Raw genomic sequence first — 143,618 nt, forward strand, 5'->3', positions numbered from 1 at the left:
TCTGGCTCCGTACCTGATCATGACTTTTGTAGTATTCCAAAATACTTGATTTCTAACACGCCAAATGCACCAGCAATTAGCAATACAACCCAGCTTTAATTTGCCATTAAATCTCTCCCTGCCATCCACACTGTAAAATCTGCATGGGCATATATCAGGTATGGGGCTGCCACCAGAAATATAATATACCTAAACCTCAACGTGAAAGAGCATCCATTGTGGGAAGGACAGAATGAAAGCAGCGCCACAAAAAGTTTTAAATGTTTGGAGGAATTTTTAAATTCCATACATCTCGCCATACTGCATTAGAAGTCGAATGTTTTTACTGGACGAGAGACTAAAAATTATTTTTAGGGAAAATGACATTTTTTCCCCCTGAGTTATATACTTATAGCACTTTTTCCCCATTAATTATTTAAGTGGTTCTTTTCCCCCCTAAAATGTTAAATGGACATATTCACCCTTAAAATAAATATTTAAAATGAATATTTCATTTATTTTTCTTCTCCAACAAATTATTACTATAATTTGGTTCAAAACAAACAGATATTATAGCAACCAAATCAAAATATTCCAATTACAATTTAGAATCAAAATGCGATATTTAGAGTTTATTAAAATCACAAATCGAAATGGTCGGTTCATGTTCCGAACTGAAAAAATAAAATACATTTATTGTTGAATTTAGACTATTTTAAAATAAAAAATAAAATAAAATTTAAAATAAAGACGGTTCAAAATCACAAACCGGATCCGAAACCGCCGGTTCACGGTTCATGATCCAGTTTTTTTGGTTCATAAATTTAATAAATTGAAATCTAAATATTGGATTCTAGATCTGAATCATAACCGGAAACTTTTAATTCGATTGCTATAGTGTCCGGTTCAGTTCGAACCGAACCGTGGTCATTGCTACATATACACAATAATTTGTTGGAGAAGTAAAATAAATAAAATATTTACTTTAAGGGTAGAAATGTCAATTTAATATATCAGGTGGAAAAACCACCACTTTTAAAATAATTGAGGGGGCTAATATGCTTACATAAATAATTGAGGGAGAAAAAGTGCTATAAGTATATAACTTAGGGGGGAAAAGTGTCATTTTCTCTTATTTTTATTTATCAAAAGTTGTTACTTTATTATTATTATAATTATAATTAAGGATAAAATATCTGACACAAACATTCTGAAATAATTAATCTGCATTTATGATTTCTAATTAATTATCATAACATAATAATGATTGGTATTCATACAGATACGACAGAAGAGTGATCGATGATATTCGGAGACTCAAAAATCGAAATACAGACAGACTTGGTAATATTGCATTTATGGCGCATGACTGTCCACTGCTCTCCCTTGCATTTATATGCTAAAATAAATACTGTTGCTTTTGGCATACTATAAACCTAGGATAGGAGCCCGTTGAGTTACTTTTTTTTTTTTTTTTTTTTTTTTTTTTTTTTTTTTTAACGAGTTACCTAGCTACAATAGTCCAAATCTATAATTATAATTCAATTTTAATTTTTAATATTTTAGATCCCTCTTTATAAATTATTTTTTCAACTTTTCGTCATCTTCACTCTTCAAGTTTGATTTGTTTTTTTTCACAGCGCCATAATCACATATTCAACACTATGTTGAAGAGGAATGAAGAACCAAGCAACACAATCTAGTTGTGGTTAGCAATAACTCTGATTTCCCAGCAAGTATCAAACCTATCGTCCTCAATAGTCAAACTTATTCATTTTTTTTTTTTTGAAGATAGTCAAACTTATTCATAATTCAATTTAAAATTGTAATTTTCCTACATTTAGCATGGGATTTTATTAGGCCCCATCTTTTCTCAATTATTATTTTTGACTTTCCACCAGCTTCATTCTTCATGTATGATATGTTCTTCTTCATGGCATCATAATCACAAGTTCTGCATGCGTTGAAGATGAATGAATATCCAAAACAAACAATCTTGTGATTAACAAGGACTCTCATTTCTTATCAAGTACAGTGGCGGAGCCAGAAAATAATGTGAGTGGGGGCGTATTTAACTCCAGATCTCACTTCTAAGAAAAAATTGCATCTTTCACAGTTCTGTTTGAATTAATTTGAATACGATGAAATATAATAAAACTTGTTGACTACATTAAGGGGGGTGTATTCAATCATGACTTTCATAGAGTTTTAAAGACTTTTATGAACTTTAAAAGTTTGGAGGTATTCAATTCAAACTTTTAGAGAGTCTTTAAAAGTCAGGCGGTATTCAATCAAGATTTTTAAAGAGTCTTTAAAAGTCGTGTGGTATTCGATTAAGACTTTTAAAGAGTCTTTAAAAGTCATGTGGTATTCAAAAAGTTATGAACTTTTGTAGACTTTTTAATTTTAAGACTTTTGTAGACTTTTCCTTCTCAAATATAAATAATTGAAATCCGACCATCAACCCCAAGATTTCAAATTTTCTTTCTAACAACTTTGAATGTTTTCTCTCCCTATTTAAACTCTATTTTTTCTCCCTATTTAAACTCTATAAACCTATCTAAATTCAATCAAATTATTTTTTTCTTCATTATTCTATATTTTTCTCATACCTAAACTCTACCAATTTTTCTCTCTCATAAACTTTAGAATCTTCATCTAAAAATTCGAAATAATATTATTTTTACTTCATTATTGCTTGTTTATATTGGTTTTTATTTATATAATAAGAAGAATTTTATGATATATTATAAATGTTTTGTAAGAAAATTGTAAATGATAAGAATCAAAATCATTGAAAGTTTGTAATGATGTATTCAATTTAGAATTTCAATGACTTTTGTAGACTTTTTAAAATAAAAAGTTGATAAAAGTCTATGAATGTTTTTTATATAGACTTTTATAGAGTCTTATAAAGTTTTAAAAAGCTTTGAACGACTCTATGAAAGTCAATCAAAGTTTATTAAAATCTATCATTTTAAAAGTCTTTAAAACTCCACAAAAGTCATGATTGAATACACCCCCCTAAGTAAATGATTCAAAAAAAGTAGACTTAAAAAATATTTAATTTATTGAATGGTAAGGAGAGCTAAAATAAAGAAAAGAAGCTAAAATATACATGCAAAAAAAAAAAAATAGAATTAAAAAGAATACATTTAATTTATTGAAAAGTTAGAATAAAGATAAGAAGTAAAAGTCTAAAACATATAAAATTGCTATTAGTAGGTTTTGAACTTGAGACACTCCATATTATATTCAAGGTTCAATCCACTGATCTATTGAGCACTTTTGTAATTTATACATATACTTACATATTAGAACAAAGAGTTGAGGGGGGCAGTGGCCCCCACTACCCCCATTGTGGCTCCGCCACTGATCAAGTACCAAATCTATCGTCCTCAAGATCAAAACATATTAATGGGTTTTTTGTTTTTGTTTTGTTTTTTTAAACTTAAAATATGTCATCATATCCGCATCAAATCCGCCAAATATGCCATCAATGGATCAGATCGGATTGTATCCGTACCCCTAGCGGATGTGAGTGTGGATGAGATTTTTCAAATCTATATATCTTTAGCAGATTAGATGTGAATTTACTCCAAATCCGCTCCAATGTACTCTTCGCTCACCCCTAAATTTTACATTGTCCCTTCCCGGGGAAGTTTATTTTGACAATATCAATTTGGTTAGAAAAAGTAGGGAAATAAAATGTTCATTAAGAATCTCACTTAAAACTTGTTATTTTGTGATAAATTCGAACATTATTGGGAGTTTAGGTTTAGGTTAAACTCCTTTATATATAGAAGTATACAATTTAGTGTTGAGTTTTAGAAAACTTGAATAATAACAATAATAACAATAATAATAATAATAATAATAATAATAACAACAACAACATTATCATTGGACAAAATTATTTTTATGTTTTTTTTGGGCAAAATACAAAGTATGCATTTTGTAGAAAGATCATACAAATGTGGATAAATTATACCATGGACCAGTATTAATATTGCATTATGCATTTTGGTACAAAATAATATTTAGATTATGTGCGTGTAGTTAACATATTATATGTCTGCAGTTAACATATTATGTACCGGCCTATAATTAAATCGAAGGTACATAATATATATTAAATGAATGTACATAATAAATTAATTGTAATAAATATATAGTTTATTAATTAAATGTTGTTTTGAACTAAGCCCCACACAAGCACCTTGTACTCAGATTACATGTAGTGACCTCTCCTATATGGGAGATCATAAAATTGAGCCTCAGTAGAGACGTTGTTGACTCTTTGTACTTCATTAAGTTGAGAAAGTATGTCTAAATTGATACTACAATGTAATAGAGTAAGTAGCATTCAAAAAAAAAAAAAAAAAAAAGACCTCCACAATATAAAATGGCATTAGGCTATGATATAAACAACTGACAAATATGGTAACCTGCATTATATGCATGCACCTATATATGTGTACGGGAGGAAAATTGGTTACCAAAGTGATGAAAGTCTCGCTGCTACATTGTTGATTTGTTGTGCAGCAGCAGCACTGCACCATATCTTTGCAGTCTTGCAGTTGCAGCTGCACACCCTCCCAAGTCCCACCCCCCTCTCACCCACCCACCCAAGACCCTATAATGTAAGAATGATTAAGAAAGAGAGAATAATTAAATACTGTATGCACAATACGGGTGCTGCACTGCACACGCTCGTGTGGCCTTGGCTGTGCGCGCTTTTGTTCTGTTTTTATTTATTTTTCTTTCTTTTCTGACATTATATTTTCCATCGCAGGCCAAATCTTTTTCAATTATTTCTTTTCCACATCAACTATTAATTTTGCTTAGGAGATTTAATGTAAGAAATAACTCCACATTCTCTCCTAATGTGGATGCTCTAAGAGTGGTTTTTGGGATTCTTGTCCGTTGTGGTTTTTGGGATTCTTGTCAGCTTTTTTTTTTTTTCTTCCTAAACTTCACCCCTATAACCAACTGAGCTGGTTATACGGACCTCTTGTCAATTTTTTATATGTATATGGTAATATTTCATGGATTGAGTCTACAATATATGTATAAATAATGGACTAAAACTATCATTTTTCATGTATCAAGTTTAAATTGACTTTTAATTGGACTATAAATGGTTAATTGATTATAATGTTTATCAAATTTCATCATCGATTTTGAATTTAACCATAAATGGTCCACTGGTTATTGATTTTGTTTCAATTTTGGTCATTCCGTCAAATATCTATTTAGTAAAAATTAAATTTAAAGGTAATAATTTTAAAATTGACCTGTTGTTGGGATAGACAAATTGAGTTGATATAAACTTAATACATTTGGTTCATCATCAATGGGAATGTAAAAAACTAAAATTTTACATTAGTAACTTTAAATTTAATGTTTACTAAATTAATATTTAGGTGGGGGACCAAAATTGGAACAAAATCAATAATAAAATGACCATTTATGGTCAAATTGAAAGTTGATAATGAAAATTAATAAATATATCATTAGTTAGTGGACCATTTATGATATAATTGAAAGTCAGTGATAATAAAAAATGATAAATGTCAATAGTCAACGAACCATTTTGGAATTAAATCTTACTTTAGAACTATTAATTACAACTATATTACACCATTCTTTGTAAGGTAATTTTATAATTTTCACCATAATTGTTTACGATTGAATGATTCATTCATTAAACTAATGCTTCTTTAAATTTTCAACATTCTTATAAAATCTAAATTTGACATATTAAATTTAATACTCCAAATATATTATTCACTAATCAAATAAACTATTCTCTTTTGCTTATTTTCTTATAATTTGTAATTTTGTTTTGCTGTTAAATACTCCGTAGTACTTTTAAACTAAAATACTATGAAAAATTAAATTATAAATAAAGACAACTCTAGTTAAATTTGTCAGGTTTGAACTGGCCAACTATGATAAATAGCATTATTAAGTATTAATTTTCTCAATTTTTGAATATATAGATATATATTAACATTAAACTAAATATTACAAAAAATAAATAAATCAATTAGGGAACGTTTGGTTCAGGTTATATAAGATAACTAAGGTTATATTTGCTTGGTAATATAAGATTCTCTAATTTTTTAGGTAATCTCACATTACCTTGTCTTATTACTAATGTTGGACTTTGGACGTTTTAATCAATTTATCTTATTACCGTTGTCTTATTTACATATCTTAGTTTTAAACCAAACACAGTAATATGCAATCTAACATTTCTTAGGGGGCGTTTGGTTCAGGTCATCTTAGATTACCTAGGTAATCTGAGTCTGGTAATGTTATATTACCTTGTTTGGTTCAAGTTATAAGATTACCTGGTAATGTTATATTACCTGAAAGCTGATGTGGCGGTAATGTTTCAAGGTAATGTGATTACCCCCAATTTTTTAGGTAATCTTAGATTACCTTGAATTATTCCAACTTTGCCCTTGTTAACTAATCCTTATATAATAATAATAATAATAATAATAATAATAATAATAATAATAATAATAATGATGATGATGAAATTAATATATGTTTATATAATCAAATATATATGTGTATATTTATATATTTAGGGTCCGTTTGGAAACCAGGAAAATGACTTCTGGAAAATGTTTTCTGGAAAATGAGTCATTTTCCGGAAAACATTTTCCTTTCCGGTGTTTGGTTGCATTCTGGAAAACTGTTTTTGTGTGTTTGGTTCATTTTCTGGAAAATGAGTAGAATTGTATAATTAAACATTTTAATTATTTTATTTAGAATATTACAACATGTATAATAATATATAATAATATAATATAATATTAATTTTAAATATAATAAAAAATAGCTAAGTTTTTCAACAAAAAAAAAACTAATAATATATCAAAAATATTATGGTGGTGGTGGTGGTGTAGTGGTAGTGGTGTTATTCGTTATATAATAATAATAATAATAATAATAATAATAATAATAATAATAATAATAATAATAATAATAATAATAATAATAATAATTGGTGGTGGTATGACGGTGGCGGTGGTATGGTGGTGGTGGCGGTGGCGGTGGTATGGTCGTGGCGGCGACGACGATGGTTGCGGCGGCGGCGGTAGTGGTGTTGGTGTGATGGTGGTGGTAGTATGACGATGGTGTGGTGGTGGCGGCGACGGTGGTATGGTGGTTGCGGCGGCGGTGGTATGGTGGTAGTGGTGGCGGCGACGGTGGTTGCGGTGGTATGGTGGTGGTAGTGGTGGTGGTGGTTGCGGTGGTATGGTGGTGATGGCGGTGGTGGCGGCGGTGGTGTGGTGGTGGTGGCGGTGGTATGGTGGTGGTGGCGGTGGCGGCGGTGGTGTGGTGGTGGTGGCGGTGGTGGTGGTGGCGGCGGCGGTGGTATGACGGTAGTGGTGGCGGCGACGGTGGTTGCGGTGGTATGGTGGTGGTGGCGGCGGCGGTGGTATGACGGTAGTGGTGGCGGCGGCGATGGTTGCGGTGGTATGGTGGTGGTGGTGGCGGTGGTATGGTGGTGATGGCGGCGACGGTGGTTGCGGTGGTATGGTGGTAGTGGCGGCGACGGTGGTTGCGGTGGTATGGTGGTAGTGGTGGCGGCGGCGGCGAAGGTGGTGTGATGGTGGTGGTGTGGCAACGGTGGTATGGTGGTGGTGGTGGCGGTGGTATGGTGGTGATGGCGGCGATGGTGGTATGTTGGTAGTGGTGGTGGTGGTGGTATGATGTTGATGATGTTGGTGTAAAAGTTGGAAAATGACTTCCCCCAAAAAAAGGGGGAAGTCATTTTCCATAAAATTGCCTTCCTTTTCCATTGACTTCCACCCCATTTTCCTTTGACCAGTCATTTTCCAATGTAACCAAACACCAAAAACCCGGAAAATGACTTCCAGAAGTCATTTTCCGGGTTTCCAAACACACCCTTAATTTTTTTAATATTTAAGCATCGATATACATTCATACATATAAATAAATACACACATTATACATACATATATATATATATATATATATATATATATATATATATATTATTGAGGACATTATTGTAAATTGATCCATATAACCTAAAATATAACCTTGAACCAAACAAGGTAATATTATATTACACTATCCAAACCAAACACAAAAGGTAATCTTACATTCCCAACATCTCACATTACCTTCCTGGATGTAATCCTATTACCTAGGGTAATCCAAGATTCCGTGAACCAAACGCCCCCTTAGGGTAATTGAACATTTCGTGAATCAAACGCCCCTTAAATTGTATGTATCTTGAGTTAAATATCGTGAAGCGAGTAATTTGGAGGGAAATTGGAGAGTAAGATATGTCACGTGACATTAAAGTCCCCCAAGCCGGTACAGTGTATAGTTGCAGTAGCAAAACAACCCGCCAAGAACCCAGAATCCTGTTAGGACACTGATACGATATTAGGGAAGGTATGTAATAGCAGCCTGTATATAAATGGCATCTTAGGGTTTTCTCTCATCACACACTCTCTCACTCATTCATACACTATTCTTCACCGCTAGGTTCGTTTCCCTCTCTCCTCTTTAAGCATAGATTGTTTTTTTTTTTTTTTCCTTTTCATTTTTGGTGGTGTTTATGGATATTTGTGTATGTATATGTGTTTATGTATGAATGTATATATGATTTTTGTAAGTATTCTTCATCTGATCTCTTCTCTCATTGCTCTTCTGGTGTTTCTATGGTTTTTTATTTTGATTTTTTTTGTCACGTATGCATATATGTGTGTGTTTTGTGTCATGTATGTATGTATGTATATATGCGTGTGTGTCTATGTATGAATATATATGATTTTTGTAAGTATTCTTCATCTGATCTCTTCTCTCATTGCTCTTCTGGTGTTTCTATGGTTTTTTATTTCTATTTTTTATGTCACGTATGCATATATGTGTGTGTTTTATGTCATGTATGTATGTATATATGCGTGTGTCTATGTATGAATATATATGATTTTTGTAAGTATTCTTCATCTGATCTCTTCTCTCATTGTTCTTCTGGACCTCTGGTGTTTCTATGGTTTTTATTTTATTTTATTTTATTTTTATTTTATTTTATTTTTTTTAAAAAAAATTTGTTATGTCATGTAATGTGTGTGTTTTATGTAACGTATGTATATATATGTCTGTATGTATGCATAGATATGATTTTTGTGAGTATTCTTCATCTGATCTTCTCTTTTATTTCTCTTCTATGTTTCTATGGATTATCTTGGTTTTTTATATTGCGGATCATGTATGTATAATATGTGTGTGGGGCCGTAGGGGGATATACATATGTCAGATATGTATGCATATATAAGAATCTCATCTTTTATTCCTTTTTGGTGTTTTCAATATGGATGAAAGTGTACCTTTTTTTGTTGATGGTGATCTTTTTCCTTTGGGTAAACGATTTGAAATAGAGTTTGTTTGTTTGTTTTTTTTTTTTTTTTTTTTTTTTTTTTTTACAAATTTTCTCTGTCTTATGTTTGAAAATAACGCTTGGCTTGATAGTAATGATAGGGCAGTTTGGTGGGTTACACCAAAGGTTACTTTTTTTTAATTATTATTATTATTATTATTATTATTATTTTATGATAATACAGTTTATTATTGCTCAGTTTGGTTTTTGAACACTGCAGTTAGATCATTTTTTAATATTTATAAACATTTTAATAAAATTTATTTTTTAGTATCATATTTTTAATTGAGTGAATACATTTTCGTTGATGAATGCTATGATGCACATAAATATTAAACTTTGTAAAATTGTTAATTTTAAATTTTTTTAAAAAAATACATTTAAAAAAAATAATTATGTGCAGCTTTCACCTATTTCAAAATTTGACCTATATCCTCTGTTCTTTTTTGATTGATTTATACTTTTCCAATTCTTAAGTAAATTTTAATTTTTGCCCTTCTAGTATATTGCATGTCATTCTGTATTATACTGTCCTTCTAGTATATTACATTACCTGCTTCATGCATTTATGCATCTTTGTTTCATTTTACATCTAACTATCTTTTTTTTGAAAGCTACATCTAACTATCTAACTAAACTTCAATTCTCAAATTTGTTTTTGACCTGTTTTCTGTGTTGATTTGTTTTCCAGTGAGTTAAAAGTCTCAACTTTCCCTTTGTGTTGGTTATTTAGATATTCACTAGAAATGGAGCCTCCACTGCCTCTGCCTCCACCACCACCTCTACCACCAAATGTTACACCAAAAGTAGTTTCAATGGGTAAACGTGCTGTAATGGAGCGTCGTGGTTTTGGTACAAAGGGCCAGAAGATTCAGCTTCTCACGAATCACTTCAGGGTGAGCTTGGCAAACACTGATGGATGCTTCTTCCAGTACAGTGTAAGTTCCTTTTTCGCTTTCTCAGTTATCAGATATCAAGCATTTGTGAATCATCTTTCTAGTGCATTGCATTTGATTTGATAGGTCATATGGTTTCTGTGGTTCTCAGGTTTCCTTAATGTATGAAGATCGAAACCCTGCTGAAGCAAAGGGTGTTGGAAGGAGAATTATGGATCAAGTGTATGAAACTTATAGATCTGAGCTTGCAGGTAGGTATTTTGCCTATGATGGTGAGAAGACATTGTTCACACTTGGTGCATTACCAAGTAACACATTGGAGTTTACTGTTGTATTGGATGAGCTCACATCTAATAGGTATACAATGCTATATTGCCTTTGATATTCATGGAATAACGAGTTATTTGTCTGTTTTTTTTCTTACTTACCTAAACTAATAACTGTTGATAGAAACACTGGAGATGGAAGCCCAGACGGTAGCCCAGATAAGGGTGACAGGAAGAGATCAAAGAGGCAACCTAGGTCCAAGACATACTTAGTGGTTATAAGCTATGCAACAAAAATCCCAATGCAAGCCATTGCGGATGTGCTTCAAGGGAAGGAGTCTGAAAACTTCCAGGAGGCAGTGAGAGTGTTGGATGTTATACTTCGCCAGCATGCTTCTAAACAGTATGGATTTCGTCGTATACTGTTATTTGTTTTGGTCATTTAGATATGTGGGAACTGGAAACTGCATCAATTGGGGCTGAATTCTTTCATAATCACATGTCTCTGAATTCATCTTCATCAAACACCATTTGTGACCTGGAATAAAATCATTTGGATTGATCTTTTGCCTGTTTTTGTTCAATGAATTTAAGACATTGTCTGGATGTAGTTGTTTTGTTGCTAGCTTATTCACTGTCTATCATCTGCAGGGGCTGCCTTCTTGTTCGCCAATCTTTTTTCCACAATGAGCCAAAGAACTTCATTGACTTACGTGGTGGTGTTTTTGGATGTCGTGGCTTTCATTCAAGCTTTCGTGCTACTCAGGGAGGCCTGTCATTAAACATGGGTAACTCTCTTCGATCATTTAACATTTTTTTTTTTTTTTTGTTTTCCACCCTTTACAATAAGTCTTCTAAACTTACGAGTTCTTTACAGATGTTTCAACTACAATGATTGTGAGGCCTGGTCCAGTACTTGAATTCTTGGTTTTAAATCAAAATGTCAGAGATGCTCGTGAGATTGATTGGATAAGGGTAACTGATCTTTTATTGAGTATCTAACTTCGTATGATAAGAGCTATATGATATTGATGTTCTGTTTGGTTAAACAGGCTAAGAAGGTGCTCAAGGGTCTTAGAGTCGTAGTCAGTCCCAGTAATAGGGAAAATAAAATTACTGGCTTGAGTGATAGGCCTTGTGCAGAGCAAACGTATGCTACTCTTTAAAGTGGTTTTTATCTATTGCTTACACCAGATCATTAATATGTTTTCTGAAAAAAAATAAAAAATCTTCTCAGGTTTCTACTGAAGCAGAGGAATGGTAAGGATGAGAGCAGTGTTGAGATGACTGTTTATGATTATTTTGTCAATCACAGACATATTCCTTTGAAAAATTCTGGAAGTTTACCATGCATTAATATTGGGAAGCCCAAACGGCCGACATTCATTCCTGTAGAGGTACCTAATGTGTCATAAAGTTTTAGTTATCTGTATATAAAACTAAGTTCACTGAAGTCACTGATGACCATGTTGTATGGGCTGCCATTAAAGCTTTGCTCCCTGGTTTCTCTGCAAAGATACACCAAGTCACTGACCAATCTTCAGAGGGCTTCGCTTGTAGAACAATCTCGACAAAAGCCACCTGAGCGCATGAGAGTCTTGACTGATGTGAGATTTTGTTCTTAAATGAGCAACTGCTTAAATACTTTTATCACTGCCTAGTATATTGAATCACCACAATCTTGATCTTCTTCAGGCACTGAGCCGCAGTGCTTACAATACTGACCCTCTACTTAGATCTTCTGGAGTTGCCATCGGTGATCAATTCACTCGGGTAGAAGGCCGTGTTTTGCAAGCTCCAAAGGTAACCATTGTTATGAAGTTCTAGTTGCATGATATATGTGTATTCTTTGCCTCGAAAGGTAACTCTAAACCTTGTTTTTAAATAGAGCTAATTGAATCTATCTTGTGTTTCAGTTAACTGCAGGCAATGGGGAGGATTTTTTCCCGCGCAATGGAAAGTGGAATTTCAATCAAAAGGTAAAGAATCTTTCAATGCCTTTTTATTGCCAAGATATTTCAAGACTGGTCATCATTAACTCCTAATCATCTCCCAGAAATTGGCTGAACCTGTCAAAATTGAGAGATGGGCTGCTGTGAATTTTTCTGCTCGCTGTGATGTGAACAAACTCTGTAAAGATCTACACAACTGTGGAAAAATGAAAGGGATTGTGATCAATCAGCCTTTTGGTGTATTTGAGGAAAATCAACAATTTAGGCGTGCCCCTGCTCCAGTGAGAGTGGAGAAGATGATAGAGATGTTGAAATCAAAACTTCCCAGCCCCCCTCAGTTTCTTCTTTGTGTTCTACCTGAAAGAAAGAATTCTGATATTTATGGTACATATGTTTGTGCTTGACTGAATATTCTTTTCACTTTAGTACCTATGAAAGACTAATGAAATCTTCCCATGCTTGAAGGGCCATGGAAGAAAAGGAATCTTACTGAACTTGGAGTTATAACACAGTGCATTGCACCAACAAGAGTGAATGATCAGTATTTGACAAATGTGCTACTGAAAATCAATGCCAAGGTATTCCATCCATATAATTCAAAAGTGTGATGTAAAAAAAAAACAAGGAAAAGAAAAGAAATGATAACAATAACTTCATTACTCACAAATATTTCCCTGATTTATTGCAGCTTGGTGGTATGAATTCCTTGCTGGCGGTGGAGTATTCTCCATCGATTCCTCTGGTGTCTAAAGTTCCCACACTTATAATTGGGATGGATGTTTCCCATGGCTCACCTGGACGTGCAGATGTGCCCTCAATTGCTGCGGTATTATGATTTGTTGTAGTATTTCATCTTCTTTCAAAACTCTTCTCAAATTATCATTGACATGTTCTTGTTGAAACTACTTGTTGAAACCATTAGGTAGTGAGCTCCAGAGAATGGCCGCGTATCTCTCGTTACAGAGCTGTTGTCCGTACTCAGTCACCAAAAGTTGAGATGATTGATTCTCTTCATAAGAAAGTCTCAGATACTAAAGATGATGGCATTTTCAGGTCTGTGATCTGTTTGCTTAGCTGATGTCACTTTCTTTCTTTGGCTAAAATATTCTTCTCTATAATTTTTTTTCAGGGAGGCCTTGATTGACTTCTATTCCAGTTCCGGGCAGAGGAAACCTGAACAAATTATAATATTTAGGTATTATTATTTTCTACCATCATATGTTTGAGGATGTACTAATAAAAAAAATGTGAGGTCCTCTTTAAAAAAATTAAGGTCAAATAAAAAAAAAAATGATTTCTATAGTGTTTGCATATGTGAGCATAGTATTAACTTCATTCATTTTAATGTGTAGGGATGGGGTTAGTGAATCCCAGTTCAACCAAGTGTTGAATATTGAGTTGGAGCAGATCATTGAGGTTTGTCCTTATAACTTTGCTATAACATACATCACCTCTTGGTTCTTCTGGTCATCATTAAACATATGATGTTCTTTGTAGGCTTGTAAATTTCTTGATGAAAATTGGTCTCCTAAGTTCACGTTGATTGTTGCACAAAAGAATCACCACACTAAATTCTTCCAGAGCAATGCTCCCGAAAATGTTCCCCCAGGTTTGTAACTCGTCTCTCCATTGTTAGAATGCTAATATGTGTGCAAACGCGTTACATTGATACTGCATTTTCATATGCAGGGACTGTTATCGATAATGGAATCTGTCACCCCAAGAACAATGACTTCTATCTGTGTGCACATGCTGGGATGATTGTAAGTCCTCAGCTCCCATAGTTTATTGCGTTTTACAAGATTTAAGAGTTGTATAAAATGTTACATTACTGTAATAATTGTAATAAACAGGGAACAACACGACCCACACACTACCAAGTTTTGCACGATGAGGTCGGTTTTTCACCAGATGCACTGCAAGAACTTGTGCATTCCTTGTCTTACGTGTAAGTGAAACAGTTTGTTTCTATTAACTCCTTTGATTTTGAAACGATGTTTTTTTCCGCTCAGCTTTCTTGATTTATGACTTTGCAGGTATCAAAGGAGTACTTCAGCTATTTCTCTTGGTGAGATTTTCTGAATTCTGAACTTTAAAATGATGCTTATCTCCAATATATATATATCTGATATTTCTAAGGAAATCTCTATATCTGACACACTTTTGTTTAATCTGATCTGGTGTAATATGCAGTTGCTCCCATATGTTATGCCCACTTGGCTGCTGCTCAGGTTGGGCAGTTCATGAAGTTTGATGAGTTCTCAGACTCATCCTCTAGCCATGGAGGAGCCCCAGTCCCTGAATTGCCTGTCTTACATGACAGAGTTAAAAGCTCCATGTTCTTCTGCTGAAGAAGAATTGTTGGATTCCCACCATATCCTTACCATGGTTTCTACTTACTAGTTAGTACTTAATTTAGAGGACTTAAATGTTTATTTAGTATCTATAGTCCTGTGACTTGTTATTATGTGATGGCAATACAGTCTGCAACATGAAAATAGATATTAGAACTTCAGAAGCATAGTATCAATGGCTGTAATCTCTTTTTTGGGGACTTGCTTCCATATTAAGTGTCAACGTATTGTATCTGACTTTTGAGATACTTTTTTGACTTTGAATTAGACTACTTGGTCTTTATAGGGGTTGTAAACCCTTTGAGTTAGCATTTCTCACCTAAAACTGATTTCTTTTTTACGGGTGAGATTTGATTAAAATACTGAATGGAGATTATCTTGAATTATAATTATCTTCAACTTGTAGCTTTGGCTGTGTTCTAAAAGTATCTCTACATCAACCCTCATGCGCGATAGTTCAACCATTATGTGTGAACTTTAGTCTATGACTTCACGATATAATTTGTCAGTGATCCTGAATGTGAAACCAAATTTCATGTTTACTTGCCAAGGATGTCTATCATTTTCTATTGAATTAATATGGTTTAAAGATATTTTACTATGCAATAGTTTCTCTAGGTAGAGATAGTATTTATAAGAAAAAATGAATAAATTATTTCTAGGGACAATTATAGTTGTAATAAGTTTGGAATTTATAATTTATTGGTAGGTTGAATGTTTAGAATTTGTGATAAACTTGTATTTATCAAGTAAATACTTGGAAATGATTCACAGGACCTATCACCCATGTCAACGTTGGGTTGGTAGATTTTGGAGACTTCCAAAAATGTGTGTTTCTTTTTCTCCTTTGCTATCACTTGATGTAATTGATGAAACAAAAAGAAGAAAGAAATCACATGATTTGTTGAGCTACTGGACTCCCCCACAATGATTTTCTAGATATGTTGGATTAGAATTTAGCATAAGACTGCAATTTAAATTTATATGGTTTGTACAATTCTTTTAATAGAGAAAATGGTCAAATAAGTTCATAAATTTTACATAATGAAATAATTAGATCCTTGAAATTTTAATTTTCAAAAAAAAAAAAAAAGATCCTTGAAATTTTAAAGATTAAATTAAATACTCTAATTTATAAAAATCAGGCAAATAAGTTCTATAAATAACCAACAGGTTAAATATAAAACTATGATTTTGCTGTTAATTGTCGTATGCCATGTTGACCATCGTAAACTGCCACCGTCATTGCTTAGATTAAAACAACAAAAAAAAATCAACCAAAGTAACTACCGGTCATCTTCTATACGACTGCTTGAAGAAAAAGAAGGTGACCAACCAGGTCCCCTAAGTGGTAGCCTTCTTTTTCTTGAAATGGTCGTGGATAAGATGATCGACGAATGTTCGACAGTCGTCGGTTACCGATGTTAGTCCCTAGAACGTAATTGGTGTTGGTTGAAGTTAGAGCCGTCAAAATGAATTTTATCTGCTGGGTCGACCCGTCCTATACCGCCGTAGGTAAGGGACGGATTCTTCAAATTTTGATCCGCAAGGAGGCGGACTTTTTAGCCCGTCTTGCCTGGGTCACGGGTCCAGGCGGGGCGGGTCACAGGTTTAGCCCGCGACCTGCTAATACATATATATTTAGTATTTAATACATGTTATTTTGGTTTGTGTAATAGTGTTAGTGTGTTATAACTTATAGGATTATAGATTCATAGGAATACAATACTAGGTAGTGTTACTGTGTTAGTGTACTGTATGTTTGTACAATGATTCTTTTTTTTTTTTTTTAAATAACACAGTGAAAAATTGATTGGCGGGCTTTGGCATGGTGGGGCGGGCTGGCCGCATTCCAAGCCCGCTAAGATGTGGGCTTTTTAGCCCGTCCTGCTATGATGACGGGCTTTGGTGTTTTTTGGCCCGTCTCGCCCCGCGAGACCGTTTCGACGGCTCTAGTTGGAGTGTTGCAGGAACCCTAGTGACATGCTATTATAGGTGACTAATCGATTTTTAGGCTTCGATGCACTAAAACAACATGTTGAAGATCTTAATTACATATTTTAATATTTAGGGGTCTACTTGACCCTTTTTCCTTGTTAATAGAATATTTATAAATTATACGAAACATTAAGGAAAAATATAAGTGAGACAACGGGGTGACTTTTGGGCCTCACTCGGTGGTCGACTGACCTTCTCACCACTCAGTCAACTTGTCTTCTCACCACTCGGTGGTTGACTGACCTTCCTACCACTCGGTGATCGACTAGTCTTCCCACCTCGGTAGCCGAAATACATTCCCACCACTCAGTGGTCGATTGACCTTCCTACCACTCGGTGGTCGACTGGTCTTCCCACCACTCAGTGGTCGACTGACCTTCCCACTACTCAATAGTCGACTGGTCTTCCCACTACTCGGTGGTCGACTGACCTTCCCACTACTCGGTGGTCGACTGGTCTTCCCACCATTAAGTGGTCGACTGACATTCCCACGCGCTCATCAACCTCCACTATGGCAGGAGGAAGTTCGACCGGTTGAGTCCGTGAGACACTAATGACCGGCAGGCGTGTGCTCAAATGAACATCTTCTTCCTCTTGAGGATTTTCTAGATTATCATCCCTCTTTGGGAGCACCGACATGCTGGATGGTACGCGAGAGACAGGTCGACTAAGGGTTTCTCATAGATCCTGAATCGGCAGATCAGCTAAGGTATTTCGGTGCGTGGTTACCAAACTCTATGGTTTGAGAAACGAACGAAACCTTTTGTATCGATCTCAATAAACGGCGCCAATATTGATTTTATGATTTTTGGGCCACTAATGACTGACCAACACAATCATCCTTTATATAATAAAGCTATATGGTTTGGGAAATAATTAATGTTACAATTAATGCCACAACATCCTTTATTATAAAAATAAAAAAAAAAACACAACATTTAAAAAATAAAATAGCTATATATTATATAATCATATAAAAAATATACTTTTGAAAAATAAAATAGCTATATATTATATAATCATATAAAAAATGTATTCAATTAGAGTTTAAATTTACACATACAAAATTTGAAATTTGCTTTCCAAATGTAATAATCTTAGTTATTATTCGTATTGTGAAAATTATAATATAGATGAAATACAATTAAGAATAAATCAATGTAATTATGTAAATTCTCTCTATAAGTTTATTTGAATATGCACATAATTAGAGACTATATTAACCATACAAAATTATAATTATAATTATAATTATAATTATAATTTTAATTTTAATTTTGTATTCTATAAAAATAATAAATACTTGACCAATGGAAGCTCAAAAATATTATTATATTAAATAATTTAAAATATTTTAGTTTTTTTTTTATTTATATTTATAATAGCATAATATTTTTTCGTGCATCGCGCGGGTAAATTAATAATTAAAATAATGAGTATATGAGAAAAATATAAAAATAATATAGAGAATAATTATTTTGTATTATTACGAATTGCTTGTGAATAGTGAAGAATGAATAATGAATAATTTTAAATTTTGTGAGGTAACATTTTAGTATTCGAGAAAATTGCATGTGTTGATAGGTGATAGCCTTATCAATTACGGAGTATAATTTTTTTTTGGTTATCCTGTATTAAAATAAGGGAAAATGACACTTTTTCCCCCTGAGTTATATACTTATAGCACTTTTCCCCCCTCAATTATTCAAGTGGCTGTTTTTCCCCCTAAAATGTTATATGGACATATTTACCCTTAAAATAAATATTTTATTTATTTTTCTTCTCTAATAAATTATGACCATAATTTGGTTCAAACCAAATAAACACTATAGCAACCAAACTGAAATATTCCAATTACAATTTAGAATCGAAACTCGATATTTAGAGTTTATTAAAATCCCGGAACGGATGGTTCATGTTCTGAACTGAAAAAATAAAATACATTTATTGTTGAATTTAGACTATTTTTAAAATAAAAATAAAATTTTAAAATAAAAACGGTTCAAAATCGCGAATCGGGTCCGGAACCGCCGGTTCACGGTTCAGGATCCAATTTTTTTGATTCATAATTTTAATAAATTGAAATCCAAATATTGGGTTCTAGATCTGAATCATAACCGGAAAGTTTTAATTCGATTGCTATACTGTCCGATTCAGTTCGAACCGAATCGTGGTCATTCCTACATATACGCAATAATTTGTTGGAGAAGTAAAATAAATAAAATATTTATTTTAAGGGTATAAACGTCAATTTAATATATTAGGGGAAAAAACCACCACTTTTAGAATAATTGAAGGGGCTAATGTGCTTACTTAAATAATTGAGGGAGAAAAAGTGCTATAAGTATATAACTCAGGGGGAAAAAGTGTTATTTTCCCTTAAAATAACTTCAAAATGGAAGTAAAAACAACTCCAAAGGACCAAATCTCTCAAAAAATAAAAAAAAATAAAAAAATCAACTCCAAATCTGATCACCGGCACCAATCGATTTGAGTGGAAACTTTAATTCAAATCATCAAACCGCTATATCTATTCACAACTTTTATCCTTGTCGTTTCTTCACGATCTCACGCTCCTCCCCAATTCGATTTTGCCTTCTCCTTCTTCTTCTTGTCCTAGCTTAGGGTTTTTTTTTTTGATTTCTCAATAATTATTGCCAAGTAAATTTTAGGAATTTTTTCAAGAAAAAGTTTCTTTAGAAAGGATTTAATCAATGTCTGCTTCCACAGTGTCCATCACCGCCAATCCGTCCTCCGTCGCCACCCGCCGCCGAACCGCCGTCGAGAAAAGGCAGCCCGCCGCTTTGGACATTGCCGAATCCAACTTAGCGGCCGCGGCCGCTGCAGCCGCCGTCGCGTCTCCATCCACAGGCAACGATAAACACGCCGCAGGCGACGCTGCTATCAAAGATCTAAGTCAACATTCCATTAGAACGGAAACTAGAGATGCAATTCAAGCGGTCAGGAAGCCCTTGCCCAACTCAAACGGCGCCGCGCCTTCGTCTCGCCGTGCGGGGACCACGAAGAAATCTTCCAAGCCCGAGAAACCGCGCTGGCTCACGGTTGTTAGTATATTCACTAAGAATTTCTGTCTTTTGTTAATCATAGTAGGTTTAATTCAGATGGTTCGGAGAATTTTTTTCGATTCGGGAAGTCGAAATACCGACGGACTCACCGTGATCTCTGACGATTTCGAGGGCAAAGTTGCGGAACTGGAGAATTTTTTGAAGACAACTACTAAGATGATGCAACTCCAAGTAGATGTCATTGACAAAAAGATCCAGAGTCAAATTGAAACCGTGAGAGATGAATTTAGTGAGAAGCTTGAGAAAAAAGGTGCAGAATTGGATGCAAAATTTAAGGAATTGGATGGGAGGAGTGAGAATTTGAAGAAGTTGGTGACCGAAATGGAAACCAAGAATTGGGTGTCTAAAGAAGAGTTTGATAAATTTCTGAATGAGTTCAAGGAGAAGAAAGGTGTTGAGATCAGCGATGTGAGTTTGGATGAGGTAAGGGCTTATGCTAGGGATATAGTGGAGAGGGAGATTGAGAAACACGCCGCAGATGGGCTAGGGAGGGTGGACTTTGCATTGGCTTCTGGTGGGGCAATGGTGGTGAAACACTCAGAGCCCTTTGTTGCAAAGGGAGGGAGTAGCACTTGGATTTCTTTGACTAATCGGTATAGAGTTCATTCAGATGCCCTGAAGATGCTGACACCAAGTTTTGGAGAACCTGGGCAATGTTTTCCACTTAAAGGAAACAGTGGATTTGTCCAGATCAGGCTACGAACAGCCATTATTCCAGAGGCTGTGACACTGGAACATGTTGCTAAGGTGATTCCCTTTTCTATAATACCATAGTAATTTTTATAACAATATCCAATCATAATCTGCTTTACATAATAGCATCCTGCTGCTTTTTGTTATATGTTTCCTCATTGAGTTCTAGCTTCAATTGAACTTGATTACTTTGGGTCGTACTGTAATTCTGTTCTGAACTGGATGCCAGGTTGAATTCTTTTTGTGTAGTGAGTTATAGAGTATAGACACAACATTGGTTTCTCCTCGTCCCTATTTTACTTGGAAAGACTCTTACTTTTAATGGTTTCTTATAGAACAGTTTCAGTATCTTTGCATGGTCTGTTTCTTGTTATATCTAGGGATTGCATTATCATCACATGTTCTCATCTAAAATAGTTATAAGATGTTATCAATGATGTTTGCTATCTATAATATTCTTTATCTTTTAAAAAAGGAAAGAAATATTTTATTATGACAGTAAAATTGGTGTATGACTATCTTTAAAATGGCTATGACTGATTGGTGGTAAGTCATGATTGTGGTGTCTTGAGACATGATACCCTCTATGGTCATAAACTTTTACTAGCAATTAATAATGAAATTTGAAACAGCAAAATTGAGTTGTGACACCCTGTCATGACTTGGAAAAAGATTCTTGTATGCAGATTGCTGTGGAAATATACTTAAATAAATGCCTTAACATATATCAACTATTGATGGGTTTTTTGTCCCTTTGTTTCCTCTGTTCTGTTTAACTTTCCAAATCATTAACCGTCCCTCTTGTATTCCTAATTTGCTTGTGTTTGGAACTTTTCAGCCTCTTTTTTTATTTTTTTTCCCCTCTCCCTTGGCTATACAGAGTTTCTAGTTCTAAGATGTTAACTGCACTTGTTACTGCTTACTCTGTCTATATGTTTGCTTTCATTTTGTTTTATCTTTTCAAAGATTGAATGGAATCTAACTGCAATTTTTCCCTCTTTCTATTTTTTTTCTTTTGCTGATAACATAATTATGCATATTTTCCTTGACAAAGGGTAGTCAGGGACTGAAATTTCAATCTTATTCAAGTTACTTGGCTCATATTTAGTACTTGACAGAAGTTAGTTTTCGACCAGCTATATTTGCAAATTATTTTACACCCATTGATACGCATGATAAAAGGGATAAAAGAGTTTTCATGATTGTTGTTTTTAGTGAGCATATTGACAACCTTTGATTGTTCTTTTTAACGAGTATAATGGCAGTCTAATTAATTGGGGCAGGGTTAGTGGTTGTGCTTGTATTCTGGGGTGTATGGGGATTGGAAAATTACAATTTATCAAGGTTTTACTATTTTTGTAGCAGCTACCAACTTTCAAGTTTGATTGTTAGATTAATATACAGGTGAAAACTATTTTCCATTAAAGTTGGGTAGTTTTAAATTTAGTTTTCAGGGCATTGTGATGAATTTTGGTTACGATAGTAGTGGATTTGTGTTGCATGTTTGTATTTCCTATTAGGTTTTAGATAAAACATGTATATGATGCTCTTTGAAGATCTTGACTACTGATACTTCATTCTGTCATTTGTGTGTTTGGGTGTGGGGAACAGAGTGTTGCTTATGATAGGTCCAGTGCTCCCAAGGACTGCAGGGTCTCTGGATGGCTCCAACGGCAAGATATGGCCGATGCAGCAGTTGATGGTGAGAAGATGTTTCTTTTGACGGAATTTACATACGATCTTGAGAAGACCAGTGCTCAAACTTTCAACGTGCTGGAGTCTGCAGCCTCGAGTGTTGTCGACACAATCAGGTTAGATTTTGGATCTAATCACGGGAACCCTTTGCATACATGCATCTACAGATTGAGGGTACACGGAAGTGAACCCAACTCTGTGTCAATGATGCCAATGGAGTCATGACACTATCATTACTTGGTGGCTGTTGGCATCACTTTGTGCTTTGTCCTATTTATGTTTGTAACCTTCCTAGGTGTTCATTGCTAGTACTAGTAGATGTATCAACAAGTTCCCAATATTATCCTTCCCTATCGTCGTCTTTAGGGAGCATTGTTTTGTACTTAGTTGGAGGGTAGACATGTAAATGTGATTTTCGTTTCTCAGCTTGACATTATCTACTTAAGTTCGAGTTGAAGAACTCGTAGACTAGAAATTTGGTAGCAAGTCATGCTCTTGTAAAACTTGGAGTACCCTCGTAAACAATTACTCTTGCCTCGTTCCTTAGTTTGCCAGAAAATGGTTGTGTAAAATACTCTGTTAGCAAAATGATTGCAATATTCTCCTTAATCCTTATTTCTTCCCCCCTCCTTAAGTGTTGATTAGAATTTGAACAAAAATCAAAGGAGTTGTATTCATTAGAATTAGATTACATGTACATAAGACAGTTTGTCCCTTCTGGGGCTACAACAAGCCTTGAGAGAAAGGTATATTAGTATAGTTGAGCCAAGTATCCCCCATTGTAAAATTATACACAGTGAAATTCAGCGCTTGTGAAGCGTTCATCACACTATACCCAGGCCACTGAACTCTCATGCTAGTATTAGCCCCGCCGCCATAGTTCTCAAACTCCCCATAATAAACCGTATCCAATCCCCCCGTCGTCCCATCCCACTCCAACCACCCTGCAGGATCGATCAAATCTCCGATATAAGACTGCATAAAAACCGACCGAGAATACACCTTCCACGGCCGCCCCAGAAAATTGCTCGTCGAGTTCAGCTCCTCTGCGGCCTGGACGGTGCAGTTATGAATGGAAATCCCAGTGTTCTGGTTGGGATCGGTTCGCCCTTGGGCCGTGAAGACGTTCTTTTGGTTGGGTAGGGGTCTGCGAGCGTAGAGGTTGCAGTTCTGGAGAATGGCGGCGGCGTTGCCGAACACGAAGTCTACTGTGCCGTAGACGTCGCAGTCGCGGTAGAACTGGCGGAGGGAGTGGGTGTATAGCGTGTCCTGATAGCCTTCGAAGCTGCAGCGGTAGAAGGCCGAGAGATCGGCGTTGTTTCGAAGCGCCACCGCCTGGTGCTTTGCCGGACCCGCTGTGTTCCTAAACGTCACGTCTATGGCCAGGAACCGCTCCCCATGAACAGCTGCATTTATATATCAGAATTGACATAATAAAACCATCAAAGTCAATGACCTAAAAAAATCAGTATAGTGCGTGAAAGATAACCAAAAGTGGCAGATTTGTAGGTTGTCCAGCCATCGGCCACACTGCGGTTTCCGACGATGATAGTGCGGTTGATCCCGTCGCCGATGAGCATTATGTTCCTCTTGTGCTTCCCCACCACAACGTTCTCTTCATAGTACCCTTCCTTTGCGTATATCACAAAATAGCCGTCTTTGATCTTGGTTTTGTTGGGTGCATGTGCAATGGCCTCTCCGATTGAGGTGAAGTTAAACCCCAACTCTCCATCACGACTAACCCTCACCATCCCCCTCACCTTAACCCCCATGCCCAGCTCTTCAACCATTCTTCCTTCCCTTTCACTCGACTCTAACACCTGCTTTACAAAATGTTGTTCATTTCATTTACTTTTATACTTACTAAGTAAATAAATAATAGATGTGGTCGAGCAGCATAGTTGTGGATAACATAGGCTTACTTACTGAGAAAGTATGTTTGAACAGATACTACATTGTAATAGGAGTCGACAGTATTCCAAAAAATAAATAAATAACAAAGGACAAATATAACTACACAAGGCAAATCACCAAATAACAAGAATTATTTCTAGTCCATATTTAGCCATAATACTTTTTTATGGGGAATAAAAAATTCCAAACTTTATGCAAAAGGGTACAAAATCTTTGGTATTCTCCCCTTAATGTTAAGCTATATTATATTCCTTCCTGTACGTTTCTCTTTAGTGTCTCCATACTATCCTATCCGTTACAATATACTACGTAATTGTCTCCACACCGCAAGTCGGATATATATTAAAGTGTTTTTTTTTTTTTTAATACATTAAGTTTCTCAACTTAAGTCAAACTAATTCTAAGTTCTCTAAATCCTTGTTTGCTCAAGAGTGATAGAAGAGGTAAATTACAAGTAGTCCCATCAATCTCAAGTTTTTATCCCTTGTGTGTACCCTCTGCGCACAAGGGTATTCATAACCTATATTCGGTCAAGATCAGATCTCGCCATTACACTCAAATTATCAGTGGAGTTAAAATTTTGTATTAAGGAATTTCTCCCAAAAGACTGAATCCCCAATCTCATGGGCTCCCACATCCCGATCCGACAAAGCATTTGGAAGAGATATAAATCATAGTGATTTAATAACTCAACTGACAAGATCAAGTGCTGGTGCGCACAAAAAATTTGTCCACTTTAGACATAATTATCACACTGTCATTGTCCCTTAAGCCAGCTCCCGTGCCAGTCGGAGTAAACGGGTATTAATCGGGTGGACCGTTAAACGAAAAGAGAAGTGAGAGAACCCAAACAAAAAACTGAGGTTCAAAGTTGGTTGATTACAAAATTGTGATTTTTTAGGGATTAAAATACTTAAAGAGTATTTTCCAAAAAAAAAAAATACTTAATAGTATTATTTTAAATGTGCTAGCGTTGGGAGGGAAGCCGTAATTATATTATGCAAGGAAAAAAGAAATTAAAATATGATTGATGATGTTTACCTTGGTGGCCACAAAGCTTGGGTTTCGCGTCCAGTCAAACGCCTCCAACATACCTCGCGGCCGGTGGCCCATTTCGCCGGCGGCAACCTTCCGCCGCCGTCCCAGGGAGTGGCTAACCAGCCCGAGCGACACGCTGTACAGCTGCGACGCGTTACTGAGCGGCACATGCAATGCATCCACGATTTTACTGCCGGCGTCTGCGAGGCCGTCGTGGCACGTCTGCTGATTAGTCACCACCGCGCTCAGCAGCGCCTCCACCCTCCCAACCATCACATCCGTCGTCGAGCGGCGGTTGTCGGTGGCCCTCAGCTCCGCCGCCGCGAGCCGCAGGTAGTCGACGGTGAGTTCGGCGAGGTGGGCGCAGTCGTCGAGCGCGCTAACCTCTCTGGCGCTGACAAGCATTGGGTGACGACGGAGGAAGCGGGTGATGGTGGCGGATAATGTGGTGGCGTGGTTGATGCATTGGTTGACGGAGAACTCGCCGTAGGCGGCGGAATCCGGCAAGGAGCGGCGGAAAGAGGAGAGAATGGTGTGGCAGAGTTTGGGGTAAAGGGTGGATTTGCATGCAGTTGAGGGTGATGGGTCTGAGATTCCAGGCTGAGCTGTGGAGAAAATTAAGAGAAAAAGAAGAAGAAAGAGAAAGAAAGGTGTGGAGTTTTGCATTTTCTTTTTGTGATCTTTTGGGAGAAAGGGAGAGAGCGAGTTTGGTCTTTAATTTGGGTTTGGGGGATTTTATAGCAAAATCAAAATTAAAGGTGAGAATACAAAAGAGAAAGAGTATTATTGTTCCCAAAGTTAGGGAGAAATTATTGTTCCCAATTCTCCACCCTAAGGCCCTCTATGTTCTGCCTGGAGAAAGTATATGGAAAGATGTAAATCATGGTAACTCAACGGAACACAAATGTTAGACATTTGTTTACTGTGCACAAAGAGTCCTCCCACTTTAAGAGGTTACTCATACTGCTACTGATTTGATTTGATCTCAAGTCATTATTCTCAAATTTCATCAATATGACCAACTGAATTTGCTGTAAATATAAGGTCATTAATTAGGACATGGAGTGATTCACATGCATGTGCCATCCTTGTTCTAGGTATATTAGGAATATAATACTCTTTGGATGGGCATCTATGCATTCCAAGTTTCGTTTACCATTAGACTTATCAAGTCAACCTCTTTCATGCCCGTATGGGCAGCTCAACTAGTCATAAATGTAAAGTTTAAAAAGAATGACGAAGGATTGTGCGAAAAGTATGCTCTGGGGCGCTTAGGGATGAAGTTCAACCTTTTGACAGAAGTCAACCTCTTTAATTGGTTCAATTTCTCATATATAGCCGTAAAGTCTCTTAAGAATTTAAAGAATTGAAATAATAACCAAAAAGATTGGCTCTAGTCAAGGAGGTCGAGTCTTGCAATATGTGATTGAATAATAATATTATATATATATATATATATATATATATATATATATATATATAAACATAAATGTCACTTATTTAAAGAAAGCAATTGAAGATCGTTCGACAATCGTTGATTTTTTCCCTTCAAAGCATCACTGGAATCCTAATGACATGTTATCATCAATTTTTGGGCTTCAATATATTATCATCAGTTTTTGAGCTTTAATGTACTAAAATAACATGTTAATGTACTTAGTACAATCGTTATATCCTACACCACGGCGCACATAGCACTGTGCGCCGCGCGCCTCCCAAAACGACGTCGTTTTGGGGTCGTGTTGGGAGGCGCGGTAGGAAGTTGCTGAGATTATGTGTATTCGTTCACAACGTTATGTATATTCGTTCACAACGTTATATGTATTGGTTCATACAGTTATGTGTATTTTTTATACAATTATGTACATTGTTTTTATACAATTATGTACATCCGAATCAGAAAATTTGTGCGTATTATGTTAAGAGTTGATGTGTATTATGTTAAAAGTTTATGTTTATTATGTATTATGTTAGATTATGTGTATTATCTTTTAAAAAGAGTATGTATATTTTGTTATAACATTATGTGTATTCATGTATAACATTATGTGTATTCAAGTATAACATTATGTACATTCTTGAACAGCGGGTTTTTTTTTTTAAAGAAAAGCCTACTGCCATTCACTGGGGCGGAAAATTTCAAAAAAAAAAAATAATTAAAACGACGTCGTTTTGCATCTGGGCGCATAGTGCAATGTACGCCGTGGTGTAGGATATAAATTGCCGTACTTAGTATATACTGTACTTAATTGCAACTTTTAAAAGTTCAAACATCTAATTAATTTCTTATATAAAGTTCAGTACTATTTGACCCTTTTTTCCTTTAATAAAAAAATGATAAAGGTTAGTAGTGCCAGTTTTTTTTTTTTTTTTTTGTTTTTTTGTTTTTTTTTTTTGTGCCCCGTTCTTATAAATAAATGAGGTCATACTAAAAGTATAAGTACAATTTTTATAACCAATATTGTAAAATATATGATTTTTTTTTTTATATTTCAAATAAGTATGAACGGTGTAACACCATTAAAATCACAGTTCCTACTGTAAAATATATGGTTTTTATTTCAAATAAGTATGAAAGGTATAAATATTAGGCCCTTTAAAAATTAAGATCATGTGTTATTGCCTATCTTGCACGCCCCAAAATTTGTTCCGGTTAGATATATATATATATATATATATATATATATATATATATATATATATATATATATATATATATATATATATATATTAGGTTAAAGTAGGGAAAAACGATGTCAATAAAAAAAAACGTGTAAATGTAAGGATCGGAAATAATGCATTAATAAATCGTTAAAATACTATAATGTTTAATTAAAATAAGAAATAAAATGTCCAAAATATTCTTAAACTTGAATATTTTAATTGTCCACACATTTATTAGCACATTGTTTTTTTTTTTTTAAATACAAAGTAAAAAGAAATACATAAATTAGAAGAAAAAAACTAATTAAATATAGTGTTTCAACTTGAGAAATTAGGGAAAAAATCATAGAAAATTTGTAACTAACTAAAAGAAACAAGCAAATAACAATGTTATGCATCATTAGAGTCGTTGAATAAAAAAACATTTCTGCGAATAATTTTGTGTACAATAGAGTTTAGAAGAAGAAGAATAAAAAAAAAAAAAAGTATCAGCCTTGTTTGGTATAATAGTCACCCTATCAGTTAATTTTGACTTATTTGTCCACTATTAATTGTTTGACTTGGTTAAAAAGATTATGAATAAGGTTCAAATTGGCCACTGAACGTAACCTGAAAATGCAATTAGGCCACTGAATGAAAAAAAAGTGCAATTAGGCCACTGAACACTCCAAAAATGTGCAATTTCACCTGATAGAAGGTTACCTCAATTTTAGCAGGTTATCTGCTTACGTGGCAGCTGAGTTGGCATTTTTAATAAATTTTAAATCATTTTTAATAAATTTTAATAATAAATTTTTATTTAAAAAAATTTTTAAAAAAATAAAAACGACTTTATTTTATTTTTTATTTAATTTTTTTTTCAATTTTTTATAAAATTTATTATTAAAATTAATTATTAAAAATTATTTAAAAATTATTAAAAATGCCAACTCAGCTGCCACGTAAGCAGGTAACCTGCTAAAATTGATGGTAACCTGCTACCCGGTGAAATTGCATACGTTTGGAGAGTTCAGTGGCCTAATTGCACGTTTTTGAAGTGTTCAGTGGCCTAATTGCACTTTTTGTTCGTTCAGTGGCCTAATTGCATTTTCAGGTTACGTTCAGTGGCCAATTTGAACCTTATTCCAAAAGATGAATATAAGTATTTGGTTAATTAGCTTTTTGTAACTTAGCTTCAAAATGCTAAAATTTTAAAAAGTTACACAAATCATCTTTTTACTTAGCTTTTTGAAAAAAAAATAAATTATATCAAACAACTAATTTACCAAACATATTTCTATAATCAGCTAACAGCTCACAACTATCAGCTAACAGTCATTTACCAAACATGGCCAAAACAGGGCCATCACGTGAGCTGTAGGAAATAAACATAAGCTAGGAAGGTGAGAAAAGAGGGCATGTAAACCGTGTTCATGCCGTCATGAGAACAGATTTCGGGCTTCAACTAGGTTTTCACTACAAAATTTAGTCCGCAATTCAAACTAACTCAAAGTATAGGGGTTGAATAGTAATTAAATAGTGCATAACTTGTAACTTAATGCAATAATAATAAGAGATATAGGGGTTGAATAGCAAATAATATATAACATGTAACGTAATATAATGCGAGAATAATGGCAAAAAGAGTATTTTATTGTTCATACGTTATAAAGTTATGGAGAAATTTTCTATTGATAACAATAGATCGATACATGATACCCTAATTACTATAATTAAACTAGTGTGTTTGAAAAATAAAACTAAAATCTAGATTTATACAATAACATATATTGTTAAATGAACTTGAGGTGTAATTAAAATAATACTTCAGAATACTATAATTAAATTAGTGTGTTTGAAAAATAAAACAAAATAATAGAGTTCATGCAATAATGTATATTGTACATCAAATGAAATTATAATAGAATTAAAATTATACGTTGGTATTGCTATAATTAAACTAATGTGTGTAAAAAATAAAATTAAACAATATAATAATATTGTCAAATGAAACTGAAGTGCAATTAGAATGATACATACTTCATAGTTCACACTCTTACGTGAACCATGTTTCACAATAAAATTTGCCGATGAGTCCCCGATTAAAAAGTGCTAAGTACATGTAACATATCATGTTAGAAATATACAAAAATACCCGCACGGGCTTAGCTCAATGGTTTAGTGGACAATATTTGGGGTAAGAGACTAAGGTTCAAACCTCGGCAGCGGTGCACCGGCATTTGACCTTGCCTACTGACCAAACCCTAAACCCTATTCAGCCTTTGGGGTAAGAAATATACAAAAATGAGCGACCTCCAACCTTAGTTCTATTCCCAGATGATGTATGTGTAGGATTTGCTCTAATTAAGAGCAACCACAACAATAAAACTCAAATTGGCTTTTTTTTTTTTTTTTTTTTTTTTTTTGGGTTAGCTGGAAAGATAAATGAGAAAAAAATTTGCTAGAAAAAATATATATTGAGCATTGGTAACGGTTTTTTTTTTTTTTTTTTTTTTTTTTTTTTTTTTTTTTTTGTCTAGGTTAGCTGGAGAGAGAAATTAGAAAAAAATTGCTAGAAAAAAATATATTGAGCATTGGTGACGCGTGCAGCAGTCGCGTGCAAGACACGCGCTTGCTAAGTGCAATTTGTGGGTCAAAACGTAACTTACACCGACTCCTTTTTATCCTCTCAAAAACTATGTAGTCACACATGTATTATTAGTTTGAGTTGATTTTTTATTTTTTTTTATTGTTTTTCTCCCCCACATTATATGAATTGCCTCAAAAAAAGAAAAAAAATATTCTCGCCGATATATATGCTTTAAGGATGCATTTGCTATTTGAATGTATATTTTTCAATTTGAAAACAAAGAAAGTAAAAAAAGAAAAAAAGAAAAAAGAAAATGAAGAACTAAAAAAATGAATGCAAACGCAAAATAGCAAGGATAAATGAAATGGTGATCTCTGTAACTAAAACATTACAATAAGAGAAATAGACAAACTTAAATGGAAGGCTACGCCATTCAATTTGGTTTTGAATAAATCACAAAAGTGGCATGTTAGCCCATGAATTGCTTGGCGATTGGTAATCCTAGAATCCAACATGCATTGAGTTTGTCGCCCCTTAATTTTTATGCATGACATTTGAATCATGTGTTATATATATACCTCATCCCAAGTCCTTTATTATTTTGGTTATTTATTTGTATTGATTGCTATCTCCCTAGCTTATACCGACATCCCTATTCTTGTTTTGAGATACTTTTCAAGATTATGTCTAAACAACATCCTAATGAACGATAAAATAAACTTCTTTGTTTGATTTTCACCGAGATCATTATCTGTCTATCAAAATAGACCTTGGGTTTGAAGCACGTGACAACGCCGCCTAGATAACCCAGTGCATGTCTAATAAGTGCCATGATAAGAGGAAAATGCGACATGTATTGCGCAACATGGGATAAGGGCATCCCCATTAAAGAGATTTTACAAGTTTTTTGCAGGTGGGAGTGTATAGGTGGAGGAGAGAGCTGGAAGAGAGAGAAGAAATAGGGGTGTTGTAGGAAGACCTTGGTTTTTTCAGAAATTGTGAGTCCACCAGATTTCCTTGTTTCTCCGCCTGGCAGCTTGCAAGGTAAAAAGCGCCCAGTCGGGTGCGTTTAGAGTCCTTTTTATTATTATTTTTCTTTTTTGTTTTGCTGACATTTCAATTTTTGTTTGTTTATTTTTTTGTTTTGTTTTGTTTGATTTTTTTTTTTTTTTACCTCCTCCTCCATTTTCTCTTTCCTAATTAGACCTACAAAAACTCCTCAAAAATCTCACTATTAAGAGTGTCCTAATATTATAATGATGAGGAGTGAAGGTTGTACCTAATATATATATTCCATATAATGAGTAAAGGTGTAGGATTAGGATAGAAAAAAAAAATGTAACGTATGTATATATCTTTATTGGTGTATCATGATTAGCGGTAGGTTACAAATACATATATGGAATAGCGTGTGTGTAGTAATCTCTATCTCTATCTCTATCTCTATATATACTATATTAAAGTAAAATGAATAGAGAAACATTTTTTCGTCCAAAGTGTGAAAATATTTAGGGTGTGTTTGGTTGGAGGGTTTTGCCCATAGGAATGGGTATGAAAGTGATTGTTGTTGTTTGGTTGATAGGTTTTTAGAACACTACTATGGGTTTCAAATACCTCATCAATTGAAAAATCCATACCCAAATAAAATAACAGGGCGTTTGGTTGGAGGGATTTTAAATTCCCTTCCCACTTAATTCCCACCTAATTCCAAAGACCATTAAATTCCGTAGTTTGGTTGGAGGGAATTGGAATTCCATGGAATTGCAATTCCCCCATTTTCATGGAATTAAAATCCCATGTCCCCCCCCTGGTATTTTAATTCCTGGGAAAAAAAGATAGTGATGAGTCAAAATTACCTCTTCATTTTTTAACCTAAAATTAATGTCTAACAACAATAATGGACATTTTTGACTTTATACTACTTATTCCCTTTCAATTCCCATGTATACCAAACATTGGAAATGAAATTACCAGTAATTTTATTCCTGTCAACCAAACACTAGAATTTAAATTCCCACTTTATTTCCAATAATTCAACTCCCATGGAATTACAATTCCTTTCCCACATAATTCCCTCCCTCTAACCAAACGCCCTGTAAGGGTTTCATTCCCTTATTCATTCTCAAGCACTATTATTAGTAACCATTCCCATTCCACCCTACTACCAAACATGTTAAATACTTTCACCAAAACTCATTACCATTACCAAGTATTTGATACTCATTCCGATTCCGATTCCTATGTGCGAACCAAACACACCCTTATTGTATTCACATTACTTTATAAATTCATGTAATTTTAATTACAAATCAAATGAACATCAAGAAGCATGAATCAAGAAATGCGCAGTAGACATGAAGAAAAAGCTGCGGATAAAAATCATACATTGCTTCTGAACATGGGGCTTCGATTATTGGAGTTGTTCTTTCTTGGAAGCGGAGGTAACTGTTAGCCGTAGCTCATGAACGCGAAGAAGAAACAACTTACGTAAAAAGACTATTTTGCCTTCATGAATAAAATTTTTAAAAAGATTTAAGTTTTTTCGACCAATTTTCACCGGTGATTTGGCCGGAAGGACCAAATCTGCTAATTAAAAAAACATAGTTAAAGGACTAAATTGTTAGTTTTAAAAGTCATGGAGCGAAATTAACACGCTCCTTATAATCATAGGACCAAAAGTGTAATTTGCTCATTTGTTAAATTAATAATAGTCTGTGCATCGTACGAGACACTTACTAGTTTATATATATATATATATATATATATATATATATATATATATATATATATATATATATATATATATATATATATATATATATATATATAAAGAATAAGTGTCAAATAGGATATCGAACTATACACCAAAATGCAATTAGGTTATTGAACTCAAAAACATACAATTAAGTCCCTTAACTAATCAATTTCATGCAATCAGTTCAACCTATTACCTCCTACATAAGGGAGCAACTTAGTACCATTGGACCACAAGGTCCTTGGTACATCGACACCTTTTTATCCTCTCAAAAATTTTGCATTCACATGTATCATTAGTTTGAGTTGATTTTTTTTTTTATTTTCTATTGTTTTTCACCCCCACATTATATGGAAGTTAAAAAAAAAGAAAGAAATAAAAGAAAATGAAAGAACTAAAAATATGAAAGCAAATGCAAAATAGCATGGATAATGAAACGGTGATTTGCGCAACTAAAACATTACAACCAGAGAAATAGGCAAACTTTAATAGAAGGCTACGTCATTTAATTCGGTCTTGCATAAATCACAAAAATGGCATGTTAGCCCTTGAATTGGCGATTGATAATCTTAAAATCCAACATTTCCTTAATCTTTATGTATGGCATTTGAATCATGTGTTATATATCCTCATCCCAAGTCCTTTATTATTTTGAATATTTATTTGTGTTGATTGCTATCTCCTAGCTTCTACCGATATCCCTACTCTTGTTACTTTTTAGAATTATATCTAAACGACATTTCAATGAACATTAAAAATAGCTTCTTTGTTTAATTTTCACCTAGATTATTATTTGTCATATCAAAATAAACATTGGATTCGAAGTACGTGTCAGTGCCGCTTAAATAACCCAGTGCATGTCTAATACGTGCCATGATAAGAGGAAAACACGGCATGTGTTGTGCATGCCACGTGCCATGACAAGAGGAAAACGCGGCATATGTTGCGCAGACCGTCTATGTAAGCATTAAACTCACCTTCAAAGGGGGTCCTTTGTTGATTAGAGAAAAGATAATTTACCATGAGAGGAGAGTTATCTTGTAAGAGTTTGATAGCTTATTTTGCAACATCACTACCCAATTTTTATTTACAATTGTAAGCATGATACTTTTGTTGATACCCTGAAATTTAAAGATGAACACAAAAGCTTACTTAGTACCATTTCACGTAAGATGATCTCAACTTATAATTTGTCTTGTTTATAAATAGAGTAAATATTCAAAATGGTCCCTCGACTATAGCTAAATTCACAAATTGGTCATCGACTTTCAATTTCAACCAATTAAGTCATTAACTTTGTAATTTTAACACAATTTGGTCCTATGTCTATTTGACCGTTTGTTGACTGCGATTTTTGAGGATATATATGTAATTTCATGGTCTATCGTCGATTTTTTAAGGTTGCAGTTGCATTTCCAGATCGCACTATTACATTTGAATCCACTGCCGAAAGCAATCTACCAAATCCGGTCGCCTTTCTTCATCCTCCCTTTGGATTCAATGTAGTTGAGTTCGAACCAGAGTGAAGAAGACGACGTGTTTCCGAACCGGTGCAACGTCATCCTGGAGGCCTCCACATGCTCCGACGAGAGCTGAAGGTTCTTCTGGAGATCGTCGATCACGGTCAACAAACGGTCAAATATATGGAGGACCAAATCGTGTCAAAATTGCAAAGTTAAGGATTTAATTAGTTGAAATTGAAAGTCGAGGACCAATTTGTGAATTTAGCTATAGTCGAGGGACCATTTTGGATATTTACTCTTATAAATATAATGACATTTATTAATTTATTACTCAAAACACCATTTAAAAATTTAAAACTCACTTATTAAAAAAAAAGTATTATGACATAATCAATATATTAAATATATCCTTTTACATGTATATAAATATTTTTTAGGTATACCCAGAATATTTACCATCTAATATAGTGACTAATTCTTTTGCTTTTAAATTGTAAGTACTTCTTTTGTCCAATATTTTTTTTAATGGAAAATGATTTTTTTTTTTTTTTTGGGAGTATTGTTTTTCAAGATTTGTAATTGGGTGGGTTAAAGTGTTACGGCTAAAAATCTCAGGGGGGTCAAGCGAAATTCTCAACCTCTGATATCTACTGTTGAGATTCTGGGAACGCCTAAACGCAGAGGGTGAAAATCCCAAATCCCTCTACTCTACTCTGCTCCTGATTCTTGAAGCTTCAAACTTTAGCAAGCGGTGGCCTCGATAAGGTGAAATTCCAAAGCTCTCTAATTCAATTCATTTCGTTGCCACTTTGTTCTTCAAGATTTCGTTTTTTTTTTTTTTTTTTCACAGATCTTTAACTCCTAGTTGCTACGCTGATTTATTTTCTCGTTCTTTGTTTCCAAATCCATTAGTCCCAGTTGGTACTGTCGATTTACCTTCTTGCTGTATATCCCAGGAATTCTTGAGCTTTTTCGCGACTGACATTTGGGTAACATGGTAAGCTTTCATTCCGTTCTTGAATTAATAGAAAACAAAAAAAGAAGTGTGTACTGAAATTGTCTTGACTCTAGAATGTGGGCAGTGAATTTTTATTTTTATTTTTTAAATTTGTTTCTCAGATACCAGCGGATTGGTCGAATTTGCCTGTTGAACTTTTGGGGTTAATTGCGAGTAGGCTTCCTTTTGCTTTAGATTATGTGAGGTTTGGTATGGTATGTCGGTCATGGAGGAGGGTTGTGGTTGAAAATGGGTCTTCTCCACCCTCATTTCTTCCATGGCTAATGCTATCTCAGAAGATTAACTCAGATCTGCGTGGGGTGTGTTATCCATATAAAAATAGGGCCTTTTATCTTCACTTGCCAGAACTTAATAATAAGCGCTGCTGGGGATCTCCTTTTGGTTGGGTGGTCACTCTCGACTCTAATTTTCAATTGCGCTTACTGAATCCGTTATCGAGGGCACAACTGATGCTCCCACCCCTGCATAAATGCCCGAATTTGAAGAACATGGTTTGTAGTCCCAAGAGTTTTCGCAATCGTTTTGTGTACAAAGCAGCCTTGTCATCGAGCCCGTTGAGTTTGGATTTTGTAGTTCTAGCTATCTATTCCGACAATGAGAAGATGGCGATACTGAAGGCGGGTAGTCATACTTGGACTCCGTTGGAATGCTGCCCGGGTTACGTTGATGATGCGATTTGTTTTGACGGGATAGTGTATATTGTAAGCAGTTCGGGCGAGATTGTGATTTGTGATTGCCAAGGCAGCGTTTTGCAGAAAATAATTTTCACGCCATTGCAGGAAGAGGTCGTGGATCCCGAGTACATTGCTGCATATCTCGTTGAAATAGATGGGCAGATATACGTTCTTTGCAGACTCATGTTCGATACAAGAAACAACGATACTCCTTTCCATCCTTACCTGAGGACGAAGCGGTTTGATGTTTACAAGCTGGACCTGGGCAATGGGAAATGGTACGAAATACAATCGTTGGGCGATTGGTCAATCTTTATAGGCAACAACCACTCTTTCTCAATATGCACCAACGAATACCCGGAATGTGATAGTAATTGCATATACTTCACGGATGACTACTCGGGTGTGTCACACAACACCCCTACCAGCTATGATACGGGTGTTTATAATCTCGAGACTCGGAAGATACAATGGCTTGCTCAGGATGATATCTCGGTGTTTTCATTCTCTGTACCAGTATGGTTCAAACCAAGTTTATCCTAGTCTTCATTACCTAGCTCCTCTATCATGTAGACTGTATATTACTAGCCAAAAAGCTGGCCTTTACATGCATGATGACTCTGCTTAATCCTGGATTTGTTGCAACTTTCAAGCTGAACAATTTGTTAGTCTTTTTGTATTGATTTATAGGCATCCCAGTTCCAAAGGAGTTTCTGTGGCAAAAATGTGTGTTGATAATATTGTGCTGTATTTTGTGAAATTGTAAAACAGGAATGGTGGATAGTTAGGTACAAGGGATAGCAACAAGAAGATGTTTCCTATAAAAACCAGTCACATTTATGTATAGAAAACCTAACTCTTAATCTTAGCCAGAAGAATGGGAATGCAAACCTGATAGTTGAGTGAAAGAGATTCATTCACCCTTAAACGTCAAGGGTTTGATCCTTAGCCTTGGTATAGAGCAACTTTAAATAAGTGAGGGAATGAATCTGTCAGTCAATAGTCAATAGTTCTGGAACTTAGGTTTAGTCTGGTAATTAGGATTAGTCTAGCGGCATAAGTTAGAACTGGTGACTTAAGTTAGAATTAGTAGTTTTGAAACTTAGGAGAAACTGGTAGTTCTGGAAATTAGGATTAGTCTAGCGGCGTAAGTTAGAACTAGTAGTTCTTGAGTTTAAGATTAGTCCGGTGACTTAAGTTAAAACTAGTAGTTTTCAAATATAAGATTAGTCTGATGTGTGAGAAATTTAATGTATCAAACAAAAATTGTATACAGGGGAACCTTGCAAGCTTTTATAAAGGACACCTCTCCATTAATATAAATATCTTGAGAAGGAGTTGTAGTATATTGTTAGAATATTAAGGTCATTTCTTGATTACAACCTAGAGGTACAATGAAAGTTCCTGAAGGTCTAATTAACAAAAAGCCCGAGATCCAAAAAAGTCTTCAACTTGCACATTCAAACTAATTGTATTTTCAGGGGTGGGTTAAAGGTTAAGAAATTTTTATTATAACTTGGAGACCCAATAAAAGAATTCAAGAACAATTTAATTTCCTTCAAATAATGTGTAGAGGAGTCCAAGGAGGCCCAAACATATGATGACATGAAACTCAGCTCCATTTTGGCCAATTGTTATGCCGTGGAACCGTGCTATTTTCATAATTATAAAATTCTATGTTCATAATTTTTGAACATTATATTCACAATTATTGAATTCTATATTCACAATTATAAAACTCTATGCTCATAATTTTTGAACTCTATATTCATAATTTTTGAACTCTATATTCACAATTATGACAGTTTTAGAACCGTGTCCACAACATAATTTGCCCATTTTGCTAAATGTAACTAATCTTGTTAGAGCAATCACAATAGAGATTTTTGCTCAATTTTTGAGTCAGAAAAAAATTAGGAATTGATTTTTATACACCTTTATATTTTGAAGAGATGATTTCAAAATTGATTGAAAAATAATTGAATGTTTCTAAAAGGTCAAGATAGTTTTAAACGTAAGAGAGAATCATGATACTTAATTTGATATTTTTTTATTCCTATACTTTTTATTTGACTATACCTATTTGGCATTTTGGAACTATATATTGTATTAGTCTAAATTAGGAGTTAATTTTTGACACTACTTCTAGCCAATTTCAAGCCATTTATAGGTAGAGCTGTCAATGCGGGTTGGCGGGGCGGGACTCGCCAAAGCCCGTTTTTAATATGGGCCTAGGTAGGGGCAACATGCCCCATAGGCCCCTTAGGCCCGCGGGCCCCTGCCAAAGCCAGTCATTTTATTTTAAATATTTATTTACCATGTGTTCCTAAAGTCTAAACTCTAATGTGTCTATGTTAATGACTTAATTGTTATCTACTTAAAACACTTATCCATCACATATCTAATAAATTTAAAAACAACTACTCAAATATTGAAATATATTATAGGGACTAGGGAGTTACGCTTAGGGCTTTTAGAGTTTTAGACTTTTAGGGGCCGTTACTAAATGGAAATTTCTGGAAATTTTCGGAAACTGGAAAATAGAAAATAGAAAACATGTTTACTAATATAGTTTCCATTTTCAAAACTGAAAATAATTTCTGAAAATTTTTGGAAAACTGAAACACACTTAAAACTGTTTTCGAGGAAAACAGAATCATCTATCATCTATTTAGTTATATGTCACTATAACCACATTAGTATGATTACATTCACTATCATCTTATTTTACTAATTACTTATCACTATCTTCTATCTTTTCTACTTTACTTATTTAAACATAATTTATTTGCTTACACTTTAAAGTTAGACATTATTTACATTATCAAAATTAAGAATTAAATTCTATATAATGTTTTAGATTTTGATTGAACTCAACAGATTATTAGTTCGAATATTTTTAATTATGTTATATCATAATACAAGTTCGACTCAGATATCGGCTATTGAATCTCACATATATTAGAATTCAAATTAAAAGTTATATATTCATATACATGTCATTCAAATGAATATATCCAATTTTTTTTTTTTTAAATATTAGCTCAAAAAATATTAATATTATCTAAACTAAATTTTAAATGAAAACTGCAAAATTAGAAAACAGAAAACAATTTTCTGTTAGTAAACAAGTTTTCTAAACAGAAAACAGAGAATGAAAACTGAAAAATTAACAAACAGAAAACAGAGAACAGTTTTCTGTTAGTAAACGGTCTCTTAGTTTTTACTTTCTAGTTTCAGTTTTATTTTATATTTATATTTTTATTTTAGGAATTTAGCCATTTAGGATTAGGATTAGGATTTAGAACTTAAATAAATGAAAAGGCGGGCTAGCGGGCTAGCCCGTCAGTCCGCCCCGCCTAGCCAACGGGCTACAAAAAGGTGGGCAAAAAAGCCCATTTTTTATACGAATTTTTAAAACACGAGCCCGCTCCGCCTTTTTGGCAGGACGGGACGGAAAAGCCCGGCGGGCAAAGCCCGTTTTGATTGCTCTATTTATAGGTTATCTAGTTAAAGTCTCTCATTGTACTAGTTTTAGAGGTGAACGATTTAATTTAGTTTTTAAAATCTTCTATTCTCTCCTAACATGAGAGGAATTAGAGTTCTTGAGTGATTTAAGATCTTATTACACGTTTTTGGGTTAAATGTGAAATTTAGATTAGAGTTAATTATTGAAATAGTCCTCTGACTATAGTTAAATTACCAATTTAATCATTGACTATTTTTCTTAACCAATTAAGTCCCTCAACTTTAAAAATCTTAATTAATTTAGCTCTCCGTTTATTTTCAATAGACATCCGTTAACTCGGAACGAAATTGATAATTTTACTATAGTCAAGGACCATTTCGGTCATCACATGCGCTATTTTCTCCGAAAGTTAATTACTAAAATGGTCCATTTTTTTTTTACCAATTTGATCCTGAGTTAACTGATGTCTAACGACAAAATAAACAGAAGACCAAATTGATAATTTCGCTATAATTAATGGACCATTTTAGTAATTAACTCTTTAGATTATCTAAGTTAGTTAACATACAGAACATGCAGGGTTGTCAATTGGTTGGTTTGGTTATTCCTAAATTTGAGAGTTTAATTCTTATATTTGCGTGTTTTTATTGAGTACTGATCGAAAAGTTAACATACTAACTCAACCATGTTTTAACATAAATTTTTTAAAATAAAAATAAAAGTAATTTTTTTTTGGAGTGATTCTCCCATATGGGAGGTGGTGTTGGCTCCTCTTTGTGTTTCAACTGGTTGAGAAAGTACTACAATGTAATAGAGTCCGTAGTTTTCAAAAAATAATAATAAAATATCTAATCACAAAGCTAATTAAGTTGACTAAGTCATAATAATGATTTGTCTCTTCCTCTTCAGCTCCTTCCTAATACCAATTATTCTCTTGTTGTTATCTGCACATACACATACACATACACATACATTAATCAATCATCGGTATATGCTAAATAACATAGAATTAATTAATTAAACTAACAAAATTTTCTTAATTAGGCTGACGTAAATCCGTGTAAACCCACCTCATCCTACCCTTTTCAAACACCTAAAATATATTCCCTTCATTTTAAACTATATTTTGAACTAACAAATAAACCTGTCACCTTCTCCATTGTTGACCTTCAAAACAAAATTAAAAATAAAACCTTAGAAAATTAAAGCCCCAACAGAGAGAGAAAGAGAGAGGTTAGTTAGCTGAGCTCTCATGGGACATGAGACTAGAGCAACCTTGACGGAGGAGTACGAGGTGAAAGATGTCCTCGGCCGCGGCGGCTTCTCGGTGGTGCGGCGGGGAATCCGCAGGAGCGGCGGCGGCGGCGAGGGGGAGCAGGAGCAGGTGGCGATCAAGACTCTGCGGCGGTTCGGGCCGTGCAGGCCGGAGAGGAAGGTCTCGGGGGGCCTGCAGCAGGCGTCCAAACACGCCTTGGTATCGGAGTCGTTGCTGACGAACGAGCTGCTGGTGATGAGGAAGATCGTGGAGGACGTGTCGCCGCATCCCAACGTCATCCACTTGTACGACGTCTGCGAGGACGCCGCCGGCGTCCACCTCATACTCGAGCTCTGCTCCGGCGGGGAACTCTTCGATCGGATTGTGGCTCAGGAGAGGTATGTATGCTCGCACTATTTTTAAGTTAATAACTCTATAATTATAATTTGTACACGACATACAAGGGTACTTCACTCCCATAATATATTCTTGGAATAAGGGTCAAATAGGTTATTGAATTGCACCCAATAATGCAATTAGGCCACTGAATAAAAAAAACAACAATTAAGCCACTAAATTAAGCAATTTCATTCAATTATTCTAATTTACAGATTTTGTAGGTTACTAACAGGTCACCCAAACAATTTAAAATATTTTTTAAAAAATTATTATTATTATTATTTCTTGCAATAAAGAATCGAACCATATGGGTGACATTCCTAAGCTCTCCTAACATTAGTAAAATACTGGGGAGGCTCAGTTTGAAATAATAGAAAAAAATGTCAAGAAGTAACATTACAAACAATAGCAAACAAAACTGCAACACTTTTTCACATATGATGGATGACACAGGTAATAAACTTCATGCCAATAATTGAAGCAGCTGCCTCATCAGATCTACCATTTTTAAATTGTGCTTCCTTCGCGGCCATCTATGATGAGCTTTTTGCAATGTATTCTCACCAACCTTCTCCCTTTTTGACACTCCAAATTCATGGCACCAGAATAAGATCCACTGATCATCCTCTTCTTCATCGAACTCATCACCGTATCCTAACTCGGCATCGCCTCGATAACCTGGTTCACTTCGATAGCCCGATTCAAATTATTATTTAAAAATAATAAATTAAAATTAAAAAAAAAAAAACTCGTCTCTACCGGAGACGATTTCTTCGTTTCCGGCAATGGAGACAAAGAAAGTTTCTTCGTCTCCGCCCAGAGACGAAGAACCTTCTTCGTCTCCACGGTCGGAGACGAAGAAACTCTTCGTCTCCATGGCCGGAGACGAAGAAACTCTTTGTCTCCATGGCCAGAGAAACTCTTCGTCTCCATGGCCAGAGACGGAGAAACTCTTCGTCTCCATGGCCGGAGACGGAGAGTCTCTTCGTCTCCGGCCATGGGTTCTCTTCGTCTCCGGCCGGGGACGAAGAGTTTCTTCCGGCCATGGAGACGAAGAAACTTTCTTCGTCCATGGCCGGAGACAAGAAACTCGTCTCCGGCGGAGACGGTTAATGTTTTTTTTTATTTTATTTTATTTTATTTTATTTTATTTTAATTTTAATTTATTATTTTTAAATAATAATTTTTTAAAAAATATTTTAAATTGTTTGGGTGACCTGTTAGTAACCTACAAAATCTGTAAATTAGAATAATTGAATGAAATTGCTTAGTTTAGTGGCCTAATTGTTGTTTTTTTAGTTTGGTGGCCTAATTGCATTATTGTGTGCAGTTGGATGGCCTATTTGACCCTTATTCCTATATTCTTTTATCCAAGAAACTTGTGTAAGACACATTTTTTTCATACCACATCTGGTATTATTTATTATTGTGACTAATTTAGAACGGGTTTATGTCACGTTTGTAATGTTTGTTTTATATTCGAAAAAATCAGACTCAAAACTCTTTAATATGATGCACCTTTCAATCTAAGTAGCTAGGTGTAATATAATAACAATCCTTTTACTTTCACTCAGTGGTGCACCTTGCCTTCTTGAATGATCATACTCTTGGATGGTGAGGTTGTGTGTTGGTTTTGGGTGTGTGACATTGTCCATATTATCTCTCAAATGTGCTCAAAGAGTGTTTGACAAGTTTAACTCTTGAGATGTTTTTGGAAATTGTCTCTTTACATCGTGTGAGATTGTATGCATAGAGCCAAGTTAGATTTACATTCTTGTGTGCTTGAATGGATTTGACCTGATCATCTCTTGATTCTCTTGGACTTCGATATCTTGGAGTCTTCGAAGTGTGAGTGTGCATGAGTTATGTTTGAGAAAGATAATTTGGCAAGATCCGAAATTGCACAAATTTTTGGTGTGACATGGGACAAAATGTGAGATTTTCTTGTGTGAACTTATTTGATTCCCTACTCCCCAATGAAAAAGGTAAAAGGGGTTGAATGTGGAAAGACTTGTGGGAAAATCACTTGGTCAAATCAAGAAAGGCATGGGAGTTTTGAATGTAAAAGTCGTTTTCTTTAGGATAAAACTAGTTGGATGAACAGATGAAAGAATTTAGAAAAATGTAATATTAATTGATACATAATACCATAAAATATATGAAAAGGTATAACGAGGCAAGAGCGGCAAAGGTAGTTGGGCAGATAGCGAAAGGGCTAGAGGCTTTACACAACGCCAACATTATTCACAGGGATTTGAAGCCGGAGAACTGCTTGTTCTTGAGCAGTGATGAAAATTCTCCCTTGAAGATCATGGATTTCGGGCTCAGCTCCGTCGAGGATTTCACCGATCCCGTCGTCGGACTGTTCGGTTCCATTGATTACGTCTCGCCGGAGGCTCTTTCCCGGGACAAAATCACGCCCAAGATTGATATATGGTCACTCGGTGTTATCCTCTATATCATGCTTTCCGGGTATATATGCTTATATTATATCATTCTCAGCTCATTTTTATCATTATACTTATCTTCAAGTTAAAAATTAACATTTCAGATATCCGCCTTTCTTCTCCCATAATAATCGACAAAAGCAACAAATGATCACAAGTGTAAGTATTTCGATCAATTCCTTGTTCGTTCATTCAATTTAAGATATTCCTAGCTTTGTTATATAATTTGATGTGGTTAATTGCGCAGGGAGAATTCAGCTTTGATGAGAAAACCTGGAAAAACATTTCTTCCTCCGCGAAGCAGTTGATTTCCAGTCTTCTGTCTGTTAACCCTAACATGCGCCCAACTGCTCGCGAGGTGCGTGCTAGATTTGGAATCCATCCATGCCATTAATATAATGGAATTATATGGATCGGAGTATTGATTTCTGATTAGAATAAATTTTTAATTTGGTGAGGTGTGTAGATTGTTGAGCATCCATGGGTGACAGGGGCACTAGCGAAACAGGATGAGATGGACGCGGAGGTAGTGTCTCGGCTACAGAGCTTCAACGCGAGGCGGAAGTTTCGCGCGGCGGCGATGGCCAGCGTTCTCAGCAGCAGCTTCTCCTTGAGAACTAAGAAGCTCAAGAGTTTAGTTGGTTCCTACGACCTCAAGCCAGAAGAGCTCGAGAATCTCAGCCAGAATTTTAAGAAAATGTAAGTGGATCATTGTTCCTCCTTCAATTTCCCTGAATTAGGTCAAAAACGGTTGAGTTTAACGGCGGCGAAGTGCAGATGCATAAACGGAGAAAATGCATCGTTGTCGGAGTTCGAGGAGGTGCTCAAGGCTATGGAGATGTCGTCGCTGGTCCCTCTGGCTGCCAGGATATTCGATTTGTTCGACAATAATCGCGACGGCACCGTTGACATGAGAGAGATCATCGGAGGCTTCTCCAGCCTCAAATACTCACAGGGCGACGATGCTCTCCGCCTCTGTTTCCAGGTCTCTCTAATTACTTCCATCCTCGATCTTCAACTTTTGCTTAATTTTGTTTCCATTAATTCCCAAATTAAAATTGGTGCATTATTGATTTTGTCTGTAAGATGTATGATACTGATCGATCGGGATGCATTAGCAAGGAAGAAGTAGCATCCATGCTCAGAGTAAATTTCATTTTTATCAGCTTTTTCAGATTCAGGCAAACCCTAACATATTCTTATTAAGTTCCAAATCATACGTGCAGGCACTTCCCGACGATTGTCTTCCGGTGGACATCACGGAGCCGGGAAAACTGGACGAAATATTTGATCTAATGGATGCTAACAGCGACGGAAAAGTCACATTCGACGAATTTAAAGCTGCAATGCAGAGAGATAGCTCCCTCCAAGACGTAGTCCTCTCCTCCCTTCGCCCAAATTGATTCCCATTCAATACTTAGAAATTTGTGACGATATTCTTATTGTCACAAACTTGAGTTCTAATGCATGTGGAGTCATGAAGACATGAAACAACTTCTTTTACTGTTTGAAAATCGTTACATTGAAAACTTGAAAGTTATATATACTGAGCTACAGTTATAGACTTGAAATTCATTTTTTTAAAATAGTACTAATTATATACTATATATTCTACCTCACGTCTCTTAGCATTGCGCTATACCGTACCATTTGATGAATCCGCTATCTCTAGCTTTCCCTAGTTTACAAAAAAAGTGTTAACAATGAAGTCATGCAATGAAGCCGAGGAGCATCGGTTTGAAGTTACTGATTGATAAGTTATATATCCCGAGTTTGTGACATCACTTGCAGTCGGGTCGGAGTCTCGCGGTTCGGATCTTGGCCTACGGGTCGGGGTCAAAGGTGACGGGTCAAACCCGAGATGGGTCAAACCCGCCACCTTAGGTGTATTTAAGGGCCTAAAGCCCTTTGTGGCAGGGAGGCCATTTTGGCCATCTCTCGGCCCCCTCTCTCTATAGCCATTATCCTCATCCTTCTCTCTACATTTACATACAAGCACAACATTAATGAATGTACTAATAGAAGATGTATATATGTATATGAATGTATAATATATATATATATATATATATATATATATATATATATATATATATATGAATGTATAAACAAGAAAGAAGAACACCAGAAAGTAGGTCCAAAATCCTCCTTTCATTATTTTCTATGTAATCAGTGTTTGAATATATATATATATATATATATATATATATATATATATATATATAGTTCTTTTTGAATCATTGTAGTTATTTTTGTACACAATTCCGATTGTCATTTCCTTTAAATTTTCATTTTCACATGTAATTTTATATATTGCAGAACATATGTGAATTAATTTGAAAACACTTCCGATTGAAATGTGTGTTCTATAATTTTGTTTCAAATCTTTTTAATTATTCATCATGAGTACATTTGTTCTATCAAGCTCACCCTATCAAGAAACAAATCTATCAGAGCTCATCATATCAAGAAGCCTATTAAAGCAAATCTATCAGAGCTCATCCTATCAAGAAGCCTATCAGAGCTCAATACTCACCCTATCAAGAATAGATAAAAGGGGTGACAAAAAGCCACTTATCTTTCAATTCATACCTATAAGAAATTTTGAAAACATGGACTAATTGGGTGACAAAAGCATTCTGAAATCTCTCCAAAAAAGCCACAAGTGTGAATTAATTCTCTCCTAATCGCTTTGCAGATTCGAGGAGTGCTTTGCAGACTCGTGGACTCGAGGAGAGCTTTGCAGACACGTGGATAGGAGAGCTTTGCAGGACACGTGGATAGGAGAGCTTTGCAGACACGTGGATAATTCAATCAGTGTTTGAATAATCATATGTAAGTTGCAACTTAATATTTGTTTTTGCTCCAGAATGGGGTCTAGAAGGGAGAAGATACACTTGGAGGTTACCTGTTCGCGGTGCTACCACCCTATAAAGGCTACTTCTTTGGCCGATGTACATATTCAAATGGATAGGTGTAGGCGTTTGCATGCCAACCGCCCTGCTGCTGTGGCCAACCCCTGCTGATGTGGCCAACCCTTGATGAGGATGAGGTGGCTGAGATTATCAATGGCTTGTAAATCTCGATGGCTTGTAAATTGATTGGGCCCAAATAGACGGCCCAAAGCGGAATTTCATTTCATAATATATATAGTGGAAATTTTCGGTTTTAATTTTTTCGGATTGCGTGAAATTCATTTCTCCGGCTATTATCATTGGTAAATCTTTCTCTAATCGCAAGTATTACAGATTTGATTTCATTTCATTTTTCATCGGTAAATCGCAGGTATTATAGATTTGATTTGATTTCATTTTTCATCGGTAAATATTAGTTCTCTAATCGCAAGTATTACAGATTTGATTTCATTTCATTTTTTTTTGTTATTTTTCTTATTGGACTAATTGAATTGCGAACACCAAAAGGACTCAGCGTTGTGAGGTTTTCCAAAAAAGCAAGCCAAAGCCTGCACCAAACCATGCGCCAAAGCCTATCAGAGCTCAGTGTTTACCCTATCAAAAAATCTATTTGAGCTCGTTAGAAGCCTATCAGAGCTCATGCTCACCCAATCAAGAAGTCTATCAGAGCTCAATGCTCACCCTATCAAGAAACCTATCAGAGCTCAATGCTCACCCTATCTAGAAGCCTATCAGATTAGCCTCTGTTCAATGCTAACCCTATTAAGAAAGCTATCAGATTAGTCCTATGCTCAATGTCACCCTATCAAACTCAGTACTCACCCTATCAATAAGTCTATCAAAACTTAGTGTTAACTCTATGAAGAAGTGGAGCTATGACTTTATTATAATTTTTTAAAAACTCATGATTTTCCTTTTTCCCATTTTCATATATAAGAATCTTATTGTATCGTACTATTTACTTTTTTATTTTTTTAAAATTTATTATTAAATATGTTAGGTCGGTCACAGACCTTGACACCAACTTCAATCTCACGTCAAATGTTGTCATGTGATAATATAAGAATTTCACCTACCTTGTTTGATAAAATAGTTAGTCAGTCAATTAATTTTAGTTTGTTTGACTACTATTAGCTGTTTGACTTGGTTAAACAACTAATATGATTGTTTAATTAATTATTTTAAAAAAAAAAATTGTTCAAATCATTATTTCGATAAGCTTTTTGAGAAAGTCATTTTGTATGTAATCAGCTATAATCAAACGTTTAATTTACTAAACATCTTTCTATAATCAGAACAGAAGTATATAAGCCGACCCAAATAGATGACCCAAAGCGGAATTTCATTTCATAATATATATAGTGGAAATTTTCGGTTTTAATTTTTTTCGGATTGCGTGAAATTCATCTCTCCGGCGATTTTATCGGTAAATCTTTTTCTAATCGCAAGTATTACAGATTTGATTCATTTCATTTTTCATCGGTAAATCGCAAGTATTACAGATTTGATTTCATTTCATTTTTCATCGGTAAATATTAGTTCTCTAATCGCAAGTATTACAAATTTGATTTAATTTTATTTTTTTGTTATTTTTCTTATTGGACTGATTGAATTGCGAACACCAAAAGGGCTCAGCGTTGTGAGGTTTTCCAAAAAAAGCAAGGAGATTGATTTTTTGCATGAAAAAAAACATATACAACTCAGAAGGGGCGACCCGAATATTTGGACCGACTTGACGACGTGTCTAATTACGTTTCCGCGATAACCCCAAGTCCCTACTCCCTAATTCAGACTTCAGTCTTCAGAAATCAGAGAGACATAGAGCCGCGCCGTGACTTCGCCGAGTCGGACGGAACTCGGAAGACGCCACCGGACGGACGACGGACGACGCCACCGGCCCACCGTTCCTCGCCAGCCCGCCCAGCCGGCAGCCGCCTTCTCCGTGACCTCCGACAGTGCTGTTGTTATCTGACTCCGTGAGGACCGAGGACCGTGACCTCCGTGGCTCCTCCGACTGCTACCAGCGGCCAGCCGTCCAGCCTACCACAGTCCTGATCAAAACCGACAGTAGTACAGTCCATGTAATTTTTTTATTAATTAATATTTTATTTAATTGTTAATTGCTAATTAATATTCTTCAAGTTTTTATTAATAAGAACCATAGTTCACTAATTGTTATTCTTGAATCTTGATGTATGTTATTAACTTATTCTAATTGTTATTCTTGAATCTTGATGTATGTTATTAACTTTTTCAAATTGTTAGTCTTGAATCTTGATGTATGTTATTAACTTATTATTGTTGATGTGTTGTTAATAATAGATTAGTAGATTAGTGAGTATAATAACGTTTGTAATTAAAATGTGAATGTTTTGAAGCAAAATGACTGTTGGGAGCATTTAAGGAACTATCTTCATAGCACTCTTATTGACAGCTCTACATAGGGATGTGCAAACTTTGGATAATTTCGGTTAATCGTTTTCGAACTGAACTTTTTCGGTTCGGTTAATGGTTAAAAGAATTTTAAAATTTTGGTTAACGGTTAATTCGGTTCGAAAGATCGGTTAACCGAATTAATCGAACGGTTATCCGAATTAACCGAACGGTTAACCAAAGTTTTTAATATATATATAAATAATAATATAAATATAAATACTAATTTGAATTTATGGATGTTTGGAGTTTATAATTAATATTTTTGTATATTTTGTTATGAATTTATTATGATATGTATTTTATTTTAATTCAATTTATTATTTTAGGTGTTATTTTTAGAGTTTTAAAAATTTTAGTTTTAAAAAGTTCGGTTAATCGGTTAACCGACCGATTAACCGAAAAAAATTTCGATTCGGTGAATTCGGTAGAGCAAACTTCGGTTCGGTTAACGGCTAAAATAAAAAAAACTTCGGTTAGTTCGGTTCGGTTAAAACGGTTCGATTAACCAAACGGTTAACCGATTGAACCCCCCTAGCTCTACATCTAGATTCATGATTCTATCACTATATTTGAATTTAATTATAAAATATAATTTCATTTTTTGTCATAGACTTATAGATAACAGTCCTTTTTTTGTTCCAGAATTACGATTGACTGGATATGCAAGTGGTGCGGCCATGATATGATTGAAGATAGCTATGAGGTGGCGTTGATAAAGGAAGATTGGTGTAGGCGTATGGGTCGGGCGCCAACCCCGATCCTCAGCATCTTGAACGGGAGCGGCGTATTGATCGGGAGCAGCGTCTTGATCGGGAGTGGAGTCTTGCTCGGCGGCATCTTGATCGGTAGCGGTTTGCTGGGGCCAACCCCGGTCCTGCTGTGGCCAACCCCCCTTCATGAGGCTCTTTTGGTCCTTTGCTTTGAACTTGGTCTGTGCATATTCAATTGACACCTATTGACAAACTTGAGATTTGTAATAATTTATGATTATAGACTTTGAGGTAATGTTATGTTACAGATTGACTAATTTAGATTATAAAAAAAAATTTACATTATAATAAAATATTAGGCTAGGTGGGGCTAGGTGTATTCACCCTATCAAAAAACCTATATATTAGAGCTCGATAGAAGCCTATTAGAGCTCATGCTCACCCTATCAAAAAGTCTATCAGAGCTCATTGTTCACCAAATCAAAAAGCCTATCAGAGCTCAGTGCTCACACTATCTAGAAGCCTATCAGAGCTTAGTGCTCACCATATCAGAGCTGAGTGCTCACCGTATCAGAGCTTAGTGCTCACTGTATCAGAGCTTAGTGTTGTGAGATTTCAAAAAAAAAAGCTCATAGCCTACACCAAAGAATGCGCTAAAGTCTATCAGAGCTCAGTGTTCACCCTATAAAAAAAAACCTATATATTAAAGCTCGATAGAAGCCTATCAGAGCTCATGCTCACCCTATCAAGAAGTCAATCAGAGCTTATTGTTCACCCTATCAATAAGCCTATCAGATCTCAGTGCTCACCCTATCTAGCATCCTATCAGAGTTCAATAGAAGCCTATCAGAGCTTAGTGTTGTGAGGTTTTCAAAAAAAGCAAGCCAAAGCCTGCATCATAGCATGCGCCAAAGCCTATCAGAGCTTCGTATTCACCCTATCAAAACACCTATATATTAGAGCTCGATAGAAGGCTATCAGAGCTCGTGCTCACTCTATTAAGAAGTCTATCAGAGCTCATTGCTCACCTATCAAGAAGCCTATCAGAGCTCAGTGTTCACACTATCAAGAAGCCTATCAGAGCTTAGTGTTGTGAGTTTACCTGTCAGTGGTGCAAGCACCCTATAAATGCTGATTCTTTGGACGAGTTCCACATCCAACAAGATAGGTGTAGGCGTTTGCAAGGGATCCCTCGTCCTGCTATGGCCAACCCACCTGCTGCTGTGGCTAACACCCCTGCTGCTGTGGCCAACACCCCCTGCTGTGGCCTACACCCCCTTGCTGTGGCCAACCCCCTGCTGAGAAACTCACCAAGAAAGGATGCAGCGGATATTTTCAGAATTGGGATATTGAACGACTCGCTAAACACCAAATGACATATTTGCCCCTGCAATAAACTAAACCAAAATCATCCTCTAAACTTACTGCACAAGAACCTGCTGCAATTGTCCCGCGGATGCCAGTAGATGTTGCGCAGAGAAGGATTGACGCTACTGCACAGAGGAGACTTGACGCGATTGCACAGAGGAGACTTGATGCGATTGCACAGCTGAATTAGAGAAATTTCTGATTTGCCTTTGAAATCAAATATACAACAAGAACAATTTAATCTGATTAGTTTTTGCTCCAGAATGGGGCCCAGAAGGGAGATTGACATAAGGAGGTCCAGAGGGGATATGATTTGCTTAAGGGAGATTACATGTCAGTGGTGCAACCACCCTATAAATGCTTATTCTTTGGACGAGTTCCACATTCAACAAGATAGGTGTAGGCGTTTGCATGGGATCTCTCGTCTTGATATGGCTATCTATCGTCCTGCTGTGGCTAACCCTCCCTGCATGAGGCTCTTTTGGTCCTTTGCTTTTAACTTGGCGCCTATTGACAAACTTGGTCAACCCCCGTCTTGCTGTGGCCAACCCCGTACTACTGTGGCCAACCCCCGTCCTGCTGTGGCCAACCCCTGCATGAGGCTCTTTTGGTCCTTTGCTTTGAACTTGGTCTGTGCATATTCAATTGACGCCTATTGACAAATGAAAAAAATAATTAATTTTTTTTATTATTATAGATAATAATATTATAATAATATAGTAAAAATTAATTTACAAATTTTTTTTATAAGTTTTCATACATTGATAAAATCATAATTGAAATATTAAGTTTTGTTCTTAATAATCAAGAGAAGATTAATTAAACGAAAAGAAAAAAAAAAACTTAACTTAAAGTTTTTTTAAAAAAAAAAAAATGAAAGAAAATCAAATGATTTTCAAAGTTCCTGATTTATAATCATGGAATGCTATGTATTTATTATGGCTAATTATTTAACCAAAGTTTATGTTAATTTTATATTATATTTTAAATACATTTTTACATATTCGTAGTATATGTTTAACAATTATGTCAACTCTAATTAGGATGTGGTTCGAACCTAAGATCTTTCTTATAGAAATTAATGAGTAAGTTAAGAATAATGAATAGTTAATGGAATATTCCTTTAATAAATTTTATACTAACGGAATTTAAGGTTATTTAAGGGAAGAAAATAATATAATAATGGGTAAATAAGGAAAATCATTAAAAATACTAAAATCGAAATAATATGAACCTGTTACGTTTTGGCCTATCAACTCGTTGGTTCTTGTGTGATGATTGCACGGTAGTTTGTCCGGAGTTTCGTATATATATGCTTGTGTGTTTGTATACGTAAAGAGAGGAAAAAGGGATAGCAAAAAGAACACCAAAGTTTAGAGCATAACAACCATGTAGGTGCGTAGTCTTTCATTCACCTCATATACAACCTTTCAAGTACACAACACTAATACATGATTAAAGGCTAAGCTAGTGAAATGTCTAATAGTTTAATGGCCATAAATATAAATATTTACAACACTCCCCCTTGGCCATTAAATAAATTTGATAGTCAGGGATCTATTTTGTCCAAATTAAAAGATGATGACTAATTTTAGAAAATAATAATAATCGGAGGACCATTACTAAAATTAACTTTAACAAAAAAGAAGCATAAAGCCTTACAAATGCCTTAACCCCAAAAGTGACCTAAGGCTAGAAACAAAAGGGATCGTTATGCTGTGATGGTGCATACGGATGCAAAAACGACGTCGTTTTATTAAAAACGCGCATTCCACTTAAAAAAATTCAGTTTCGATTCCCCTCAAGTTGTTCATTCATTCTGTAATTTTAGTTTATAGATTCTGGAATTTTAGTTCATTGATTATGGATATTTAGACGTGAATCGAAACTGATTTTTTTTTCATTCATGCTGGATATTTAGTTCATTCATTATGGATTTTTAGTTCATTCATTCTGAAATTTTAGTTCATAGATTCTGGAATTTTTTTCATAGATTCTGAAATTTTAATTCATCGATTCTGGAATTTTAGTTCATTGATTCCGGATATATAGTTCAAATTATGCACAATATAATGTTATTGCTGAAAATCGAAACTAATTTTTTTTTTAAGTAAGACACACATTTTTAATAAAATGACGTCGTTTTTGCATCCGTATGCACCATGAATGGTGCATATGGATGCATAACATAATTTGCCTGTTTGTTCACAACAAATGATCTAGGCCCACTACTAGCCATAGGAGTCTTAGAAGCTGAGCCCAAATCTCTTTAGCAGCCAAGTCCACTTCCTTAGGTCCAACCCCGTTCCATTCTTTGACTAGTGCGAATAATAGTATTTGAAGTATAATTTGAGTTAGGCAAATTAATGAGTACTTATTATTCGAGATTAAATTTAGAATATTTAAACTTATATATACTCATTAAGAAAAATTTGACGTATAATTTGAGTTACGCAAATAAGTATACTTAATTTGAGTTACGACTCATCTCTCTGCTTAATAACTATTTAGGCAAATTTATCAAATAATAGTATTTGAATTGAAGTATAATTTCAGTTTCTAAATCCTAAACACAATAGTAGAGCAAATACAAATTTTGGTCCCACGAGTGTTAGTAAAATGACAGTTTTGGTCCACATGTTTAATTCCTACCAATTTTCATCCACGACTATTGTTTTAGTACCAATTTTCATCCACAACTATTGTTTTAGTGTCAAAATTCATCACGTCGGTCACCCCTTCGTTTAAGACATGCCGAAATATGAAATTATTAAGGGTAGTTTCGTGCTTTTCAAATTAGAATTCATATTTGAGCATGAATAAAGGGATTTAAGCCCTAAGATCTATCCCAATTCGCAATTTTCCTCCTCAAATTAATGTAGGATGAGGAGGAGAACTGCGAATTGAGATCAATCTTTGGGCTTAAATTCATTTATTTATGCTCAAATTGGAATATTAAGTTGAAAAGGACAAAAATGCCCTTAAAATTTTTAGATTTCGGAATGTTTTAAATAAATGGGTGACCGACGTGATGAATTTTGGTACTAAAATAATAGTCGTGGATTAAAATTGGTACAAAAACAATAGCCGTGGATGAAAATTGGTAGGAATTAAACATGTGGATTAAAACCGTCATTTTGCTAATACTCGTGGGACTAAAATTGGTATTTGCTCCATAAACTTTTAACATAATAAACATCAACTCTTAACATAATACACATAAATTTCTTGTTTCGGATGTACATAATTGTATTTAAAAAAATGTACATGATTGTATAAAAAATGTACATAATTGTATAAAAAAATACACATAATCACGTCAACTCCATACATAACTTACCAAAACGACGTCGTTTTGGGAGGCGCCGGGCGCACAGTGCTGTTCGCACCGTGGTGCAGGGTATAACGACCCCTAAGATTGGTCATATAAGCTCTGACCTCCTCCGAATCGCTTTCAAACACTGCCTTCTTGAACCCATTGATACTGCTAGCTGAACGCCTCTCAAAAGGGCCCATGCTTCTGCTTTTACAAGGGAACAGTTGCCTATGGGCAAATTATGCCCTGGACCCGTGTCCACAGTGAATTGTGGACACGGGCCCAAAACGACGTCGTTTTTCAAAAAAAAAAAACGCGTCATTTAGTTATAAAAAAAAATTTCGCGCGCGTTTTGCCGTTAACGGCGTTATTATTATTTTTTTGGATTATGAATGTACAGTTATGCCGATATGAATGTACAGTTATGCCGTTATGAATGTACAGTTATGCAATTATGAAATTATGAACACAGAGCTCTAACATTATGAACTTACAATTATGAACATATATAGTGATAAAATTATGACCATGGAGCTTTAAAATTGTGAATATAGAGCTTCAAAGATTATGAATGTACAGCTATGGAGTTATGAATCTACAGTTATGAGATTATGAATCTACAGTTATGGAATTATGAATGTACAGTTATTGATCGAATTATGAACAAAGAGCTCTAACATTATGAACTTACAATTATGAACATATAGTGATAAAATTATGAACATAGAGCTCTAAAATTGTGAACATAGAGCTTTGAAAATTATGAATGTACAATTATAGAGTTATGAATGTACATTTATGGAGTTATGAATGTACAGTTATGGAGTTATGAATGTATAGTTATAGAGTTATGAACGTACAGTTATGGAGTTATGACTGTACAGTTATTAATAATATAGTAATAAAATTATGAATATATACTCATATAACAAAGCGGTCTGAAATTAAAAAAAAAAAAGAAAAAAAAAAAAGAAAAAAAAAAAAAAAAAAGATAACAGTGCCTAACGGCACTGTTACCCGTGTCCAGCAAGCATGCTGGACACGGGTCCAACGCATAACGATTGTTGCCTATGCTGTACGTGAATCGCAACTTCCAGACTAAAGGGGAAATAGCTATTATTCCTTAGTTTTCAGGAATAGACTAATTTTTTTTATTTAATTACTACTTTATCTTTAATTAAATTTAAAATATACTACTTTACCCTTAATTAAACTTAAAATATGTTTAGATTACAACACTTTCAATCAATTGTACACATCTCTTTGGCATTTTTCTAAATTTATTTTTTATATATTGTTTCTATGGTGCATGTATATGATGTTTAATAAAATTCAAATTAATACTGAATATTCATAGTAAGTAATCCATGTTCTTAGGCAAATTAAATTAGCCGTGCATCAACAAATTTGTAGCAATGGGTTCACACAACATTATTTTCAAAGGATTATTGTACAGTAAATTAATCAACAATAAAAAATACTCATAAATTGTTAAATTGTGCAAGTCTTTACTTTTATGCAGCCATGACTTCTCCAAGAGGTTAGGTTAGGTTTCTCTCTCTCTCACACACACACACACACACACACACACACACACACACACACACACACACATATATATATATATATATATATATAAAGATCCAGCACAGCAACATATGGGCAATCGTTATATCCTACACCACGGCGCACATAGCACTGTGCGCCGCGCACCTCCCAAAACGACGTCGTTTTGGGGTAGTGTTGGGAGGCGCGGTAGGAAGTTGCTGAGATTATGTGTATTTGTTCACAACATTATGTGTATTTGTTCACAACGTTATGTGTATTGGTTCATACAGTTATGTGTATTTTTTATACAATTATGTACATTCTTTTTATACAATTATGTACATCCGAATAAGAAAATTTGTGTGTATTATGTTAAGAGTTGATGTGTATTATGTTAAAAGTTTATGTTTATTATGTATTATGTTAGATTATGTGTATTATCTTTTAAAAAGAGTATGTATATTTTGTTATATAATTATGTATATTCATGTATAACATTATGTGTATTCTAGTATAACATTATGTACATTCTTGAACAGCGGGTTTTTTTTAAAGAAAAAACTACTGCCATTCACTGGGGCAGGAAATTTCAAAAAAAAAAAAAAATTAAAACGACGTCGTTTTGCATCTGGGAGCATAGTGCAACGCGCGCCGTGGTGTAGGATATAAATTGCCACATATGGGCAATTGGGCCTATGCTCTTTCTAATTGTCTTATTGAGGGCTAAATTGGTCCAATTACTTTAAACCAAAAAGAATAATTGAATATATTACATAGGGAAAATGTACAAGTAGACTATTGAACTATTTGAGGATAGTAATTAAGCCACCGAACTTGAATAAACTCTAAATTGATCAATGAATTTGCAAAAAAAAAAAATACAATTAGCATTTTTAGTAAGTTATCAACAAATTTGTGATGATTAAGATAATAATACTAATAAACTAAAAAATAAAAAATCAACCTGACATCCTAATTATCACAAACTTGTTGATAATTTATAAAAAAAAAACACTAATTGCACTTTTTTTCAGGTTCATGATTTGTACTTTTTTTTTTTTTCCATAATCTGAGTTCTCGACTAAAATTTTTGTCGCCAATTCATCGAACAACAAGAAGTCAAATTCAATCATTCTACTCTAGCAAAAAAGGACCAACCGGGGTACGGTAAAATTTTAATTGATAATATGATATTTTTTTAATATTTATTCAAACAACATCAATAGGATTTTTATATCTACAATTCTAAATAACTTTTTTAACAACTATTATTTATATATAAGAATTATTTACAAAAATGTCCAAATTAAAATATTTCACAAACCTCAATTTTAATATGAACGACTCTGCTCTAACTATATTTGTTTATTCTTATAAATATAAAAATTTATATTTTATTTAAAATTAAATTGAATTTCTATATTATATCTTAAAATAGTAGGCTATTTTAGGACGAATGATATAGTTTTAAATTTTGTACTACTATCAATCAACAATAGTTTAATAAATAATTGTTAATTTTTTTTTTTAGAAATTTAAATTAATTAAAAACATAATTAAAGATTATTCGTGCTTTCCTGAAACAATTGAGATTAGAATATTACCAACAATCTCTTTAAATAGCCTTCAAGATGATTTATGGACTGAGAGCTATGGAGTTGGTTGGTGGTGATGATGCCAAAACCATGCTGCAGCCCGGTTTTCCCCTACCGCAATCGCACCCTTGGCTCTTTCTTTGTACATATCAACAAGAAGGTATACTATACAGTATCACACAACAATGCTATTACAAAATTGATTATTCTTTCATGTATAACAAGTATGAAAGGGCTGACACATGTAAGGATGGATGGATGGTGCTATATGATTGCGACAGTTTCGACGTCTTACTATACTTTTCAATGTCTATTCAAATAAAAGGGTGCAACTTCCAAACTTGAAATCAGACACATATTTCGCTTACCTTTCATCTAGTCCTCATGATCCTTCTTGTTATGTTATATTAACTAAAGATGACACCGACTATGATATGGTTATCAATTTTTGCAAGATCGGTGAAAAGGCATTTGTGACACAAAGAATTTGTAGAGATACTTTAATACAATCATTCACAAGTTTTGGTGGAAATTTGTATGGGTTGATGAAATATTCTACCACTTTAGTATGTGTTGAATTCAAGGGTCAAAGTGCACAATTTCAGAAAGTGATCAGTGGTAATTTATTTGGTGAGTCATCCTCAAGACCAAAATGGCGTGGTCTATTTACTAAAGGTTATATTACAGAAAGTTGTGGTGAAATATTATTAGTTATCAAAATTTACTTTGCAAAAAGGTATTGCCAGGTTGAAAATATACGAGTCTTTAGAGCAGATTTGTGCACAAGAAAATGGGTGGAGATGAAGACTATAGGAGAACGTACCATTTTCATAGGATATGTTGGAGGCATATTTTGCATTAATAACAATAATGCAAATGTGAGAAAAAACTGCATATACTTCATTGAAAAATATGATAGAAACATGTATATTTTTGATTTGGATGATAGGAGTGTTTCTATCAACCTTCCTTGCCCTAATGTTGGCAAGAAAAATATTATATCACGATGGATACTATGATTTTGTAAGTTATATTTTAATTCAAATATTAAATATTAAATAAAATTATATTTTCGATATATATTATTTGTGTTTAATTTTATGATGTTGAGGTAAAATATATATTAAGTTTTTTTTTTCTAGCTTCATTCACTCGTTTTATCATCAGATGTTCTCATCTAAAATAGTTATAAGATGTTATCAATGATGTTTGCTATCTATAATATTCTTTTATCTTGTAAAAAGAGGAAAGAAATGTATTATTATGACAGTAAAATTGGTGTATGACTATCTTTAAAATGGCTATGACTGATTGGGGGAAGTCATGATTGTAGTGTCTTGAGAGTTGAGACATGATACCCTCTCTGGTCATAAACTTTTACTAGCAATTAATAATGAAAGTTACATTGAAACATCAAAGTTGAGTTGTGAGAAAAAGCTTCTTAATTGTAAGCAGATTGCTATGGAAATACTTAAATAAATGCCTTCACATATATCAACTATGATTGGTTTTTTGTCCCTTTAATTTGTTTTCTCTGTTTTGTTTAACTTTCCAAATCATTAACCGTCCCTCTTGTATTTCTAATATGCTAGTGTTTGGAACTTTTCAGCCTCTTGTTTTTTTTTTTCCCTCTCCCTTGGCTATACAGAGTTTCTAGTTCTAAGATGTTAACTGCACTTGTTACTGCTTACTCTGTCTATATGTTTGCATCTTTTCAAAGATTGAACGGAATCTAACTGCAAAATTTTCCTCTTTCTATTTTTTTTTTCTTTTGTTGATAACATAATTATGCATATTTGAACTGTGGGATATGGCTAATTCAGAGATGATAGATAATTTGGTGTTTGAATTTAAAGGGCCCTTTTTGTGCCATAAAATCTCACCAAAACTGAAGGGACAAAGCGTCCTCAGAAAAATCAAAGATGTCCCTTCTGTGCTTCCACAATCATACAATGACTTGTATAGCACAAAGGGCCCATATATCTTTCTTGCACATGCTTCTGCCTTCCTTTATTTCCAGAATGAAATGAATATAAATAAAAATCACTTGTTTATGTATTTTAGTTCATTGTCAACCACAATCAATTCATCCCTAAGCTAACTTTAAGTCTCTAAAATACCGGCCTTAATCACTCTTTTTTCTCTTCACCATTAGGCATTTAAACTCAACCTTTAATTTTTGTAAATGGGAAAAAGGGTCACATTAGTTCTTAGTCCACTTCATACAAACCACAGAACATGCAACAGAAGTTAACAAGAGGATACTAAACCTTAATATATATCATGTCTTGGGTTACTAAGAATATTAAGCATTAGGTATTGTGGACAATGATGAACCATAAAAAAGTATTTCCATTTAACCCTTTATACAAACTATAAAGTATACAGCTTAGAAGTTACTGATGAGATCTCATTGAATAAAGCCAGGGATTCCTAAGATTGTTTTTTTTTTTTTTTTTGCAAAGGCTAAGATTGGTTATGTTCTTGTATATACCCTATTAGCTGTCTGATGTACTAAATATCATTTGCAGAGGACCCCCAATCTCATAAGTATTTTCATTGTTAATTAATGGATTTGTAATGAACATGACAAGAATTTTCATTGTAAGAGTTCTGTTGCAGTATAGTCACAAAGTCTAGCTCTAAAGCATATTGAGTCATGAAACAACTTCTTTTAGTGCCTCAACAATCATATTGAAGACTTGGAATCAACATGTACTAAGCTACATTTAGTTTGTTATCATTTACAAAAATAAAAAAATGCTGACAATCAAGTCAGAAAACAGCCAATTGCTGGTTCCTCCCTTCTTGATATAAAACTGAGGAGCAACGACTCGAAGTAACTGAAAGAAGCAAAGCATTCTGAAGCTCGTCTCTTGCACCGTGGGAGAGAAGAGATATGATGTACTCCAAGAAGATTGCATCGCACAGCAATGTAATAGGTCCATCACTTGGAAGCCCAAATTCTTCTTCAGACAATACTAATAGTTGCCTGATGATTTCGTTGTCGAGAAAAGCTAGGGGAACCACAAACCGCTTTTGGTCAGCTGTGTAGATAACGAAATGCCCCTTGCTAACCACAGACGATGTACTACAACTGTCTGTGCCCTCGTTTTGCTTTGGAAAGGAAATCCTCTTCCTCCTGATGGCAGCAAATGTCTGCCATTTCTTGGCCAACTTGATGAGCTTCCTGAGACTGATCATGACGCTTCTTTTAGAGAATGAGGTTTTGAAGAGAGAACTTAATATATTGGATGATTTTCTAAGGCTTGGTGATGAAAATGTATAAGGAAGAGATATATTTATATTGAGGAGCTGAGGCTGGATTGAGACTTTAAGTTTGCTCAAAATCAGATAAGGCACAACCATGTGCCACTGACTCATATGGGACCTTTATGTTGTGTACCAACAGATAGTTGTGATATATATTCGATGTATCAACTTAATTGGTTCTGAAATCATGGCTTCTGCAGAAGACACAATGAAAGGAAATGTGTCAAAACCAGCAAAGGAATTTATGAACATCTTACTGATATTTCTGGAGACTTGTCTGTGGTTTTGTGTGGATGTGCAAAAGCTGTCTAGTTATACAAACCACGGAACATGCAGCGACCTGTACGGGTTAACCAGAGGACGAGGGAATACGCAACTCGTATTAGCATTAGATATGGGAGGTTTGAATTGTGGATATGGCTAATTCTGCTGTTTGGGGAAGAACTTAATAAAGGGCCCTATTAGTGCCTTAAGAGCCTCATGTTATAGATCCATATAGCAGAATAGCCATCTATCTCACCACAGCACAAAGGGCCCATCTCACTTACTTCCACATGCTTCTGCTTTCCATTCTTACCAGATTGAAATGAATATAAATAAATCAATTCTTTATACATTTTAGTTCATCCCTATCTTTAAACTCTCTAAAATACCTTATTCGCTCTTTTCTCTCTTTCACATCTGCAAAGATAAACACCATGATAAGTTCCAAGAAGCTCATCAAGTTGGCTAAGAGATGGCAGAAATTTGTTGCCATTAGAAGGAAGAGGATTTCATTTCCTGGGAACAACAATGATGCAGAAAGTTGTAGTGCGTCATCTGCAATTAGCAAAGGTCACTTTGCAATCTACACAGCTGATCAAAAGCGGTTTGTTATTCCCCTTGTTTTTCTTGACAATGAAATCATCAGACAACTTCTACTGATATCTGAAGAAGAATTTGGTCTTCCAAGTGATGGTCCTATTACATTGCCATGTGACGCAGTCTTGATGGAGTACATTATTTCGCTTCTTAGCCAAGGTGTAGGCATAGAACTCCAAAATGCTTTGCTCACATCAGTTACTTCAAATCGGTGCTCCTCAACCTCAATGCATCAAGGGTGGAGAGATCAGCAATTTCTTGTCTTCTAACTTGGCTATCAAACTTTTTCTTTTCTTTGAAAAATCACTCAAACTTAGTTGTAAGTTAATTCATTTTGCAATGCAGAAGAGCATTATAGTGTAACTTTAGAAGATTAATTCATTATACAACTTTCAAAGTTTCAGTCATTTTTTTGATCCATTTCATACAAACAACAGAATATGCAGCAGATCCCATTAACTGTCTTGTATACTATTTACTGTATGGTCATCCTTATGCACTTTCCATCCATTCTTCGTGCAAAGAGGGCCATCATGGTCGGAAGAACTCCATGGATACAACGCCATATAAAATTTAGGACCTTAGGAGGAACCTTTAATTTAAATCCCACACTTTTCTCCAGTTAGGACAGACCGGCTCACCATCTTGCAGTGTATTCAAAACTCTGTATCCATGCTTCACTGAATAATGGGGATTTTGGTAACCTACTCAACATCTCGTGCTTCGAATAAACCAGTCAGAACAGATAAATCCCAGTCTTTCGTTTCTTGGTTGCAGTGTTTGTCACAAAATCCAGCTCTAATGCATTTTGAGTCATGAAGAAATGAAACAACCTCTTTTAGTTCCTTGAAAATCATCATATTCAAAACTTAAAATAATCTAAAAGCTCATAAATAAGCTCTGCAAAACAGAGCTCATATATGCTTTTCTTGTTTAATTACAGCTAATACATTTCCTTTTGGCTCTGTTTGCCAGAGCTTATCAAGACCAAATAAAAGAACTCAAGAAAAAAATTAATTTTCTTCAAATAATGTGTGAAGGGGCAAAATCTAAGTCCAAATGTTCACTATTTACATACTAAATATTCATAATTTACTTTTAAAAAATTCACAATTTGTATACTACGAACACATAATGTGAACATATATGCAACTGATTACCTTATTTTGTATTCACAAGTTCATCTTTTCAAATACTGCAATCACACAATATTAACATATTAGGATTTGATGACTCTGTATTGTATTCATAAATTACATGTATTTTGACTTAGAAACACAATTTATATTCTAGAATTTAAGTATGGGATGAATTGCTATTGTTTGATGATGAAAATTCATATGCAAGTGGTGTATATATTTATATGGAGGAGGTCCAAGACAGACTTTATGTACATAAAATCAGGGATAGGATTTGTTGTTGAAAAATCAGGGAAGGCATACCCATATGCTACTTAAGGAAATGGGACCTTTATGTTGTGTAACAACAGATATATAGTTGTGATATATATTCAATGTATCAACTTAATTGGTTCTGAAATCTTGACTTTGCAGAAGACATGATGAATAGCAATATGTCAACACTGGGAAACGATTTTGTGAACATCTTACTGATATTTCTGGAGACTTCTCTGTGGTTTGGTAGGTCATCAAAAGCTGTCCAGTTATACAAACCACAAAGGTGTAGCGACCCGTATGAGTTAACCAGAGGACTGAGGTCATATGAAACTTGTACTGGCATTAGATATGGGACCTTTGAATTTAAAGGGCCCTTTTTGTGCAATAAAATCTCACCAAAACTGAAGGGACTCCAAAGCCTCAGAATAAGACTCCTCAGAAAAATCAAAGATGTCCCTTCATGTTTTCAATTCGGATAGCACAATGGAAGAAACATATAATACTATTCCATATGATGGCTTAGAATTACTACAACATTTCAATTTAATGAATCAACTATCTCTAACTTTGTCATTTACAAATAAATAGTGGCATTGCAGTCATCAGCAAATTAGTAATGGCTGATTTCTCCATCCATGATGCAATGAAGCCGAGGAACATCGGTTTGAAGTTACTGATACAAGCAAAGCATTCTGGAGTTCTGTGCTTACACCTCTGCTAAGTAGTGAAATGATGTAATTCATGAACACTGCATCGCATGGTAAAGTAATAGGTCCATCACTTGGAAGCCCAAATTCTTCTTCTGACATTTCCAACATTTGTCTGATGATTTTGTTGTCAAGAAAAGATAGGGGAATAACAAACCGCTTTTGATCACCTGTGTAGATAACAAAATGACCTTTGGCAACTGCTGATGATGTACCACAACCATCCACTTCCTCGTTCTGTTCTGGAAATGAAATCCGTTTCCTTCTGATCGCCACAAATTTCTGCCATTTCTTGGCCATCTTGATGAGTTTCTTGGAACTGATCATAGTGATGGCTTTTGGGGATTGTGAGAAAAGAAAGTAAAACATTTTGTAGAGAGACCTTAGAGTATGGGATTAATTGCTAGAGTGGGATGATTAAAATTCATTTGCAAGTGATATATATAATGAGGAGGCCAGAATATATAATGAGGAAGCCAAAAATGTGGTGGATAGAATTTCTTGTTGAAAATCAGGAAAGAGTACTTAAGGAAATGGGACCTTTATGTTGTGTACCAACAGATAGTTGTGATATATATTCAATGTATCAACTTAATTGGTTCTGAAATCAAGGCTTCTGCAGAAGACACAATGAAAAGAAATGTTTCAAAACATGTAAAGAAATTTGTGAACATCTTACTGATATTTTTGAAAACTTGTCTGTGGTTTTGTGTGGATGTGCAAAAGCTGTCTAGTTATACAAACCACGGAACATGCAGCGACCTGTACGGGTTAACCAGAGGACGAGGGAATACGCAACTTGTACTAGCATTAGATATGGGAGGTTTGAATTGTGGATATGGCTAATTCTGCTGTTAGCAGCAAGAATTTAAAGGGCCCTATTAGTGCCTTAAGAGCCTCAGAAAATTATAAGATGTCCCTTCATGTTGTAAATCCAGATAGCACAATGGAAGAATCATATTGTCCTTTGTAAGCTTCCACAACCATACAATGACTTGTGTTGCCCAAATAGCCATCTATCTCACCACAACACAAAGGGCCCATATCACGTATTGCACATGCTAATGCTTTCCTTTATTTCCAGAATGAAATGTATAAATAATTCAATTCTTTATGCATTTTAGTTCATCATCAACCAATACCACTTCATCCCTATCTTTAAACTCTCTACAATACCTTATTCACTCTTTTCTCTCTTTCACATCTGCAAAGATAAACACCATGATAAGTTCCAAGAAGCTTATCAAGTTGGCTAAGAGATGGCAGAAATTTGTTGCCATTAGAAGGAAGAGGATTTCGTTTCCTGGGAACAACAATGATGCAGAAAGTTGTTGTGCATCATCTGCGATTAGCAAAGGTCACTTTGTAATCTACACAGCTGATGAAAAGCGGTTTGTTGTTCCCCTTGTTTTTCTTGACAATGAAATCATCAGACAACTTCTAGTGATGTCTGAAGAAGAATTTGGTCTTCCAAGTGATGGTCCTATTACATTGCCATGTGATGCAGTCTTCATGGAGTACATTATTTTGCTTCTTAGCCAAGGTGTAGGCATACAACTCCAGAATGCTTTGCTCACATCAGTTACTTCAAATCGGTGCTCCTTGACCTCAATGCATCAAGGATGGAGAGATCAGCAATTTCTCGTCTGCTGACATGGCTGTCAAACTTTTTTGTTTTATTTTTTTGGGAAAATTACTCAAACTTAGTTGTAAATTAATTCATTTTTGCAATGCAGAAGAGCATTATAGTGTAACTTTAGAAGATTAATTCATTATACAACTTTCAAAGTTCCAGTCATTTTGTTTTTCATCCAGTTTATACAAACAACAGAATATGCAGCAGACAGCAAGTTTACAAGAGGATTATTATAACTTATTACCTTCTCTTTGGGCTGTTAAAATTATTAGGCATTAGGTGTTATGGACAATCATGAATAATACAATTTTATTAGGTATACTGCATAAAAGTTACTGAGATTCCTAAACTTATTACCATTTTTTCATTAGCTGTCTTATGTACTATATGCATTATTATGAACTTAATGAATTCATGAAAAACAGGACAAGAACTCTAACTGAAAGAGTTTGGTTGCAGTATTTGTCTCAAAGTCCAGCTCTAATGCATTTTGAGTCATGATGAAATGAAGCTACCTCTTTTAGTTCCTTGAAAATCATCATATTCAAAACTGAAAGGTAGATGTACAAAGCTACATTTAGTTTGTTATCATTTACACACACAAAAAAAAATAAAAATGTTGACTATCATGTCAGAAAACAGCCAATTGTTGGTTCCTCCATTCTTGATATAAAACTGAGGAGCAACGACTCGAAGCAACTGAAAGGAGCAAAGCATTTTGAAGCTCATCTCTTGCACCACGGGAGAGTAGTGATATGATGTACTCCAAGAAGATTGCATCGCACGGCAGTGTAATAGGTCCATCACTTGGAAGCCCGAATTCTTCTTCAGACATCACTAATAGTTGCCTTATGATTTCGTTGTCAAGAAAAGCTAGGGGAACTACAAACCGCTTTTGGTCAGCTGTGTAGATAACAAAATGCCCTTTGCAACCCACAAACAATGTACTACAACCGTCTGTGCCCTCATTTTGCTTTGGAAAGGAAATCCTCTTCCTCTGATGATAGCAAATTTCTGCCATTTCTTGGCCAACTTGATGAGCTTCCTGGGATTGATCATGGTGCTTCTTTTAGAGATTGAGATTTTGAAGAGAGAACTTATTAATGTATTGGATGATTTTCTAATGCTTGGTGATGAAAATGCAATGTATAAGGAAGATATATATTTATATCGAGGAGCTGAGGCTGGACAGAGACTTTAAGTTGCAGATTCAATTATTGTTGAAAATCAGGTTTGGCATAGCCATGTGCCACTTACTCATCATATGGGACCTTTGTGAAGGGAACTGTTTTTGAATTCTACCTATAAATCTATGTGATATTTCAAGAGACTTGTCTGTGGTTTGACAGACTGAAAACACAAAAGCTATGGCTATTAGGTATTTAGACTTCACATTTATATGAGAATATCTGTGAGGAGGCCAGAAATGTGGTTTGGTGTGGATGTCCACTTGTACAAACCACAGAACATGTAGCGACCTGTATGGGTCAACCAGAGGACGGGGGAATACGCAACTCATATTAGCATTAGCTATGGGAGGTTTGAATTGTGGATATGGCTAATTCTGCTGTTTGGAGGAAGAACTTAAAGGGCCCTATTAGTGCCTTTAAAGCCTCAGAAGAATATAAGATGTCCCTTCATGTTGTAAATCCAGATAGCACAATGACTTGTGGTGCACAAATAGCCATCTATCTCACCACAACACAAAGGCCCCATATCACTTATTGCACATGCTTCTGCTTTCCTTTATTTCCAGAATGAAATGAATATAAATAAATCAATTCTTTATGCATTTTAGTTCATCATCAACCACTAGCAATTCATCCCTATCTTTAAACTCTCTAGAATACCTTATTCACTCTTTTTCTCTCTTTCACATCTGCAAAGATAAACACCATGATAAGTTCCAAGAAGCTTATCAAGTTGGCTAAGAGATGGCAGAAATTTGTTGCCATTAGAAGGAAGAGGATTTCATTTCCCGGGCACAACAATGATGCAGAAAGTTGTAGTGCATCATCTGCAATTAGCAAAGGTCACTTTGCAATCTACACAGCTGATGAAAAGCGGTTTGTTGTTCCCCTTGTTTTTCTTGACAATGAAATCATCAGACAACTTCTAGTGATGTCTGAAGAAGAATTTGGTCTTCCAAGTGATGGTCCTATTACATTGCCATGTGATGCAGTCTTCATGGAGTACATTATTTCGCTTCTTAGCCATGGTGTGGGCAAAGAACTCCAGACTGCTTTGCTTGCTTCAGTTACTTCAAATCGGTGCTCCTCAACCTCAATGCATCAATGGTGGAGAGATCAGCAATTTCTTGTTTGCTAACATGGCTGTCAAACTTTTTTTTTCTTTGAAAAATGACTCAAAACTTAGTTGTAAGTTAATTCATTAATGCAGAAGAGCATTATAGTGTAACTTTAGATGATTAATTCATTGTAGAACTGTTCTGAATTTTACTTATAAATCTGTGAATAAGTGATATTTGAAGGGACTTGTCTGTGGTTTGCCAGACTGAAAACACATAATATATGGGTATTAAGCATTTAGACTTCAAATTTGTGTAAATTTCCTCTATGGGAATATCTGTGGCTCTAAGGATTTTAAATAACAAAGTCTAATAAAAATCTCACACAAACTATGAGAATCCAAATTGACCATTGCCCAGCAGAGTATATATATATGATCATGGTTGACTACCCAACTGACTCTAAATAAAACCATTTTTTTTTTTTTAATTTCTTCTTAGATATAACCTCAATTTATTTGCCATCTAGCATATTACTACAACTTAGATCAAAAGTCCATCATTCCATTGTTGATCGGTAATCATCACCTGTTGCATCATCCCTCCATAGATATGTAAGATTTTATTTAGAGTTATATAGTTGCAAGCCTGAAGAATTATATATATATATATATATATATATATATATATATATATATATATATATATATAGTTTGCCATTAATAATAGCAAATTATATCGTGCACTGCGGTGCATAATCGATTATGCACTGCGCATCAAAACAACATCGTTTTGTTTAATGAAAAGAAATGACATCAATAATAATAATAATAATAATAATAATAATAATAATAATAATAATAATAAGCAAAGCCACTTAATAATAATAATCATATGAAGCAAAGCGAAGCAAACACATGTATTTGGCAAGTAAAGCAAGGATAAATTTGTCCATTCATAATCTTCTTTTCTTTCCATCCGGCATGCAATAGAAATTCCTAGGGGGAGAGGTGGTAATTAGAATTCCATGAAATGAGAGAATTGGAATTTCGTGAATTAAATTGTAATTCTCTCCAAACAAACAAAAGAATTTTAGAAGCTAAGGAGTTAGGTAGAAACGAAATCATTCGAAATTCCCAGGTACCAAAATACCTGTTACGATTTAATAATCTAAAATGATCATAGGTTTGTAAACACGGAAGTGAAAATTCAATCACCCTAATCTACCTATAATCATATCTTAGTGACCGAACTTTTAAATCTCTATTCACAAAATATATGTCATCTCCTACATGTAGGTTAAAATTTTAAGGACCCACTTAAAATTGAACCTAAACGAGGTGGCCCTACACATACTTATTAGTTATTAAAAAAAATAAAAATAAAAATAAAACTAATAGAGTACTAGTACAAAATCTAAAAAAACAATATTCCTCTAATTCTCTCACTCTATAACGTAACCATAGCCAACGTTAAGTTCTTCGCTGCTAATGTCTGGTTGTCTTTACAAATTACAATGCATCTTTTGTTGTGACAACCATCATCAGATCAGCTTCATTATATTCTACAACTTTCACCTAGTCCCACGTCAAAGCATCATGGGTTGCCCAACCTTTGTCACAAGCATGGTTGCAGTAGGCGTTAGGCGCTAGTCGGGCGTTCGGGCAGCGCCTAGCACCTAGGCAGGCACCAAAAAAACAGTAGCAGACTTGCAGTTTGACAATTTTAATGAGACTGTTTTCAACATTCAATCAAATAACACATCCAAATAAATGAAATAATGATAATTCATAAGTTATGACATTAAAACAATAAAACAATATTGAAAATTAAAAATACTCAAATATGAAATACTCAAATACTTCAATCATCCAAAGATTCAAAGTATCAAACTAGTCTACGAGTATGTATATATATATATATATATATATATATATATATATATATATATATATATAAGAAAAAAAAATTAGCAAGGTCGAGCTTATCGGGTTAACTCGACCGAAATGGACAAGTTAACTCGGCTAAGTTAGACGCTAGGCGGCCAAGTCGACCGAGTTAGGCGCTAGGCGGGCGCCTAGCTAGGGGGGAAATTGACACGGTCTAGGGGCACCTAGCGCCTAGACCGATTTTTGCAACCGTGGTCACAAGTCACAATCTAAAGCAAAGTCCTAAAATTAAAGCTAGCTCTTTAATCTATTGATCCAGGCTAGTATTTTTATTTTATTTTTACAAATTTTCTCATTTAATTTTACTCTTGTATTTTCAGTGGGTTGGTAGGGTGCAGCGGGGTGGAGTGGTTTGAGATTCCATGGCCCACAAAGATGGTTGGTTTTAGAAATCTGTGGGCTAGCCGTTTCACCCGGTTGATAGTATTACTTATGTTACTAAAGTTCAAATTAAATCAAAAGTACGACCATCACACTATTTGCATATTGTCAATTGCCTGTCGTCTCATTCCTCCATCGTCATTTAGGATTTAAATTAAAAGGATCATACATTTGTGAGATTCGGTATAACTAAGTTCTAAATCTTCATCATCAAGCTATATATCCCGTAGTCTCCTGTACTACAATAACTCATATCAAAAGTTCACCATACCATTGCGTCAATCACTAGTCACACCTTATTTCTCTATCACCGTTCAAGATTTAAATTAAAACAATCATAAATTGAGCCTACATAAAGTAAAATATCCACCTCCCCCTATATATAATCTCCGTCCTTAGCTTGAAACATAACTTCTAAATCTCCAACTTCGATTTATCCGACATAACTACTTCTAAATCTCCAACTTCGATTTATCTGTCATCTCCTAGATCAAACGACTACTAATCATTCATCGCATTTTTCTCCCTAACTAAGGTATCTTACTTTTTGTAAGAATTTAATAAATTATGATTTTAGATTTATGGTTCATCTCATTTTTTTAAATTATTATTTTGTGCTATTTGTTTATGATTCAACTAGAATTTTCAAGTTGCGACTTTATTTGCTTTTATGCTGGGTGTACCTTTCATTCATTTTGGTTCATTATATTAATTTTTTTTACTGTAATTTCCATTTTTAAATTATTAATTTTTTATATGGACTCGCAAATTAGAAATGTGATCTTCATGACTTCATGGATGAACTTTAAAAAAAAAAAAAAAAAACAAAGAATGCATAAAGATGAATTTTTAACCTTTTGAAAAAGATTCCATGTCGTTGATTCATTATATTCCCAAAAAGTACCTTCAGTTCTTACTTTAGTTGTTGTCAGCAAATGCTTTTTAACTGATTTTGTCTTTTCTTGCTTCAATTCTAAGAACTTTGTTTTCACCATGGCAACTTTAACTGGCATTAATGGTTTTCCAAATAGGCCAGGGTAGAATGATGTATGTGGTCAAATATATATAGTGGCCGATAGGGAGGAAAGTTAAACCAAGAATTTTCTTTCCTCCTCATGAATCAAATCACTGGTCACCGATGATTCTATTTTATCGTCAGGTCAATCTCTGTTCAGGTATTATCATTTACTTATGAATGAGTATTTATAAATAAAAAAAAAAAATCATTCAATTGATCAAAAAAAAAAAAGAAAGAGACACTTTTTTATTTGAAAAAATTGGGGAGGTGTGATCCAGGTCAGTTTAACGCCTGCCTTTCTTGGCGATTAAACGCCATCTTCACTTTATCCATTTCTAAATGCTCAATCACCCTCAAAGGAAAATCCATAAACTCAATCCAATTATATTTTCTCCATAAACTCAATCCAATCACATTTTCTTCTCGGCACCATATAAACTCCCTGAGGACGTGGGTGATCTTCGCCTCTCAGTCCCTAAAAATCCACTTTTTACCCTAGCTCGATCACTATCTCCTGGCACAGGCCAATTGGTTCCGGGCCGATAGTAATCCAATCAAGAACACTGTAATCCAAATCTTTTTCTCACCCGTATTTCATGCCCATTTAACTAAAAAGAAATTAGGTTCAAACATATTATACTTTTTTAGAAATTTCCGCAACTCAATTTCAATCATTAATGAGTGAATCATCCAAGATTTGACCTTTTTCAACTATATCAAACTTTTGTTTTCCTTTAACGCCCTTCTCATTCCTTACATATATATGATCTCGAACTCTATGTAATGTAGGTAATATATATATATATAACATGGACGCTGAAGGGCAACAATGCATTGGACAAAAGGTGCAGCAAGGTGGGGAAGAGAACAATAAGTGCAGTAGTAGGAGGTGGAAGCCGACAGTGGAGCAATTGGAAATGTTGGAAGAGCTTTACTACAAGCAGAGGATGATGAGGCCATCGACGGAGGAGATAGAGAGGTTATCGTTGAGGCTGAGGCAGCTGGGGAAGATTGAGGCCAAAAACGTGTTTTACTGGTTTCAGAACCAGAGAAACCGGGAGAGGCACCCTAGAAAACGCCCTGCAATAATATCCCCCGCCCCGCCTGCTGGAGATTTGCTGCATAACAATTATAATAATGCTGCACCAAAGCGTTCAAAGCCTCCACAAACCCTCTCTCTCTTCCCAATGCATGGCCATGCCGATAGTGTCTCCCTTGAGCTCACCCTTCGTCCCTACTCTCCGGAGTAAACCTTAAATTAGCTCATCTCATCTCATCTCATCTATTAAGCCTGCATATATATATATATATATATATATATATATATATATATATATATATATATATATATATATATATATATATATATATATGCTAGTTTGTCTGTCTGAATAGTCTGATACTCTCAACTATATATGTAAACTGTAAACATAATTAATATGGTAGTTTAATTCTCTATATGCATGTGTTTAATTAGCAGCTATATGGGGGCTCTTTTTTTGTTTTTTTTTTTGGTTATGGCATCAGACTTATATCACGAGCTTAGCTCAGTGGTTTAATATATAGGCAGTATTTGGAAGAAGAGATCAATATTAAGTAGACAAATTCCTTGTGCAAGACTTAATTTAAATTTGACCCTATCGGTTGAGCTCACGGTTGCAAAAATCGCACCTAGGCGCTAGGCGGTGCCCGACTGCGTCGAGGAATACCGAAATCGGCCTCCTCCGCGGACCGCGGCTGGGCGCCTAGGCGGCCAAACCCTTTTTTTTTTTTTTTTTTTATTTTTTAATAACAAATAACCCCCTAAAAAATAAAATAAAAATTAAAAATCAGACGCCTAGCGTCTTTTTCAACACTAGTTGAGCTACTGAGTTACGTTACTGTGATGTGATTTACCTAGCCTCCTCCCACATGTTCTGTCAGGTCGGAACGGGGCCCTTAGGATCGATGATTAAATCTTTTGGGAGAAGGTAGAGATCACAAGATACGACTAAACTTTCATTTAATATTATACGTTTCACAATATTATATCAAAATATATGACATGGTGGACAAATCTTCAATATCTCTCCTCACATGTTCTGTCGAGTCAGAACGGGACCCTTAGGATAAGGGATTAAATCTTTTGAAAAAATGTAGAGATCGCAAAATACGACTAAACTTTCATTTAATATTATACACTTCACATTATTATATCCAAATAAATGACGTGGTGAACAAATCTTGAGTTGAACTTCCATCAACAAATGAAATACTTATCTATATTGAATTATAGACGACCTAACTTAATATTAAACGAGGGTTAAACTATCTTTTATTTGTGATTAAATCATAAGCCGTCTTTCTTGATGCATGTCTTGTTAGTCATATCGATTAGCAAAGATTTTGTGATAGAATTCAAGTTAAATTGTGACTTTACAACATCATCTTTAATGAATTCCTATACATAATTATGTATAACTCCTATATATGTCCATTTGATTACCATTATAAACCTGGTGAAAGGCCCTAGCCATTAAAAAAAAAAAAAATCAATTTCTTATTTCAATTGAACACATTTTCAAAATGAGTTTTGACTAAAAAAATTGTGTAAAATAAAGTATGTACTACTTTTAACCAAACGCATTTACTAAATGCTTTTATTTTGGTGAAAAAAAACAATTGTTTGGGTAAAAAATTGATGAATGTGTTTCTTGGATCAAATGAAAAGGAAAACTTTTATTAAACACATTTAGAAAATGCATTTCATGTAGAAATCGATTTTTCTACAAGAAACACATTTTCAAAATGTGTTTGTTGCAGGAAAGAAAGAGAACATATGCATCACATATGGTTCAAATAGGTTTGCCTCATAATTAATTTTTAGATAAAAAAGAATCAATCTGAGAGTACAAAACTTGAATTATCAGTTTTACCCTTCATTTTAAACCTACTTCATGCCAAAGCTAACAGATACCATTTTGGCTTAAAATTTAATAATCGGCGGATCACTTTGGTTGCAATTAAAAGTCAAGGAACAATTTAAGAAAATGCTATAGTTAAGGACCATTTTAGAAATTAACTCATAAAAAAAAAAAAAAAAAAAAAAAAAAAAAAAAAACCTAAAGCTGGACTATTAGATGACTCAGCAGCTAGTGATGATGGACACTGAAAAGAGTTTACTAGAGTGATCAATTATGTCAATTTGTTTGCAGTAAGGTTGGAAAGTGACCCCAGTTTGCAGTTAGTTTTGCACTGGTGTTGTATGGCCAGTTATATTTGACCTCAAATTTGCATATTTATCCAACATTTTGAGGATAAAATCAATCATATAACCACTGTGTTGTAGAATTCAGAAGTTCTGAAATCATCAAATAAACTAAAAATTAATATTCTGAAAAAGGTATACTATTGCATGTGTGCTAATATTTTTGCACATATTTGATGAATCAGCTATCTCTAAATTTCTATAGTTTACCAAAAAAAAAATATTGACAATGAAGTCAGCAAATAAGAAATGTCTGATTTCTCCAACTTTGATGCAATGAAGCTGAGGAGCATCGGTTTGAAGTTACAGATACAAGCAAAGCATTCTGGAGTTCTGTGCTTGCACCTCGGCTAAGTAGTGACACGATGTACTTCATGAAGACTGCATCACACGGTAATGTAATAGGTCCATCACTTGGAAGTCCAAATTCTTCTTCCGACATTTCCAACAGTTGTCTGATGATTTTGTTGTCAAGAAAAGATAGGGGAATAACAAACCGCTTTTGATCAGCTGTGTAGATTACAAAATGGCCTTTGCTAACTGGCGTACTGCAGCTATCTACTTCCTCAGTCTGTTTTGAAAATGATATTCTTTTCCTTCTGATCATCACAAATTTCTGCCATTTCTTTGCCATGTTGATGAGTTTCTTGGAACTGATCATAGTGACTACTTCAGTAGATTGAGAGAAAAGAAGAGATGAGATTTTGTAGAGAGATTTTAAAGTATGGGATGAATTGATAGTGTTTGATGATGAAAATTCATACATATATACATACTTATATTAAGGTGGCTGGATAAGATTTTATTTTGAGGATAGAATTTGTTGTTGAAAATCAGGGAAGGCATACCCATATGCTACATATGGATATGGGCCCTTTATGTTGTGTACCGACCGATATATAGTTGTGATAGATATTCAATGTATATACTTGTTATTGGTTCTGCAATTATGGCTTCTGCTGAAGACATGATGGAGGGGAATGTGTCAAAAGCTGCAAATGAATTTGTGAACATCTTACTGATATTTCAAGAGACTTGTCTGTTGTTTGGCACATAGAGAAAAAAAGTTGAAAATGAAAAAAACTATGGCAAGTTGGCATGAAATTAAAGTCATTTAAGCCAACCTTTGTGTGTTTTAGGGCAAAGTTGGTCCAGTTCATACAAACCACAGAACATGCTGCAACCTGTACACCGGACTAATGAGTGGATATGACTAATTCTGATCTGATCTGAGATAATAATTCTGCTATTTGGTGCAACAACTTAAAGGGCCCTATAGTAATCTGTGCTTCCACATCTATACAATGACTTGTATGGAACTAATAGCCATCTTATCACAACACAAATGGCCCATATCACCTGCTTGCACATGCTTCTGCATCCTTTATTTCCAGAATGAAGTGAATATAAATAAATCACTTCTTTATGCATTTAGTTCATCATCAACCTCTACCACTTCATCCCCTAACTTCAAAGTCTCTCTCTAGTATACCATAATCACACTTTTTTCTCTCTGCCATATCAGCAAAACACCATGATCAGTTCCAAGAAACTCGTCCAGCTGACTAAGAGATGGCAGAAATTTGTCGCCATTAGAAGGAAGAGAATTTCGTTTCCTAGGCACAACGATGCAGAAAGTTGTAGTGTATCATCTGCGGTTAGCAAAGGTCACTTTGCTATCTACACGGCTGATCAACAGCGGTTTGTTGTTCCCCTAGTTTTTCTTGACAACGAAATTATCAGACAACTTTTAGTAATGTCTGAAGAGGAATTTGGACTTCCAAGTGATGGTCCTATTACATTACCATGTGATGCAGTCTTCATGGAGTATATTATTTCGCTTATTAGCCAAGGTGTAGGCAAAGAACTCCAGACTGCTTTGCTCGCATCAGTTACTTCGAATCGGTGCTCCTCAACCTCAATGCATCAAGGGTGGAGAGATCAGCAATTTCTTGTCTGCTGATGTGTCTGACAAACTTTTTTTTTTTTTTTTTTTTTTTTTTTTGTTTCAAAGATGACATGAAACTTAGTTGTAGATTAGTTCATAGTGATTGCAGAAAATCATAGCTGAATACATTAGTGTAATTTTTATAGAAATTAATTCATTACAGAACTTTCAAAATTTCAGTCTCCATGATTACTAGTGATTTTCATGACTGAAAAACCAAATAGTTGCAGATAAGAAGTTAGTGAAATGTGATTCTATTATTCAATATGGTGAATACTTTCAACAGCTCAAATGAATATCTAAACATCTTAATTACTGCTATATCTGCTAATGTTCATACCTCACGCCACAAAAGAATACGTTTAGGTGTTGAGTCTTGAAACTAGATTGACTTAATTTACCTACTTATTAGTTTGGAACGAATGTATGTGGTTCAGGATACAATTGAGTGAACGAAGTCAGAAAATCAGGGTTATCAAAATAAATAAATAACTAAACGAAATTAACAAGAAAGTATGGTGAAATTGCAACTATCATGATTATCAACTTTTATCTCAAGAAAATGTAAAACTTGCATTGTAACTGTATGAAATTAATGTTTAAAATCTAGGAATGTCTGATCCACTCTTGGGTGTTAAAATTTTTACTTGTGAGGAATTGACAGAAATGAGAAAGTTTAATTTTGAATATTATGGACAGTTTTAAAACCCCCTTTGTGAAATATAATGCGATTTATGTGTTTGATCAAATAAAAAACACTTGTCATATGTTTTTCATATTTTCCCTAAACCTATTTTTGACATTGAAAAACAAAAAATTCAAATGCATATGGCATATATTTGTAATTTGTCCAACTTTTAAAAGTCACTCATTTTTTCCACAATATCATAAACTTTCTCATTTAAAGTCATCCAATTTTGTCCAACTTTTAAAATACTTTCTTTTCCTTTAATATTTTTCCTCCTGACCTGACTTCTATTCATTGGGTGCCATAAATTAATTGATCACATCACTAAGGTTGTCCTCATTTCTGAATGAGAAACTCTTTCAAGATGATGTGTAGGATGAGATGAATTTTTTATTTTTGTTTAGTTTTAATTTTTTATCCAATGTGACTTGAAAGCTTGCTAAGAAGTTTCAATCCAGCAAAAGACTCTCAGCCTTTTGATTAATTTTTTTTGTTTTGTTATTTTAATATTATTATTTTTGAATACATATTATTAAATTGTGATTTATGCACGTCATAAATATGTCAATTATCAATATTACCTCTGAATTATTAGTGGTGTAAATGTTGTCCCTCAATTTTCAAAACGTGACATATATTGCCCCTCCCCTGAATTATTAGTGATGTAAATGTGGTTACGCGTCGTCTTTCTTGTTCGAAGACCACGTTTTTTTGCTCAATTTTTCTTTCTTCGCTTGTTCTCCTTCCGCCGACAATAATTTTTCTCCTTCTACATATTAGGAGAGGTGCAATATATGTCACGTTTTGAAAATTGAGGGGCTGCATTTACACCACTGATAATTTAGGGGTGACATTGATAATTGATATATTTGTGAGGGGCATAAATTACAATTTTCTCTATTATTTTATTATTATATTTATAATATAATATAATATGAAAGTAAGATAATTTTTGAAAGTAAGAGAGTATTGTAAGGATATAGAGAAAATAGTGGAAAAATAATAAATTTGATGATGTGAAAGTAAGACCCATTTTTGAAAGTGAGAGAGTATTGTAGGGATAAGAATAATCTAATTAAAAATAGAATTTAGTTACTAATTAGATTCTGTCACGTCATGAATGATGAATTAAAAAGGAAATTCCTGCCCTAAATTTTTTACTTGTTCAGGTGCATCAAATTAAATTACTCCCTACGGCCTATACCATTGAATATTTTGTTCAAACACTCCAACATCTATTTTTTCACATTTGTGTCTATTGACCCAACCTTGAGGATTCCAAATATTGAATAACATAAGGATCTTGGCATCTTTGGATCAAGGAATTTTGTTCTACCAAAAGTATAAAGATAGGTCTTATGAGTATTTTCTTTGTAAGCCAAGCACCAGACAAAGTGTTAGTTGTGTTGCCTAGCCCGAAGGGGCAAAGAAGGTTCTTCGAACTAGCTAGTTGCTTTGATGATTCTTAAATCAAATGTTCTTCACTACAAAATAATCAAATACTCAGATGCCCGTCATTCTTAAGTTTCTTTATATTTTATAGTATTATTACAAATATAACTTATAGTATATATGCATTATATTATATTTCTTGTTATATGATTCTAGTAATGCTAAATTCATGATTTGATAATTTTTCAATTTTCAGGGCACCTGACAAAAGAAACTACATATGTGAGATTTTCGATTCAAAAATTTGATCCTGGTGACAGTCGGAAAGCCTCATAACGGAACAATAATTCACAATTTTCGACTATCAACCATCTGTTTGTATAAGTGGCGTAGTACGTGTAGGAAGAATTCTAGAGAATCAGAAGTTTTGAAAGCTTCAAATGGACTAAAAATTGATTTCCTGAAAAGGATATACTATTACATATGTGGGCCTAACATTTTTGCACCCATTTGACCGGATGAATCACCTATCTCTAACTTTCTATCATTTACAGATAAATATTGACAATGAAGTCAGCAAATAAGAAATGGCTGATTTCTCCATCCTTGATGCAATGGAGCTGAGCATCGGTTTGAAGCTACTGATACAAGCAAAGCATTCTGGAGTTGTGTGCTTACACCTCGGCTAAGTAGCGAAATGATGTACTTCATGAACACTGCATCACAGGGTAATGTAATAGGTCCATCACTTGGAAGTCCAAATTCTTCTTCTGACATTTCCAACAGTTGGCTGATGATTTTGTTGTCAAGAAAAGATAGGGGAATAACAAATCGCTTTTGATCAGCTGTGTAGATTACAAAATGGCCTTTGCTAACTAGCGTACTGCAGCTATCTACTTCCTCAGTCTGTTTTGAAAATGATATTCTTTTCCTTCTGATCATCACAAATTTCTGCCATTTCTTTGCCATGATGATGAGTTTCTTGGAACTGATCATAGTGACTACTTCAGTAGATTGAGGGAAAAGAAGAGATGAGATTTTGTAGAGACTTAAAGTATGGGATGAATTGATAGTGTTTGATGATGAAAATTCATACATATATACATACTTATATTAAGGTGGCTGGATAAGATTTTATTTTGAGGATAGAATTTGTTGTTGAAAATCAGGGAAGGCATACCCATATGCTACATATGGATATGGGCCCTTTATGTTGTGTACCGACCGATATATAGTTGTGATAGATATTCAATGTATATACTTGTTATTGGTTCTGCAATTATGGCTTCTGCTGAAGACATGATGGAGGGGAATGTGTCAAAAGCTGCAAATGAATTTGTGAACATCTTACTGATATTTCAAGAGACTTGTCTGTTGTTTGGCACATAGAGAAAAAAAGTTGAAAATGAAAAAAACTATGGCAAGTTGGCATGAAATTAAAGTCATTTAAGCCAACCTTTGTGTGTTTTAGGGCAAAGTTGGTCCAGTTCATACAAACCACAGAACATGCTGCAACCTGTACACCGGACTAATGAGTGGATATGACTAATTCTGATCTGATCTGAGATAATAATTCTGCTATTTGGTGCAACAACTTAAAGGGCCCTATAGTAATCTGTGCTTCCACATCTATACAATGACTTGTATGGAACTAATAGCCATCTTATCACAACACAAATGGCCCATATCACCTGCTTGCACATGCTTCTGCATCCTTTATTTCCAGAATGAAGTGAATATAAATAAATCACTTCTTTATGCATTTAGTTCATCATCAACCTCTACCACTTCATCCCCTAACTTCAAAGTCTCTCTCTAGTATACCATAATCACACTTTTTTCTCTCTGCCATATCAGCAAAACACCATGATCAGTTCCAAGAAACTCGTCCAGCTGACTAAGAGATGGCAGAAATTTGTCGCCATTAGAAGGAAGAGAATTTCGTTTCCTAGGCACAACGATGCAGAAAGTTGTAGTGTATCATCTGCGGTTAGCAAAGGTCACTTTGCTATCTACACGGCTGATCAACAGCGGTTTGTTGTTCCCCTAGTTTTTCTTGACAACGAAATTATCAGACAACTTTTAGTAATGTCTGAAGAGGAATTTGGACTTCCAAGTGATGGTCCTATTACATTACCATGTGATGCAGTCTTCATGGAGTATATTATTTCGCTTATTAGCCAAGGTGTAGGCAAAGAACTCCAGACTGCTTTGCTCGCATCAGTTACTTCGAATCGGTGCTCCTCAACCTCAATGCATCAAGGGTGGAGAGATCAGCAATTTCTTGTCTGCTGATGTGTCTGACAAACTTTTTTTTTTTTTTTTTTTTTTTTTTTTTGTTTCAAAGATGACATGAAACTTAGTTGTAGATTAGTTCATAGTGATTGCAGAAAATCATAGCTGAGTATATTAGTGTAATTTTTATAGAAATTAATTCATTACAGAACTTTCAAAATTTCAGTCTCCATGATTACTAGTGATTTTCATGACTGAAAAACCAAATAGTTGCAGATAAGAAGTTAGTGAAATGTGATTCTATTATTCAATATGGTGAATACTTTCAACAGCTCAAATGAATATCTAAACATCTAAATTACTGCTATATCTGCTAATGTTCATACCTCACGCCACAAAAGTATACGTTTAGGTGTTGAGTCTTGAAACTAGATTGACTTAATTTACCTACTTATTAGTTTGGAACGAGTGTATGTGGTTCAGGATACAATTGAGTGAACGAAGTCAGAAAATCAGGGTTCTCAAAATAAATAAATAACTAAACGAAATTAATTTAACAAGAAAGTATGGTGAAGTTGCAACTTTCATGATTATCAACTTTTATCTCAAGAAAATGTAAAACTTGCACTGTAACTGTATGAAATTAATGTTTAAAATCTAGGAATGTCTGATCCACTCCGGGTGTTAAAATTTTTACTTGTGAGGAAATGACAGAAATGAGAAAGTTTAATTTTGAATAGGAATAAGGGTCAAATAGGCCATTGAACTGCACACAATAATGCAATTAGGCCACTGAACCAAAAAAAACAACAATTAGGCCACTAAACTAAGCAATTTCATTCAATTATTCTAATTTACAGGTTTTGTAGGTTATTAACAGGTCACCCAAACAATTTAAATATTTTTAAAAAAATTATTATTTAAAAATAATAAATTAAAAAAAAAAAAAAAAAAACTCGTCTCTGCCGGAGACGAAGAACCCATGGCCGGAGACGAAGAGTTTCTTCGTCTCCGGCCATGGAGATGAGGAAACTTTCTTCGTCCATGGCCGGAGACAAGAAACTCGTCTCCGGCGGAGATGGTTAATGTTTTTTTTTTTTTTTTTTTTAAATTTAATTTATTATTTTTAAATAATAATCTTTTTAAAAATATTTTAAATTATTTGGGTGACCTGTTAGTAACATACAAAACCTGTAAATTAGAATAATTGAATGAAATTGCTTAGTTTAGTGGCCTAATTGTTGTTTTTTTTAGTTCAGTGGCCTAATTGCATTATTGTGTGCAGTTCGATGGCCTATTTGACCCTTATTCCTTTTGAATATTATGGACAGTTTAAAACTCCCTTTGTGAAATATAATGCGATTTATGTGTTTGATCAAATCAAAAACACTTGTCATATGTTTTTAATATTTTCCCTAAACCTATTTTTGACATTGAAAAACAAAATTTTCAAATGCATATGGCATATATTTGTAATTTGTCCAACTTTTAAAAGTCACTCATTTTTTCCACAATATCATAAACTTTCTCATTTAAAGTCATCCACTTTTGTCCAACTTTTAAAATAATTTCTTTTCTTCTAATATTTTTCCTCTTGACCTGACTTCTATTTATTGGGTGCCATAAATTAATTGATCACATCACTAAGGTTGTCCTCATTTTTGAATGAGCTAGGAACTCTTTCAAAATAATGTGTATGATAATGTGAATTTTTTATTTTTATTTAGTTTTAATTTTTTATCCAAGCACCAGACAAAGTGTTAGTTGTGTTGCCTAGCCCGAAGGGGCAAAGAAGGTTCTTAGAACTAGTTGCTTTGATGATTCTTAAATCAAATGCTCTTCACTACAAAATAATCAAATACTCAGATGACCGTCATTCCTAAGTTTCTTTATATTTTATAGTATTATTAGCAATATATAACTTATAGTATATATGCATTATATTATATTTCTTGCTATATGATTCTAGTAATGCTAAATTCATGTTTTGATTAATTTTCAATTTTCAGGGCACCTGACAAAAGAAACTACATATGTGAGATTTTCGATTCAAAAATGTGATCATGGAGACAGTCGGAAAGCCTCATAACGGAACAATAATTCACAATTTTCGACTATCAACCATCTGTTTGTATAGGTGGCGTAGTACGTGTAGGAAGAATTCTAGAGAATCAGAAGTTTTGAAAGCTTCAAATAAACTAAAAATTGATTTTCTGCAAAGGATATACTATTACATATGTGGGCCTAACATTTTTCCACCCATTTGATCTCTTGAATCAGCTATCTCTAAGTTCCTATCATTTACAGATAAATATTGACAGTGAAGTCAGCAAATAAGAAATGGCTGATTTCTCCATCCTTGATGCAATGGAGCTGAGCATCGGTTTGAAGCTACTGATACAAGCAAAGCATTCTGGAGTTGTGTGCTTACACCTCGGCTAAGTAGCGAAATGATGTACTTCATGAACACTGCATCACACGGTAAAGTAATAGGTCCATCACTTGGAAGCCCAAATTCTTCTTCTGACATTTCCAACATTTGTCTAATGATTTTGTTGTCAAGAAAAGATAGGGGAATAACGAACCGCTTTTGGTCAGCTGTGTAGATAACAAAATGGCCTGCCAATGATGTACTGCAACTATCTACTTCCTCATCCGGTTTTGGAAACGATATCGTTTTCCTTCTGATCATGACAAATTTCTGCCATTTCTTCGCCATGTTGATGAGTTTCTTGGAACTGATCATAGTGGCGGCTTCAGGAGATCGAGAGAAAAGAAGAGATATGAGATGAATTGCTAGTGTTTGATTATGAAACTCATATGCAAGTGATGTATATATTTATATGGAGGATGTCCAAGACAGACTTTTCTGTGGAGGATAGAATTTCTTGTTAACAAATCAGGGAATTGAAGGCATACCCATATGCTACTTAGGGAAATGGGGCCTTTATGTTGTGTACCAACCGATATATATAGTTGTGATATATATTCAATGTATCAACTTGATTGGTCCTGAAATGAAGGCTTCTGCAGAACACACTGAAGGGAAATGTGTCAAAAGCTGCATATGAATTTGTGAACATCTTACTGATATTTCTGGAGACTTGTCTGTGGTTTGGCAGATAGAGAAAACAAAATTGAAAATAAAAAAACTAATGATGAATTAAGTTTTACCAAAAAAAAAATAATAATAAAAAAAAAAGAAAAAACTATGGCAAGTAGGCATGCATTTAAGCCAACCTTTGTGTGATTTGGTGTTAATGAGCGAAATTGGTCCAGTTCATACAAACCACACAACATATCTCATCACAACACAAATGGCCCATTTCACCTGTTTGCACATGCTTCTGCATCCTTTATTTCCAGAATGAAATGAATATAAATAAATCACTTCTTTATGCATTTTAGTTCATCATCATTCATCAATCTCTAGCACTTCACACCTAACTTCAAAGTCTCTCTCTAGTATACCATAATCGCTCTTTTTTCTCTCTACCATATCTACAAAGATAAATACCATGATCAGTTCCAAGAAACTCATCCAGCTGACTAAGAGATGGCAGAAATTTGTCGCCATTAGAAGGAAGAGAATTTCGTTTCCTAGGCAAAACGATGCAGAAAGTCGTAGTGTATCATCTGCAGTTAGCAAAGGTCACTTTGCTATCTACACGGCTGATCAACGGCGGTTTGTTGTTCCCCTAGTTTTTCTTGACAACGAAATTATCAGACAACTTTTAGTAATGTCTGAAGAGGAATTTGGACTTCCAAGTGATGGTCCTATTACATTACCATGTGATGCAGTCTTCATGGAGTATATTATTTCGCTTCTTAGCCATGGCGTAGGCAAAGAACTCCAGACTGCTTTGCTTGCATCAGTTACTTCAAATCGGTGCTCCTCAACCTCAATGCATCAAGGGTTGAGAGATCAGCAATTTCTTGTCTGTTGATGTGTCTGTCAACATTTTTTTTTTTGGTTTCAAAGATGACATGAAACTTAGTTGTAGGTTAGATCATTGCGATTTCAGAAAATCATAGCTGATACATTATATATAGTGTAATTTTTATAGAAATTAATTCATTACAGAACTTTCAAAATTTCAGTCTCCATGACTAAAAAAACAAATAGTATTAGATAAAAAAATTAGTGAAATGTGATTCTATTATTTACTATGGTGAATACTTTCAAGTTGATGATCAAAATGCATATGCAGTATGTACTGCTTAAAATTTGCTGAAACTCTCAACAGAGCCATATCCTGTATGGTCATCCGGCCTTTAACACATTCCATCATGTCTTTCCATTTTTATAACATGATTATAGTGGATTCCTAGTTGATTCATTTCTGCAATGTCAATTGTGAATCTGATGCTTACATTTTTTTTTTGGGTGAATAATCTGATGCTTACATAAGAATTGTATGACTGCCAATATTTTTCCTCCTGACGTGGCTTCCATTCATTGGGTGCCATAAATTAATTGACCACACATGGCTAATTAAAAATAAAATTTAGTTACCAATTAAATTTTGTCACGTCATGAGTGATGGATTGAAAAGAAAAAATATTAGACGTCTCTAGCATTACTCTTACCCATTTTCATTAGTCATGTTAGAACACTACTGGAAATGTTTAATTTTCCGACCACCCTACAAAACAATCAAAAAAGTGACTTTTATCAAATTTTCATTGAATGATTGTGGTGGTCGAAAATACTGACCACTAAATATAGGTAGACGGAAAGTTTTTAGGTGGTTCGAATTTTTTAAATTGATTTTTCTTTTCCGACCACCTTTGATATAAAAAGAAGAAAGAAAAAAGAAGCTCAAGTTCACTCAACACTCTTCATGCTACTCAACATTCTTCCAGCATGCAACTTCGCTCACCAAATTCGTCATCGTTTAGTGATGTTTTCTATACAACTTAGTGAAATTTGATGAGTGGCTCAAGATTTGAATATGAAACTTGCCAAGTGAAATGTATTATGAATTATGAACAAGAATGGAGAACAGTGTAATGCCAAAAAAAAAAAAAAATTACTTAATTATTTTTCGACGACCAATGGTCGGAAAATACGCAATGCAAACTTTCTTGCCCTGACCAAAATTTGAAATAGTAAGGAAGATTTTTCCAGGTTCCAAGAGTGATCGAAACACGAGTTTTTGACCAGATTTAAGCTATTTCCAATCACTGATCAGAATTCCTTGATTTCCATCCAATTTCTCTTGAAATTGATAAGAGAACACTTTGATCACAATAATGCCTTCAATTTTTATTTTTATTTTATTATTTTCCTTACTGATCAACAACTAATAAAGGTATTCAAATAAAATCTACTAAGATATAAATTGATGTAAAATTACCTTGATTGCTTTACAAACTCCATATACCTTTTTATTACCGAGTGTAAATACAAAATTAAACAAAATTTATGTATTTACATTATTATAATCAGAAAAATATTATATTAAATAAATATATTAAGTCAAGACCTTGTTGTCTAATGACACTAAGGTTGCACTTCCACATGAGAGGTTGTGGGTTAGAGCCTTAGTGGAGGCGACATTGACTTTGTGTACAACTTTAGTAGGTTTAAAAAGTTAAAGAGCATATACTTCATTGTAATAGAGTCAATAACATTTAAAATAAATAAATATATTAAAAATAGTATTAGAAGATATACAACTCTTCTAGTGAAATGTCAATCAACTATATATGGTGCCGCATGCTGCCATGCATGCATGGAGCAGCCTTTTCTGTAATTTGTAAGCTTACATTACACTTAAGCAACTATAAATAAATTAAAAAAAAAAAAAATCATTTGGCATGCCAAATCATCTTGTAAAGGCCTCCCTTTCAAGGATAGAATAGCCTTAGTCGTAGAATATCTATCATTTAATGACTTCATTTAATTTGTAACAATTAGAGTCGTCAAAACGGGTTTAACCCGCTGGACTGCTAGTCCATTCTAAGCACCCCGCCTTTTTTTGAATTTTATGTCCTTTATTTTAACGGACTTTTTAGTCCTTCCGCAAAAATGCCGGGCTGGCAAGAGCCCGCCAAGCCCTCTTAGTATGTATACATTATTAGTATTATTGTATATATATACATCATTTTATATAATTTTATATATAAATATATGTTAATTTATTTATTAATATTGAAAAAATGTATTATTAAGTAGTACATTGTATAAATTATTTTTTATTGCCTTATAGATCCACATATTACGTATTTGATTATTTATTAGGACTTATTACTATATTAGTTATTATTGTGTTCGACAAATTACAAATGTATTAATATATGTTTAAACTATTCAAATTATTTTGGTATACACTTATTAAATTAATTTTTATTTAAATTTTAAACATTTTAAAATTGGCGGGCCCCGCCAAAGCCCGTGGGATGACATGTTTTAGGCCCGTATTTTGGCGGGCTCGGGCAGGTCCCGTGCCGCTAACCCGTTTCGACAACTCTAGTAACAATTGATGTTACTTCAATTGTTATACTATGGAGGTGGACTCGCCCTAGTCCCAAACGATATTCAGATTATATACCTGTTAACATATTATGTATAAGTTTTTTTAAAAAAATATATATATTATGTATAAGTTAATAAATTATACATGTATCTATTGCGATTACCTGCAATTAATAAGTTATATACATATTATAATGAATGTATTATGTACAATACAGTTAATATATTATGTACTTTTAATTGCTAATTTTGTGGCTAGTTATACTGTGTCACATCAACTGTTTTGTTGAGAGAAATTAACTTCTTAATGATTTAGTAGGTAATATTTGAAAGAAGAAGAGAGAAATTAACTTCCTAATCTTAACCAAATCCTTGGAACAATAATAGAAATTAATTCCCAAAATAGTTTCATATTTCTAAAATTGAACATAACTATCATCCTACATTTTTCAATTTACCCTTTTGACTTTTTAAATTTTTAGAGGTAAGTGCAATTGTACTTTGTACAAACAACACCTACTTTTAAGGGACAAAATTGAAAAGTTAGTAACATTTGTTATTTTGTATTAAAAACCGTGCAAAAAGCAAGTAAGACAATCAATTAGGGACGAAGGGAGTATATTATTTTAGGAATTTAGGAGTATTGTCGTATGGACTAGTTTTAATTGTAAATTTAGTCATATACTTTGTCATGAATTGTCATATAGACTGTATACTGTGAAGTTGAAACACCATTTAAATTAGACATTAGATTGTGAAACCATTGAAATTATACATTTATACTGTGGAATCATTGAAATTAAATTATCTTGTGAAACCATTGAAATTAAATTATACTGTGAAATCATTTAAATTATATTGTAAGTGGATTGCGAATATATTATTGAATCATTTGAATGTTTATTTGTTGGTGTATAGATTGTATACTGTGAATAGGGATGGCAACGGGGCAGGGCGGGGCGGGGAGTATATTCCACGTCCCCGTTCCCGCGACCCCGTCCCTGGCGGAAAATTGAAAATATTCCCCATCCATATCCCTACAGGGAATTAGACGAGGACAGGGATTCTCCATTCCCCATTAACTTCTAGTCAAAATTAAATGTTAAATAATTTTAATTTTTAATAATAAAAAATTTAAAATCTAAGTCTTAGTTTCAAAAACTAAAATACTAACTCTACAAATAAATAAATAAATAAAAATATAAATATATAAATATATAAATATATATATATATATATATATATATATATATATATATATATATATATATATATATATATATATATATTTATTTATTTATTTATTTATTATTTGGGGACGGAGCGGGCTGGGGAGGGGTATCTCCGTCCTTGTCCCCGTTCTCGTTCTCCGAAAATTTTCTCCATCCCCGTCTCTTTCAGGGCGGGGATCAGAGATCCCCGTCGGGGACGGGGCACATTGTCATTTTAACTGTGAAAGCATTTAAATTATTTAATCATATAATTGTTGGGTATTAGGACTTATTTCAGTTTTTCTTTTCTTTATTTTTAAAAATTATACTAATTTAACACTTTGATTATATGGTTGACCGTACCGGGGATGGGGATTCTCCGTCCGCGCTAAATTCTCCGTGGGAACGGGAACGGAGAATTTTTTCAATTCCCCGCCGAGAATGGGAACGGGGTCAGGGTAGCGGGGTCGGACCCGCCCCGTTACCATCCCTATGCAAGGTGGACACTGTTCCACGGCATACCATATTCTCTTGTAGCATTATTGTTGTAAATAAAAAAGTGGAAAAAGAGGACCATATGTCCATATGTTTAAAGTTCCATAGTTGAAAACCATAAACTACATTAGGATGTTCTACAAAGGAAAAAAATAAATAAACAAAAACATTGTTCCAGAGATATATATATATAGAGTCAACAAAAGATCAGAGCTTGATAGGTCCATCACTTGAAAGTCTGGATCGAACTCTTAGCTTGTTCAGTCGTCTAATGACTTGGTTGTCAAGAAAAAGTAGTGGAAGAAGCTAAGAATCCGGTTTTGAGTAGACGACAGTGAAATGGTGGCCGCCTTTGCTGCTAACAGCACCATAATTGCGCCTTGGGAACGAAATCCTCTTCCTCCCTGCAGCAGTGGCAACAGATTTGTGCCATTTTATTGCCAACTTTATGAGCTTCTTCGAGTTTATCACTGACTTTTCCATTTTCATTCAGAAACAATAATAATAAAAGTCAGAAAGATATATAGATGTTTTAGGGGAGAATTATATTGCTGAAGTATATATATATGTACGTGCTGGATGACGAAAATGGAAATGTATGGATATGCTATTTATATATTAGATTGAATTTCATATATTCTCTAATCTTAGCTTTGGTTGTTGGAAATAAGGCATAAGCATGTGCGGTGGGTGGACCGTTGTGCTAGCTGTGTGGACTTGAATTGGCTACTCCATCTACTTGTAGTATATATGAAGTTGAAAGTTGATAAGATTATATTCTACCATTTTGCTGTTTGGATGAAGAACACAGATAAGATTGTCCTAGCTTAGCTAGCTTCTTAATTGTTTAACAGCCTGTATGTTTACAATGCATATTGGAAGATTTAGATTGGATCCAAAGTGGGCAGATTCCTTGTGCGCACCGGCATTTGACTCTGCCTACTAACCTATTGAGTCACCATGATTTACATCATCTCACATGCTCTGTCGGGCCGGAGTGTGGGGGGCCATTAGGGCTGGGGATTCAGTTTTTTGGGATAAGATTTAGATTGGATCTCTTGTGCGCACCTGAAAACTAGGACCCAGTAGGCTGATTACCCACGTAACTCGCTACTTACCTCTGCAGTGCATCGCTCTAGAGGCAGAGTACGTCCTCTATAGTGTGCTCTAGTCTGGCAAAGCTGGAACTACTTAAGTTTTATTATTATTATTATTATTTAAAAAAAAAATGTCTGTAACAAGTTACCTAGAAGGAAGGAAGGCTAGAGGATTACACCACATTAGCTTAGCTTAGAAAAAATAAATTTATCTTAGATCACCAGATCGCAAAGCCATTGCATGTGATTCCTAGCTGCTAGCTAGTACTGTAATGTTCATGAATAGACCCCATTTGGTGTCTTGTAATAATAATTATATTTGGATCATCCAATACTACTACTGTATACAGCTTGCTAGCTTATAGTGTAACAACTAACGCTTTCTTGGCAGTTGACAAGTTGTTAATCTTATCTCTAAGCTCTAACAATATATTTGAAATAACGAATTGAACCTACCTATACAAGCTACTGTCAAATCATATGTACTCTTCTTACTGTTTCTCAAACACAACTTGCACGCAAATTATGCTGTGGAATCGAATGCACCATGCGCATGGTGCATACGATGCAAAACGACGTTGTTTTGGTTAAAAAACGCGTGTTCCGCTTAAAATAAAAATCAGGTTCGATTCTCGATAATAGCGTTTTTATATGTCCATAAATTTATAATTATATATCTATAAATTCATAACTATATATCCACAGTGAAAGAATGAAGTCGTTTTGGTTAAAAAACGCGCGTCCCACTTAAAAAAGAAATCAGGTTCAATTCCCGGCAATAGCATTTTTATATATCCATAAATTAATAACTATATATCCACAAATTCATAACTATATATCCACAGTGAATGAATGAAGTAAAAATCCACAATGAATGAATTAAATATCCATAATGAATGAACTAAATATCCACAATGATTGAACTAAATATCCACAATGAATGAACTAAATATCCATAAATTCATAACTATATATCCATAAATTCAAACTATATATCCACATTGAATGAATGAAGTAAATATCTACAATGAATGAACTAAATATCCACAATGAATGAACTAAATATCCATAAATTCATAACTATATATCCATAAATTCATAACTATATATCCACAATAATGTTATTGCCGAGAATCGAACCTGAATTTTTTTTTAAAATGGGACGCGTGTTTTTAGTCAAAACGACGTCGTTTTGCATCGTATGCACCATGCGCATGGTGCATTCGGTTGCACAGCATAACTATTGCAACTTGCATACATATCTTCATGGATATATGATGAAGATACATTAGTTTTTTCATATTTATAATCTTTGGATAGTTATGCTGTGCATCCGTATGCACCATGCATGGTGCATACGGATGCAAAAACGACGTCGTTTTATTAAAAACGCGCGTCTCCCCTTAAAAAAAATCAGGTTCGATTCCCAGCAACAGCATTATGTTGTTCATTCATTCTGGAATTTTAGTTCATAGATTATGAAATTTTAGTTCATTGATTCTGGAATTATAGTTCATCGATTCTCGAATTGTAATTCATCGATTCTGAAATTTTAGTTCATAGATTCTGAAATTTTAGTTCATTAATTCTGAAATTTTAGTTCATTAATTCTGAAATTTTTAGTTCATAAATTAGATTCTGGAATTTTAGTTCATAGATTCTGGAATTATAGTTCATCGATTCTGGAATTTTAGTTCATCGATTCTGGAATTTTAGTTCATATGTTGTTGCTAGGAATCGAACCTGAAATTTTTTTTTTTTAGTGGAGACGCACATTTTTAATAAAACGACGTCGTTTTTACATCCGTATGCACCATGCATGGTGCATACGGATGCACAACATAATTTGCCCTCTTTAGTAACCCATCTCATCTGATCTGATCTGATCTGGACATCAACTTACAGATAGTGAAAAGGCATTGGATCAAGTAATTAAATTTAAGATCAGTAATATATATATATATATATATATATATATATATATATATATATATATATATATATAAATCATTGGTAAGGGGAGACTACTTATTTCTCTCATAATTCAGCTAATATTGTATACCAGTTGTTAGGATATAAACTAAATTATGTAACTATTATGCAACTAACATATTATGTACTTTTAGTTAATAAATTATGTATTTATTACGACAATTAACATATTATGTACCTTATGTTTATTTATAGGTATATAATATGTTAAGTGTAAATAAATTATTTAAATATCGTTTTAAATAAGAATTCATAAGGGGAGTGGACCTAGTTCATAGTATAATATAATTTACCTTGCTTGGTGATATGGAACGTATATGTTGTGTTGCAAAATCAGGGACATACATAGCGCCGGGCTATATATCCTAACTGCAAACTTGCTTAGGAAGTTTAGAATCCAAGTTACCAATCAAAACTTTTATTAATCGATTTATTCGATCCAATATGCTATATTCACATTAAATGTAAATTAACAACTAAAAATTATTATTTGTACTAGTTTTTAAGGCATATTGAATTGTAGAATAATTGAAATATAAATAAAGTTGCACAACAAAGATGTGTTGAAATTGATGTTATAACAACGTAACCCTGACAACCGACACAGAAAAAAATAATAAAAGGATAATATTGCAGATTTGCAGATAATAATGTCTTGTCTTATCCTGTCTTATTTTATTATAGAGATTGTCCTATACCCTTTATATAGGTGTATGAAGACTAGAAAATAGGATCAAACAACCTATAATTAGGATCTCTATAAAATAGATCTTGACTAATTAAGTACCACAAGATTAATTCAACAATAAGATTATTTAATGATAAATAAATCAGAATTATATAATGGTCCAACATCCCCTTAATTCTAATTTAGGAGGGTCTTAGACCATTTGCTTTCATTTTGATCTTCCATTTCACATCAATGGCCTTGTGACTTTATGGAAAGTTTGCTAGCTCTCATGTTCCATTTTTATGTATTATATTTAAGTTATTTCGTCCTCCATATATAGCTTTCTTCCATTTCGGACGATTTTGAATAACATCTTCAAATTTCTCAGATTCAATTTATGTTAACAAAGCATAGTGAGCCAATTCACCATTATAATTGATTTTATCATCATTTTTTACCTCATAATTTTGTAAGCTCATTAGCATTTGCCATTGTCCTTCTAATCTCCCTGGTTGTTCAATAGGTGTTGTAATACAACACGAGGTGGTTCTACTATTATTTCTGTTGAAACTTCAATAGCACGCAACATGTTTTTCGTCAAAAATATGAACTCATTTTTTGTGAATCTTGATCATCATCCACACTCCAACTCCATACTTCATCTTCTACAAAAATAACATCACGATTCAAGACTGACAATCACCTTTTTTACCACAGGATTGTACAGTTTATAGCCTCCTTGCTTGTAATCTGCAAAAATTGTTGTTCAATTTAGTTCTTGTTATTTAATTTTGCTCAATTTAGTTCTTGTTATTTAATTTTGCTCAATTTAGATTGACATCATCAATGCATTTTTTATTGATTTTTTCTAATTTTTAGGCTTAAGTGGAAGAAAAATGTGAAAGGAGAGGGGGGCAAATTTTACTTATGCAAATATAAGTTTTTTGAGAGTCTCACTGCTAGAAATAAAAGAGAGAATTTTCACTACAAGTGCACGCTGAGTTTTATATATATATATATATATATATATATATATATATATATATATATTTTGCTTTTTGTTTTTTCTTTTTCTCCACCCTCTATTCTACATGACACCTTACATTTTGTGAAAAAAACTTACACGGATAAACATGCTCTAAATTAATGGTGTTAAAATGACTATTAATTTTGCTGACTTGGATTGGAATCATCCCTGCCATGTTAGCCTAATCAATGATGTGGCACGCCAACTCATATCTTATTATATTAATATTTAAAATTAATTAATTATATCACCAACAAGTTGTATTAACCTATCCAAAATCAATAATTAATTACAATCCTCCGGGAAGAAATTAAACCCTCAATCCTTTTAGTTATACCATGGATCATGATTCATCTTACATTAACATATTATATACTCCGTAATTAAAGTTTATATTGACGGAGTGCATGTAAATAAAAACTAGAAAAAGAGCTGAGGATTATATATGTTTAAAGTTTGTTAGTTGAAAACCATAAACTACATTAGGATGTTAAAAAAAAAAAAAAAAAAAAAAAACATTGTTGAATTCTCCATTGATATAGCTATATATGCATTGATGAAGCTAATTGAAAGTCTTGAATTCTTGTTCAGTCGTCTAATATAATACCTTGGTTGTCAAGAAAAAGAAGGGCGGGGAACAAGAAAGCGCCCTTTTGATCGAGTAGACAATAAAATGGGCTTTGCTAAATGCTAACAGCACCGTAGATTGCGCCTTGGGAACAAAATCCTCTTCCTCCCGGCAGTGGCAACAGATTTGTGCCATTTTATTTTCAAATTTAGAGTTGGAATTCATGTAATTTCAAAATTTATTCTCACTCTTATTTTTTATATGACAAACAATGATAGATTATTTGTATTATGTGAATTTAAAAAAACGTTTATATAAAAAATATGAGAACATAGATAAAAATTGCAAATAAAAAATAGAACTCGATGTAATATTTTTCATTTATTAATTTTTGCAACACCAAAAGCACTTGAATTCAATGGGCCGGTTTGCTGGTTTTTCCGCTCGCTATGCTGAAAAATTCACTTTAACGGTTACTAATCTAGACATTAAATATTGTAAGTTCCATTTGGAAGATTGTAAGTTCGAGCCTCAATGGAGGCATTATTAGCTCGTTGTGTTTCAGTAGGTTGAGAAAGTATATGAACAGATACTACAATGTAATAGAGCTAGTAGCATTCAAAAAAAAAAAAAAAAAAAAAAATCTAGACATTAAATATTTAATGTTCCCCTTTTGATTTCTACAACTTTTTTTTTTTTTTTAAATTAAATAACTAAGAAATCGACAATAGAATAAGAAGTAATATATTTTGGCTATGTTTAGTAACATATAATTAGCTTATGAGTTAAGTTTGACTTATTTGACTACTATTAACTAACTATTTCACTTAGTTAAATATTAAGTATTTGATTAATTAATTTTTTGAAATAATTTATTGCTCTAAAATGCTAAAACTCAAAAAGTTACTAGCACCTTTTTCCATCCGTAATCAGCTAAAACTCAAAAACTCAAATAATTTTACATGTAATCAGCTCTTCGATAATAACTAATTTACCAAACTTTATTTACCATCGACTAATGTTATAAATTAGTTAAACTCAATCAATTAACAACTATTTATCAAATATTCATTTTCTATAACTAAATGATTCAAATTAGGAAGTGAATACGCCGACCATTTTAGGCATCCAAAATACACATTTCCGAAATTGTCATTAGAACCATTTCAAGGATTGACTTATTTCCATAATAATAAATGCTTAAATCCGGTTCATGATCATCATCATCATTATCATCTTGTTGAATGCTCGCCTGCAAATTTTCTGGTCCGGCCCGATAATGTTCCTTATTCAGATACATCACTTCTGCTTTGTCAATGTGAACGAGTTATCAATGTTCATTGACTCATTGTCTTTCCGTTACATTTGTCACCCAGCGGCGAGTCGGTTAACCGTTCGCCGCCAACCACCCTCCGCCATTTCGGTGCTTCGTTGTTACGTTTCATTAATTGCTTACTTGATTTTTAGCATTTTTACGCCTCTCTGATCTTTATCGTTGTTTTTGTTCACAGAGCTTAACATTATCGTTTTCATTTCGCCATGGATTTTACGATGCGTTTGTTGATCGTACTGTTGTTTTCTGCTGCTTTGGTTACTCCGACGAGTTCTTCGAGCCGGGATGTGGCGGTTCTGCTCCGCGTTAAGACTCGCCAACTCGGTGATAGCGGTGGTGTACTCGGTGACTGGAACGAGTCGGCTCCTGGTGCGCCGTGTCACTGGACTGGCATTACTTGTGATCGCCGGAGCCGAGCTGTTGTGTCGATCAATTTGGGTGGTTTAGAAGTCTCCGGCGGGTTTCCTGCAGACTTTTGCCGGATTTCGACTCTTCGGAGTCTCAACCTCTCCGATAACTACTTCGGCGGGGAGATTAACGCGGATTCCTTCTCCTTATGCTCTCACTTGGAGTTTTTGGACATTTCCTCCAACCTTCTGGTAGGCGAGTTGCCGGAGCTCCGAAGGGAATTCTCAAACCTCACTACGTTCGACCTTCAAGCGAACAATTTCTCCGGCGAAATTCCGGCGGGTTTTTTCCGGATGCCGAAGCTGAGAAAGCTTTATCTCGTGAATAACCTCTTCAATGGAACAGTGCCTGAGTCCTTGTCAAATCTCACCGAGTTGACCCATCTCGTTATTGCCTTTAATCCTTTCACGTCTAGTCCATTGCCGCCGTCAATCGGACGTCTTAAAAAACTCCAGTTTCTGTACGCGCGAGAAGCAAACCTCATGGGAGCCATTCCGGATTCCATCGGAAGACTTGTTAATTTAAGAATCTTAGATCTCTCCTTCAACGCACTCTCTGGTAAAATTCCAGAGACCATGGGGGGATTGAAACGCGCCGAAGAAATTCTTCTTTACGGGAACCAACTCTCCGGTGAATTACCGGACGCATTTTCGAATCTCACTTCTCTGGCATTCTTCGATGCTTCTCAAAACATGTTGACCGGGAGAATACCGGAAAGTCTCGCCAGATTACATCTGGAATTGCTGCACCTAAACGACAACGATCTAGAAGGTGAAATTCCAGAAAGCTTATCTCTAAACCCTAAGCTCAGTGACTTGAAGCTTTTCAACAACAAATTATCGGGGAAGTTGCCGGAAAACCTAGGTATGAACTCGGAATTGATGGATTTTGACGTTTCTGGTAACAATTTAGAAGGTCCACTGCCACCAAATCTCTGTTCAAAAAAGATGCTGCGGAATTTGATCCTTTTCAATAACAGATTCTCCGGCAGCATTCCAGAGTCCTACGGCGAGTGCAGTTGTATGAGGTATGTGCGTATCCAAAATAATGAATTATCAGGAAAGTTGCCCACCGGTTTCTGGAGTTTTCCTGAGTGTCAACTCTTTGAGCTTCGGGAAAACAAATTTGAAGGTACAATTCTGCCTTCAATTTCCAGTGCTCGGGAGATGATGCAGATTCTAATCTCCGACAACAATTTCTCCGGCGAATTGCCTGTAGAAATATGCGAATTGCCGGATTTGGTAGTCATGGATATGAGCAGAAATCGATTCTCAGGTCCATTTCCAACGTGCCTGACAAGACTGCAGAATCTACAGAAGCTCCACCTTCAAGAAAATCTCATGGGAGGTGAAATTCCCCAGTCTGTTGGTTCATGGACTGCCTTGACAGACTTGAATTTGTCTTTCAATCAATTCACTGGTAAAATTCCAAGCTCTCTTGGATCACTGCCGGTATTAAACTATTTAGACCTCTCCTGGAACAAGATTTCCGGTGAAATTCCTGCTTCATTAACCAAGCTAAAGCTCAACACCTTCAACCTTTCAAACAACAAGCTTGAAGGGAAAGTTCCTTCTGAGTTTGATAACAGTTTTTTTCTATCAAGCTTCGTGGGGAATCCGGGTTTATGCAGTTCTCTCAATTTTAATGGTCTCCCTTCGTGCACAAAACACAGATCCACTCACTCACATTTGCTGGGCATTTTGGCACCCTGTGCTGTCATCCTCGTCGGGTTACTCATCTGTCTCTCGATCAAGGCCAAAAACCTGATATCTGGTAGGAAAAGAAGCAAACATTCATTGAAGAGGATTGCATTTCAGAAGATCCAGTTTAAAGAATCTGAATTGTTGGCTTCCCTGATCAACGAGAACATCATAGCAAGAGGTGGTTCGGGTCAGGTATTCGGGGTGAAACTGAAAAATGGAAAGATGGTTGCAGTGAAGAAGCTCTGGGAAGCTAACAGGGAATGCGAATCTGAAGTTGTGTTCAAGGCAGAAATGGAGACTTTAGGGAGCATTCGCCATAAAAACATAGTGAAATTGTTGTATGGTTGTATGGGGAAAGATTTCAAGATTCTGGTTTATGAGTACATGGAGAATGGCAGCTTGGGAGATGTGTTGCATGGAGAGGAAGGCGTCGTGCTGGACTGGCCGACGAGGTTCAATATTGCAGTCGGGGCAGCTCAAGGACTTGCATATCTGCACCACGATTGCGTGCCTCCAATCCTCCACCGTGACATCAAGTCTAACAACATCTTGCTGGACAAAGATTTCAGGCCAAAAGTTGCTGATTTTGGGCTTGCCAAGATGATGTACCGGGGTACTGAAGTCCAAGAGAGTGGTCAAGTCATGTCCCATGTTGCTGGTTCCTATGGCTACATTGCACCTGGTAAGACGTACTTCATTTCCTCAGGGGGAAATTGGCCCATTTGGCTCCCAACTTATGCACTAATCATGTCACTTTTTTGTAGAATATGCATACACACTAAGGATTTCAGAAAGAAGCGATGTATACAGCTTTGGGGTGGTACTACTGGAGTTAATATCTGGGAAACGACCAAACGATGAGTGCTTTGGTGATGACAACAACATGGTAAAATGGGCATCCAACGTTATAATTGAAGAAGAAACGAATGGTTTTGGTGATGAGTTGTATCATATTGTTGATCCTAGAATGAATTTATTCCCGCGCGATTTGGAAGAAATCAAGAAACTCTTGAACGTGGCTTTGTTATGTACTTCAGCATTTCCTGTTGATAGGCCCTCCATGAGAAGGGTTGTCAAGTTGCTGAAGGACATATCCAGATAGCTCAACGGTTCGGTTCGGTGACACCCGACTTTTATTTTTGATATCAACATTTTTTTTTTTAGAGAAAACTTTGTATACAAATTTAAATCTAATACTATAATATTTATGATTTTTTAAAATGTAGCATTCTAAAGTTGCTTAGCTTGCTGGAAGCATAGATTCTTTTCTATACTTTCATTTCCCCATTCATTCTCAAAACTTTGTACTCGAACTTATCTTAATGTTATGATATCTCTATATATAATAAAGTAGAATCAAGGTGAAATTTTTTTTCCCTCCATTTGGTGCATTTGAGAGTTATGGAATATCAAGGGTTTAGGAACTTCATAATCATCATAAATAATTAAATAAAGACGAAAGAAAATCAAAGTGAATAATAATCAAAAAGAGTTTGGTGTAGTGGAGAATAATTCACAAAATTAATTTGAGTAATAATTGTTGATCCATAATTGAAAATTAACATTGCAATAATTATGTTATGTTTCTAAGAGTATCCCCATTAACGGGATTGTTAGCAGAATTTTTCCCTTCATTTGGTGCATTTGAGAGTTATGGAATATCAAGGGTTTAGGAACTTCATAATCATCATAAATAATTAAATAAAGATGAAAGAAAATCAAAGTGAATAATAATCAAAAAGAGTTTAGTGGAGTGGAGAGTAATTCACAAAATTAATTTGAGTAATAATTATTGATCCATAATTGAAAGTTAACATTGCAATACTTATGTTATGTTTCTAAGAGCATCCCCGTTAAGGGATTGTTCACAGTTTTTTAGGAAAAAATGCCAAACTTAAAAGAGAGAGAGGGAGGAGAGAGAAGGAGTAGGGTGCACCTGCAAAGACCCAAGTTTATTCAGAGTTTGTGGGTCTCACTAAGAGAGAGAAGGAAGTTTAATTTGCGGGTCAAAAAAAATTTCAGCTTTGTTTTTTTTTTTTTTTTTTTTTTTTCACACATTTTTCTCTCTCCTCTATATATCTTATTTGGCACCTAAAAACTTGTGCTAAAAAACTTGTCTATTGAGGATGCTCATATAGCATTTACTATTTACACACCAATTGCAAATGACATTAGCAAAGTATCAAGTATGAATGCATTAATTGTGTTCACATTTACGACAATAAATAAAACATTTTTACAAATTTCAATAACCACATGTTTCAATATTTACATGAACATTTACACCTACTTCAACATTATAAATAAGTCATCATCCACAACCAATATAATACTACAATTATATTTTGGTCGTGCTTGGAATTAGGAGGATGATCGTGACTAGTATAGGGAGAAAAATATTTTTGGGAGCTTAGATCTCCTATAGAACTTTATACCTTGCGATCTAGGGAATATGAATATTTCTGGGAGCGGAAGAACTCAAGTAAGTTTTTCTGTTTCCACAGCCATTAATTTCTTTGCTAATTTAGAGTATGTCAAAAATTTAATTGATAAATTTATTAAATTAATAATAGTCTGTGCATCGCACTGGACGATTACTAGTTTTCTTAAAAAGAAAAAGTTACAAATGAATATGCTGTGGATGGGCATTGGGCAATGATACTTTCAATTGCGGCCATACTATATATTTAACTTTTCAATTCATTTATTTGTAATATAAATTTGATTTTAAATCTCACAAAAAATAAATTTGATTTAAAAATTTTTAGTGAAGTAACGGGTTAAATCAGTGAAATTAATATTTGATTAATATGATATTATGGATCAAATTCAACACTCTACTAATATTGTAAAAGTACAAGATTTTGTCATATTGCAAGAAGGTAAGCTATTCTTTGCTCTGATAATTTTACTCTATATGTGACGAGCTCTGATATGCTATTTTTTTTTTTTTTTGAAAGGGAATGACAAATGTATTTTTTTTGGTTGATATGTAAAAGTACAAGATTTTGTCATATTGCAAGAAGGTAAGCTATTCTTTGCTCTGATAATTTTACTCTGTATGTGACGAGCTCTGATAAGCTATTTTTTGCTCTGATAAAGTTTTGTAGGTGGGAGTAAAAGTTGGGGTAGAAAATATGAGTACACATATATTATAATTAAATGTATCACTTTAAGGAATTGTGAAATATAATTTGAATTAAATTTTTTTATTAATATTTTTATATTCGACATGAATTTTTTTGAGAGGAATGAACAAGCTAGAATTACTATTGTCAATGGCCGGTTTACTGCACTGTACAAAAAAAAAAAAAATTAGTTTTTCATCCATAACTCCGTAAGTATGTTAACACTAGAGCAAGTTTGTGATAACAGAAAGAACAGATTCTTTTATTAGAGTAGGTTATTTCAAATTCTTAGAGGCACAGATATTCTCATTTAGGAGATTCATACAAATGTGTAAGTCTAAATGCCTAATAGCCATAGTTCTTGTGTTCTCTGTCTGGCAAACCACAGACAAGTCCCTTGAAATATCACTTAGATGTTCACAGATTTATAAGTAGAACTCGGAACCGTTCCCTTCACTAAGGTCCTATATGAGTCAGTGACACATGTTTATGCCTTACCAGATTTTGAGCAAACTTAAAGTCTCTGTCTAGCCTCAACTCCTCAATATAAATATATCTCTTCTTTATGCATTTTCATCACCAAGCCATTAGCAATTCATCCAAATCATTAAGTTCTCTCTTCAAAATCTCAATCTCTAAAAGAAACACCAGATAGAGAGTAGGTGGCCAATTAAGGCTGTTGCACCTTCAGCCCATTCTGGTAAAATTGGTTAATGCACCTCCAACAATATTTTCTCCAAGTTTCTTTTACATGCATATCAAGAGATGCTACTATTGATATTCTACTATTGTCGTTTGATATGCTACTCTGGTATCTTGATATGCTACTTTTGATATGATACTACTCTTGTCTATTGATATGCTACTCTTGATATGCTACTATTGTCTATTGATATGCTTGTTGACCATATAACCATTAATGTGCAATCTAATTATTAGCTTAGGCTTTTAGTGAGATGGGTACATGCTTCAATTTGGTATCAAAGCCAGACCAAAGGTCATGGGTTCGAATCTTTACGTCACCCCATAAGCGCTTTTAGTTGAGATGGAGCACATGCTTCAATTTGGTATCAGAGCCAGACCAAAGGTCATGGCTTCGAATCTCAACGCCACTTGGAACCCACCGCACACGTGAGTGAACGCTTTTTGTTCAATTTGGTATCAGAGCCAAACCAAAGGTCATAGCTTCGAATCTCAGTGCCACTCATAAGCGAATACGGTCCACGTGTTGCTTGGGACCCACCGCACACGTGAGGGGGCGTGTTGAGCATATAACCATTAATGTGCAATCTAACTATCAGCTTAGGCTTTTAGTTGAGATGAAGCACATGCTTCTATTTGGTATCAGAGCCAGACGAAAGGTCATGGGTTCGAATCACTATGGTCCACGTGTTGCTTGGAATCTACTGAGCACATGCTTCAATTTAGTATCAGAGCCAGACCAAAGGTCATGGTCATGGGCAATTTGGTATCAGAGCCAGACCAAAGGTCATGGCTTCGAATCTCAGCTGGTTTGCCTTTTGGAAGGCAGCACACATGTTCTTGTGATCTTCGAGTATCCCCATTCTATTGTACAATTTGGTATCAGCGCAAGCTTCGAATCTCAGCCGGTTTGCCTTCTGGAAGGCAGCACACCTGTTCTTGTGATCTTTGAGTTTCCCCATTCTATCGTACTCTTTTCCACAGTCCTTACATTTGAACACAAGTTCCTTCTTCTCGTTATCTTTAGCCATCCTGTAAATTATCACCCAATGTCCATACCATTGCTCAATCACTAGACAAACAACATCAATATGCATAAATCACTTCAATAACTAGACAACCAACATTAGTATGCATAAATCACTTCAATCACTTGACAACCAACATCAATATGCATAAATCACTTCAATCACTAGACAACCAACATCAGTATGCATAAATCACTTCAATAACTAGACAACCAACATCAATATGCATAAATCACTTCAATCACTAGACAACCAACATCAGTATGCATAAATCACTTCAATCACTTGACAACCAACATCAACATGCATAAATCACTTCAATCACTAGACAACCAACATCATAAATCTCTACCTGATGAGTTGAGCAGATTCGAGTGAGTAAGTAGATTCGTGTGATAAACTGAGTAGATCCGAGTGAGTAAGCAGATTCGTGTGAGTAAATGAGTTGGTCCCTAAAATAGGACTGGGCTGAATATGCACTATTGGCCCTGGGCAAGGGCAGGCTGGGCCCTTACCCAGGGCCCATGTTTGTAAATATAGTTGGGGTCCCCTTTTGTTACGAACATAATTATGCACATTTTCCTTGACAAAGCTAAGGGAAATCATGGAAATTGTAGTTAGATTCCGTTAACTAATTAGGAGAATTCCATTAACTAATTAATAAATTTTAAGTTAGTAAAAAAAGGGAGCTAAGGAGAGGAAAGATTAAAATTCAAAATGACAATATAAGTTTCAAAGGTTAATGATTTGGAAAACATAGGAAACAAATTAAAGGGACAAAAAACCCATCATAGTTAATACATGTATGTAAATGCATTGATCGATTTTAGTATTTCCACAGCAATTTGCATACAATTAAGAAGCTTTAATTTTTAATTTGCTGTTTCAATTTAACTTTCACTATTAATTGCTAGTAAAAGTTTATGACCAGAGAGGGTATCATGTCATAGGACACTACAATCATGACATCCCACCAATCCGTCACACCCATTTTAAAGATAGTCATACACCAATTTTAGTGTCATACTAAAACATTTCTTTCATTTTTTTACAAGATAAACAATATTATAGATAGCAAACATCATTGATAACATCTTTTATATATATATATATATATATATATATATATATATATATATATATATATATATATATATACATATATATATACATATATATATATATATATATATATATATATATATATATATATATATATATATATATATATATATATATATATATATATACATATATATATATATATATATATATATATATATATATATATATATATATATATATATATATATATATATAACATTCTTTTATATTAATAAATAATATTGAGACGTGTAATTTATAATGTGTTCTCGCGTTAATTACCAATTTGGTCCCTCGACTACGAACATTTCACCAATTTGATCATAGACTATCAAAATTCTTCAATTTGATCTCCGATATCATTTTATCCGATTTGATCCTCATTGTAATTTACCGGTCAAACTAAATAGGCAAATTGAAAATTAGTTTTATACCGATTTGATCCTCATTGTAATTTACCGGTCAAACTATATATATATATATATATATATATATATATATATATATATATATATATATATATATATATATATATATATTCTTCTTAACTCTTTTGTTTGGCCAAACCCGACAATGTGTTTCACGTGTAAGTTTAAGGTGACAGACGCGTAGCCAGCAGTGGACATGAAGGAGGCGTTCAAGAAGTATGCGGAGGAAGGGAGTTAGATGAGCTGGGAGCAGTTGCTGCGTTTCCTAACGGATGAGCCAGACCAAAGGTCATGGGTTCGAATCTCTACGTCACCCCATAAGCGCTTTTAGTTGAGATGGAGCACATGCTTCAATTTGGTATCAGAGCCAGACCAAAGGTCATGGCTTCGAATCTCAACGCCACTTGGAACCCACCGCACACGTGAGTGAACTCTTTTTGTTCAATTTGGTATCAGAGCCAGACCAAAGGTCATGGCTTCGAATCTCAGCGCCACTCATAAGCGAATACGGTCCACGTGTTGCTTGGGACCCACCGCAAACGTGAGGGGGCGCGTTGAGCATATAACCATTAATGTGCAATCTAACTATCAGCTTAGGCTTTTAGTTGAGATGAAGCACATGCTTCAATTTGGTATCAGAGCCAGACCAAAGGTCATGGGTTTGAATCACTATGGTCTACGTGTTGCTTGGAATCAACTGAGCACATGCTTCAATTTAGTATCAGAGCCAGACAAAAGGTCATGGTCATGGGCAATTTGGTATCAGAGCCAGACCAAAGGTCATGGCTTCGAATCTCAGCTGGTTTGCCTTCTGGAAGGCAGCACACGTGTTCTTGTGATCTTCGAGTTTTCCCATTCTATCGTACAATTTGGTATCAGAGCCGACTTCGAATCTCAGCCGGTTTGCCTTCTGGAAGGCAGCACACCTGTTCTTGTGATATTTGAGTTTCCCCATTCTATCGTACTCTTTTCCACAGTCCTTACATTTGAACACAAGTTCCTTCTTCTCGTTATCTTTAGCCATCCTGTAAATTAACACCCAATGTCCAAACCATTGCTCAATCACTAGACAACCAACATCAATATGCATAAATCACTTCAATCACTAGACAACCAACATCAGTGTGCATAAATCACTTCAATCACTTGACAACCAACATCAATATGCATAAATCACTTCAATCACTAGACAACCAACATCAGTATGCATAAATTACTTCAATAACTAGACAACCAACATCAATATGCATAAATCACTTCAATCACTAGACAACCAACATCAGTATGCATAAATCACTTCAATCACTTGACAACCAACATCAACATGCATAAATCACTTCAATCACTAGACAACCAACATCATAAATCCCTACCTGATGAGTTGAGCAGATTCGAGTGAGTAAGTAGATTCGTGTGATGAACTGAGTAGATTCGAGTGAGTGAGCAGATTCGTGTGAGTAAATGAGTTGGTCCCTAAAATAGGACTGGGCTGAATATGCAGTATTGGCCCTGGGCAAGGGCAGGTTAGGCCCTTACCCAGGGCCCATGTTTGCAAATATAGTTGGGGCCCCCTTTTGTTACGAACATAATTATGCACATTTTCCTTGACAAAGCTAAGGGTAATCATGGAAATTGTAGTTAGATTCCGTTAACTAATTAGGAGAATTGCATTAACTAATTAATAAATTTTAAGTTAGTAAAAAAGAGAGCTAAGGAGAGGAAAGATTAAAATTCAAAATGACAATATAAGTTTCAAAGGTTAAAGATTTGGAAAACAGAGGAAACAAATTAAAGGGATAAAAAACCCATCATAGTTAATACATGTTTGTGAATGCTGACGGGCATATTTTACACTCATATTTTAGGTACATCTTTATAATAATTTTGCATTAATTATTTATAATTATATAATAATTATTTCATTTTTAGAATTTAATTATTAATTAGTTAAATAAGTGTTTTACAATAATATTTAGTTAATAATTTGATTAAAGTGCGCTATAGTTATTAATTTATATTATTTAACTTAATTTAATTTTTATTTAATATAATGATTTATAATCTATTTTGTATTCATTTACTTAAAAAGCTAATTAAGATTAGTTTATATTTATTATATTTATAAGTAGTAAATGGGTCCAATTTGGATATTAAATTTGGATTGATTAAATAAACAATATTCTAATGACTAAGGTTGAGCCTTTTAATTAAATAAAGTCCAAAGAATGAAGCATTATTATATTTTACAATTCTTTCTTCTCTTATGTACAGATCATGCAGCGCACTACTTCGTCAAATTTGGAACAATTCCGGCGGCATTCTCGGAAGACTCGGACGTAAGGCTAAAATGGATGGTTGAAATTCATTTGGCCTATTTTTAGAATGCTATAAATAGTAGAAGTTTCCTATTGTAAAATGTTCATTCTTCCCCTCTCGATTATTCTGTAAAGTTGTTATCAATGTCCATTCATTGCTAATTTCTTTAGTTGGTTTAGTGAATTGAAGCCCCGGAGTTCATAACGCTGTAAGGTTATTTATTTAACTTTATTATATATATGTTTTTATGCATTTTGAGTATTAAATATTCTTCTAATAAATTATTTGAATAGTTGTATCATTTAATTGCTAGGGAGGCCTACTAGTTATTTATTTGATATAATTATTTGCTATATTAGATAATGTTGTGCTACAAATTATTCTAATATTCAGTAGCAACTGAGGTTAATTATTGACGACTTAGTAATAATTGGTCTCGGGTAGAATATTTTCCTAAATTAAATGCAACCGCTTGTGCTTGTGTTATGTAGTTTGTCGGTTTTCCTAGTTCCTATTGCTGCTATTAAATTAAATCTATAGCGCTTGTCTTAGGTTATTTAGTAGTTAGGGGTAATTAAACCGCGTGTGCTTTAGTTACCTACAACTAAGGAAAAACGGAAATGAAATAATTTCACGACAAATATTCAATTGCATATTAATTACTTTATTAATCAATGATCAGTGTTAAATTCCAGTGGTGGATCTTTACTAACCAAGGTTTCTTATTATAAGTGTTTTCGATATATTATTTTCATTGCTTTATTCGTTCAGTTAAATTTCTTGTTTATTTAAATTCTCTTTTGTTTTATCTTTACTCTCGATATATTCCAAACCCCCCTACCTTTAATTTGAGCACAAAAGTTAAACTAGTTACTCCTCGTGGGATCGATCCTTACTCCCGCTACTACGTTTGTAAGGTTTTAATTTGGGAGCCTACGACAGCTCACCAAATGAATTGATCGATTTTAGTATTTCCACAGCAATCTGCATACAATTAAGAAGCTTTAATTTTTAATTTGCTGTTTCAATTTAACTTTCACTATTAATTGCTAGTAAAAGTTTATGACCAGAGAGGGTATCATGTCATAGGACACTACAATCATGACTTCCCACCAATCCGTCACACTCATTTTAAAGATAGTCATACACCAAGTTTAGTGTCATACTAAAACATTTCTTTCATTTTTTTACAAGATAAACAATATTATAGATAGCAAACATCATTGATAACATCTTTTATATATATATATATATATATATATATATATATATATATATATATATATATAACATTCTTTTATATTAATAAATAATAATGAGACGTGTAATTTATAATGTGTTCTCGCGTTAATTACCAATTTGGTCCCTCGACTATGAACATTTCACCAATTTGATCATCGACTATCAAAATTCTTCAATTTGATCTCCGATATCATTTTATCCGATTTGATCCTCATTGTAATTTACCGGTCAAACTAAATAGGCAAATTAAAAATTAATTTTATACCGATTTGATCCTCGTTGTAATTTACCGGTCAAACTAAATAGGCAAATTGAAAATTAATTATATATATATATATATATATATATATATATATATATATATATATATATATATATATATATTCTTTTTAAGTCTTTTGTTTGGTCAAACCCGACAATGTGTTTCACGTGTAAGTTTAAGGTGACAGACGCGTAGCCAGCAGTGGACATGAAGGAGGCGTTCAAGAAGTATGCGGAGGAAGGGAATTAGATGAGCTCGGAGCAGTTGTTGCGTTTCCTAACGGATGAGCCAGACCAAAGGTCATGGGTTCGAATCTCTACGTCACCCCATAAGCGCTTTTAGTTGAGATGGAGCACATGCTTCAATTTGGTATCAGAGCCAGACCAAAGGTCATGGCTTCGAATCTCAACGCCACTTGGAACCCACCGCACACGTGAGTGAACGCTTTTTGTTCAATTTGGTATCAGAGCCAGACCAAAGGTCATGGCTTCGAATCTCAGCACCACTCATAAGCGAATACGGTCCACGTGTTGCTTGGGACCCACCGCACACGTGAGGGGGCGTGTTGAGCATATAACCATTAATGTGCAATCTAACTATCAGCTTAGGCTTTTAGTTGAGATGAAGCACATGCTTCAATTTGAAATTAGAGCCAGACCAAAGGTCATGGGTTCGAATCACTATGGTCCACGTGTTGCTTGGAATCTACTGAGCACATGCTTCAATTTAGTATCAGAGCCAGACCAAAGGTCATGGCTTCGAATCTCAGTTGGTTTGCCTTCTGGAAGGCAGCACACATGTTCTTGTGATCTTCGAGTTTCCCCATACTATCGTACAATTTGGTATTAGAGCCGGCTTCGAATCTCAGCCGGTTTGCCTTCTGGAAGGCAGCACACCTGTTTCTTGTGATCTTTGAGTTTCCCCATTCTATCGTACTCTTTTCCACAGTCCTTACATTTGAACACAAGTTCCTTCTTCTCGTTATCTTTAGCCATCCTGTAAATTAACACCCAATGTCCATACCATTGCTCAATCACTAGACAACCAACATCAATATGCATAAATCACTTCAATCACTAGACAACCAACATCAGTATGCATAAATCACTTCAATCACTTACAACCAACATCAATATGCATAAATCACTTCAATCACTAGACAACCAACATCAGTATGCATAAATCACTTCAATAACTAGACAACCAACATCAATATGCATAAATCACTTCAATCACTAGACAACCAACATCAGTATGCATAAATCACTTCAATCACTTGACAACCAACATCAACGTGCATAAATCACTTCAATCACTAGACAACCAACATCATAAATCCCTACCTGATGAGTTGAGCAGATTCGAGTGAGTAAGTAGATTCGTGTGATGAACTGAGTAGATTCGAGTGAGTAAGCAGATTCGTGTGAGTAAATGAGTTGGTCCCTAAAATAGGACTGGGCTGAATATGCAGTATTGGCCCTGGGCAAGGGAAGGCTGGGCCCTTACCCAGGGCCCATGTTTGCAAATATAGTTGGGGCCCCCTTTTGTTACGAACATATTTATGCACATTTTCCTTGACAAAGCTAAGGGTAATCATGGAAATTGTAGTTAGATTCCGTTAACTAATTAGGAGAATTCCATTAATAAATTTTAAGTTAGTAAAAAAGGGAGCTTAAGGAGAAGAAAGATTAAGCTTTGTAGGTGGGAAACGATCAAACGATGAGTGCTTTGGTGATGACAACAACATGGTAAAATGGGCATCCAATATTATAATTGAAGAAGAAACAAATGGTTTTGGTGATGAGTTTTATAAAATATTTGACCCTAAGATGAATTTATCCTCGCGAGATTTGGAAGAAATCAAGAAACTCTTGAACGTGGCTTTGCTATGTACGTCACCATTTCCGGTTGATAGGCCCTCCATGAGAAGGGTTGTCAAGTTGCTACCCAGCACTCAAAGCCCGCTACTTAGCCGACTTTGGCTTGTGCTTCGACACATGTTTGGGTTTTGCCTTCTTGAAGGCAGCACACCTGTTCTTGTGATCTTCGAGTTTCTCCATTCTATCGTACTCTTTTCCACGGTCCTTAAGAATTACGCATATTGCGAGAAGGGAAGCTATTCTTTGCTCTGATAATTTTACTCTGTGATGTGACGAGCTCTGATAAGCTATTTTTTGCTCTGATAAAGCTTTGTAGGTGGGAACGACCAAACAATGAGTGCTTTGGTGATGACAACAACATGGTAAAATGGGCATCCAATATTATAATTGAAGAAGAAACAAATGGTTTTGGTGATGAGTTTTATAAAATTGTTGACCCTAAGATGAATTTATCCTCGCGAGATTTGGAAGAAATCAATAAACTGTTAGAACGTGGTTCTGCTATGTACTTCACCATTTCCGGTTGATAGGCCCTCCATGAGAAGGGTTGTCAAGTTGCTACCCAACAGTCAATGCTCGCTACTTAGCCGGCTTTGGCTTGTGCTTCGACACATGTTTGGGTTTTGCCTTCTGGAAGGCAGTACACCAATTCTTGTGATCTTCGAGTTTCTCCATTCTATCGTACTTTTTTCCACAGTCCTTACATTTGAACTTTAGTTCTTTCGTCTCGTTATCTTTAGCCATCTTGTAAATTTGTAATAAACAACAAAGGTGAGAGCATGTACTATGTAAGAACAAGAAAGGACTCTTTCATGTCATTTAGGACCCAATGATCATACATTCATATCATTGCTCAAAGGGTTGGACTAGTCTATGAGCATGTCCTTGAGAGGAGAAGTACACTTTTATTGAAAATTTGAAAAATCGTAACTCAACATCATAAATCACTACCTGATGAGCTAAGCAGATTCGAGTGTGTGAGCAGATTCGTGTGATGAGCTGAGCAGATTCGAGTGCAGGCAGATTCGTGTGATGAGCTGAGCAGATTCGAGTGTGAGCATATTCGTGTGATGGGCTGAGCAGATTCGAGTGAGTGAGCAGATTTGTGTGAGTGACAAATTATGCTGTGCAACCGAATGCACCTTGCAATGTGCATACGGTTGCAAAACGGCGCCGTTTTGGTTAAAAAAATGCGCGTCCTACTTAAAGAAGAAATCAGGTTCGATTCCCGGCAATAGCATTTTTATATATCCAGAAATTCATAACTATATATCCACAATTTCATAACTATATATCCACAATTTCATAACCATATATCCACAGTGAATGAATGAAGTAAAAATCCACAATGAATGAATGAATGAAGTAAAAATCCACAATGAATGAACTAAATATCCACAATATATGATTGAACTAAATATCCACAATGAATGAACTAAATATCCATAATTTCATAACTATATAACCACAATTTCATAACTATATATCCATAATTTCATAACTATATATCAACAGTGAATGAATGAAGTAAAAATCCACAATGAATGAATAAATGAAGTAAAAATCCACAATGAATGAATGAATGAAGTAAAAATCCACAATGAATGAACTAAATATCAACAATATATGATTGAACTAAATATCCACAATGAATGAACTAAATATCCATAATTTCATAACTATTAAGTGGGACGCGCGTTTTTAATCAAAACGACGTCGTTTTGAACCGTATGCACCATGCGCATGGTACATTCGGTTGCACAGCATAACTATTGGTGAATGAGTTGGTCCCTAAAATAGAACTGGGCTGGATTTTGGCATGCAGCCCAACAGCACAGGGTCCCAAATTTTAGAGGGCCCAATATTTAATTTTTACTTAGCTAGTTAAGATATTAAAAGACAAAAAAATATTATTAATGTTAAAAGATTGCATGGAGGAATGGTAAAAACATTTAATTATTGTGTTTCTTTAGGGAGGTTAGAGGTTCAATTCTTATTTGTGCACATCTTTTATTATTATTAGAAAACAATTACCCTTTTGGTAGGGCCACACAAAAACTAAAAACCGGCCCTGGGCCTGGGCTGAATACACAGTATTGCCCAGGGCCCATGTTTGCAAATATAGTTGGCCCCCTTTTGTTACAAACATAATTATGTACATTTTCCTTGACAAAGCTAAGGGTAATCATGGAAATTGTAGTTAGATTCCGTTAACTAATTAGGAGAATTCCATTAATAAATTTTAAGTTAGTAAAAAAGGGAGCTTAAGGAGAAGAAAGATTAAAATTCAAAATGACAATATAAGTTTCAAAGGTTAATGATTTGGAAAGTTCAAACAGAACAGAGGAAATAAATTAAAGGGACAAAAAACCCATCATAGTTGATTCATGTATGTGAAGGCATTGATATAAGTTTCCCTAACTGTAACTCATTTGCTTGGTCAAACTCGACTATGTGTTCCACGTGGAAGTTTAAGGTGACGCGTAGCCAGCAGTGGACATGAAGGAGGCGTTCAAGAAGTATGCGGAGCAGTTGTTGCGTTTCCTGACGGAGGAGCAAGGACAATAGGAGGCCACCGTCGCCGAGGGCGAAGCGATTGTGCAGCAGATCCTCCACAAACACCACCCCATTTCCAAGTTAGCTTGTCACAATCTCGCTCTGGATGATTTCCACCATTGCCTCTTCAACGCCGACCTCAACCCCCCAATCATTTCAAATGTATTATGTTATTTCTCTTGCGTTAACTGGTTGTAAAATTTGGAGTGCGCAAAGATTGGATCTTTCTCTAAATCTCCTAATAATTTTGCACTTTTTTTCTTTTCGGAATTTACAATTTTCAAGTATTGACTCATGGATTAAGTAAATCTGTGAATTCCTCGAACATGAATTGACAATGAGAGGATTAGAAATATTGAACCCAGAGTTCCTGATTTGGTGAATATCTAACCAATGAGATGTGTTTTTATTCATTGCACACTCTCTCAATTAGACTCTTTAAATTACCCGATCTTATTCAGTTTTCTCGCTTTTCCCGATCGTCTTCTACATTTGGCCGGAGAGAGACCCTGATCAATGGTTGTTGTTGTTGCTCTGAAGAAGGCGAGGATTCGCAATGTCATGGTGAAAGCAGACCACTTCTAGCATCGTTGCGTCGTTGTTGTTATTGAAAACACGATCAAGGGTTTATTGCCGTTGGTTGTTGTTTTCAGAGCTCAAGCACTCTAGAATAAGAAGGTTTTGTGTGTCTGAAATTAGGCAAAGCTTGGAGATGAAAATGGACAGTCGAGAAGACAAATAAAGTGTAATTACAAATATGCCCTCAATTTTATTGCTTTAAAAACGCGGGTTCGACCATAGGACCAAATCGAGTAAAAACGACATAGTGGGGACCAAATGAGGAATTTTGGTAGTCAAGGACCAAATTGGTGAAATCCTCATAGTTGATGGATCAAATCGGTAATTAACTCATGTGTTCTCTATTCAAATTATTTTATCAATTTAATTATGTTTCAAATATTTTGTTATGAATATTTTTATAAAATTTTGATGTGTTTTATTTTTCACCCATATCCAACAATATTTATACATATATTTTTTGGGTAATTTTTTTTGTTCAAATTATCTCTTTTGTTTTCATGTTTCGCCTTCACTCGAAAATATTAATAGACCCGTCCCTGTTTCTTCACCCCCGCTCAACAGAATTCCTGGCTCCGTCCCCGCTTGAAATGAAACTTAATATGTTATACAAACAAAGCTACTTTATGTGGAACGGTGCGGAACAAGTACCGTTTCTTTTAAACGGCACCGTTTTGAAGCCCGGACCACCACACTAGAATTTGTCAAAACAATTCTAATGTTGCAAGTCTTCTTTCTTAAAAATTATGATCCATATAAATATATTCCTATCCAGTTTAGTTAAATGTTATGCCAAGATACAATGATCAAAAGCATTGCACATTTTGAGCATCTTACAAGACATAAATATATTGATGTCTCCAAATGATTTTTCTTTGTTTTACCCTATAGTGAATATGTCGCATTGTTCTATGCACACACCCAGCAACAGTATGCTGATTGTAGTTGCAAGCCATTCACCAAAAATTAAAAATAAAAGCTCCGTTAACGATATTAGGGTTTGGATCGGAGGAAACGAAGCTTCACCCGCTTATTCAAACCGGCCTTAACGATAATTTAGTAACCATACCTGCAAATCAAGTTATCCACGTAGGCTTTATTGAGTTTGAATAAATACCTCATAGGTTGAAGGAGGCTTTATTGAGTTTGAAAGGTCTGAAAGAACCCCTTAACGTGCATCGAGAGCAATACTCGCTACATGAATAACCTATGAACTATTTATAATAATAATAATAATAAATAAATAAATAAAATAAAATAGAAATGTGACAATCCAATCAGTAAAATTTGGAAATTAACATGTTAAAATATTAATTGTTTTTTTTTTTCAGATTCAATGTCTTATTTGGAGGTTGTTTGATTTGGATAGTCTAATTGTTATTTTCTAAATAGTTCAGTGGTTTATTTGTACTTTATCATTTAATATAAATATCTTGAAAAGAAGTTGTAGTATATTGTTTCTTAAATACAATGATATTTCGATCTTTTTAATACAAAGTGCGTTGAGCCATTATATTTTTTACGTTTATTTTTTTTTTTTTTTGAAAAATTTTTTTACGTTTATTTTTTTTTACAAAAAATCATAATTGAAGACTGAAATGCTTTTGAATTTAATGGTATTTAAATTGTTTTGTTGATAGAGGACTAAAATTGGACATGTTACAATAATATTAAGAACAAAAAGGATATTCTAATAAAAAAGAAACTAAAAATAAATCATCACTTATAAATTTAGAACAAAAATAGAATTGACTCTTTGATAAAATATTAAGTTCATTTCTTAATTACCGCCAAGAGGTCCGATGAACGCTCCTAAAGGCCTAATTAACAAAGACGGAGATCCAAAAAAAGTCTTCAACTTGCAAATTAAAACGGCAATTCAATTATTAAAAAGTTTCCACCCTGAACTAAATTAAGTGTTAAATTTGTTCGATTAACTTTTTTTACAGATTGCTAACAAGTTGCCTATTCAATTATTAAAAAAATTGAAACTTGCTTCTTAAAGGTGTGTTCTTTTCTCCCTCCATTTTATTTATCTTATCGCTGTATGCTTCGAATTGTTTATTTCAGTTAAAATCCAGAAAAAAAAATAAAGTACATATCGAAGGCTTAATGGGTAATCAAAATCCTATAGAGTTCATGTATTGTGTAATATTAATATATAGATAGATGTCATCCATATTTTCATTCCATTTGATGAATGCTTTTCGATATCTCAAGTGGATTCAGTATGATATGAACAATTATCTATGTTTCTAGATACGAAAGTTGAAAAAATTGGGGATATTTTACACATTTGGTGATTATTTATTGATTAGTTGAAGCGCATATCGAAGGCTTGGTGGGTGATTGAAAATTTGAAAGTTTGAAACCTAGAATTTTTTTATATATATATATTTTTTTTAATAATTGAATATGCAACCTGTTAGCAACCTGCAAAAAAAGTTAATCGAACAAATTTAGTTGGTAGATGGGCCTATTTGACACTTAATTTAGTTCAGGGTGAGAATCGAGCACTTCGCAGTAGTAGATGGACCTATTTGACACTTCTCCCTTTAAAAAAAAAAAAATTATTTTTAACTTGCCGTTAACGTCGTTTCTCTCTTCGCAATCTCACAGTTTAAAAATTATGAATCTACAATAAAGAAATTATGAATTTTCAGTATAGAAATTAGAATCTACAGTATTATGTTTGTGAACATGCGATGGAGCTATATGTTCATAATTTTATAAATATATGTTCAAAATTATAGAGCTATATGTTCATAATTTTTTTATGTTCATATTCCCAATTGTTAAACTCTGTATTCACAAATAACAGAACTATATGTTCATAATTTGATAACTATACAGTTTAGAAATTATGAATCTACAGTACTTATGAATCTACAGTACATATATTATAAATTTACAGTATAGAAATTATGAATCTACTATATAGAAATTCCGAATTTACTATATTTAAATTATGAATCTACGATATAAAAATTATGAATCTACAATTTAAAAATTCTGAGTCTAAACTAGCCATTGGCAAGGGCAGGGGGGCCAAAAAACATAATTAAATATTATTCGTGCCTTCCTGAGTTCCTGGAACAATTGGGATTAGAATTCTCTATATTTCTTTCCAAAAAAAAAAAAAAAAGAATTCTCGGTATTTAATTATATATAGTAGTAGTAGTAGGGATTAGAATTCTCTATATTTCTTTCCAAAAAAAAAAAAAAGAATTCTCGGTATTTTAATTATATAGCAGCAGCAATAATAGTAGTAGTAATAAAAATAATAAATAAATAAATAAATAATAAATATGTGGTAATCTAGTCAGAAAAAAACTGAAAGTTAATTTCTTAAAAATGTTAATTGCTTTTTTTTTTTTTCGAGTTCAGTGGCTTATTTGGAGGTTATTTGAATTCAGTGTCTTAATTACTTCCCAAATAGTACCCTAACTATTCAATTTTTATCAATTTTAGTCCGTCCGGCCAAATTGTCAGTTAATTTTCGCCAGAATCTTTTAATTCAGTATTAAAATGGAAGCAAATTTTTGAACCATTGTTTGAAGTTTGAATTAATACAGAGGCATGTGGGATGTGAATAAATATTGACGACAATTGGCCAACAAATTTCCAACAATTTGGATGTACGGACTAAAATTTATAAAAATTGAATAGTTATGGTGCTAAATTGTTAGTTTTGAAATTTGTGTACTCAAATTGACAACACCCCAATAATTATAGGACCAAAAGTGAAATTAACTCAAAAATAAATTATTGGTCATTTTGCATGGAATCAGCTATAAGTTAATAGTTAATTTACTAAACATCTCCGTATAACCTGCTAATGCTATCAATTAATTAGTCAAACCCGATCTAATCCGCTAACAATATTTACCAAACACCCCTATAAAACTAATTTTAAGCCTAGTTCCAACTTATGCAGGGATAATCTTAAGTTTTCCTAATGTACATCAAACTAATCCTAACCTCCAAAACTACCAAATTCGTTCTAAGCTCCAAAATTACCAGTTCCATTATGTGTGAGCGTGTTGCAAGGTTCATTGACTGACAGATTCATCACTTTAAGAAGTTTAAGGGCAATCTTTGCATTCCCATTCTTCTGGCTAAGATTGCAGAGTTAGGTTATGCATAATTGTGACTGGTTTTAATTTATAGGAAACATCTTCTTGTTACCATCTCTTATACTCTGATGGACAATTTTAATAGTCCTCGCAAGTGCACGAGTCACTTGTAGTAGTAGCGTGCTTTTAGCAAGGATCGATCTTACAGGGAATTGATGTAAATGCAATTTAATAAATAGAGGTGTACTAAATAAATGTCGAAGATAAAACCAAAATTCAAAGAAAGCTAAGCAAATAAATTGCCAGAAAGCATACATCAAGAAAGATTAACAATGAGAAAGATTGTACTGAAAACAAATGGTAAGCATATTAAATGGCTGCATTTTGACTCAAGAAAAGGTAAAGCAATATTTAAAAATAATTAGAAACAGAATGCTAGAAACAAAATGATGCCATAACAATGATCCTAGAATGCTAGATTTAGTAATGCATATTGAAGTTAACAAGAAACACCATACAATATCATTCTTTCACTAAGTAACTAATATCAACATAGATTAATCAGAAGGGTAAATAAAGTGCAAGAAAGAAAAGACAGTATGAAATGCTGTGCCGTGGTTTGCAGATTAACAAAGTTATCTAAACTAATGAAGCAATAATTAAGTAATTAACTCCTAAACATCTTCTAGCCAATGATAAAAATGGATTACAGTGCAGAAAGGTTAACAAATAAAAAAACAGAGAAGAAACCAGAAATTGATGGAGTCCTATGCTTTGAAATTTGCTACTGGCGAAGAATTGTTGCCGAATGGAGGAAGTTGCTGCACCGCCGCCAAAGCTCGCCGTACCTGCGAACGCCGACCGGAGCTTGGCGAGGAAAATGATGCCGTCTTCTTCCTAATCTCCCTCTATTTATAGCACTCGGTTCAACAATGTTGCCCAAATTTGCGTAGCCATCGACCGGTTCTTCTCCAAATTCTGTGTTCCTCTATGGCCGATCAACGCGCTACGATCTTCTTTCTCGGCAGTGGTGTTGACTGGCTGATCTGAAACTATTGTACCCCGCACAAAAACTTCCACCAATAATAATAATTTTTCATTTATTTACAACACATTTAAAAGCTAATATTATTAGAGTCCATTTTAAACTCTGCTAACCAGGGCCGTATTTTAAGTTTTTGTGGCCCTGTTCTGGTAAATAAATGTGGCCCTACCAAAATAACAATTTTTAAAACCAATACATGCAAGTTTCGAACCTTTGACCTCCAAGTTAAAATATAATAAATACAAATTCTTACCATCTCTTCATAAAACCTTTTAAATTTAATTGAAAACTTTTTATTTTTATTTCTAAATTAGCTAGGTAAAAATTAAATATTGAACCTCTAAAATTTGGGGCCCCCTAAAATTGGGGGCCCTGTGCGGTAGCCCAGCTTGCACAGCCTAAAATCCGGCCCTGCTGCTAACCAACACTAGTAAAACTAATATTATTATTATTATCATTGTTATTATCAAATTAGATTAGGAAATTATTGGAATGACAATTTTAATAACAAAATTAATTTAATAACAAAAACAACCCCAAAAATTAACAATATTAATAAAAATTACTTATAGCAATAATAAATAAAAATAGATATAAAACTAATCAGTTATTGTAAATTAACTATAAAAATATTATTAAAAATAAGACTAAAAATAATGTTTATCATACTCCACCATTACTGTTTTACCATTTCACAAAATACAGCACAATATCATTCTTTGACCAAAACAGTGCAACAAAACCATGCAAAGATACTGAAAATGTTCAATAAGAAAGCCCGTGAAAGTTCTTTCCATGTAAAATAGGGAAGAGGAGAAAGCAATTTTGTGTCTATAACTCACTACACACACCATTAATTTTGGTAAACACACGAATATATAGAATCATGATTTTCTTTTTGGTTCATAATCAATATATGCATGTCAACGAACATTAATACCAAAATTAAATCATAATTTTTGTACCAACATTTATGTTAAAAGAAAATGTATTAGCCGTAATTAAACGAGAAAAGCATATATGGGCTCATTTTGCAGAGCTTATTTAGGAAGTTATAACTTATTTTAAGTTAGTAATAAGCTATAAACTCTGTTTAGTATTGTTCCTAAAATAAGCTCGTAACTTAAAATAAAAGCTTATTCTGGAACGCTATTCAAAATAAGCTAGTAACTTCCTAACTTTTTTTTTTCATTGTTGTCCTTATTATTTAAAAAAAAAATGACATCATTTTATCCTTTCTAATTAAAATCTTTTTCTCTTATCCTTTATCCGCAACTTTCACTGCAATTATTATTATTATTATTATTATTATTATTATTATTATTATTATTATTAGATGAAGGAGATTCGGAACAATATTGTTATTTCATTATGGGAGGCTAGATCATGATTATACTAATAAGTTTATTTCAAAATGTTAAATTTTTTTAAAGACAAAATGTTAAATTTTAATATGTAAACAAACTAATTTAAATTTTATGAAGATGTTATTTTTTGTCTTTTTACATTTATGAGCTTATAAAAAAGCTAATTTTACCAAACACTTTCAAGCATAACAGCTAGCTTAACAGTTTTTCAGTTTTCAGCTCCTAGCTTATAGCTTTTCAGCTTTCAGCTTCTTTTAAGCTTTCAGCTACTTTTTCACCTAAGTTTGCCAAACATAGCCATGATGATTAAGACATGAATATCATATCATTGTATTTAAAGGAGAAACACATGAAAGGTACAAATTAAACTAAATTTTGTTATATTCCAAATTAAACTAAAACTTGTTTTTTAGTATCTATCATTCATTATTACAAGTTTCATGATTTAGAAATACTAGGAAGTTTAGTCCAAATACATTCAACTATTTTCTTTGTGTTATAATAGTCATTACCGAAAAATTTTGTGGAAAATTACGCCATCTCTTTATTGCTAGGCAATAAAACATTCCTTTGCCATCATAAAACTTTGGAAAATATATCTTATTACTAGTTTCTCGAACAGTTGCTTCTCGTGACAATGATATCTCGTAAAAAGTTTTTCCTTTCAAATCCTCCACCTTTTGCCAAACCATTTTAGAATCAAGCTTCAAAACCCGAACTTCGCCTTCCTCAAGAGATGAACCTTAAATCTAAAATCATAATTTAGTAAATTCTTACAAAAAGTAAGATACCTTAGTTATGGAGGAAAAATGTGATGAACGATTAGTAGTCTTGATATAGGAGATGGCGAATAAATAGAAGTTGGAAATTTAGAAGTTATGACGGATAAATCGAAGTTGGAGATTTAGAAGTTATGTTTCAAGGATAGAGATTATATAAGGGGCAGATGGATATTTTACTTTCTGTAGGCTCCAGAATCTATGATTATTTTAATTTAAATCTTAAACGGTGACGGAGAAATAAGGGGCAATTTATATCCTGCATCACGGCGCGCGTTGCATTGTGCGTCCAGATGCAAAACGACGTCATTTTAATTTTATTTATTTTTTTTAAATTTCTCACCTCAGTGTTTGGCAGTTAATTTTTCTTTAAAAAAATCCATGTTAAAAAATGTACATAATGTTATACTATAATACACATAATTGTATACATCAATGTACATAATTATATAACAAAATATACATACTCTTTTTTAAAAGATAATACACATAATCTAACAAAATACATAATAAACATAAACTTTTAACATAATACACATCAACTCTTAACATAATACACAAAAATTTCCTGATTCGAATGTACATAATTGTATAAAAAGAATGTATAAAAAATGTACATAATTGTATGAACAAATATACATAATCACAGCAGCTCAGCTTCCTACCACGCCTCCCAAAACGACATCATTTTGGGAGGCGCGCCGTGGTGTAGGGTATAACGATTGGAAATAAGGTGTGACTAGTGATTGGCTATCAACAATGGTATGGTGAACTTTTGATATGAGTTATTGGGCTTGTTTGGTTAATGGCGTTTTGACCAAATTTTGGCGAATTTGACTACTTTAGCGGTTTGACTTTGTCAAAACGCTAAAAATATTGTTTGGTTAATAGCGGATTTAGACAGCGGTTTGATGAACAATAGCAAGTGAAGTTAACCTCTTAGAACCAACCATAAACACTAGCTGTATAGCCAAGGGAGAAAAAAAAGAGGCTGAAAATCAAACGTACACTAGCATATTAGATAGGGATACAAGAGAGCTGAGCGTTCAATATATTCTGATTAGAAATAATGGATGCTGCATGCATATTAGCTAGGAGAATTCCATTAACTAGTTAATCAGTTTTAAGTTAGTAAAAAAGGGAGCTTTAAGGAGAGGAAAAAATAAAATTCAAAATACAATACGAGTTTCAAAGGTTAATAATTTGGAAAGTTAAACAGAACAGATGAAACAAATTAAAGGGACAAAAAACCCATCATAGTTAATACATGTATGTGAAGGCATTGATTTTAGTATTTCCACAGCAATCTGTCGGCATACAATTAAGAAGATTTAATTTTTCCAAGTCATGAAGTCAATTTTAATTTTCTGTTTCAATGTTAACTTTTATTATTCATTACTAGTAAAAGTTTATGACCAGAGAGGGTATCATGTCACAAGACACTACAATCATGACTTCCATCAATCTGTCATAGCCATTTTAAAGATAGTCAAACACCAATTTTAGTGTCATACTAAAACATTTCTTTCCTTTATTACAAGATAAACAATATTATAGATAGCAAACATCGTTGATAACATCTTATAACTATTTTAGATGAAAACATGTGATAATAATAAAAAAAAGCTAGAAAAAAACAAAAAAAAAAAACTTAATATTTTACCTCAACATCATAAAATTAAACACAAATACATATCAAAAATATAATTTTATTTAATATTTAATATTTGAATTAAAATATAACTTACAAAATCATAGTATCCATCGTGATGTAAGATATTTCTTACCAACATGAGGGCAAGGAAGGTTGATAGAAACACTCCTATCATCCAAATCAAAAATATACATGTTTTTATCATCTTCTTCAATGAAGTATACGCAATTCTTTCACATTTACATCATTCTTATTAATGCAAAATATGCCTCCAACATATCCTAAGAAAATGGTACGCTCTCCTATAGTCTTTATCTCCATCCATTTTCTTGTGCATAAATCTGCTCTAAAGACTCGTATGTTTTCAACCTGACAACGCCTTTTTGCAAAGTAAATTTTGATAACTAATAATATTTCACCACAACTTTCTGTAATATAACCTTTAGTATATAGACCACTCCATTTTGGTCGTGAGGATGGCTCATCAAATAAATCTCCACTGATCACTTCTTGAAATTGCGCACTTTGACCCTTGAATTCAACGCGTACTAAAGTGGTTGAATATTTCATCAACCCATACAAATTTCCACCAAAACTTGTGAATGATTGTATTACCCTATCTTTACCTATTCTTTGCGTCACAAATGCCTTTTCACCGATCTTGCAAAAATTGATAGCCATATCATAGTGGGAGTCATCTTTAGTTAATATAACATAACAAGAAGGATCATGAGGACTAGATGAAAGGTAAGCGAAATGTGTGTTCGATTTCAAGTTTGGAAGTTGCACCCTTTCATGTGAATAGACATTGAAAAGTAAGACATCGAAACTGTCACAATCATGTAGCACCATCCATCCATCCTTACATGTGTCAGCCATCTCATACTTGTTATGCATGAAGGAATAATCAATCTTGTAATAACGTTGTTGTGTGATACTATATAGTTTACCTTCTTGTTTATATGGACAAAGGAAGAGCCAAGGGTGCGATTGCGGTGGGGGAAAACCGGGTTGCAGCATGGTTTTTTCATCATCATCACCAACCAACTCCATAGCTCTCAGTTGATGGCTAGTAGTTATAATTTTTAAATACGTCCGGCCTGCATGAACTGAACAAAAGTATATTATAAATTGTAAGGAGCTAGTCTTTATAGGTTAATCAAACAACACAGTATATACATGATCATGGGCATTACAATGAAATTAAACATACTTGAGGCCTGTTGAATATTATTAGAAGCAATTTAATTAATTTGGATCTTACTTTTATAAGATAAAAATATGTAAGTCCATATATAGTTCTTTATAATAAGAGAAAATAGCATATACGATTGAAATTATGTGAAAGAATATTACCAGCAAGAAAATTCGATTTAAGAAATCCAAGTTTCTGGGCTGACTTTGTGCTTTGTGCTGCCAATGGCAGATAGCTCTACAACTTCTTTAATAGCCTTCAAGATGACTCCTTGACTAATGGGGATTAGGGTTTACTGGCTTAGGATTATAGTGTCCAATCTTATTTAGGAAATATAATGTCGAAATATATATATATATAAAAAAACTAAATATATAATAAGGAATGCCTCTTTATTTCTAATTTGATTATATTAGTGTTGGTATATATTAAAATAAGGAGAATTCTAATCCCAATTGTTCAAGGAATCATCTTGAAAGCTATTTAAAGAAATTATTGGTAAAATTCTAATCTCGGCCTATTCACAAATTATTGTATAGACCATAATAAAAGGTACATTTTTAATATACTAAATGTATATTATAAAATATAATGTACATTCATTACACAAATAATGTACATCCTCTTAATACAATGTAAATTATTTTTGTACTAAATGTACATTATTTTACAGTATATAAAATATGGTCCATACAGCTTAATTGTGTGGACGAGGCAGTAGTGTTATGGACTTCCAAAATTTACATATACAGATTGAAAAGTATAATAATCTCCAATAACTAAACGGTTTAATTTCATCAATGCTAATAACACTACTGCTACTCATCTTGTTCTATATATTAAAAACACTACTACTACTCATCTTGTTCTATATATTAAAAAATAAATAAACAGTCATTACCTGTATGTGAGTCTGCACAAACACTATTTCAATTCTAAGCTTTTATTTTTGAGCAAACTTCACAATACTCTAAAACAAAAATCTCTCAACATAATGTATTTATATATGTATCTATATATAACTACTCAAAAATCTCTCAATATAATGTATCTATAAATAACTAATGACAAGTTAATTAAGATTGTTCCGTGCATGATAAGGATTGTTTAAAATTTTCATTATTAATTAAGGATTAGAAAAGTCAAACTACACTCCAAATACTAGGATTTAGAAACTCAAATAATTATATATAATTTGAAAATAGCACAATAAGAAAGTATTCAACATAAAACTATATAACATTGGAGCAAAAATATCATATCAATGGCCGAGATAGGGCATTCTCCAAGCTAGGCGAATGCGCCAAAAGGACAGAATTATTGCATGAGGAGAAAAGCCCTCCTTGGATTGAGTGGGTTGGCTAATGTCAATACGAATGGTGGAGAGGGAGCAAGGGGGAACTATTAAGGATGATAAAGCTAGCTATAGGCAGGTGACTTGCTGGTTTTTATTTTAATATTAATATTAATATTAATATAGGTACCTGTTCTGTTCGGCAAAGCAAGCAAGCAAGCAGAATCTACCAACGCTATTTCAATTCTATGCTTCTTTTCTCGAGCAAACTTCACAATACTCTGAAACAAAAATCTCTCAATATAATGTATCTATATATAACTACTGTGGAGACTATTCCGTGCATGATTAGGATTCTTTAAATTTTCCATTATTTATTAAGGATTAGAAAAGACAAACCACACCCCAAATACTATTGTGTTTAGGATTTAGAAACTCAAATTCTACTTCAATTCAAAATTTCAAATACTATTATTTGATAAATTTGCCTAAATACTTATTAAGAAATATTCTAAATAAGTATACTTATTTGCCTAACTCAAATTATACTTCAAATATTTCTTAATAAGTATCTATATACTAGTTTTTTACGCGCATTGCGCGATTGGGATAATGCCCAATGTTTTTCTTAAATAAGTATTTTTAAAGTATATCAAGGCAAAATTATATTGGAATTGTTCATGCATAGATAATTGAATGTTGAATTTGCGTATTTAAATTGGTAATTCTAAGTTTACAAATGCAAGATAATATAGTCAAGATTGATTATAATTGTCAATAAAATAATTGTATGGGTATAGTTGAAACCAAATGTTGAATTGATTTATTTATATTCATTTCATTCTGGAAATAAAGGAAAGCAGAAGCATGTGCAATAAGTGATATGGGGCCTTTGTGTTGTGGTGAGATAGATGGCTATTTGTGCACCACAAGTCATTGTGCTATCTGGATTTACAACATGAAGGGACATCTTATATTCTTCTGAGGCTTTAAAGGCACTAATAGGGCCCTTTAAGTTCTTCCTCCAAACAGCAGAATTAGCCATATCCACAATTCAAACCTCCCATAGCTAATGCTAATATGAGTTGCGTATTCCCCCGTCCTCTGGTTGACCCATACAGGTCGCTACATGTTCTGTGGTTTGTACAAGTGGACATCCACACCAAACCACATTTCTGGCCTCCTCACAGATATTCTCATATAAATGTGAAGTCTAAATACCTAATAGCCATAGCTTTTGTGTTTTCAGTCTGTCAAACCACAGACAAGTCTCTTGAAATATCACATAGATTTATAGGTAGAATTCAAAAACAGTTCCCTTCACAAAGGTCCCATATGATGAGTAAGTGGCACATGGCTATGCCAAACCTGATTTTCAACAATAATTGAATCTGCAACTTAAAGTCTCTGTCCAGCCTCAGCTCCTCGATATAAATATATATCTTCCTTATACATTGCATTTTCATCACCAAGCATTAGAAAATCATCCAATACATTAATAAGTTCTCTCTTCAAAATCTCAATCTCTAAAAGAAGCACCATGATCAATCCCAGGAAGCTCATCAAGTTGGCCAAGAAATGGCAGAAATTTGCTATCATCAGAGGAAGAGGATTTCCTTTCCAAAGCAAAATGAGGGCACAGACGGTTGTAGTACATTGTTTGTGGGTTGCAAAGGGCATTTTGTTATCTACACAGCTGACCAAAAGCGGTTTGTAGTTCCCCTAGCTTTTCTTGACAACGAAATCATAAGGCAACTATTAGTGATGTCTGAAGAAGAATTCGGGCTTCCAAGTGATGGACCTATTACACTGCCGTGCGATGCAATCTTCTTGGAGTACATCATATCACTACTCTCCCGTGGTGCAAGAGATGAGCTTCAAAATGCTTTGCTCCTTTCAGTTGCTTCGAGTCGTTGCTCCTCAGTTTTATATCAAGAATGGAGGAACCAACAATTGGCTGTTTTCTGACATGATAGTCAACATTTTTATTTTTTTTTGTGTGTGTAAATGATAACAAACTAAATGTAGCTTTGTACATCTACCTTTCAGTTTTGAATATGATGATTTTCAAGGAACTAAAAGAGGTAGCTTCATTTCATCATGACTCAAAATGCATTAGAGCTGGACTTTGAGACAAATACTGCAACCAAACTCTTTCAGTTAGAGTTCTTGTCCTGTTTTTCATGAATTCATTAAGTTCATAATAATGCATATAGTACATAAGACAGCTAATGAAAAAATGGTAATAAGTTTAGGAATCTCAGTAACTTTTATGCAGTATACCTAATAAAATTGTATTATTCATGATTGTCCATAACACCTAATGCCTAATAATTTTAACAGCCCAAAGAGAAGGTAATAAGTTATAATAATCCTCTTGTAAACTTGCTGTCTGCTGCATATTCTGTTGTTTGTATAAACTGGATGAAAAACAAAATGACTGGAACTTTGAAAGTTGTATAATGAATTAATCTTCTAAAGTTACACTATAATGCTCTTCTGCATTGCAAAAATGAATTAATTTACAACTAAGTTTGAGTAATTTTCCCAAAAAAATAAAACAAAAAAGTTTGACAGCCATGTCAGCAGACGAGAAATTGCTGATCTCTCCATCCTTGATGCATTGAGGTCAAGGAGCACCGATTTGAAGTAACTGATGTGAGCAAAGCATTCTGGAGTTGTATGCCTACACCTTGGCTAAGAAGCAAAATAATGTACTCCATGAAGACTGCATCACATGGCAATGTAATAGGACCATCACTTGGAAGACCAAATTCTTCTTCAGACATCACTAGAAGTTGTCTGATGATTTCATTGTCAAGAAAAACAAGGGGAACAACAAACCGCTTTTCATCAGCTGTGTAGATTACAAAGTGACCTTTGCTAATCGCAGATGATGCACAACAACTTTCTGCATCATTGTTGTTCCCAGGAAACGAAATCCTCTTCCTTCTAATGGCAACAAATTTCTGCCATCTCTTAGCCAACTTGATAAGCTTCTTGGAACTTATCATGGTGTTTATCTTTGCAGATGTGAAAGAGAGAAAAGAGTGAATAAGGTATTGTAGAGAGTTTAAAGATAGGGATGAAGTGGTATTGGTTGATGATGAACTAAAATGCATAAAGAATTGAATTATTTATACATTTCATTCTGGAAATAAAGGAAAGCATTAGCATGTGCAATACGTGATATGGGCCCTTTGTGTTGTGGTGAGATAGATGGCTATTTGGGCAACACAAGTCATTGTATGGTTGTGGAAGCTTACAAAGGACAATATGATTCTTCCATTGTGCTATCTGGATTTACAACATGAAGGGACATCTTATAATTTTCTGAGGCTCTTAAGGCACTAATAGGGCCCTTTAAATTCTTGCTGCTAACAGCAGAATTAGCCATATCCACAATTCAAACCTCCCATATCTAATGCTAGTACAAGTTGCGTATTCCCTCGTCCTCTGGTTAACCCGTACAGGTCGCTGCATGTTCCGTGGTTTGTATAACTAGACAGCTTTTGCACATCCACACAAAACCACAGACAAGTTTTCAAAAATATCAGTAAGATGTTCACAAATTTCTTTACATGTTTTGAAACATTTCTTTTCATTGTGTCTTCTGCAGAAGCCTTGATTTCAGAACCAATTAAGTTGATACATTGAATATATATCACAACTATCTGTTGGTACACAACATAAAGGTCCCATTTCCTTAAGTACTCTTTCCTGATTTTCAACAAGAAATTCTATCCACCACATTTTTGGCTTCCTCATTATATATTCTGGCCTCCTCATTATATATATCACTTGCAAATGAATTTTAATCATCCCACTCTAGCAATTAATCCCATACTCTAAGGTCTCTCTACAAAATGTTTTACTTTCTTTTCTCACAATCCCCAAAAGCCATCACTATGATCAGTTCCAAGAAACTCATCAAGATGGCCAAGAAATGGCAGAAATTTGTGGCGATCAGAAGGAAACGGATTTCATTTCCAGAACAGAACGAGGAAGTGGATGGTTGTGGTACATCATCAGCAGTTGCCAAAGGTCATTTTGTTATCTACACAGGTGATCAAAAGCGGTTTGTTATTCCCCTATCTTTTCTTGACAACAAAATCATCAGACAAATGTTGGAAATGTCAGAAGAAGAATTTGGGCTTCCAAGTGATGGACCTATTACTTTACCATGCGATGCAGTGTTCATGAATTACATCATTTCACTACTTAGCAGAGGTGTAAGCACAGAACTCCAGAATGCTTTGCTTGTATCAGTAACTTCAAACCGATGTTCCTCGGCTTCATTGCATCATGGATGGAGAAATCAGCCATTACTAATTTGCTGATGACTGCAATGCCACTATTTATTTGTAAATGACAAAGTTAGAGATAGTTGATTCATTAAATTGAAATGTTGTAGTAATTCTAAGCCATCATATGGAATAGTATTATATGTTTCTTCCATTGTGCTATCCGAATTGAAAACATGAAGGGACATCTTTGATTTTTCTGAGGAGTCTTATTCTGAGGCTTTGGAGTCCCTTCAGTTTTGGTGAGATTTTATTGCACAAAAAGGGCCCTTTAAATTCAAAGGTCCCATATCTAATGCCAGTACAAGTTTCATATGACCTCAGTCCTCTGGTTAACTCATACGGGTCGCTACACCTTTGTGGTTTGTATAACTGGACAGCTTTTGATGACCTACCAAACCACAGAGAAGTCTCCAGAAATATCAGTAAGATGTTCACAAAATCGTTTCCCAGTGTTGACATATTGCTATTCATCATGTCTTCTGCAAAGTCAAGATTTCAGAACCAATTAAGTTGATACATTGAATATATATCACAACTATATATCTGTTGTTACACAACATAAAGGTCCCATTTCCTTAAGTAGCATATGGGTATGCCTTCCCTGATTTTTCAACAACAAATCCTATCCCTGATTTTATGTACATAAAGTCTGTCTTGGACCTCCTCCATATAAATATATACACCACTTGCATATGAATTTTCATCATCAAACAATAGCAATTCATCCCATACTTAAATTCTAGAATATAAATTGTGTTTCTAAGTCAAAATACATGTAATTTATGAATACAATACAGAGTCATCAAATCCTAATATGTTAATATTGTGTGATTGCAGTATTTGAAAAGATGAACTTGTGAATACAAAATAAGGTAATCAGTTGCATATATGTTCACATTATGTGTTCGTAGTATACAAATTGTGAATTTTTTAAAAGTAAATTATGAATATTTAGTATGTAAATAGTGAACATTTGGACTTAGATTTTGCCCCTTCACACATTATTTGAAGAAAATTAATTTTTTTCTTGAGTTCTTTTATTTGGTCTTGATAAGCTCTGGCAAACAGAGCCAAAAGGAAATGTATTAGCTGTAATTAAACAAGAAAAGCATATATGAGCTCTGTTTTGCAGAGCTTATTTATGAGCTTTTAGATTATTTTAAGTTTTGAATATGATGATTTTCAAGGAACTAAAAGAGGTTGTTTCATTTCTTCATGACTCAAAATGCATTAGAGCTGGATTTTGTGACAAACACTGCAACCAAGAAACGAAAGACTGGGATTTATCTGTTCTGACTGGTTTATTCGAAGCACGAGATGTTGAGTAGGTTACCAAAATCCCCATTATTCAGTGAAGCATGGATACAGAGTTTTGAATACACTGCAAGATGGTGAGCCGGTCTGTCCTAACTGGAGAAAAGTGTGGGATTTAAATTAAAGGTTCCTCCTAAGGTCCTAAATTTTATATGGCGTTGTATCCATGGAGTTCTTCCGACCATGATGGCCCTCTTTGCACGAAGAATGGATGGAAAGTGCATAAGGATGACCATACAGTAAATAGTATACAAGACAGTTAATGGGATCTGCTGCATATTCTGTTGTTTGTATGAAATGGATCAAAAAAATGACTGAAACTTTGAAAGTTGTATAATGAATTAATCTTCTAAAGTTACACTATAATGCTCTTCTGCATTGCAAAATGAATTAACTTACAACTAAGTTTGAGTGATTTTTCAAAGAAAAGAAAAAGTTTGATAGCCAAGTTAGAAGACAAGAAATTGCTGATCTCTCCACCCTTGATGCATTGAGGTTGAGGAGCACCGATTTGAAGTAACTGATGTGAGCAAAGCATTTTGGAGTTCTATGCCTACACCTTGGCTAAGAAGCGAAATAATGTACTCCATCAAGACTGCGTCACATGGCAATGTAATAGGACCATCACTTGGAAGACCAAATTCTTCTTCAGATATCAGTAGAAGTTGTCTGATGATTTCATTGTCAAGAAAAACAAGGGGAATAACAAACCGCTTTTGATCAGCTGTGTAGATTGCAAAGTGACCTTTGCTAATTGCAGATGACGCACTACAACTTTCTGCATCATTGTTGTTCCCAGGAAATGAAATCCTCTTCCTTCTAATGGCAACAAATTTCTGCCATCTCTTAGCCAACTTGATGAGCTTCTTGGAACTTATCATGGTGTTTATCTTTGCAGATGTGAAAGAGAGAAAAGAGCGAATAAGGTATTTTAGAGAGTTTAAAGATAGGGATGAACTAAAATGTATAAAGAATTGATTTATTTATATTCATTTCAATCTGGTAAGAATGGAAAGCAGAAGCATGTGGAAGTAAGTGAGATGGGCCCTTTGTGCTGTGGTGAGATAGATGGCTATTCTGCTATATGGATCTATAACATGAGGCTCTTAAGGCACTAATAGGGCCCTTTATTAAGTTCTTCCCCAAACAGCAGAATTAGCCATATCCACAATTCAAACCTCCCATATCTAATGCTAATACGAGTTGCGTATTCCCTCGTCCTCTGGTTAACCCGTACAGGTCGCTGCATGTTCCGTGGTTTGTATAACTAGACAGCTTTTGCACATCCACACAAAACCACAGACAAGTCTCCAGAAATATCAGTAAGATGTTCATAAATTCCTTTGCTGGTTTTGACACATTTCCTTTCATTGTGTCTTCTGCAGAAGCCATGATTTCAGAACCAATTAAGTTGATACATCGAATATATATCACAACTATCTGTTGGTACACAACATAAAGGTCCCATATGAGTCAGTGGCACATGGTTGTGCCTTATCTGATTTTGAGCAAACTTAAAGTCTCAATCCAGCCTCAGCTCCTCAATATAAATATATCTCTTCCTTATACATTTTCATCACCAAGCCTTAGAAAATCATCCAATATATTAAGTTCTCTCTTCAAAACCTCATTCTCTAAAAGAAGCGTCATGATCAGTCTCAGGAAGCTCATCAAGTTGGCCAAGAAATGGCAGACATTTGCTGCCATCAGGAGGAAGAGGATTTCCTTTCCAAAGCAAAACGAGGGCACAGACAGTTGTAGTACATCGTCTGTGGTTAGCAAGGGGCATTTCGTTATCTACACAGCTGACCAAAAGCGGTTTGTGGTTCCCCTAGCTTTTCTCGACAACGAAATCATCAGGCAACTATTAGTATTGTCTGAAGAAGAATTTGGGCTTCCAAGTGATGGACCTATTACATTGCTGTGCGATGCAATCTTCTTGGAGTACATCATATCTCTTCTCTCCCACGGTGCAAGAGACGAGCTTCAGAATGCTTTGCTTCTTTCAGTTACTTCGAGTCGTTGCTCCTCAGTTTTATATCAAGAAGGGAGGAACCAGCAATTGGCTGTTTTCTGACTTGATTGTCAGCATTTTTTATTTTTGTAAATGATAACAAACTAAATGTAGCTTAGTACATGTTGATTCCAAGTCTTCAATATGATTGTTGAGGCACTAAAAGAAGTTGTTTCATGACTCAATATGCTTTAGAGCTAGACTTTGTGACTATACTGCAACAGAACTCTTACAATGAAAATTCTTGTCATGTTCATTACAAATCCATTAATTAACAATGAAAATACTTATGAGATTGGGGGTCCTCTGCAAATGATATTTAGTACATCAGACAGCCAATCTTAGCCTTTGCAAAAAAAAAAAAAAAAAACAATCTTAGGAATCCCTGGTTTTATTCAGTGAGATCTCATCAGTAACTTCTAAGCTGTATACTTTATAGTTTGTATAAAGGGTTAAATGGAAATACTTTTTTATGGTTCATCATTGACAATCTAAGCTGTATAATACAAACATGCCATACAACCACTAACCCTGTCCACATAGGAAATACAAACATGCCATACAACCACTAACCCTGTCCCAATTAATTAGATTGCCATTATACTCAGCTCCATCATAAAAAAGAAAAATCAAAGGTAGTCAAGAGATGCTCACTAAAACAACAATCATGAAAACTCTTTTATCATGTGCATCAATGCATAAAATAATTTGCAAATATAGCTGCCCCAAAAATAACTTCTGTCCAAGTACTAAATATGAGCCAAGTAAATTTAATAAGATTAAAATTTTAGTCCATGATTACCCTTAGCTCTGTCAAGGAAAATATGTATAATTATGTTCTCAAAAAAAATTAGAAAGAGGAAAAATTGTAGTTAGATTCCGTTAAATCTTTGAAAAGATAAAATATAGATAGAGTAAACAATAACAAGTGTAGTTAACCTCTTAGAACCAACCATAAACACTAGCTGTATAGCCAAGGGAGAGAAAAAGAGGCTGAAAATTAAAGTTCCAAACGTACACTAGCATATTAGCTAGGGATACAAGAGAGCTGATGAGCGTTCAATATATTCTGATTAGAAATAATGGATGCTGCATGCATATTAGCTAGGAAAATTCCATTAACTAGTTAATCAATTTTAAGTTAGTAAAAAAGAGAGCTTAAAGAGAGGAAAAAATAAAATTCAAAATACAATACCAGTTTCAAAGGTTAATGATTTGAAAAGTTAAACAGAACAGAGGAAACAAATTAAAGGGACAAAAAACCCATCATACTTTGGAAGAATGTATGTGAAGGCATTGATTTTAGTATTTCCACACCAATCTGTCTGCATACAGTTAAGAAGATTTAATTTTTCCAAGTCATGAACTCAATTTTAATTTTCTGTTTCAATGTAACTTTCATTATTCATTGCTAGTAAAAGTTTATGACCAGAGAGGGTATCATGTCACAAGACACTGCCATCATGACTTCCCACCAATTTGTCATAGTCATTTTAAAGATAGTCAAACACCATTTTAGTGTCTTACTAAAACATTTCTTTCCTTTATTACAAGATAAACAATATTATAGATAGCAACATCATTGATAACATCTTATAACTATTTTAGATGAGAACATGTGATAATAATAAAAAGCTAGAAAAAAAAAACTTAATATTTTACCTCAACATCATAAAATTAAACACAAATACATATCAAAAATATAATTTTATTTAATATTTAATATTTGAATTAAAATATAACTTACAAAATCATAGGATCCATCGTGATGTAAGATATTTCTTGCCAACATGAGGGCAAGGAAGGTTGATAGAAACACTCCTATCATCCAAATCAAAAATATACATGTTTTTATCATCTTTTTCAAGGAAGTATACGCAATTCTTTCTCACATTTACATCATTCTTGTTAATGCAAAATATGCCTCCAACATATCCTAAGAAAATGGTACGCTCTCCTATAGTCTTTATCTCCATCCATTTTCTTGTGCATAAATCTGCTCTAAAGACTCGTATGTTTTCAACCTGACAACACATTTTTGCAAAGTAAATTTTGATAACTAATAGGATTTCACCACAACTTTCTGTAATATAACCTTTAGTAAATTGACCACTCCATTTTGGTCTTGAGGATGGCTCATCAAATAAATCACCACTGATCACTTCTTGAAATTGCGCACTTTGACCTTTGATTCAACACGTACTAAAGTGGTTGAATATTTCATCAACCCATACAAATTTCCACCAAAACTTGTGAATGATTGTATTAGAGTATGTTCACATAATCTTTGCCTCACAAATGCCTGTTCACCGATCTTGCAAAAATTGATAACCATATCATAGTCGGTGATTAATATAACATAACAAGAAGGATCATGAGGACTAGATGAAAGGTAAGCGAAATGTGTGCCCGATTTCAAGTTTGGAAGTTGCACCCTTTCATGTGAATAGACATTGAAAAGTAAGACGTCGAAACTATAGCAATCATGTAGCACCATCCATCCATCCTTACATGTGTCAGCCCTCTCATACTTGTTATACATGAAGGAATAATCAATCTTGTAATAACGTTGTTGTGTGATACTGTATAGTTTACCTTCTTGTTTGTATGGACAAAGGAAGAGCCAAGGGTGCGATTGCGGTGGGGGAAAACCGGGTTGCAGCATGGTTTTTGCATCATCATCACCAACCAACTCCATAGCTCTCAGTTGATGGCTAGTAGTTATAATTTTTAAATACGTCCGGCCTGCATGAACTGAACAAAAGTATATCATAAATTGTAGGGAGCTAGTCTTTATAGATTAATCAAACAACACAGTATATACATGATCATGGGCATTACAATGAAATTAAACATACTTGAGACCTGTTGAATATTATTAGAAGCAATTTAATTAATTTGGATCTTACTTTTATAAGATAAAAATATGTAAGTCCATATACAGTTCTTTATAATAAGTGAAAATAGCATATACCATTGAAATTATGTGAAAGAATATTACCAGCAAGAAAATTTGATTTAAGAAATCCAAGTTTCTGGGCTGACTTTGTGCTTTGTGCTGCTAATGGCAGATAGCTCTACAACTTCTTTAATACCCTTCAAGATGACTCCTTGACTAATGGGGATTAGGGTTTACTGGTTTAAGATTATAGTATCCAATCTTATTTAGGAAATATAATCTCCAAATATATATATATACTAAAAAAAAAAAACTAAATATATAATAAGGAATGCCTCTTTATTTCTAGTTTGATTATATTAGTGTTGGTATATATTAAAATAAGGAGTATTCTAATCCCAATTGTTCAAGGAATCATCTTGAAAGCTATTTAAAGAAATTATTGGTAATATTCTAATCTCGCCTATTCTAATCTCGGCCAATTCACAAATTATTGTATGGACCATAATAAATTGTACATTTTTAATATACTAAATGCACATTATTTTTGTACTGAATATATATTATAAAATATAATGTACACTCATTACACAAATAATGTACATCCTCTTAATACAATGTAAATTATTTTTGTACTAAATGTACATTATTTTATAGTATATAAAATATGCTCCATACAGCTTGTGTGGACAAAACAATAAGCGTTATAGACTTCCAAAATTTACATATACAGATTGAAAAGTATAATAATCTCCAATAACTAAACAGTTTCATAAATACTAATAACACTACTGCTACTTTATCTTGTTCTATATATTAAAAAATAAATAAACAGACATTACCTGTATGTGAGTCTGCACAAGCACTATTTCAATTCTAAGCTTTTCTTTTTGAGCAAACTTCACAATACTCTAAAACAAAAATCTCTCAACATAATGTATTTATATATGTATCTATATATAACTACTCAAAAATCTCTCAATATAATGTATTTATATATGTATCTATATATAACTACTCAAAAATCTCTCAATATAATGTATCTATAAATAACTAATGACAAGTTAATTAAGATTGTTCCGTGCATGATAAGGATTGTTTAAAATTTTCATTATTAATTAAGGATTAGAAAAGTCAAACTACACTCCAAATACTAGGATTTAGAAACTCAAATAATTATATATAATTTGAAAATAGCACAATAAGAAAGTATTCAACATAAAACTATATAACATTGGAGCAAAAATATCATATCAATGGCCGAGATAGGGCATTCTCCAAGCTAGGCGAATGCGCCAAAAGGACAGAATTATTGCATGAGGAGAAAAGCCCTCCTTGGATTGAGTGGGTTGGCTAATGTCAATACGAATGGTGGAGAGGGAGCAAGGGGGAACTATTAAGGATGATAAAGCTAGCTATAGGCAGGTGACTTGCTGGTTTTTATTTTAATATTAATATTAATATTAATATAGGTACCTGTTCTGTTCGGCAAAGCAAGCAAGCAAGCAGAATCTACCAACGCTATTTCAATTCTATGCTTCTTTTCTCGAGCAAACTTCACAATACTCTGAAACAAAAATCTCTCAATATAATGTATCTATATATAACTACTGTGGAGACTATTCCGTGCATGATTAGGATTCTTTAAATTTTCCATTATTTATTAAGGATTAGAAAAGACAAACCACACCCCAAATACTATTGTGTTTAGGATTTAGAAACTCAAATTCTACTTCAATTCAAAATTTCAAATACTATTATTTGATAAATTTGCCTAAATACTTATTAAGAAATAAATATTCCAAGTATACTTATTTGCCTAACTCAAATTATACTTCAAATATTTCTTAATAAGTATCTATATATAAGCTCAAATATTCTAAATTTAAACTCGTACTCGTTAATTTGCCTAACTCAAATTATACTTCAAATACTATTATTCGCACTAGTCAAACCACATTCCAAATACTGTTATAAAATTTTCCTAAATACTTATTAAGAAATACTAGTATTTGCACTCGTGCGATGCACGGAATGAATTTGTTGTAATATATTAAAAATATATGAATCGATATATAATTATTTAAATTAGAACATCAAATATTATATAGTGCAATTAAAGATATGGTTTGGATCATTTATATATTTTGATGTTATCATTGCTTGAATTTGTGTAAATAATTGCTCAAATTAATAGCTAGTGTCTAGATGTAAGCATACGGTGCTATAACTTTGAATATTTTATTTATCTTACTAGTATTTGCACCCGTGCGATGCACGGAATTGATTTGTTGTAATATATTAAGAATATATGAATCGATATATAATTATTTAAATTAGAACATCAAATATTATATAGTGCAATTAAATATATGGTTTGGATCGTTTATATATTTTGATGGTATCATTGCTTGAATTTGTGCAAATAATTGCTCAAATTAATAGCTAATGTCTAGATGTACGCATACGGTGCTATAACTTTGAAGATTTTATTTATTATTGTTTAGAATTTTCATAAATTAGTAAAATGTGCTCGTTCTCTAACAACTCAGTTATAGAAATGAATTGGTATCCTTATTCATTTGTATGGAAGATATATTTTTTTGTCCAGATATATAACAATTTTTTCATTTAAAAAAAAAAAACTTAATATCACCGTTTATATTTACACATTATTGAAACTTCTTTGTAGACGACATTGGTAGTGACAACACAATCCTATTCATCTTCGTCTAGAGCTAACACCTTCAATCCATCAGAACGGATTACTTGGATTAAAATATATAATGGTAGAATATTACTCGATTAGTTATCCTTTTATATTTTCAATCAATTAGTGATATCAGATTCATTTTCAGTCAATTATTCTTTTTTATTTTCAGTCAATTAATCAATTAGAATATCAAATATAGTGATATTTTTACCTAATTTTCGTTCCATTTTTAATTGATGATGTAGAATTGTAAATATTATTATTAAAATATTTCTGTTTCATTTTTAATTCACATTTACTATTGTTTAAAATATGCATTTACTATTGATAATGTAGAATATTATTATTGAAATATTTTTCTCCAAATTTTAATTTTCATTCCATTTTTAATTAAAATGCAATGATCTGGTCATTTTTTTAGTCAATTATGGAGCATTTTTTTATTTGCAGTCAATTATTAATATTCATTTCTTTTTAAAATTTTCAGTCAATTAGTAATATTAGATTTATTTTCAGTCAATTATTTTTTTTATTTTCAGTCAATTAGAATATAGATGTATTAATATTTTTACCTAATTTTCGTTACATTTAAATTTGATGATGTAAAATATTATTAATGAAATATTTTCGTTCCATTTTTAATTTACATTTACTATTTTTAAAAATATGCATTTACTCCTTCATGATGTGAAATATTATTATTGAAATATTTTCTTTCTATTTTTAATATTCATTTACTTCTAAACAAAAAAAAAAAAAAAAACAAAAAACAAAAAACTTTGGACTTCTCACTCCTTGCCCACATTGATGGCAAGCAATTATGTTTGTAAACATTTTCAAGAGCTCATTTTTCCAAACATTTTCAATATGAGATTAAAATGATCCCACATCATTCTTCTTATTTTTCTAATTTTAATTTTATTTTGTATATCGTTTTGTTTGGATGATTATGATGATGATGATGATGATGATTATTATTATTATTATTATTATTATTATTATTATTATTATTATTATTATTATTGACAATTTTAAAAAATTGAGATTGAAAAATTCACCAAAATTTTAACAAATTCGTCATTTTAACAATTTATCTTTAATCAAAACACCAAAAATATTATTTAATAACTTAATAATTTGCTCTAAACTGCTAAAAACTAAAACAATACATACATTTTGGGTTAATCTTTCCCAACCCACTAATAATAATTAATAAATAATAAATAATGAATAAATAAATAAAAACTAAAATAAGAAGACAAATCTAAGGTTTCTTAAATAAGAACCTTTTAATTTCTCAATACTTGCGACATTGATGGATAAACAATTATGTTTGTACCTCTTATATAGAGGAGTTCAAGAGCTTATCTTTTCAAACATTTTCAATGTGGGATCAAAATAATCTCATATCATTTACAAAGGGACGGGCTCCCCTTTGTCTTTTTTTTTTTTGTTAATTTTAATTTTATTTGGATTATTATTATTATTATTGTTGTTGTTGTTGTTGTTGTTGTTGTTGTTGTTGTCGTCGTCGTGTTGTTGTAATTTGATTATTTGGCAAATTCGACAAAATTTTAACAAATTCAAATGTTTAACATTTTATATTTAATCAAAACACCAAACATATTATTTAATAACTTAGCAATTTGCTCCAAACTGCTAAAAACTAAACCAATACATCTACATTTTGGGTTAATCTTTCCCAAACCCCCTAATAAATTTTTTTTAACAAAAACTAAAATAAGAAACCACTAAGATAAGGTTTATTAAATAAGAGTCTTTTGACTCGTTGGGCTTCAATAGGTGAACATATATTATATGTAACAGGTCAATCGAATTGTTATGCTGTGGAACTGTGTCCACCTTGCAAGGTGGACACAATTCTATGTTAATAATTACTGAATTATATGTTCATAATTATAAAGCTATATATTCATAATCTTTGAACTTCATATTCATAATTATTGAACTCTATATTCACAATTACAAAACTATATGTTCATAATTACTTAATTATATGTTCATAATTATAAAGTTATATATTCATAATTTTTGAACTTCATATTCACAATTATTGAATCTCTATATTCATAATTATATAACTATATGTTCATAATTATAGAACTATATATTCATAATTATGAACAATTTTGGAACCGTGTCTACCATGCAAGGTGGACATAGTTTCACATCATAATTTGTCGGGTCAATAGTACTCAAAAATAAAACATGAGCATTTGGACTTCTCAATACTTGCCCACGTTGATGGTCAAACAATTATGTTTGTAAGAGGAGCTCAAGAACTCCTCTTTCCAAACATTTTCAATGTGGGATGAGGAGCTCAAGAACTCATCTTTCCAAACATTTTCAATGTGGGATCAAAATGATCTAGCATTATTTACAAATGGAGCCCGTGGATCCCTTTTGTCTTCTTTTTATTATTTTTAATTTTAAATTTAATTTTATTTTGTATATTGTTTTGTTTGGATTATTATTATTATTATTATTATTATTATTATTATTATTATTATTATTATTATTATTATTATTATTATTATTTGTAATTTGATTGTTGATAAATTCGCCAAAATTATAATAAATTCGTCATTTTAACATTTTAACTTTAATCAAAACATCAAAATATCAAAATCAAAATATATTATATAATAACTCAATAATTTGCTCCAAACAGCTAAAAACTAATACAACACATATATTTTGGGTTAATCTTCCACAACCCCTACTAATAATAAATAAATAAAAACTAAAATAAGAAGACAAAGTTAAAGCTTCTTAAATAAGAACCTTTTGAGTTCTCAATACTTGACCACATTGATGGGCAAGCAATTATGTTTATAAGAGTCTCATTGCTCCTCTTATATAGATGAGCTCTCTCTTTTCAAACATTTTAAATGTGGGATCAAAATGATCCCACATCATTTACAAAGGGTGCCGGTGGCTCGCCTTTGTCTTTTTTTTTTTTTTTTTTTTTTGGTTAATTTTAATTTTATTTTGTATATAATTTTTTTTTTGGATTATTATTATTGTTGTTGTTGTTGTTGTTGTTGTAATCTGATTATTTGGCAAATTCGTCAAAATTTTAATAAATTCGTCTGTTTAACATTTTATATTTAATCAAAACACCAAAAATATTATTTAATAACTTAGCAATTTGCTCCAAACTGCTAAAAACTAAAACAATTCATATACATTTTGGGTTAATCCTTCTCAAACCCCCTAATAAATTTAAAAAAAAAAATTTAAAAAAAAAACTAAAATAAGAAGCCATTAAGATAAGGTTTCTTAAATAAGAGCCTTTTGACACGTTGGGTTTCAATAGGTTGAGAAAATTTACATGTTACAGGGTCAATCGAATAGTTATGTTGTGGAACCGTGTCCACCTTGCAAGGTGGACACAGTTCTATGTTTATAATTACTAAACTATATGTTCATTATTATAAAGTTATATATTCATAATTTTTGAACTTCATATTCATAAGTACGAATTGAACTCTAAAAAAATAAAATAAAATAAAAAAAATAAAATAAAAAAGTCTTTGGACTTCTCAATACTTGCCCATATTGATGGGCAAGCAATTATATGTTTGTAAATGCCCCTCTTATATAGAGGAGTTTAAGAGCTCATCTTTTCAAACATTTTCAATGTGGAATCAAAATGATCCCACATCATTTACAAAGGGAAGCCACCTTTGTCTTCTTCCTTTTTTTTTTTTTTTTTTTTTTTTTTTTTTTAATTTTAAATTTATTTTGTATATAGTTTTGTTTGGATTATTAAATTTGTTGTTATTGTTATTATTATTATTATTGTTATTGTTATTGTTATTGTTATTATTTTAATTTTATTTTTATTTTTTTATTATTACATTATTACATAGAATTTTTATTATACTTGAACAATAATATTATCAATTATATTATTATATTATAGAATATAATACCATACATAATGTTACCAATTATGCAATATTACCAATTAATAGATTTTTTTTTTAATTTCCATTAGACATTTACTTACCAAATAAGCTTTACTACAAAAGTTTGGGCGGGAAAATGAAATTGGATGATTTTGTTGTTCTTTTTTTTTTGAAAAGGGATGATTTTGTTTTTATATAATAATAATAATAATAATAATAATAATAATAATAATAATAATAATAATAATAATAATAATAATAATAATAATAACAATAACAATAATAATAATAATATATAATATATATAGATTAATTATTACCCTAATACTTAAATTATAATTCTGATTTTAAAATTCTTCTTATTATTATTAACATTAACATTTGATTAGTTTTATAAAAAAAATGTAAATTCTAAAATTTGTATGAATAAATTTAAACTCTAATCTGACGCATTTCCTTATATGATTGTATAATTCATTTTATATACACATAATATTTATTAAAATGAAAATAGGAAAATTCTATAATATAATTTCATTAATTATAATTTATATTGATAGATTTATAATTAAAAAATTACATTTAAAAATTTAAAAAGTTGCATTTAAATTTTGCATGATTATTATAGTGCATAAGTGTATGTATGATTAGAAATATTCATGTTTTGTTAATTTAATAATTTCATTTCTTTAATTATATTTCATATTTTATTAATTGTAATTTAACTAAATTGTCACAAATATTTCTAGGGAAGAAATCTTATATTTCTCAATTTCTTTAATTATATTAATTATAATTACCAAATATTGTGACAATTACCATAATAATTTCATTAATTATATTACTTATATTAATTATAATATTTGTAATAATCTCTTCCAAAATTTAAATACATTACCATAATAATCACACAAAATAATGAAAGAAAAATTATCAAAATAATTATCTTTAATAAAAATAAGGAAATTATATTAAAAATTAATTATATATTAAGATAAGTATAATTTTTTTCATGCCAATATATTATACATTAAGTATAAAAATATATATGTATATAAATTACCATAATAATTACACCGAAAAAGGTAACAATATATAATTATTAGGTAATAATATTAATAATTAATTATTAAGGTAAGTATAACTTATTTTGTACTAATAATATTATCCATTATATATATATATATATATATATATATATATATATATATATATATATATATATATATATATATATATATATATATATATATACTTTTAATTTTATATTGATAACCATAGTCTATGTATATACTTTAAGAAAATATTCATTATTAAAGATTAAAGATGAGATATAATTTAAAAAGTAAGTTATTTATTAGATTACCTAATATAATTGTCTTACTAATTGATTCAATGCAACTATGTATAATTCATATATTTGAAAACTTTTTAAATCGAAATATCCATTAATTGCCTTAATAATTAAAATAATTGTTAGTCAATCAATATTCAATAGTACTAAAAGTATTATTTGAATTTTTATACATAAGATATAATATTATTAAATCGAAATAATTAAAAATAATGTGTCCATATTACAAAAAATTTTATAATAGTAATTTTTATTGCATAATAGAATTTGACAATTATTAAACATTGTTTATGGTAATTATTGTATGACTTTTAATACTAAAATTATTAGGTAAAATTTTTATAATTAAGGTATAATATTCTTAAGGTAAAATATTGCTTATATATGGTTTACCCGTATTAACCATCACTATATTAAATTAATAAATAATTCTTTTAATATAATATATTATTAAATCTAAACATATGATTAATATTTATTCAATATTATTACGGAAGTATTATAATTATAAATTTTACTCCGTATTAAATTTTAAATGGCTTAGCATATCGAAGCAAACATGGTAAGTCAA

General features: G+C 33.5%; 22 protein-coding genes, 1 long non-coding RNA gene and 1 pseudogene across 26 annotated transcripts; 16 read left to right on the forward strand and 8 right to left on the reverse strand.

Moving 5' to 3' along the window:
• Positions 1-8,512: 8,512 nt before the first annotated feature.
• On the forward strand, positions 8,513-15,169 carry LOC109182132 (protein argonaute 4A-like). The gene is made up of 22 exons (XM_019332198.1): positions 8,513-8,523; positions 10,152-10,356; positions 10,466-10,671; positions 10,765-10,983; positions 11,232-11,368; positions 11,458-11,555; positions 11,633-11,730; positions 11,818-11,977; positions 12,071-12,187; positions 12,276-12,383; positions 12,497-12,559; positions 12,637-12,916; positions 12,998-13,110; positions 13,221-13,358; positions 13,455-13,585; positions 13,662-13,727; positions 13,885-13,948; positions 14,030-14,141; positions 14,222-14,295; positions 14,386-14,480; positions 14,569-14,600; positions 14,726-15,169. The coding sequence occupies exons 2-22, from the start codon at positions 10,165-10,167 to the stop codon at positions 14,881-14,883; spliced, it is 2,661 nt and encodes an 886-aa protein (XP_019187743.1). The 5' UTR covers positions 8,513-8,523; positions 10,152-10,164; the 3' UTR covers positions 14,884-15,169.
• A 4,178-nt stretch (positions 15,170-19,347) lies between these two features.
• On the forward strand, positions 19,348-22,967 carry LOC109182134 (protein SAD1/UNC-84 domain protein 2-like). The gene is made up of 2 exons (XM_019332200.1): positions 19,348-20,717; positions 22,275-22,967. Exons 1-2 carry the CDS (start codon positions 19,599-19,601, stop codon positions 22,581-22,583), a joined length of 1,428 nt encoding a protein of 475 aa, XP_019187745.1. The 5' UTR covers positions 19,348-19,598; the 3' UTR covers positions 22,584-22,967.
• A 21-nt stretch (positions 22,968-22,988) lies between these two features.
• Positions 22,989-26,015, reverse strand: LOC109182133 (pectinesterase-like). The gene is made up of 3 exons (XM_019332199.1): positions 25,314-26,015; positions 23,848-24,178; positions 22,989-23,764 (listed from the first exon to the last, which is right to left on the reverse strand). Exons 1-3 carry the CDS (start codon positions 25,974-25,976, stop codon positions 23,082-23,084), a joined length of 1,677 nt encoding a protein of 558 aa, XP_019187744.1. The 5' UTR covers positions 25,977-26,015; the 3' UTR covers positions 22,989-23,081.
• A 9,404-nt stretch (positions 26,016-35,419) lies between these two features.
• On the forward strand, positions 35,420-37,178 carry LOC109182162 (putative F-box protein At1g65770). Of its 3 annotated transcripts, none has more exons than XM_019332249.1 (3): positions 35,420-35,526; positions 35,718-35,758; positions 35,881-37,178. In XM_019332249.1, the coding sequence occupies exons 2-3, from the start codon at positions 35,756-35,758 to the stop codon at positions 36,994-36,996; spliced, it is 1,119 nt and encodes a 372-aa protein (XP_019187794.1). In that variant the 5' UTR covers positions 35,420-35,526; positions 35,718-35,755; the 3' UTR covers positions 36,997-37,178. The 3 variants fall into 3 exon arrangements, with proteins under 3 accessions (XP_019187794.1, XP_019187793.1, XP_019187792.1); XM_019332248.1 differs by having other exon boundaries at positions 35,428-35,526; positions 35,674-35,758; XM_019332247.1 differs by having other exon boundaries at positions 35,429-35,526; positions 35,612-35,758.
• A 3,905-nt stretch (positions 37,179-41,083) lies between these two features.
• Positions 41,084-45,559, forward strand: LOC109182161 (calcium and calcium/calmodulin-dependent serine/threonine-protein kinase-like). The gene is made up of 8 exons (XM_019332246.1): positions 41,084-41,575; positions 43,743-44,048; positions 44,128-44,182; positions 44,271-44,381; positions 44,490-44,722; positions 44,801-45,008; positions 45,110-45,169; positions 45,250-45,559. Exons 1-8 carry the CDS (start codon positions 41,175-41,177, stop codon positions 45,424-45,426), a joined length of 1,551 nt encoding a protein of 516 aa, XP_019187791.1. The 5' UTR covers positions 41,084-41,174; the 3' UTR covers positions 45,427-45,559.
• Positions 45,560-60,453: 14,894 nt separating this feature from the next.
• Positions 60,454-61,169, reverse strand: LOC109181370 (auxin-responsive protein SAUR68-like). The gene has a single exon (XM_019331120.1). The coding sequence runs from the start codon at positions 61,113-61,115 to the stop codon at positions 60,687-60,689; it is 429 nt and encodes a 142-aa protein (XP_019186665.1). The 5' UTR covers positions 61,116-61,169; the 3' UTR covers positions 60,454-60,686.
• Positions 61,170-61,813: 644 nt separating this feature from the next.
• Positions 61,814-62,442, forward strand: LOC109181340 (auxin-responsive protein SAUR68-like). Its single transcript, XM_019331091.1, has one exon. It carries the CDS (start codon positions 61,883-61,885, stop codon positions 62,312-62,314), a length of 432 nt encoding a protein of 143 aa, XP_019186636.1. The 5' UTR covers positions 61,814-61,882; the 3' UTR covers positions 62,315-62,442.
• A 1,490-nt stretch (positions 62,443-63,932) lies between these two features.
• LOC109181339 (auxin-responsive protein SAUR68-like) lies at positions 63,933-64,571 on the reverse strand. Its single transcript, XM_019331090.1, has one exon. The coding sequence runs from the start codon at positions 64,516-64,518 to the stop codon at positions 64,045-64,047; it is 474 nt and encodes a 157-aa protein (XP_019186635.1). The 5' UTR covers positions 64,519-64,571; the 3' UTR covers positions 63,933-64,044.
• A 711-nt stretch (positions 64,572-65,282) lies between these two features.
• On the forward strand, positions 65,283-65,981 carry LOC109181418 (auxin-responsive protein SAUR68-like). The gene has a single exon (XM_019331178.1). It carries the CDS (start codon positions 65,371-65,373, stop codon positions 65,800-65,802), a length of 432 nt encoding a protein of 143 aa, XP_019186723.1. The 5' UTR covers positions 65,283-65,370; the 3' UTR covers positions 65,803-65,981.
• Positions 65,982-66,290: 309 nt separating this feature from the next.
• Positions 66,291-66,879, reverse strand: LOC109181431 (auxin-responsive protein SAUR67-like). The gene has a single exon (XM_019331196.1). The coding sequence runs from the start codon at positions 66,804-66,806 to the stop codon at positions 66,417-66,419; it is 390 nt and encodes a 129-aa protein (XP_019186741.1). The 5' UTR covers positions 66,807-66,879; the 3' UTR covers positions 66,291-66,416.
• A 713-nt stretch (positions 66,880-67,592) lies between these two features.
• LOC109181369 (auxin-responsive protein SAUR68-like) lies at positions 67,593-68,306 on the forward strand. Its single transcript, XM_019331119.1, has one exon. The coding sequence runs from the start codon at positions 67,682-67,684 to the stop codon at positions 68,111-68,113; it is 432 nt and encodes a 143-aa protein (XP_019186664.1). The 5' UTR covers positions 67,593-67,681; the 3' UTR covers positions 68,114-68,306.
• Positions 68,307-72,190: 3,884 nt separating this feature from the next.
• Positions 72,191-72,631, forward strand: LOC109181213 (protein WUSCHEL-like). Its single transcript, XM_019330964.1, has one exon. The coding sequence runs from the start codon at positions 72,191-72,193 to the stop codon at positions 72,629-72,631; it is 441 nt and encodes a 146-aa protein (XP_019186509.1).
• A 2,091-nt stretch (positions 72,632-74,722) lies between these two features.
• On the reverse strand, positions 74,723-75,359 carry LOC109182351 (auxin-responsive protein SAUR68-like). Its single transcript, XM_019332510.1, has one exon. It carries the CDS (start codon positions 75,287-75,289, stop codon positions 74,864-74,866), a length of 426 nt encoding a protein of 141 aa, XP_019188055.1. The 5' UTR covers positions 75,290-75,359; the 3' UTR covers positions 74,723-74,863.
• A 729-nt stretch (positions 75,360-76,088) lies between these two features.
• Positions 76,089-76,741, forward strand: LOC109182348 (auxin-responsive protein SAUR68-like). The gene has a single exon (XM_019332507.1). The coding sequence runs from the start codon at positions 76,163-76,165 to the stop codon at positions 76,589-76,591; it is 429 nt and encodes a 142-aa protein (XP_019188052.1). The 5' UTR covers positions 76,089-76,162; the 3' UTR covers positions 76,592-76,741.
• Positions 76,742-80,448: 3,707 nt separating this feature from the next.
• LOC109182349 (auxin-responsive protein SAUR68-like) lies at positions 80,449-81,285 on the forward strand. The gene has a single exon (XM_019332509.1). The coding sequence runs from the start codon at positions 80,523-80,525 to the stop codon at positions 80,949-80,951; it is 429 nt and encodes a 142-aa protein (XP_019188054.1). The 5' UTR covers positions 80,449-80,522; the 3' UTR covers positions 80,952-81,285.
• Positions 81,286-83,101: 1,816 nt separating this feature from the next.
• Positions 83,102-83,895, forward strand: LOC109182352. The gene is made up of 2 exons (XR_002054361.1): positions 83,102-83,372; positions 83,490-83,895. It is a non-coding gene; the product is annotated as an uncharacterized LOC109182352 (long non-coding RNA).
• Positions 83,896-84,322: 427 nt separating this feature from the next.
• On the forward strand, positions 84,323-84,923 carry LOC109182346 (auxin-responsive protein SAUR68-like). The gene has a single exon (XM_019332505.1). The coding sequence runs from the start codon at positions 84,410-84,412 to the stop codon at positions 84,836-84,838; it is 429 nt and encodes a 142-aa protein (XP_019188050.1). The 5' UTR covers positions 84,323-84,409; the 3' UTR covers positions 84,839-84,923.
• A 10,751-nt stretch (positions 84,924-95,674) lies between these two features.
• Positions 95,675-98,999, forward strand: LOC109182342 (LRR receptor-like serine/threonine-protein kinase HSL2). Of its 2 annotated transcripts, XM_019332501.1 has the most exons (3): positions 95,675-97,200; positions 97,846-98,558; positions 98,641-98,999. In XM_019332501.1, the coding sequence occupies exons 1-3, from the start codon at positions 95,972-95,974 to the stop codon at positions 98,976-98,978; spliced, it is 2,280 nt and encodes a 759-aa protein (XP_019188046.1). In that variant the 5' UTR covers positions 95,675-95,971; the 3' UTR covers positions 98,979-98,999. The 2 variants fall into 2 exon arrangements, with proteins under 2 accessions (XP_019188046.1, XP_019188044.1); XM_019332499.1 differs by having other exon boundaries at positions 95,675-98,558.
• Positions 99,000-102,458: 3,459 nt separating this feature from the next.
• Positions 102,459-105,290, reverse strand: LOC109181214. The gene is made up of 2 exons (XM_019330965.1): positions 105,041-105,290; positions 102,459-102,778 (listed from the first exon to the last, which is right to left on the reverse strand). The coding sequence occupies exons 1-2, from the start codon at positions 105,288-105,290 to the stop codon at positions 102,459-102,461; spliced, it is 570 nt and encodes a 189-aa protein (XP_019186510.1).
• A 20,710-nt stretch (positions 105,291-126,000) lies between these two features.
• Positions 126,001-126,586, forward strand: LOC109182350 (annotated as a pseudogene).
• A 327-nt stretch (positions 126,587-126,913) lies between these two features.
• LOC109182345 (auxin-responsive protein SAUR68-like) lies at positions 126,914-127,613 on the reverse strand. Its single transcript, XM_019332504.1, has one exon. The coding sequence runs from the start codon at positions 127,523-127,525 to the stop codon at positions 127,094-127,096; it is 432 nt and encodes a 143-aa protein (XP_019188049.1). The 5' UTR covers positions 127,526-127,613; the 3' UTR covers positions 126,914-127,093.
• Positions 127,614-128,324: 711 nt separating this feature from the next.
• On the forward strand, positions 128,325-128,963 carry LOC109182343 (auxin-responsive protein SAUR68-like). Its single transcript, XM_019332502.1, has one exon. The coding sequence runs from the start codon at positions 128,378-128,380 to the stop codon at positions 128,849-128,851; it is 474 nt and encodes a 157-aa protein (XP_019188047.1). The 5' UTR covers positions 128,325-128,377; the 3' UTR covers positions 128,852-128,963.
• Positions 128,964-130,449: 1,486 nt separating this feature from the next.
• On the reverse strand, positions 130,450-131,077 carry LOC109182344 (auxin-responsive protein SAUR68-like). Its single transcript, XM_019332503.1, has one exon. It carries the CDS (start codon positions 131,011-131,013, stop codon positions 130,582-130,584), a length of 432 nt encoding a protein of 143 aa, XP_019188048.1. The 5' UTR covers positions 131,014-131,077; the 3' UTR covers positions 130,450-130,581.
• Positions 131,078-131,726: 649 nt separating this feature from the next.
• LOC109182347 (auxin-responsive protein SAUR68-like) lies at positions 131,727-132,387 on the forward strand. Its single transcript, XM_019332506.1, has one exon. The coding sequence runs from the start codon at positions 131,781-131,783 to the stop codon at positions 132,207-132,209; it is 429 nt and encodes a 142-aa protein (XP_019188051.1). The 5' UTR covers positions 131,727-131,780; the 3' UTR covers positions 132,210-132,387.
• The last annotated feature ends 11,231 nt before the right edge of the window (positions 132,388-143,618 follow it).

The sequence above is a fragment of the Ipomoea nil genome, unplaced genomic scaffold (genome assembly GCF_001879475.1).
Source record: "Ipomoea nil cultivar Tokyo-kokei standard unplaced genomic scaffold, Asagao_1.1 scaffold1043, whole genome shotgun sequence".
Taxonomy (NCBI): domain Eukaryota; kingdom Viridiplantae; phylum Streptophyta; class Magnoliopsida; order Solanales; family Convolvulaceae; genus Ipomoea; species Ipomoea nil.

Bases quoted from the DNA above. Each gene is read 5' to 3' on its own strand.
- LOC109182132 (XM_019332198.1), top strand. From the start codon at position 10,165: ATGGAGCCTCCACTGCCTCTGCCTCCACCACCACCTCTACCACCAAAT. The intron at 12,188-12,275 runs GTGAGATTTTGT...GATCTTCTTCAG, and splicing joins GCATGAGAGTCTTGACTGAT to GCACTGAGCCGCAGTGCTTA. The intron at 14,142-14,221 runs GTTTGTAACTCG...TTTCATATGCAG, and splicing joins TCCCGAAAATGTTCCCCCAG to GGACTGTTATCGATAATGGA.
- LOC109182134 (XM_019332200.1), top strand. From the start codon at position 19,599: ATGTCTGCTTCCACAGTGTCCATCACCGCCAATCCGTCCTCCGTCGCC. The intron at 20,718-22,274 runs GTGATTCCCTTT...TGTGGGGAACAG, and splicing joins CACTGGAACATGTTGCTAAG to AGTGTTGCTTATGATAGGTC.
- LOC109182133 (XM_019332199.1), bottom strand. From the start codon at position 25,976: ATGCAAAACTCCACACCTTTCTTTCTCTTTCTTCTTCTTTTTCTCTTA. The intron at 24,179-25,313 runs GTAAACATCATC...TTTGTAAAGCAG, and splicing joins CAAGCTTTGTGGCCACCAAG to GTGTTAGAGTCGAGTGAAAG. The intron at 23,765-23,847 runs GTTATCTTTCAC...ATATAAATGCAG, and splicing joins CTACAAATCTGCCACTTTTG to CTGTTCATGGGGAGCGGTTC.
- LOC109182161 (XM_019332246.1), top strand. From the start codon at position 41,175: ATGGGACATGAGACTAGAGCAACCTTGACGGAGGAGTACGAGGTGAAA. The intron at 41,576-43,742 runs GTATGTATGCTC...ATATATGAAAAG, and splicing joins CGGATTGTGGCTCAGGAGAG to GTATAACGAGGCAAGAGCGG. The intron at 44,382-44,489 runs GTGCGTGCTAGA...TGAGGTGTGTAG, and splicing joins TGCGCCCAACTGCTCGCGAG to ATTGTTGAGCATCCATGGGT.
- LOC109181370 (XM_019331120.1), bottom strand. From the start codon at position 61,115: ATGATCAGTCTCAGGAAGCTCATCAAGTTGGCCAAGAAATGGCAGACA.
- LOC109181340 (XM_019331091.1), top strand. From the start codon at position 61,883: ATGATAAGTTCCAAGAAGCTCATCAAGTTGGCTAAGAGATGGCAGAAA.
- LOC109181339 (XM_019331090.1), bottom strand. From the start codon at position 64,518: ATGTTTTACTTTCTTTTCTCACAATCCCCAAAAGCCATCACTATGATC.
- LOC109181418 (XM_019331178.1), top strand. From the start codon at position 65,371: ATGATAAGTTCCAAGAAGCTTATCAAGTTGGCTAAGAGATGGCAGAAA.
- LOC109181431 (XM_019331196.1), bottom strand. From the start codon at position 66,806: ATGGCAGAAATTTGCTATCATCAGAGGAAGAGGATTTCCTTTCCAAAG.
- LOC109181369 (XM_019331119.1), top strand. From the start codon at position 67,682: ATGATAAGTTCCAAGAAGCTTATCAAGTTGGCTAAGAGATGGCAGAAA.
- LOC109181213 (XM_019330964.1), top strand. From the start codon at position 72,191: ATGGACGCTGAAGGGCAACAATGCATTGGACAAAAGGTGCAGCAAGGT.
- LOC109182351 (XM_019332510.1), bottom strand. From the start codon at position 75,289: ATGATCAGTTCCAAGAAACTCATCAACATGGCAAAGAAATGGCAGAAA.
- LOC109182348 (XM_019332507.1), top strand. From the start codon at position 76,163: ATGATCAGTTCCAAGAAACTCGTCCAGCTGACTAAGAGATGGCAGAAA.
- LOC109182349 (XM_019332509.1), top strand. From the start codon at position 80,523: ATGATCAGTTCCAAGAAACTCGTCCAGCTGACTAAGAGATGGCAGAAA.
- LOC109182346 (XM_019332505.1), top strand. From the start codon at position 84,410: ATGATCAGTTCCAAGAAACTCATCCAGCTGACTAAGAGATGGCAGAAA.
- LOC109182342 (XM_019332499.1), top strand. From the start codon at position 95,972: ATGGATTTTACGATGCGTTTGTTGATCGTACTGTTGTTTTCTGCTGCT. The intron at 98,559-98,640 runs GTAAGACGTACT...ACTTTTTTGTAG, and splicing joins CTATGGCTACATTGCACCTG to AATATGCATACACACTAAGG.
- LOC109181214 (XM_019330965.1), bottom strand. From the start codon at position 105,290: ATGGCTAAAGATAACGAGAAGAAGGAACTTGTGTTCAAATGTAAGGAC. The intron at 102,779-105,040 runs GTCTGGCTCTGA...TTGTTTGTCTAG, and splicing joins ATTCGAAGCCATGACCTTTG to TGATTGAGCAATGGTATGGA.
- LOC109182345 (XM_019332504.1), bottom strand. From the start codon at position 127,525: ATGATAAGTTCCAAGAAGCTTATCAAGTTGGCTAAGAGATGGCAGAAA.
- LOC109182343 (XM_019332502.1), top strand. From the start codon at position 128,378: ATGTTTTACTTTCTTTTCTCACAATCCCCAAAAGCCATCACTATGATC.
- LOC109182344 (XM_019332503.1), bottom strand. From the start codon at position 131,013: ATGATAAGTTCCAAGAAGCTCATCAAGTTGGCTAAGAGATGGCAGAAA.
- LOC109182347 (XM_019332506.1), top strand. From the start codon at position 131,781: ATGATCAGTCTCAGGAAGCTCATCAAGTTGGCCAAGAAATGGCAGACA.